At 41.7% G+C, this 112,481-nt stretch overlaps 5 protein-coding genes and 1 pseudogene across 15 annotated transcripts; 3 read left to right on the top strand and 3 right to left on the bottom strand.

Annotated features, from left to right (window-relative positions):
- Nucleotides 1–13,544: 13,544 nt before the first annotated feature.
- Nucleotides 13,545–17,902, bottom strand: lsm4 (LSM4 homolog, U6 small nuclear RNA and mRNA degradation associated). The gene is made up of 5 exons (XM_021603502.3): nucleotides 17,729–17,902; nucleotides 16,072–16,113; nucleotides 15,803–15,901; nucleotides 15,355–15,544; nucleotides 13,545–14,230 (listed from the first exon to the last, which is right to left on the bottom strand). The coding sequence occupies exons 1-5, from the start codon at nucleotides 17,729–17,731 to the stop codon at nucleotides 14,121–14,123; spliced, it is 444 nt and encodes a 147-aa protein (XP_021459177.1). The 5' UTR covers nucleotides 17,732–17,902; the 3' UTR covers nucleotides 13,545–14,120.
- On the top strand, nucleotides 17,893–22,164 carry pgpi (Pyroglutamyl-peptidase 1). Its single transcript, NM_001160660.1, is given in 5 exon segments — nucleotides 17,893–18,029; nucleotides 19,959–20,011; nucleotides 20,707–20,823; nucleotides 20,938–21,170; nucleotides 21,345–22,164. Coding segments are annotated over 5 exon segments (630 nt in total). The 5' UTR covers nucleotides 17,893–17,995; the 3' UTR covers nucleotides 21,538–22,164.
- A 5,722-nt stretch (nucleotides 22,165–27,886) lies between these two features.
- On the top strand, nucleotides 27,887–47,545 carry LOC110524138 (regulator of nonsense transcripts 1). Of its 9 annotated transcripts, none has more exons than XM_021603501.3 (24): nucleotides 27,887–28,492; nucleotides 29,145–29,284; nucleotides 29,435–29,524; nucleotides 29,619–29,786; nucleotides 30,159–30,339; nucleotides 30,619–30,780; nucleotides 31,797–31,881; nucleotides 32,120–32,218; nucleotides 32,792–32,900; nucleotides 33,158–33,317; nucleotides 33,590–33,708; nucleotides 33,920–34,084; nucleotides 35,225–35,339; nucleotides 35,535–35,678; nucleotides 35,830–36,043; nucleotides 36,493–36,610; nucleotides 36,742–36,898; nucleotides 37,165–37,307; nucleotides 37,718–37,892; nucleotides 38,149–38,230; nucleotides 39,744–39,905; nucleotides 40,181–40,407; nucleotides 43,550–43,672; nucleotides 43,805–47,545. In XM_021603501.3, exons 1-23 carry the CDS (start codon nucleotides 28,322–28,324, stop codon nucleotides 43,667–43,669), a joined length of 3,306 nt encoding a protein of 1,101 aa, XP_021459176.3. In that variant the 5' UTR covers nucleotides 27,887–28,321; the 3' UTR covers nucleotides 43,670–43,672; nucleotides 43,805–47,545. The 9 variants fall into 9 exon arrangements, with proteins under 9 accessions (XP_021459176.3, XP_021459174.3, XP_021459175.3 ...); XM_021603499.3 differs by having other exon boundaries at nucleotides 32,777–32,900; XM_021603500.3 differs by having other exon boundaries at nucleotides 31,797–31,884.
- Nucleotides 47,546–51,260: 3,715 nt separating this feature from the next.
- Nucleotides 51,261–52,844, bottom strand: LOC110522977 (putative ATP-dependent RNA helicase DDX49; annotated as a pseudogene).
- A 3,012-nt stretch (nucleotides 52,845–55,856) lies between these two features.
- On the top strand, nucleotides 55,857–106,883 carry LOC110524137 (homer protein homolog 3). 3 transcript variants are annotated; one of them, XM_021603495.3, is made up of 10 exons: nucleotides 55,857–56,384; nucleotides 57,929–57,978; nucleotides 81,243–81,399; nucleotides 82,015–82,146; nucleotides 82,252–82,359; nucleotides 90,403–90,539; nucleotides 91,997–92,153; nucleotides 100,590–100,703; nucleotides 102,896–102,976; nucleotides 103,344–106,883. In XM_021603495.3, the coding sequence occupies exons 2-10, from the start codon at nucleotides 57,956–57,958 to the stop codon at nucleotides 103,527–103,529; spliced, it is 1,095 nt and encodes a 364-aa protein (XP_021459170.3). In that variant the 5' UTR covers nucleotides 55,857–56,384; nucleotides 57,929–57,955; the 3' UTR covers nucleotides 103,530–106,883. The 3 variants fall into 3 exon arrangements, with proteins under 3 accessions (XP_021459170.3, XP_090091474.1, XP_090091475.1); XM_090235348.1 differs by lacking the exon at nucleotides 57,929–57,978 and having other exon boundaries at nucleotides 55,880–56,384; XM_090235349.1 differs by lacking the exons at nucleotides 55,857–56,384; nucleotides 57,929–57,978; nucleotides 81,243–81,399; nucleotides 82,015–82,146; nucleotides 82,252–82,359 and adding an exon at nucleotides 85,511–86,116.
- A 1,142-nt stretch (nucleotides 106,884–108,025) lies between these two features.
- LOC110524136 (ubiquitin-ribosomal protein eL40 fusion protein) lies at nucleotides 108,026–109,482 on the bottom strand. The gene is made up of 4 exons (XM_036977954.2): nucleotides 109,371–109,482; nucleotides 109,155–109,241; nucleotides 108,618–108,720; nucleotides 108,026–108,192 (listed from the first exon to the last, which is right to left on the bottom strand). The coding sequence occupies exons 1-4, from the start codon at nucleotides 109,471–109,473 to the stop codon at nucleotides 108,099–108,101; spliced, it is 387 nt and encodes a 128-aa protein (XP_036833849.1). The 5' UTR covers nucleotides 109,474–109,482; the 3' UTR covers nucleotides 108,026–108,098.
- Nucleotides 109,483–112,481: the final 2,999 nt, after the last annotated feature.

The raw sequence follows: 112,481 nt of genomic DNA, 5'->3' as shown, positions 1-112,481 counted from the left end.
ATTTAAAAAATATATATTGTTCTGCATTTGTGGTGAAATTCTGTCTCTCAGAATGAAAAGGAAACTGGACAGTGAATTAATTCCAATGTGGCAAGAAAAAAGCATTTGGCAACACACTTAACACTGGTGATTCAGAGATGCCGAATCCTTTCGGTTTTATGAGAGGTTTCCTTTGATTTAGTACACCCACAGATATGGTATTGTAGGGATAGTGGGAAACTGTATTCCAATGCATATGGCATGACACAGATTGATCCATCACATGAAAGCTGGTGGTAAAATTGATATCCTTCCAATCTTCAACTCCTTGGGCACCCTGTACATCCCTTGTTCTAGCATGATTTGATTAATTCCAATACCATAATTGATCCCTTCAGGGACAATTTATAAAGCATAATCCACCCACATACAGTTATGATACATCCTCCACATACAACGCATGATACAGTGGCAGACAATTATATTGGCACCCTTGTACATTTCTTAAAGGTCCAATGCAGCCATTTGTATCTCAATAGCAAATCATTTCTGGGTAACCCTTACTGTTATTTTAAATTAAAACTGTCAAAAATAAACAAATTGGCTCTTTGTAAAGAGCAATTTCTCAAGCAAGAATTTTGCTAAGACTGTCTGGGAGTGGTCTGAGCAGGAGGGGAAAACTGAAAACTAGACTATCATAATAATCATAGCATTATCAGAATTTTACAGTATTATTCCAACCTTTGTGTAGAAATACAGCATATATATATATAACACAGGATTATCACATTTTTGACTGCACTGGACCTTTAAATAATTATTTATTTCTTCTAAAATAAATTGAAATTAGAAAAAAAGTGTAATTTCTGTCAGGGTGTTCTTTGAATGCTTAATTTTGTCATTGGTAACTATAGGGCTGATTTGAATTGCCAAAGAGCTCCAATTTAGTTTCATTGGTCAACAGAACATTTCTTCCAGGATTTAGGCTTGTTTAGGGGGGATTTTTGCACATTTCAAATCTGAGTTTCTGGTGTCTCTTTCAGCAGTGGAGGTCTTCCTATGTTTATCAACGACCAAATTAAGCATTCAAAGAACACAACATCCTCCCTACAAACAAATATCAGGGAGGTTTGATAATGCTGTGGGGTTGCTTTGCTGCCTCTGGTAATGGGGCCTTATACGTGTACAAGACATCATGAAATCAGCAGATTATCAAGGTGTTTTGGAGTGAAATGTATAACCCAGTGTCCAAAAATGTAGTCTCTGTTGAGGGTCTTCCAGCAGGACAACATAAATACACATAAAAAAAAGCACCCAGGAATGGTTCAAGAATAAACACTGGACTGATCTGGAGTGGCCAGCGATAAGTCCAGATCTGAATTCCATCAAAAAAATCAATGGAAAGATAATTTGAAAACAGCCGTCTGTGGAAAGCACCACTCAAGAATTTGAGCAGTTTGCATCTGAAGAGTGGGCCAAACTGCCAGTAGAAAGCTGCAGCAAGCTCATCAATGCAGTTATCTTCACCAAAGGCTGTTTAACCAAGTATTAGCTCCTGGGTGCCAATAATTTTGTCCATGCTACCATTTGTTTTAATTTTCTTAATTAACATTGTAAACATAAAAAGGTCCAATGCAGACTTTCAATTTTTTTTATATCAATATCAAATCATTTCTGTGTAACAATGAAGTACCGTACTGTGATTATTAATTTAAATGGTCAAAAATAAACAAAGAGCAATTCTTTTCAAAGAGCAAGTTCTCAAACAATTTTTTTGCCAGAACTGTCTGGGAGTGGTCTGAGTGGGGAGGGGAAAACTGAAATGTAGCTGTTATTGGCAGAGAGGTTAGGAACTCTTTTTTATTGGTATATTAAATTTACAGCCTGGTGATGTCCCCAGGCAGGTCAATACTCCATTCCACCAAAACAGGCTGAAATTTCAGACAGCCTTTTCAAACATCACTTACACTAAAAGACCATTATCATAATTGTCACAGTATTATTCCAGAGGTGGCAGAATGAAGTGCTCGAGTTGGGGTGTAGGGTTTGAGCATAGCCTAACGGTAGGGAACTGCCCCTACAACCCAACCCTACAATCCAACCACTCCGTTCTGCCACCTCTGGTCACTTGCTCCTCCCACCCCTATAAGAAGGCAGCTCACACTAAGCCCAGTCCAAGCTCTTCTCTGTCCTAGCGCCCCCAACCAACTTCCCCCTGAAGTTAGGCCAGCAGAGTCCCTGCCCATCTTCCGAAAACATCTGAAACCCTACATCTTCAAAGAGTATTTTAAATAATCCCACAGCATCCTGACACCCCTAAAAAAAGAAAAAAGCATTTTGTGAACTAACTCGCACTTTACTTTATTTTCCCCCTTTACTAGCTCTGACCTTGCTGATAGCTACTTTAAGGAAAATGTAGTTAATATTACTCTAATATGTCGCTGGCCCACCTAGCTATCTTAAGATTAATGAACTAACTAAGTCACTCTGGATAAGAGCATCTTCTAAATAACTAAATTGTAAATGTATTCCAACCTCGGTGTGGAAATATATGAAAAATCACGTTGAATGAAGATAGCCTTTAAGTTTACCCCAAATATGTATTTCTGCAATGTTGACAATCCAATAACAACGTGTGGACAGTGGAGACCAAAAGTTTGTTTTAGAATAAACAATTATTTCTAAAGAGTGCAAGGGTGCTAATACAGTTGAAGTCGGAGGTTTACATACACCTTAGCCAAATACATTTAAAAACTCAGTTTTCACAATCCCTGACACTTAATCCTCGTAAAAAATTCCCTGTCGTAGGTCAGTTAGGATCACCACTTTATTTTAATAATGTGAAATGTCAGAATAATAGTACATGAAAAATGTATTTCAGCTTTGATTTCTTTCATCACATTCCCAGTGGGTCAGAAGTTTACATACACGTGGTAGCATTGCCTTTAAATTGCTTAACTTGGGTCAAACTTTTCGGGTAGCCTTCCACAAGCTTCCCACAATAAGTTGGGTGAATTTTGGCCCATTCCTCTTGAACAAAGCTGGTGTAACTGAGTCAGGTTTGTAGACCTCTTTGCCCACACACGCCTTTTCAGTTCTGCCCACAAATGTTCTATGGGATTCAGGTCAGGGCTTTGTGATGGCCACTCCAATACCTTGACTTGGTTGTCCTTAAGCCATTTTGCCACAACTTTGGAAGCATGCTTGGGGTCATTGTCCATTTAGAAGACCCATTTGCGACCAAGGTTTAACTTCCTGACTGATGACTTGAGATATTGCTTCAATATATCCACATAATTCCTCATGATGACATCTATTTTGTGAAGTGCACCAGTCCCTCCTGCAGCAGAGCACCCCCACAACATGAGGCTGCCATCCCCATGCTTCACGGTTGGGATGGTGTTCTTCGGCTTGCAAGCATCCCCCTTTATCCTCCAAACATAATGATGGTCATTATGGCCAAACAGTTTCATTTTTGTTTCATCACACCAGAGGACATTTCTCCAAAAAAGTACAATCTTTGTCCCCATGTGCAGTTGCATACCGTAGTCTGGCTTTTTTTAAAGGCAGTTTTGGAGCAGTGGCTTCTTCCTTGCTGAGCGGCCTTTCAGGTTATGTCGATATAGGACTCGTTTTACTGTGGATATAGATACTTTTGTACCGGTTTCCTCCAGCATCTTCACAAGGTCCTTGCTGTTTTTCTGGGACTGATTTGCACTTTTCGCACCAAAGTATGTTCATCTCTAGGAAACAGAACGCGTCTCCTTCCTAAGCGGTATGACGGCTGCGTGGTCCCATGGTGTTTATAATAGCGTACTATTGTTTGTACAGATGAACGTGGTACCTTCATGCATTTGGAAATTGCTCCCAAGGATGAACCAGACTTGTGGAGGTCTATAACTTTTTTTCTGATGTCTTGGCTGATTCCTTTTGATTTTCACATTATGTCAAGCAAAGAAGCACTGAGTTTGAAGGTAGGCCTTGAAATACAACCACATGTACACCTCCAATTGACTCAAATTTCCTGGAATTTTCCAAGCTGTTTAAAAGCACAGTCAACTTAGTGTATGTAAACTTCTGACCCACTGGAATTGTGATCCAGTGAAATAATCTGTCTGTTAACAATTGTTGGAAAAATGACTTGTGTCATGCACAAAGTAGATATCCTAACCAAATTGTCAAACTATAGTTTGTTAACTTCTCTAGGGTAGGGGGCAGCAGTCGGAATTTTGGATGAAAAGCGTGCCCATATTAAACTGCCTGCTACTCCGGCCCAGAAGATATGATATGCATATAATTGGTAGATTTGAACAGAAAACACTCTAAAGTTTCCAAAACTGTTGAAAGTGTCTATGAGTATAACATATCTGATTTGGCAGGCGAAAACCTGAGCAAAAACCTGAGAAAAATCAATTTAGGAAGTAGGATTTTTTTGGTTTTGTAGTTTTCTATTCAATTACAGTATCCATTGACTTAGGACTCAAATTGCAGTTCCTATGCCTTCCACTAGATGTCAAGTGTTTAGAAATTGTTTCAGGCTTGTATTCTGAAAAATGAGGGAGTAAGAGTGGACCCTGCCGTGTCACAGAGCTTTTTCATGCGCGCGACCGAGAGAGTGCCTTTCTTGTTTACCTTGACGACGTTTGAAATATTAGCGATTATTTAGGCTAAAAACAACCTGAGGATTGAATATAAACATCGTTTGACATGTTTCTATGAACTTTACGGATACAATTTGGATTTTTTGTCTGCCTGTTGTGACTGCGTTTGAGCCTGTGGATTACTGAAGAAAACGCGAACAAAACTGAGGTTTTTGGATATAAAGAGAGACTTTATTGAACATTTATTGAATAAATTAATGTTGGATTTACAAGAAGTTAATCTTTAAACCTATGTAAAATAGTTGTCTCTTTTCTGAATTTTTATAACAAGTATTTCTATATTTGAATTTGGTGCTCTGCAATCTCACTGGATGTTGGCCAGTACCCTAGAGGTTATTAACAAGAAATTTGTGGAGTGTTTGAAAAACTAGTTTTAATGACTCCAACCTAAGTGTATGTAAACTTCCGACTTCAACGGCAACAATCTGGCTGCCAATGTATGTACACCTACATTCCTACTAGGGTTGGGCAATATGGCCAAAATATCATATCAAGGTATTAAAAAAAAAAAAAAAAGGATGGTATTTTATGTTTTTTAATAATAGAAGTTCTTACATTTGCTTTATGGGTAGTGCGTGACCGTAGGGTGGCAACAAATACATTCTAAGTCATTTCAATGGGTCTTTCTCCATTCTGATTGTTTTACACTGTTCAATTCAACCAAAAACTATTTAAGACTCATCAATTTCTGCATTTCCCGCACTCGTTTGAGATCCTTTCCACACTGCCATGTAGGGCTGCACGATATGGGCAAAACCTAGGCCTTATTTTTAACCAAATGTTGCAATTCCGATTTGACTTGCGATTTAGTGAAAATGCCAGGGAAGAGTTATTGTGACAGGGTAGGAACCAAAGTGTTGACAAGTGTTTCCTATGGGACCTTATAATCTTTGGCTACATTTAATGTTTTCTATTAGCTACTTTATGTAGCTAACATATTCATGCTTTGCGTATTCCTCTTTGATGTAGAATATACTATTGCACAAATAACATGCTGATTTAGGCCTACACCATCACTGGTATTATCAGGCTGTATAGCTAATTACGTTTGCTCTGACTCAGTACATTTGTTAGCTAGCTAGCCAGCTAACTAGCGATTAGCGGCTAAAAGGATTTAGGCCCAACTTGTTAAGAAAATACAAAGTATCTGTTTGCAGATGTAAGACACACAAACTATGTGTAATTATAGAGCGGTAGTGGATTTATATTAAAGAAGCAAAGTGAAAACAGCAACCTTGTCATCAACATTGTTGCATGTGCTGCATTGACCATGCAGACTGAATGCAAGTGTCTCATGGTCTAGGAACAACAAATGCCCTCTTTGAGTGATGGGGGGTGTGGCTAGGTCTGTGTGGAAAGTGGCGTGGAGAGAGAACAGAGAGAGATGTCTCGAGTAGCGAAGTAAACTATAAAAATGGACTTCACACGCGGCTTGTCCCATTTAACAAACATTCCTATACAGTTATAGAAGGTAAAGTAAAAACCAAAACCGCTCTGTGCATCAATACCCGTATATCGTTAAAATATGATATACCGCCCTGCCCTATTTCATACATGGCCATTATCATCAGGCATGAGTCACAGGCCTTCTGGCTGACTGTCCATTGTCTACCAGCTAGATGTACTAGTTCCAGTTAGCTGGTATGGGGATAAAATAATTGCAACCTGTAGTAATTTTAGTTTGACATGTTTTGCTGTTTGTTAGGTTTTAAACTATGAGCAAAGAAATAGGCTAGTTCTAAGGTTGTAATTAACTCTAAGGGTATCATTTCGAAACTGAAAGACAGCAAAGGTAGGCCTGTATTAGTCAAGTGTGTAAGTTTTGTCTTGGCCCTTTTGAGAAGGCAGATGATAGGGCATTGGGCTCTAATTGAAGAGAACCATGTATCTTTCTCTCAGGGCTTAGCAGTACTGTGGCATAACCTGTCAGAGGAAAAGATCTTCCAAACAGAGGACATTAGCTCAAACATCTTAACACAATATCTTTCTCCCTCATACATTGCTGCACAAACACTCACCTACCCACACACACACATTCTCTTAAGTAGTTCCCCACAATGATGTGAAATTGTAGCTTACAGGGACATATAATACATAGGAGTAATGCTATACCCATGGATTTGGGTACAGGGTAACTTCAACCTTCATTAAAGTATCTCACAATCGTGGCCTCCAAAAACTAAAAGTTGGAAAATGAAAGCCCATTAGCATTAAACTTCTGTTAATGTTATCTTTCACTACGTCGCGAAAGTGCTGTTAAAAAAAAAAAAAAAAAACACATTCCCCACAGGCAGGAAAAAGGCAAGCAAGCGTTTTTCATGACTGAGCGCCAAGGATGGAGAACAACATTCTGCTAATTTGATAATATAAGTGCTACATAACTTTTATATCCTGGGTTGTATTCTTCAAGAGAGCTGTGGTACATTAGTCTCATAACATTTATGGGACACAAAACCAGTGCCTAGGGATTTTGGTATTGACACAATAACTTTTTTTTAAAACACTTTTGCCATACAAATACAGTGCATTCGGAAAGTATTCAGACCCTTTAACTTTTTCCACATTTTGTGTGGTTACAGCCGTATTCTAAAATTGATTAAATTGTTTTCAATCTACACACAATACCCCCTAATGACAAAGCAAAAAGTTGTATAGAAATTTGTGCTAATTTATGAATAAAATCTGAAACGTCACATTTACATAAGTATTTTGTTTAAACACCTTTGGCAGCGATTAAAGCCTCGAGTCTTCTTGGGTATGACGCTACAAGCCTGACACATCTGTATTTGGGGAATTTCTCCCATTCTTCTCTGCAGATTCTGTCAAGCTCTGTCAGATTGGATGGGGAGCGTCGCTGCACAGCTATTTTCAGGTCTCTCCAGAGACGTTCGCTCGGGTTCAAGTCCGGGCTCTGGCTGGGCCACTCAAGGACATTGAGACTTGGCACGAATCCACTCCTGCTTTACATTGGCTGTGTGCTTAGGGTCGTTGTCCTGTTGGAAGGTGAACCTTCGCGCCAGGTCTTGAGCACTCTGGTTTTCATCAAGGATCTCTCTGTACTTTGTTCACTTCACATTTCTCTCAATTCTGGCTAGTCTCTACCAGGACCTGCCGCTGAAAAATATCCCCACAGCATAATGCTGCCACCACTGTAAATAACAGCTGGTGCACTATATCTAAGGAAGTCTCGAGCTATTGCTCGTCTGAGGTAGAGTACTTATGATAAGCTGTAGACCACACTAACCACCACACTATCTACCCAGAGAGTTCTCATCTGTATTTATCGTACCTGTTTACAAACCACCACAGTCAGCGGCTGGCACAAAGACAGCATTGAATGAGCTGTATTCCGCAATAAGCAAAAAAGAAACCGCTCACCCAGAGGCGGTGCTCCTAATAGCCATGAACTTTAATGCAGGGTAACTTAAATCCGTTTGACCAAACTCGGGACCACCTGAGAGAGACGCATACATACATAGCTCTCCCTCGTCCTCCATTTGGCAAATCTGACCATAATTCAATCTTCCTGATTCCTGCTTATAAGCAAAATTAAAGCAGGAAGCACCAGTGACTAGATCAATAAAAAAAATGCTAAGCTACGGGACTGTTTTGCTAGCACAGACTAGAATACAGACTAGAAGATTCCTCCAATGGCATTGAGGAGTACACCACATCAGTCATTGGCTTCAGCAGTAAGTGCATCGAGGACGTCGTCCCAACAGTGACCGCACGTACATACCCCAACCAGAAGTCATGGATTACAGGCAACATCCGCACTGAGCTAAAGGCTAGAGCTGCCGCTTTCAAGGGGCGGGACTCTAACCCGGAAGCTTATAAGAAATCCCGCTATGCCTTCCGACGAACCACCATACAGTCAAAGCGTCAATACAGGATGAAGATCAAATGTACTACACCAGCTCCGAAGCTTGACGGTTGTAGCAGGGCTTGCAAACCATTACAAAGGGAATCACAGCCTGGAGCTGCCCAGTGACACAAGCCTACCAGACGAGCTAAACATCTTCTATGCTCGCTTCGAGGCAAATAACACTGAAACATGCATTAGAGCACCAGCTGTTCCGGAAAACTGTGTGATCACGCTCTCCGCAGCCAATGTAAAACCTTTAAACAGGTCAGCATTCACAAGGCTGCAGGGCCCGACAGATTACCAGGACGTGCACTGCGAGCATTCACTGACCAACTGTCAAGTGTCTTCACTGACATTTTCAACCTCTCACTGTCCGAGTCTTTAATGGCAAACATGTTTCAAGCAGACCACCATAGTGCCTGTGCCCAAGAACACCAAGGTAACCTGCCTAAATTACTACCGACCCGTAACACTCATGTCTGTAGCCATGAAGTGCTTTGAAAGGCTGGTCATGACTCACATCAACACCATTATCCCAGAAACCCTAGACCCACTCCAATTTGCATACCGCCCCAACAGATCCACAGATGATGCAATCTCTTTTGCACTCCATACTGCCCTTTCCCACCTGGACAAAAGGAACACCTATGTGAGAATGCTATTCATTGACTACAGCTCAGCGTTCAACACCATAGTGCCCTCAAAGCTCATCAATAAGCTAAGGACCCTGGGACTAAACAACTCCCTCTGCAACCGGATCCTGGACTTCCTGACAGGTCGCCCCTAGGTGGTAAGGGTAGGTAAAAACACATCCGCCACGCTGATCCTCAACACAGGGGCCCCTCAGGGGTGCGTGCTCAGTCCCCTCCTGTAGTTCCTGTTCACTCATAATTGCACGGCCAGGCACGACTCCAAAACCATCATTAAGTTTGCCGATGACACAACACTGGTAGGCCTGATCACTGACAAGACAGCCTATAGGAAGGAGATCAGAGACCTGGCCATGTGGTGCCAGGACAACAATCTCTCCCTCAACGTGATCAAGACAAAGGAGATGATTGTGGACTACAGGAAAAAGAGGACCGAGCACACCCCCATTCTCATCGACAGGGCTGCAGTGAAGCAGGTTGAGAGCTTCAAGTTACTTGGTGTCCACATAACCAACAAACTAACATTGGCCAAACACACCAAGACAGTCGTGAAGAGGGCACGACAAAACCTATTCCCCCTCAGGAGACTGAAAAGATTTGGCATGGGTGGGTCCTCAGATCCTCAAAAAGGTTCTACAGCTGCACCATCAAGAGCATCCTGACTGGTTGCATCACTGCCTGGTATGGCTACTGCTCGGCCTCCGACCACAAGGCACTACAGAGGGTAGTGCGATCGGCCCAGGACATCACTGGCTAAGCTTCCTGCCATCCAGGACCTCTAGAACAGGCAGCGTCAGAAGAAGGCCATAAAAATTGTCAAAGACTCCATCCACCCTTGTCATAGACTGTTCTCTCTGCTACTGCACGGCAAGTGGTACCGAAGCGCCAAGTCTAGGCTTCTAAACAGCTTCTACCCCCAAGCCATAAGACTCCTGAACACCTAATCAAATGGCTACCCAGACTATTTGCATTCCCCCCCTCCCTTCCCCTCTTTTACACCGCTGATACACTGTTATCATCTATGCATAGTCACTTTAATAACTCTACCTTCATGTGCATATTACCTCAACTAACCGGTGCCCACGAAAATTGACTCTGTACCGGTATCCCCCTGTAAAATAGTCTCGCTCGTTATTTTACTGCTGCTCTTTAATTACTTGCTACTTTTATTTCTTATTCTTATCCGTATTTTTTCAACTGCATTGTTTGTTAGGGGCTCGTAAGTAAGCATTTCACTGTAAGGTAGCTGTTGTATATGGCGCATGTGACTAATATAATTTGATTTGATTTGGGCTGTGGCGGTCACGAAATTTAGTCGGCTGGTGATTGTCAAGCAAATAACTGGTCGGTCTCATGGTAACTTACCGTTAATTAACAAACACATTTAGCTTCTCCTGGCTCCACTGATGCAGAACATCTACATTTAAAAAAGTAGAATAAATCCATGTAATATATCATACACCTTCGCAATAAATCCATTATTATTTTAGACAGGTCTAAAGAAGTATGAAAATCGAATTCAGAAGAACAGAATAGTATACTTTGAGTTGTCCTTATGTTAGGCTCTGATATGGCTATGTCAAATGGCTGTGGGCTACATTAGTTAATTTAGCAGACAAGATTTGCTTAGAATTCCTTAGGATTATTGTATATAATCTTTTTAGTATGAATAATACAATTGAACAATGCTGAATAAAATAGAAAGGAGATTTACTCCAAACAATTTGAGAGTGCGCAATTCTGTGCCGAGCGGTTAACAAAGAAATAGGTATTCCTATATGCTTAATTTAGAGTTATTATTGAAACTTTAGTTGTTCTACAAACATTGATCTATATGCTTAGATTTTTTAATATATTGTAAGGCTGCATGACGAGACTAATGCTGATTTTTTTTAAAAATTGCTCTAAAAAGTCATGAGCTCTGCTTTGTGTGCTTTGTTTCTTGCGCAGGACGTACACTCTACATCAGTCATTCATTCACAATTTGACAATTTCACGGCAGCATCCCCTTTGTGTGGCTGTAATGCACCCTAAAAAAAAGCCATGCCTTTTGCGGCCAGTGGCCTCTGCAGAACTTTTTTGCAGAACCTTTCACAGATCTGTGCCTCGACAAAATCCTGTCTCGGAGCTCTATGGACAATTCCTTCGACCTCGTGGCTCGGTTTTTGCTCTGACATGCACTGTAAGCTGTGGAACCTTATATAGACAGGTGTGCCTTTCCAAAACATGTCCAATAAATTGAATATACCACAGGTGGACTCCAGTCAAGTTGTAGAAACATCTCAAGGATGATCAATGGAAACCAGATGCACCGGAGCTCAATTTCGAGTCTCATTGCAAAGGGTCTGAATACTTATGTAAATAAGGTTAAAAAAAATATATAAAATGTATTACATTTGGAAAATGTTATTAAAAACCTGTTTTCACTTTGTCACTATGGGGTAGTGTGTGTGTATATTGATAAGAGTTCAAATGTTCCTCATCAGTTTTAGAATAAGGCTGTTTTATAACAAAATGTGGAAAAAGTGAACAGGTCTGAATACTTTCCGAAGGCACCTTATTTCAGAGGTAGGGAAACCATCTCATAATTTCCAGCAAACCCTTGTCAAAAAACACTTATGCATTTTACATTTTCAATTGAAGCTGGCTTTTCATGCAAATGAAGTTGAGGTTTGAGTTCTTTTTTGGGGGTTTCATGTTACAGGTTACTGAAACTAATACAGATGTTCCATTTCAATTCATTAGAAACAGCCACAATACTTGCAACACTACAGTAATAAAACTCATGGAACAGCATCCTAAATCTGTCAGCATCTCATGTGATATTTAACTTCATGAATTATAACTATGTTAAATCAGGGCTTGCCTTGCTACCTAAACCCCTTGCTCTGGCCAAACATAAGTTTATTTTCCGCAATAGAGCTCCACAGTGGAGGTGTCATAATACCCATAAAACCTAGCTGTTGCAATCATTTTTCCACCATTCATTTTATCCTCTCAATAAAAAAAATAAAAAGCTGTTGCGCAGCAACTCACTGCCTTCTTGAAGACAAACAATGTATACGAAACGCTTCAGTCTGGTTTTAGACTCCATCATAGCACTGAGACTCCACTCATGAAGGTGGTAAAAGACCTTTTAATGGCATCAGACCAAGGCTCTGCATCTGTCCTCGTGCTCCTAGACCTTAGTGCTGCTTTTGATACCATCGATCACCACATTCTTTTGCAGAGATTGGAAACACAAATTGGTCTACACGGAAAAGTTCTTGCCTGGTTTAGATCTTATATGTCGGAAAGATATGAGTTTGTCTCTGGATGGTTTGTCATCTGACAAATCAACTGTACATTTTGGTCATATCAAGACTATTTAAAGGACAGGACAGCCCCCCCCCCCCCCCCCCAAATCTCAGCAAAACTACAAATCCCTACAAGCTCCTGCATATCATCTCTGGCAGACACCTTTGCTAACAGGTATTGTGTCAACTTAAAACTTGCACAAGGCAGTTCACAGAATTGTCAATTTAAATACATTTAGCCAATTTATTAATTACTACATTTTGCTAACATTCGATAGTTAATCCAGAGATTCTTACCTTTGCCTCGATTAGGCAGTCTCATCCAGATCATCATGTCATTTGTAGTTCTTTATGAGAACCACATTAGCATTTCATTTTTGGCAGGTAAATATAGGCAAATATATTGATAGAAGTCACCTTGTCCTAGAAAGATTTACAGGGTTATCAAAACGTCACGGTAAGCCTACACAGCCCTTATTTTAATGTTTCTAAAATTACCTAATGGAAAAACTATTTGAACGATTTCCCTGTTAGACCGCTAGGATATTGGTATTATGACTCATACAGTGGTACTCTACGAATTTGGATCTTGCAGATGATTTCTAGAACACAAACACATTCTAACCATTCTGACTGGTAACAGAAACTGGTTGGGCCAGAGCCAGAACATGCGTGGGTATAGCGGCGTTTTGAAAATCAGTCATTTGCATTGATACTCTGATTGGTTAGAGATGATCCAATCGCTAAGGACTTTGTTTTGACGTATGCAACGAACATAGAGCAGTGGAAGAATTCAGTTTAAGTCGTCACACAAAATCCTGGCTGCATTATTGCACATTCAGCAGCTCTGTGATTGAGGTTGTGCTTTAGGGGGTTGGAGGGTTACACCAGCCTTGTTATATGCACCCCTTATTGTTTGACTACGGACTGTTTATTTTACAGCTAGTTATACAAGAACATAAACCTAATATGCAAATTGTGTTTTTGTCACTGTAGGAGATAAGCGAGCATGAGTGTTACGAAAGGCTTTTTAATTCTGTATGTAGACCAATTCAATTAGTTTTTTCTACTTTCATACATAAAGTACAGTGTATAACATAAAATTGTTTATTCTCATGTAAGTAAATTACAAAGTTATTTTCTTGGGTTACAAAATGCAAATAAAATTCCAAAAGTAGAACATTTAGAAACACGCAATTGGGACTCTTTAACCAACTACGTATTTTTCACTCACATACCCCAATCAACTTAAGTTTTCAAATTCCAAGGGCATAAAATGTGCTTTAAGTTGAAAACAATTGGATATACATAAAAAAAAACAATTGGGTACAATCAGTTGTATGTAAATATCTCTAGCCACAATAAAAACAAACTTCTGGATGATATTTATAGGTTTTTGGCGGTGGTCCAAATTGATAACTTAACAAAAACTGTAAGTAGGGGGGAAGAAATCTGTAGATAATACAAAACCCTGCATTTTCTGACCTGAACGGACTATTCATAGTTCTCACAGTGGAGTTCAAACTCACACAACACACAACTAGAAACAAAGGACAGAGGGAGCGGTAATGGCCATTATACAAGACGTTGTGTGAGATGATCTCCACTGAGTTATTATTCTGTGAAAACTACACTCTCTTACGTCTGACCTGTCTGCCTGTCCCTCGTCTCAGTGCTGGTTCTTGACTCCCTGAGGTTTGCCACCACCAGGCTTCTTCTCCTGCTGCTGCTGGCCTCTGCCCACTCCTGGCATACCGCGGCCACGGCCTCCAAATACACCTAAACATTGAGCAGGGACATAGAGCATGACCAAAGTTAAGCCACATCAGGAGCACCAGAAAATAATGATTGACACAGCTTATATGATTTCTAGCTACTTTTGAAGCACACACTGTGCCCTAGAAACATTATTTTTTTTTTTAACTAGGCAAGCCAGTTAAGAACAAATTCTTATTTTCAATGACGGCCTAGGAACAGTGGGTTAACTGCCTTGTTCAGGGGCAGAACGACAGATTTTTACCTTGTCAGCTCGGGGATTCGATCTATCGACCTTTCGGTTACTGGCCCAATGCTCTAACCACTAGGCCACCTGCCACCCCAACTAATATTTAACAATGTAAAGACCGTTTATTATAAAAGCTCAAATGTGGATGCATATGCCTGTCATTGAAATTACAGATCTGCGACACACACTGCCTAAATCATAGGCAAATGCAAAAAAAAGCGGATGCTTTAGTCCAGGTCTGGGAGGAGATCCCTCAGGAGACCATCCGCCACCTCATCAGGAGCATGCCCAGGCGTTGTAGGGAGGTCATACAGGCACGTGGAGGCCACACACACTACTGAGCCTCATTTTGACTTGTTTTAAGGACATTACATCAGTTGTAAGTTGGATCAGCCTGTAGCGTGGTTTTCCACTTTAATTTTGAGTGTGACTCCAAATCCAGACCTCCATGGGTTGATAAAATTGATTTCCATTGATAATTTTTACGTGATTTTGTTGTTGCCAAGAAACTGTAGATCTCGTACAATAATTTGCAAATAAAATCATTGAAAATCCTACAATGTGATTTTCTGGATTTTTTTCTCATTTTGTCTGTCATAGTTGAAGTGTACATATGAGGAAAATTACAGGCCTCTCATCTTTTTAAGTGGGAGAACTTGCACAATTGGTGGCTGACTAAATACTTTTTTGCCCCACTGTGTGTGTGTGTGTGTGTGTGTGTATATATATATATATATGTGTATGTATGTATGTATGTATGTATGTATGTATGTATGTATGTATATATACACACTATGTTTACTTAGCTCATAAATATAAGTCCCAATTGCGTCACACTACCAGCACCTCAACCAAATGTTACCCATTTGCCTCCCCAGAAAGAGATGTTCCATCTTACCTCTACCTGCTCCTGCTCCTCCCCCTCGGCCCTTGCCCTGCTGTTTGTTCTGCTGCATGCCTCCTCGCCCGCGGCCCTTGGACACCACCTCCTCCTTTACCATGTCGATGATTTCATCAGGGATACGCAGGTACTTTATGGTGCTTCCTCTGATGTAACACTCGGGCATCCTCCAAAACTTATCTCCATCCTAAACGATAGGAGTGAATGGGATTAGGGGAGAATTTCAGCATGTCTTGGTAGAAGCACTCTTAAAAGCTGAATCTTTTGACTGTCAATAGTGCCATCTTGTGGCTAGACATGGACATTTTTCTGATAGTTGATTTGTGAAAAAGACAGCAATGTAGCCTCTTCATTTACGGCTGTCACGTAAGCAACCATATACATATTTCAGATCAGTGGTCACAACTCTTGAGTGTCGACAAGTACTTATAGACAAACCCTTTACCCTCGAGGTGCAGATGACTTCTCGTAAGTTGATATTCATCCAGTTGTCACAACTGACCAAGTGTCCGTTGTACGTCTCTCCATTCTTCAACTCCACCAGCTGAGGAGCATAGGCATGAGTAAGAAATCAAAGTGATGTGGTTTCATGCTTGTACCACAAAAACCAATTACCACATTTACATGAACAACCGTGAGAAACTCACATGACTCAAGAAACAAAGTAAGAGTAAAATATCACAAAAACTTAAGACTAGTTGAATTCATCCTTACCATAGGGTGGTTCTGTGCAGTCTTCAGCAGAGATAGAGGTAGCTGTGAATTTCAATGTTTTTTTAAAGTCATTGCGCATGTTGTCTTGCTCGCTAGCTAACACATGATTAAATTAGCTAGCTAGCTTTGAAAAGGTTTGCTAACTAGTTGGTATGATAGCCAACTATACTGAACAAAAATATAAACGCAACAATTTCAAAGAATTTACTGAGTTAGTTCATATTAGGAAATCAGTCAATTAAAAAAGTCATTAGGCCCTATCCCAGACACCTTTATAAAAAAGGTAATGACAACGGCCATTTGCCTCATGCAGCGCGGCGGCTCCTTCACAGAGTTGATCAGGCTGTTGATTGTGGCCTGTGGAATGTTGTCCCACTCCTCTTCAATGGCTGTAAAAAGTCGCGGGAACTGGAACACGCTATTGTACATGTCGAACCAGAGCATCCCAAACCTGCTCAATAGGCCATGAAAGAACTGGGACATTTTCAGCTTCCAGGAATTGTGTACAGCCCTTGTGACATGGGGATGTGCACTATTATGCTGAAACATTAGATGATGGCGGCAGATGAATGGCACAACAATGGGCCTCGGGATCTAGTCAAGGCATCTCTGTGCATTCAAATTGCCATAGATAAAATGCAATTGTGTTCTTTGTCCGTAACTTATGCCTGCCTATACCATAACCCCACCACCACAGGGCACTCTGTTCACAACGTTGACATCAGTAAACAGCTCGCTCACACGATGCTATATACGTGGTCAGCAGTTGTGTGGCTGGTGTTGGACGACCTGCCAAATTCTCTAAAATTACATTTGAGGCAGCTTATAGCAAGGGTTCCCAAACTTGGTCCTGGGCCCCCCCCCCCTTGGATGCACGTTTAGTTTTGCTGTAGCACTACACTGCTGATTCCCATAATCAAAGCTTGATGATGAGATGGTTATTTGAATCAGTTGTGTAGTGCTAGGGCAAAAACTAAAACGTGCACCGGGGGGTGGGGAGAAGAGACACCCCAGGACTGTTTGGTGGACATTCCTGCAGTCTGCGTGCCAAATGCACACTCCCTCAAAGACATCTGTGGCATTGTGTTGTGACAAAACTGCACATTTTAGAGTCGCCTTTTTTTGTCCCTAGCACAAGGTGCACCTGTCTAGTGATCATGCCGTTTTATCAGTTTCTTCATATGCCACACCTGTCAGGTGGATGGATTATCTTGGCAAATGAAAAATGCACACTATGGGATGTAAACAAATTTGTGCACAACATTTGAGAGAAATAAGCTTTTTGTGCTTATTGAACATTTCTGGGATACTTTATTTCAGCTCATGGAACCTACACTTTACATGATGCGTTTATATTGTTTGTTTAGTGTAGTTAACTAGCTAGATCAAATTTGACTTGAAATGCAAACCATGTGTTTAGACACTATAACAAACCTATGTCAATGTTTTAACTAGATTACGATTATATTTTTAGTTAGCTATTAGCTAGCATTAACACAATGAGTTAACCATTTAGCTACGTTCATGTTACGTTACAGTAGCTAACTATCCAAGCTGCATGGTAAACAAAACAACCACGCTTTTGTGCTCGAGCTATTCCACGGTCCCACACATAATAGTCCTCATATTACTGTAACCCGAAAAAACATATACTTACCATTATAACAGATTATATTACAAACTATCCGGTCAACTGAACGTATTTTATTTTGTTTGCTAATGCTAACTACGTTGGACGGAAGTTGTCGCCAAAATGTGTTTCTACCATGCGTCATTACGTCAGACTCACCAAGAAAAAAAATACGCAAAAAGCACAGAAACAGATGACTGATCAACTGTGAAAGGACAGCAAAATCCCAGACAGCTGCATTCCTGGTAAAATTTAGAATAACAAACGAAAACATTCACTACAGCTAAGAAAAATATGGACAATAGTAACCAAACTGTTGTTGTAACAGGTTAGTGGGCTTTCCTCTACTTGATCGACTGTACGTAGTTTCTAGCTCGACAAAGCCAACTAGGGCGTGCATGTGAAGAATGTTACTCTGTTGAAAAGTTGTGTGAAGGACATGCAGCTGAGTTGTCCAAATAGTTGCAGTTTGTTATTTGTAAAATGGCATACATTCCTTCAAAGTGTTTTGTCAAATTGGCAATCATTTGTTTCTTGTATTCCAAAATAATATGCCTATGGATAACTGCCTATGGACATAATTGCATAACTTTAGGAACGTGTCATGCATGGTATGACCTACTTGACCCTGTATGTAGCAGACTCAAATTGAAGTTGTAATATTTCAGACATCCAGACATGCCCTTGTTAGGCAATTTGGCTAATTTTTAATGTATTCCTTGTGTTTAGCAAAATTCTAGTTTCAATAAACATTTGCTTTACATACTAGCATTAAACAGAATTGTGAAACTTTTAGGGTGTTTTCAAATACTCCTCTTTTTAAAAGACATTATCTCAGTTCTCTTTAAAGTGAATTGGGGTAAAACATTTAAATGAAATAAAAATAACCCAGTTCTCTTTGTAGTCACACTACCCTTGCCTTTGAAAGAGGACTCAACTATTTTTTTCCAGTACACTTCACCTATTTTGTGGACTGAGTCCTCTTTGCACTCACATTGCTATGTTTAGAAAGGAATCAAGATATTTTTTCCAACATGCACTCTGTGTTTTTACAAAGTGCAGGACAAGCCATTCAATCAGAATTGTGTTATTGGACAACTAGATATACATACATTTTGGAAGCTAATAATTGCATTTAATTAAAATATGAGACATAATAATTGTAATTAGAAGATACTATTAACATGTACATTGTATTGCTAACATAATAAATAGCAGAAGAATAACTACAGATTTAAATAATGCTGTAATTGAAAATTGTACACCCAATATAGGCGACTGCCCCTTTATTAGCTAGAATTTATTTTTGTACCCTACCGTATGTTGTTATTCTCACCAAATTATGTTGTCTTCTCACACTTTTCAAAATGCACAACCAAATAAGCATTTTATGAAGCTCTCAGCCTATAGATAGCATATTGCAAACAAATAATCTTGAACTAAAAACACACATTTTGTCAATTGTGTCGCTAATCAGTAAAAAATTGTTTTTTTAAATCTGCAAACCTGCATATAATCTTCTCTCTTTTGTGGCACCAATGTGATGGATTATGGCAGGGGAATCTGTGTTGCAGTATTCAAGTGTGTGGTGTGGGAATAATGACAGATGAACCTGGGGAGCTTTGTGTTCACTTTTCCCTAAAAGAGGGAACCAGACCACGGAATTCAAGCGAACCGCTTCAGGGGCTCTTTTGAGGTGTCTGACTTCCTTTGGAGTGTTCACAGTGCACAACAAATGTTGCAAACCGTGCTGAGTTCACAAAAATTGTCCGAAAGGGACCAAGTGTGAAAACACCCGAATTCTCCTGTCTCCCAGACACAAAGGCCAGTTGAACACGGGATGGCCTGATAAAAGATGTTAGATTGCCTGGGAACAGAGGGCCTCACAAAAGAGCTGGCCAGCAGCTGCCGACCCCACGCTCACTCCTTTTCACCTTCCTGCCAGACAGACAGATCCCTGTGTCCCCAAGGGAACACACCAGCCCATTAATTTCACAGGGATTCAGAGTGATGTCTCAACGTTACTGCAGCTACACTCACACATTTATAAACGCATCATATAAAGTGAGCATTTTGTTGGATTGTGCATATTTCTTTAGTGTCCCTTCGAGCGTGGGTTCTTAGGACAGTTATTTCCCTTCAAGCAAATGTATTGCCAAGCAATCCTATAAGTAAGCTTCAATCTCAAGTTAATTGAGTCTGCTATTTTAGTTTAATACTTTCTTTTAATTTTTATAAATGCTGCCATATTTTGCAGGGTTTGAGCCATTTGGAGAGCACACTATTAATGCCAGTTGGGTAGCAGTCCAGGTATGTATATTTAACATATTTCACGTAGGCTATATTGAATTAATTTGTCTTTATAACTATGAGGATGAGTTTATTTCCCTGACAATAACACAAAACTGCCTACCTTGTTCATGCTCAGCCTGTTTTGGTAGAACACATTAGTTGTCATGGGATCTCCATTCAGAAAATGTTTTCTTACACGTTCTATAATGTGAGAGAATCATTATAGGGCCAAAGTGGTAGTGTGGGGCTGTATTGGGAAATGTGATGGGGACAATGGTTGTCAGGGTGTCTAGACAGACTTGATAAGGATATTCAAATCAAACAAAGGGCTGCTTTGTGGCTGTGGTCAATCACGCCACTTTTAAATGTTTATGGGAACTGGCCTGGTAGCCATGGCCAGTTGTCCTGTAGCAAATTATAGAGCCAGTTGTGAACATTACACTTTAGAAATGTTGTCTCCTCCAGAAATGTTAAATCTTTTCCTATTTGTGCTTTCCCAATTTGTATTTTCAGGATATCATCCAATCATATTTCTGTTGTGCATATTTTTTTATGGACTGAATAGACAAAGTAAAGATGACCACAAGGAAATGTCTAACATGTTACAAAATTTATATTTATTTTAAAAGCAATGAGTTTCAAAATAATGTGAAGACATTTCTATTATCTTTTATGAATATGAATCACCTGTCTACTCTTCTCTTTGTTTTAAGGAACTGAAGAAGCTGGGCCTGGGAAAGGACATAGACCTGCATGTGTATGAGGTGCCTGTCGACTACCAGGCAGTCCAGAGTTTGATTCCATCACTATGGAAGCAGTATCATCCCCAGGTAAGAAGGCAATGAATGGGCCCCTATCTCCTTTCCTGCTGGTCAATTATGCACCTTAATATGCACCATATTTGAATTTGTTTGTTTTGTATCCTTCTCTGCACGGGGAATCAGTTAGTGGTCCATGTTGGAGTCTCAGGTATGGCCACCACCGTTACCTTAGAGAAATGTGGCCGTAACCATGGCTACAAGGGTCTGGACAACAGCCGCTTCTGTCCCCATTCTCAGTGTTGCATTGAGGGGGGCCCAGACTGCATTGACTCGGTTATTGACATGGAATCGGTCTGCAAAAGAGTGACAGCCTCTGGACTAGGAGTAGCAGTCTCCGTATCAAAAGATGCTGGCAGGTAAGCATCCTCCTCCTGTGTGCTTTTGTGTTTGCGACATTGCTAATAAAATCAATATGCATGCATACACCTGTATTTCAAAGAAAGTTGTAGGCCTATTTTTTTCCCCCACATATCTTACTGTAGAACCACCACTTAGAACCATTATATTAATTCCTGTGTCTTTCCTGACAGATACCTCTGTGACTTCACCTACTACACCTCTCTGTACCTGAGCCATGGGCACTCCGCATTCATCCACGTGCCTCCCATAGAGAAGCCTTATAGTGGAGTGGACTTGGGTAGGGCCCTCCAAGCCATCATACAAGAGATGTTGGACATGCTCGACCAAACCGAAGAGAAGATCCACTGCCAGTGTGTGCACTAATTTACCTGTGAAAGCCAACTGCCTTTAACCCCTTACACACAAGAGAGATTATGCACTTAACCACAACTAGCCAAACAATGTTTTTGTTTCATTACCTCTTCTGGTGCAAATTCAAAGATGGCAACCATACAGACACTTCCAGTTGACTTATTTCACAGCCATTTTGTCACATTCTTCATTGCTGTTTCCTCAAGCTCTTGACCTGGCCCATTTTTTTTATCTTAATGGTTATGATGAGGTGAGTAAAGCTGGTTCGGTATTTTGGTGTAACGAGCTTTCCCCACATTCTGTTGACACCGAAGAGATTGAGCAAGACGATTTGAACTGGAATAACAGGAATTGACAGAAGTGAGCCACATGCTTGTTCTAAGAGCGCTACTCTTTTTGAATCTGTTGTTGAGAAGCTTCCATGGTTTTGACTCTTTATCCATACTTACACTGCTATCTCAGAAACAGGGTTAGTGTATGGAATAGCCCTTTTTTGCATCAACTCAATGTACAAGTTCCACATTATTTATTGTTATCTATCTAGTTATTTAAGGGGAATTTCTGTCTTTGGTTGTTATTCATCATATCTTGAAGGAGTTATTTTTGTAACCAGCTTTTTCATTAAAGTCTTAGGCGTCCACTTGTTGGTGCTACTTAAGTCATGCTAGTACTTCCTGGATTTGATGTATATGAAATGCCCGGCCTTTTCCTCTCCACTCACCAACAAAACCAGCAAAATACAACTTCTGATAAGGATAAAGAAGGACTTCTCACCTCTTTCTTTTTTATGCTGTGGGTCTAGCCAGCTTCCAGGTCTACAGGGCTGATCATGTCCCGAAGCAGTGCAATAAATCCAAAGGAGGTGGTTTGTGTTTCTACTTCACCCAATGCTGGTGCAATGATGACACTTCTAAGTCTCCAGATCTGGAATCTATTTTCATCCACTGCAAACCTTTTTCCTCAGTCATTCTGGCCGGAGTCTATATCGCGCCGAGAACCTGTGCACACACAGAGAAACATCTACTGGCTGATCAGATCACAGAGGTGGAAAGAGAATACCCAGATTCTACTTTGACCATCAATGGGGGGATTTTAACCATACCAGCCTACAACAGGAACTTCCCAGATACAAACACTTGGTGAAATGTTCAACAAGTCAAGAAAAAAATTCTGGACCATGTTTACAGCACTTTTAAAGGGACATACCATGCTGTCTCCCATGCTCCCTAAGGGAACTCAGACCATGTGATGCTACACCTCATCCCTGCATACAGACATAAACTAAAAACTGCCAAGCCTGTCAAACATGCGGAAATAGACTGACGAGGACATTGGGAAGTGAAAGCACTGCCTAGACAACACAAATTGGAACATATTCAAGGACAGCAAAGCCAACATACACGACTACACAGACATATTCACATCCTACATCAGTGTATGTGAGGAGAACTACATACCATCCAAATACTTTTCTATCACACCTCAACGACAAGCCATGGGTCACTGGTGAGCTTAGGGCTCTCCACAGTGCCGAAGAGCAAGACCAGGGTACTCTATAGAGGTCAAGAAAAAGCTACTCTCAGGAATGAAGGCAGCCAAACAGCAGTACAAAGACAGGCTAGAGCAACTGCTTGTCTATTTGGAAAGGACTGAAAGAAATGTCCAACTAGAAACCTAAAGCTACAAACCCTAACCCCTCACTGCCGAATAAACTAAACTAGTTCTACTGCAGATTTGACACACCCTCCATCTACCCCTCCTTGCCACTTCCCCCTCTCACCCATCTACCCCTCCCCTCCCCATTTCTCTCCAGGCTCCTCTCTCCTCTACTTAATACTTAAGTCTATTGACGCACACGTGCATCAATCTAAGTAATACAATTTTAAAAATCATCATCCCCAATTTTTTACATGGGTTACGTCTCAAGCCACTGCATCCGCCTATGGCGGCCTTTCCGTATCTGCGGTGGAAGGTAACAGAGCTAGAGCTGTCAGACCATGAGACATCCCAAAAAATCTAGCTTCTCACAAAAACGTCTGTAGCTTCCGAACGGTTTGGCCTACAAACTATAATAACCACTCAATGGAAAGGGGAGACTGTCACAAACACAATGGTATTCTCCTGTGTCACGGGACCTGTCTTAAGATACTTCCATTCATTTGTATGGGTTATGGGAGTAGTTTTGTGACAACAGAAATAAGAGGTTAAATGTGTATCCAACCTTCAAAACCTTATTCCTTTCTGATTATTGTTTTCAGATTTTTTATTTTTTTTGCCATTTATGAATGTTTATTCAATGCGTTTATGGGATATAGTAATGGCCAAGTTCAATATTTTATCAACACATTTATTTTTATTTTTTTAATGTTTACACCTAAAGGTGTGCTAAAATTCCAAATCAAATAGCTAAATGATCCATGGTATGACCATCTTAAAACAATTCCACGTGTTATGTCAGGTTAGTAACCTTCCCCTCAAATGGCGTAGTTATTTAAGGTTTAAAGCACTGCACAGACCAGCTCTCCCGTTTTCACTGACCATATTCAACCAGTCATTAGAGCAATGCACTGTTCCTGCCTGTTTCAAATCTTCCATCATTGTTACAGTCCCAAAAAAACCTAAATGTGTCCTGCCTGAACTTTTACAGACCTGCAGTGCTCACCTCGGTAATCATGAAAACCTTTCAGCGCCTGGTACTTTCCTATCTCAAAACCATCACTGACGCCTCCCTCAACCCACTGCAGTTTGCCTACAGAGCTGACAGGTCTGTGGACGACACTGTCGAAATGGGCCAACACTACATCCTCAAACACATCGATAACCCATAGACATATACAAGGACATAGTTTGTGGACTTTAGCACTGCTTTCATTACATTATCTCAGAACTGCTACAAGACAAACTGTCCTAGCTGAACGTGTCCAGCTCCATCTATCAGTGGACTACTGACTTCCTAACCAACAGGACGCAACACGTGAAGCTGGGAAAACACCTCTCGGACTCTTTATCCCTCAGCACCAGAGTGCCGCAAGGATGCGTGCTCTCACCTGTACTCTACTCACTTTGGACCTCTAACAACGCATCTGTCAAACTACTCAAGTTTGCAGATGACGCAACTCTGGTCGATCTCATCACCGACGGCGATTAGTACATGTACCGTGGAGAGGTCAACCAACTAGTGGCCTGGTGCAGTCAAAATAACCTGGAACTCAACACAGACAAAACTGTGGAAATGGTGGTTGACTTAAGAAAACGCCCCCCACCATCTCTCCCCCTCGAGATTGTTAACTCAGCTGTTAGCATGGCTGAATCATTCAAATTCCTGGGGACCATCATCTCCCACAACCTCAAATTGGAGGACAACATCACAGAGGTCACCAAGAAGGCACACCAGTGGATGTACTACTTGCAGCAGCAAAACACAATCTCCCACCCAAACATTATCCGGTTTTAAGCATCAATCGTTGAGTCCATCCTTCATCTCCTCCATCACTGTCTGGTTTGGGTCTGCCCACTGCAAGGGCAAACTGCAACACATACCCAAAACGTCTTGCCACCTGAATAGTTTCTTCCCCCAGGCTGTGGCCCTCAGTGAGGTTGGATGGAGAGCATTTGTGAACAGCAGTTTTCAGTTCTTTCCACAGATTCTCGATTGGATTCAGGTCTGGACTTTGACTTGGCCATTCTAACACCTGGATATGTTTATTTTTGAACCATTCCATTGTAGATTTTGCTTTATGTTTTGGATCATTGTCTTGTTGGAAGACAAATCTCCGTCCCAGTCTCAGGTCTTTTGCAGACTCCATCAGGTTTTCTTCCAGAATGGTCCTGTATTTGGCTCCATCCATCTTCCCATCAATTTTAACCATCTTCCCTGTCCCTGCTGAAGAAAAGCAGACCCAAACCATGATGCTGCCACCACCATGTTTGACAGTGGGGGTGGTGTGTTCAGGGTGATGAGCTGTGTTGCTTTTACGCCAAACATAACGTCTTGCATTGTTGCCAAAAAGTTCAATTTTGGTTTCATCTGACCAGAGCACCTTCTTCCACATGTTTGGTGTGTCTCCCAGGTGGCTTGTGGCAAACTTTAAACGACACTTTTTATGGATATCTTTAAGAAATGGCTTTCTTCTTGCCACTCTTCCATAAAGGCCAGATTTGTGCAATATACGACTGATTGTTGTCCTATGGACAGAGTCTCCCACCTCAGCTGTAGATCTCTGCAGTTCATCCAGAGTGATCATGGGCCTCTTGGCTGCATCTCTGATCAGTCTTCTCCTTGTATGAGCTGAAAGTTTAGAGGGACGGCCAGGTCTTGGTAGATTTGCAGTGGTCTGATACTCCTTCCATTTCAATATTATCGCTTGCACAGTGCTCCTTGGGATGTTTAAAGCTTGGGAAATCTTTTTGTATCCAAATCCGGCTTTAAACTTCTTCACAACAGTATCTCGGACCTGCCTGGTGTGTTCCTTGTTCTTCATGATGCGCTTTTAACGGACCTCTGAGACTATCACAGTGCAGGTGCATTTATACGGCAACTTGATTACACACAGGTGGATTGTATTTATCATCATTAGTCATTTAGGTCAACATTGGATCATTCAGAGATCCTCACTGAACTTCTGGAGAGAGTTTGCTGCACTGAAAGTAAAGGGGCTGAATAATTTTGCACGCCCAATTTTTCAGTTTTTGATTTGTTAAAAAGGTTTGAAATATCCAATAAATGTCGTTCCACTTCATGATTGTGTCCCACTTGTTGTTGATTCTTCACAAAAAACTACAGTTTTATATCTTTGTTTGAAGCCTGAAATGTGGCAAAAGGTTGCAAAGTTCAAGGGGGCCGAATACTTTCGCAAGGCACTGTAGATTCATACTGTAAATGTGTACATCCACTGTATATCAATAATATACCCACTGTACATTTGTGTATCTGCTCCTTCTCTATGTTAACTTTACCTAGTTGTATATAATGTGTGTAAACTTTGTTGTCTGTATTCTGTCTCTAAATGTTGTCTATCACAAGCAGCTGGCACCATATCACCAAGTACAACTCTGAGTATTTGTAAATGTACATAGTGAATAAAGGTGATTCTGATGGTGCTTTCATAAGGTGTTTTGCTGGATTTATATGTTGTATAGAAATGTTTAATGTACCTGAAAAATGTTCTGTAGAGCAGACTTTTTTTTAAATTTAAAGTGAACTGCATATTGTGTTTTCATATCCCCCCAACGTTATCTAAACTTTTGTTTGTTGTTTTTCTTGGGTGGGGGGGGAAACAACAATTTTAGATAGTTTCTCTTACTTGCAAAAGCCAAATGCTGCTCATTTACATGGATTTCTTATTGTTTCTTGAGTATTTTTATAAGAAGTTGTAGTTGTGCCTTTTACTACGGTTATTTATATCAGGGAACGGTTTGGTTCTATTTCATATTTTCAAGTCTGTGGGCCCAACTTTGATTGATAGCTGTATGGCGATGTTTGAAGTTCAATGAACTTCATCAGATCAGTATGCTTATCTCAGCCGAGGATTTCATTTGATGAAGTGGGCAGGTAGGCAGCCAGGTGAGAATTGGACCCAGTTCTTGCATTGCTGTAGCACTTTCTTTTTTACTTTATTGAATGAATTGTTTTGGATGTTTCAGCTTTATGAGCGTCATTGAGCTAGTTTAGTTTTGTTCTTGTATTTTTGTCATAACACAGTATTTGTTTTCAGTTGTCTCCCATTACGGCTTCTTCCCGTGTTGTATCTATATTTTAAAAGACATGTCATACCTCTCGTGGTACAACCACATAATAACATACAGTACCTGATCCAGATGAATTGTATCTTCTTCCCAGAACAACTGTCATAAGCAATTTCGTTGCCTAAAATATGTTTTGTGTTTACTGGGTATTTGAGTGTTCATGGACTGTATCCATGGAGATTTGTCTTTGTGTTGTGTATGTGTTCCTTCACACTGTCCCATACTGGTTATTACATATGTGATTAAATTGTGACTATACTCACAGATGTGAAAGCCTATGTCCCCAAATGCTTGTTGAGGTGACCAATTTCCTTACTCTACTCTTCTGACCTGTGTAATAATTGAAAGGGCTGTAGAATATTCACTAGGTTACTATTTAGAAATAAACTTCCGCCATACATCGATCCCAGTATGCCTAACATCTATACCAACCTAGAAATGCTCCTCTGTCTCAATGTGTAGGCCTATTGTTCTTAGATGTATATCATATTTTATGACATCTAGATGTATATCAAATTCCTCTGTATTTTCCCGTATTTCTATTTAGTGGTTGGTTTTGTAAACAAAAATAAACATTGAAAAAGATGACCCTCATTAACGTTTGAATAAATAAATTAACATCATTTTGGTTTCCCATGTGCCTCGAGAATAACCCACACACAATGTTAATTCTCTTCCAATCATAAGTATATTCATAGTAAACACTTCTAGTTGATAGCTACTGATTTTTTTTGACATGATAAAAAATAGATTTTTGTCACCAATATCAATCAATCCATCAATAATAGTTTAATCCTCCTTCATTTGCATTTCTGTTCTCTATGCACGTTGTGTGGCTAGGAAGTTCGTCACTGTTTGGTGTTGGAGTTCAGGCGCCTCGAGTTGTTTTCGGTTTAATTTCTGGTGCGGTTAGAATTTTGTTTATGTTCAAATCAGACTCGAAGAAGAAGCGGTGATCACAGATATCAGCATTGATAAACATATCACTGAAGATCTTGATCATATTCATCGCAGCATCGGAGTCTGTTTAGTCCGCGCAACTTGTGTCGAGATGAGTGTGGAAGCGTACGGGCCGAGTTCTCAAACGCTCACCTTCCTGGACACTGAAGAAGCGGAGCTACTTGGAGCAGATACCCAGGGCTCGGAGTACGAGTTTACCGATTTTACCCTACCTAGCCAGACACAAACTCAAGGCAACACCCAGAGTCAGCTGGACAATCAGGTTTCTATTCTTCATGTCAACCGTTAACGTTAGCTAGCCAAACACGCTAGCTAACAAGTAACGTTAAGGCGTTAGTTTGCTTGCTCGCCACCACCAACAATGTTGACTGTTTGCTTACGCTATCAACAGTTAGCTAGCCAGCTAATATTATAAAGCGTTGTTAGCCAGTGATCGTACTAGCTAGCTGACTAGCTAACTCGTTTGCTAACTAGCTAGCATTATATGTATCAATCACTTTTTACACGTCACTGGGCTGGCTATATTACAAAGTTAGTTAGTGATAGCTAACAGTGTACGGTAGCTTTAGTTAGCTAACTTAGCTTCTTGTCTAATACCGTATCGCCACCCATTGACTTCCTCCTCTCCAAAATTAAAGGCCAAAAACATGTGCTAAATGTTGGTCATGCTAAAATTGCTAACTAACAACAACAGTACGGATGTGGGTAAAGACGTAATGCAGCAGTTCCAAGTATTCATCAAGTGGTTTGACTACAAACCAAAAAATTCGTCCACAAATTTAAAGTATGCTTGTGTTGTTTTACCTTTTTTAAAGTTGTATGCGTTCATAGTAGTGGCAAATTAAATATGTTTCTAACGTTACCTAGTGCCATAGCAATAGTTCAGTCTTAATTCAACCATACTCTATCTGTAGGTGAATGGTCCTAATGAAGGGCTTCACAATGGAGGGGTTGATGATGTTGCCAAGGCGAGCCAAATTCTCTCCGAGTTGAACTTTGAGGAGGATGAAGAGGACACCTATTACACTAAAGACCTCCCACTGCATGCCTGCAGGTAGTTTGTAAATAAAGTAAAATAATAACTGTTGTAATATAAACGTATTATAACTCTGTTATTGCTTTCGGTGCTGCTTCACCCGATTATGAGTAAATACGTATGACCGAGAAGTCATAAAAGGGCCTGTTGCTATGTTTCTTTTTTCAGTTACTGTGGCATCCATGATCCTGCGTGTGTGGTGTACTGCAACACAAGCAAGAAGTGGTTCTGCAATGGACGTGGCAATACATCTGGCAGGTATGCATCACGACAGCATCATATCCACACAAAAAAAATGCATTCATAACATGCGTGTGCATGTAAGTTGATCGTCTTCCATGCTCTCGTTCAGCCACATCGTAAACCACTTGGTGAGAGCCAAATGCAAAGAGGTGACTCTGCACAAAGACGGGCCGCTGGGCGAGACGGTGCTGGAGTGCTACAACTGTGGCTGTCGCAACGTCTTCCTCCTGGGCTTCATACCCGCCAAGGCCGACTCTGTGGTGGTGCTGCTGTGCAGGTGTGTATAATGTGCTGAAAAAGAGGGAATGATGGCCAACGCTGTGTGTGTGGTGTGATAGAGAGACTGATTGTGTGTGTGTTATTACCATAGATTTGACAGTATACACACGTGTTGCCATAGAATCCGTGATGTAAACGTAAGTATCAAATCAACGCTTACACCGTTTACAGCAGGTTGAAAAGGTGCAGCGAAGAACTTGCAATTTAGCATTTCACTGCACCGTTTATACCTGCTATAAACTGTGTATATGACTTATAAACTTGATTTGAGAATATCCTATTATGGCAAGAGATCAGCACAATCTTCTGTCGAACAGACTTTCGATAATGCAAGTGTATGTTGACTATATCCAAATGTTTGTGCTCTTAGGCAGCCATGTGCCAGTCAGAGCAGCCTGAAAGACATAAACTGGGACAGCTCCCAGTGGCAGCCGCTGATCCAGGACCGCTGCTTCCTGTCCTGGCTGGTAAAGATCCCCTCGGAGCAGGAGCAGCTCCGGGCCCGCCAGATTACCGCCCAACAGATCAACAAGCTAGAGGAGCTCTGGAAGGTACTGGGCTGACTCAACCTATCCAGGGCCATGAAGTAGACAATGCACTGTACACGTATTTTAACTTCATAAATAACCATGAAACACCACAGCATCAAACATACTGGGGGGGGGGGGGGTTCATTCAACAAATCAAGGCCTCTTTTGGGGCAGAAGGGCAACACAACTAGGCAGGGACAGTCCCTACCAACACCTGTCAGTAGCTGTAGGAGGAATCAGTCAGTGTTACCATATATGGATGTGCATGAAAACTTGAACCTGTGCATCCTCTCGTCTCAGGACAATCCAACAGCCACTCTGGAGGATCTGGAGAAGCCCGGTGTAGACGAGGAGCCTCAACATGTGCTGCTGCGCTACGAGGATGCCTACCAGTACCAGAACATCTTCGGCCCCCTTGTCAAACTGGAGGCCGACTACGACAAAAAGCTTAAAGAGTCCCAGGTATAGCCTCCACATCCCCTTTAGATAGTTAGGTCCCTATAAAAATCTGCGATGTGGAGAACCCGGATGGAGTCACGGAATGCAGACATTAAACAAAATTCAAAAATGTATTGAACATATTAGGAAACCGACTAAATGTATTGAACTTTGTAGTCATGCGTTGATTCTGTTTTTACCTTCAACATTCTGAAGAGGCAGTATGGGAATGCCCCTGTCTGTGTGTGCGCGTTTGTCTACCACTTTGTGTGGCTGATAGCGATGATGCTAATGATAACTATCGTCTGGTAGATGGAAAGGCTTTCCCAAAAACCTTTTCAATTAAATATCAATTGCAAAGTAGTCTATGCCTACCTGGCAGAATGATATCATGATTATTTGCATCAATCCAGTGGTGATTTGTAAAGCAAACTCTGCACTCACATGTGTACTACAGAAAAACCAAAGTCTCTTGCTGGTGCACACTTGAATTAAGGGTATCTATACCCAAAAATGTAACATTCTTAGATGCATAAATTCTGATGCAGTTTAAGCGTTGTTGTAGATTTGGAACATCCAATTTAGTAGTTTTTTATATATATATTTTTTAAGTGTGTTTTAGTGAGCGAAAACCAGAAAAACGGCAGCAAATCTGAAACATGGAAAAACAGAATTCATCAAAAATGAAATCTGATTTTATAGGGCCCAAGATCATCCATAAGCTCCCCTTTAAGGCAACAAAACGTCTGAGTCTACTGTGCAACTGCCTACTACAACATACCTACTCTATTAAATGTTTACATGCAGTACTTTATCTGTCTTGTGTGAGGTAAAATCATAATGGTGGAAGCCTTGCTATAACCCGGCCAAATTTGTCAAATCAGTGAACATGTGCAGGGAACGATGCATGTTCAAAGAAAAGGAAATTGTACTTGAACATAGCAAGGGGGCTGAGTTTTCTTTTATGTAGCTAATAACAGTATGACGACTAACTTGTCCTATTTATTGTTTCCCTTGTTCTCATCTGGAACTCTTCATAGACCCAAGATAATATAACGGTCAGGTGGGACCTGGGGCTGAATAAAAAGCGGATTGCCTATTTCTCCTTGCCCAAGACGGATTCAGGTGGTAATTCTTTCAATTGACTTTTCTCTGTATACCGGTTGTTCTGCTGTGCATAGAGAACCCTTGCATCCTGCGCATCCCATACCTGCATCCCTGGTGGTGTGTTCGTTTTGTGTCGTGCCGTGTGTGTACGGTATTGTATTCTGTCCGCCTCATTGGAACCATTATTCGTATATTTTGTGATATAGTTTTGAGCAAAGTGTTTCTGATGTGTCTCTGTTTGTGGTGGTTTGTACAGACATGCGGTTGATGCAGGGAGATGAGATTTGTCTGCGCTACAAAGGAGACCTGGCCCCACTTTGGAAAGGCATCGGTCATGTCATCAAAGTCCCAGACAGTATCCTTTAACTAAAAGACCATTTCTGAAGAAAAACTTTAATTCTTCAATGGTTGCTCATCTCTACCCTTCTGACCACCTTTTCAAAGTGGTCCCTTTTTAACAAATAGGATCCACCTCTCCATCTTTATTTTTCCATGGTGGGGGTCATAAAAAAAAGAATGCAGACTAGTTCTTGGTAACCAATGCAAAACGTGAGGTAATCAGTCTAATGATACTAGCCACGTTATTAGGTTGCAATGTTCAAAGGCTTGCAGAAATAAATCATATTTTATCGGGAGATAATTACCTAATTTAAACCAAATTATTAAGGGTTCAATACCCCATAGAACTCCCTTAGGAGAAGCCCACCCATTAGTTAATGCCCCTCTAGTTTGCACCTGGCTAGTGTATCTGATATATGCTAATGTAGGGGAAAATCTACAGTTCTGTAGACCTTGCTTTTCTTCCCTACTATTAGCCCCGTTCAAGTGGGTGGGGGAGGGGATGGGGACACGTCTTTTTCTTTCTAACATTCCACAAGGAGGAAAGGCTATTTTGCTGTACTTATTTCCTTAGCACCCTTTGTGAAAGACTATGGAGATGAGATTGCTATAGAATTGCGCAGCAGTGTCGGAGCACCTGTGGAAACAACCCACGACTACCAGGTGGATTTCGTGTGGAAGTCCACTTCCTTTGACAGGTGTGACAAGCCGATCTGAATATTTAAGCAGTTCTACTTTGGTTGTTGATGCTCTGGTGTTCTTAAACGTGACTTCCAGAGTACTGATGCCTTAGCTTCGGCAGCGTTTCACATGATTTATCCCGAACATAACTCCTGACGTATATTGAAGAATTGAATGAATAAGACATGATATGAAGGTACTAGCTGGTATTATTGCTGTTAATCACGTCACTCTCTATCGCCACCATAACCCATTGGTTTCCACTGGGTTCCAGAATGCAGAGTGCCCTGAAGACCTTTGCTGTGGACGAGACGTCCGTGTCAGGCTACATCTACCACAAACTGCTGGGCCACGAGGTGGAGGATGTCATCATCAAGTGTCAGCTGCCCAAACGCTTCACTGCCCAGGGCCTGCCCGATCTCAACCACTCTCAGGTCTGACCCACACACATACTCTTAACACCTCACTGACCTGACCCAACCTGACTTCCGGAAACTGAACTTGTTTGCATTTTTAACCATTCGTTTTAGTGGATGAATGATCACAGAAAATTAGACATTTCCTCTTATAATGGGGAGACCGTATTATAGTAACGTCGTCTTATAATCATGAAGAACTTCATTTGGAGTTAGATGTTAATTCCCCGTACTACCATGTGCTCTTTGCACAGCTTTCATAAATGTTTTGATTTGTGTGTGTAAAATAGGTGTATGCTGTGAAGACTGTGCTGCAAAGACCCCTCAGTCTTATCCAAGGCCCCCCCGGCACTGGGAAAACTGTCACCTCTGCCACCATAGTGTACCAGCTCGCCAGGCAGGGCAACGGGTAAGATGGGTTACACTCACTATGCATATGTGTATTTTTTTAAAGCATTTTCGTGTGCAGTTTACATTCAAGCCGTTAAGCGGAAGCTCTCATCTAGAACGACTTACAGCAAGTGTATCGTACTTAACGAGAATCTGAAGCGACGCACATCAAAAGCATCTCCACGTTGCCCTAGCTTTCTGCGTTCATCTGTTGTGTTTGGTTCCTGCAGACCCGTGCTGGTGTGTGCTCCCAGTAACATCGCGGTGGACCAGCTGACTGAGAAGATCCACATGTCAGGTCTGAAGGTGGTCCGGCTGTGTGCTAAGAGCAGAGAGGCCATCGACTCCCCCGTCTCATTCCTGGCGCTGCACAACCAGATCCGCAACATGGACAGGTGGGGCATGCTGGGAAATTAAGTCATTGTTAGCACTGTCTGAAATATAATTTTACATGTAGTAGTGCTCTCGTAATCACTCATGTTAATGCTTGTAGCAGTGTATTATCCCTGTTTTGAATATCAAAGAATTACAGAAAGGGAAGGATGGATTTTTTTAAGCACTTCCAACAGAACCATTGATATATATATAATAACTCTAATTCTGTGTGTTTCTAATGGGGGTGTTCCTCTACTCAGGCTTTACTTACTCATGCCAAATCTTAAAACGCCTGGATATGTATTTTAATTATCCGCTAACCACATTGTCATAGCAATCTGTAAGTCGATGACACAGTCGATGACGTGGCACGTAAACATTGGTTAATGCATGCAACTTCTGAGCAGGGGAATGCAACCACAGACTTAGTTTTGCATAGCCATACCTCCAAATCGCATTGTTGTCACACCTCATTTGGAGGTCTGGAGAATTTTATATCATCTGAAATGGCTTGATTGGTCTGATGGATTCCAGCGGCTACATTTTATTGGATGTTCAATTTCAAGAACCGTAACTCTCACATGTGACCGGGGCCACACTTGCAGAGAGTTGTTGCGTATGCTAGTTTGCAACATCGCAGAAAATAGAAGAGAACCTGGAGAAAAAGCGGAATTCTGTTTTGGCCGAAATGTGCTCTACACAAATCGAGTCGAAGGCATTACAAATTCTCTGCACCCTACGAAGTTATGGCGTGTCTACCTACAGGCCGTGGTAATAGTTTAGTGTGGCAGTCTGATTTATTGAAAGTGAAGAAACCGATGGTAATAGTAGTTTCTCATCTGATGTCAATAATCAAGGATCAGGTTTGTGTCCTTAACTCTCAAGGAATCGCCTCCGCATACGCGGTTTGAAATGAGATGGATAACCGTTGCTCCTACGACACTATTCTAGTGGGCACATTCAGAGCTCCGCCCAAACAAGGCATTTAATTGGTTTGAGGTGTTGCGAGGCGTCACTGATTCACTCTGGCTTTATACCCCTTTGGAACTAGTTTCTGCCATTAACTTCGCCAGGTTTTCCGATTAGGGAAGCCAGGTTCTCGACAAGGCTACTAATGACTCAACCCACTTTGCCTGCTCTGTGTCTGGTGTGACCCTCAGTATGCCAGAGCTGCAGAAGCTGCAACAGCTGAAGGATGAGACCGGGGAGCTGTCGTCTGCTGACGAGAAGCGTTACCGGGCCCTGAAGCGCACCGCTGAGCGAGAGCTGCTCACGGTGAGGACTTTTACAACACTTACACCTTTGTCGCCCGATATGTCACAGCAGTATTATGAGAAGAGTATGGCAGGTGCTGTCAAGTAGAATGTTTTTTTTTTTTGACCTAGCGAAGATGATATGGGCTCCCCGTTCCTTCAATTTCAAACCAACTGTTAACCTGTTAACCACTGTTCCTCTTCTGTCCCTCGGCAGAATGCGGATGTGATCTGCTGTACCTGTGTGGGGGCAGGAGATCCACGCCTGGCCAAGATGCAGTTCCGCTCCATCTTGATTGATGAGAGCACCCAGGCCACCGAGCCAGAGTGCATGGTGCCTGTGGTCCTGGGTGCCAAGCAGGTACAACCACACACCAATTTATGTTCAAGATAAACAGCTCAACTAGGTCAATTGTCCGTGACTTACTCAATCCAGACGAAAACAATGTAAAAGCCCATGAGAATATTTGGTTAATTGATTGTCATTTCATCATTAATTCCCCCCTTCACAGCTCATTCTGGTGGGAGACCACTGCCAGCTGGGCCCAGTAGTGATGTGTAAGAAGGCAGCCAAAGCAGGCCTGTCCCAGTCTCTGTTTGAGCGTCTGGTGGTGCTGGGCATCAGGCCCATTCGTCTGCAGGTGCAGTACCGTATGCACCCGGCCCTCAGCTCTTTCCCCTCCAACATCTTCTACGAGGGCTCCCTGCAGAACGGAGTCACCGCTGGTGAGTTAGACGTTTTCACCAGGCTTCTCGGTCATATTATAGCTTTTGAATTGTCATGTGTTAAAAATTAAATGTAAAAAAAATGTTTTCATTTCAAAATAATTCACACTTATTATCAGCAATGTACTGGTGCCTTGCATCTAGAACATGTGACGTTTTTGTAGAAAGTGTGTTTGTTCATCCCTAGAAGATCTAGAAGTAGCAGTGTAGATCTGCTTTGGATTCAAGCGGTGTTTGTGTTCATACACTGAGTATAAAGCATTTACTCTACTGTGGAAGTTTGTTAGGCCATTCTGAAATCGACAGCAACTCAAAGCATATTGCTTTTTTGCACGTATTTGCTGTAGAATAAAATGGCCAATTTTAGGTTTGTTCACAATCTCGCTGAATTATTGAAGACCAATTCCCATACTAACCATGTTGACAAATTCTCTGTTTATCCTGGGAAGCTGACCGCATCAAGAAAGGCTTTGACTTCCAGTGGCCGCAGCCAGACAAGCCCATGTTCTTCTATGTAACTCAAGGCCAGGAGGAAATAGCCAGCTCTGGAACGTCCTACCTGAACAGGTACGGCTAACAGTCCTGTCAAGGTTCATCTCTAAGCATCAACAGAATTGATTGCTATTTTGAAATGCACATAGAGTGCGTCTCTTCATTTAGTTTGAATGGAACCTTTTTAAACACTGTCCTCTCCCCAGAACTGAGGCGGCCAACGTGGAGAAGATCACAACCAGGCTGCTGAAGGCTGGGGCCAAGCCTGACCAGATAGGCATCATCACCCCCTACGAGGGCCAGAGGTCCTACCTGGTGCAGTACATGCAGTTCAGTGGTTCCCTCCATACAAAACTCTACCAGGTACGGCAGTATAGCTGAACTTGCACTTGTCTTGGGAAAAAAACAATTCAATATATTTTTGTTGTCGCAAGTCTTCTCAAGAACATGATTTGTGATATTGATTTGCTTTGTTATTGTTCTGCAGATGGTAGCAGACTTATAAAATCTGAAAATAATATTGCGCTGCTATTTCTGTCGATCCCTGTTGCCATTTGACCAATGCCAAATGCAACAGGTCTCGATGACCAATGTTACAACACGGTTCTATCCTCTTGTCTTGCTATCAGGAGGTTGAGATCGCCAGCGTGGACGCGTTCCAGGGCAGGGAGAAGGACTTTATCATCCTGTCGTGCGTACGAGCCAACGAGCACCAGGGCATCGGCTTCCTCAATGACCCGCGCCGTCTCAACGTGGCCCTCACCAGAGCCAAGTAAGCATCTGGACCATTAGTCTTCATTCTCACCACAGCTTCTCTGGATGGACAGTTTCAAATCTGTATGGACAAAGTCATAGAATTACATATAAAAGACATAGAATGGACAATGGGATCCTAGCAATAGTTACTTCAAAGGATGTCTGTGTTCAAAGTCATGGTAGTTTAGAAGCCTTGATGATGAATCGTGATGAGCCTCAGTGGAACAGTATGGAATGCGTCATCAAAAAATCTATGTGAATCCCTGTCCACATTCATCCTTGACACCGTAGACAAAATGGTGCAGTTTGAGACTGCCTTGTCCTTAGATTTCTCCCACTGTGTGTGTGTGTGTGTGTGTGTGTGTGTGTGTGTGTGTGTGTGTGTGTGTGTGTGTGTGTGTGTGTGTGTGTAACGTGTATTTTCAGGTATGGGGTGATCATTGTGGGCAACCCAAAGGCCCTGTCCAAGCAGCCTCTGTGGAACCACCTTCTCAACTACTACAAGGAGCAGAAGGTTCTGGTGGAGGGACCCCTCAACAACCTGAGAGAGAGCCTGATGCAGTTCAGCAGGCCCCGCAAGCTGGTCAATGCCATCAACCCTGTGAGTTATCACACTTGCATGAACACGCATTATATGTTGGATGTGTTGGAGTGTACAGTTGGCACATGTTTTCAGTGTGGGTATTGAACCCATGATGAGTCTATTCCCCTCATATCCTTTTTTAAATTAGTACTTAACACTTTTACCTCAGTAACACTTTGGCCAATATGTAATGCCATTTACAGCAATGTTATGACAACAGTACAGCAGTGCCACTGTGTTTTTTGAGGGTATTGAACCCTTGTCTGTGTTCCAGGGAGCCCGGTTCATGAGCACTGCCATGTATGATGCCCGTGAGGCCCTCATCCCTGGGTCTGCCTACGATCGCAGCAGCGCAGGTTAGTGGGAAAGTGTTTAATATACGGCCGTGGCCTCTTTCTCAAAGCTAACGTTCCGGATCACGTTCGGCATGTGTTATTTTACACACATTTGTTTTTCTAACGTATTTGCTGCTCACACTCCTCTCTTCACGTTTTGCTCTTTACTCACCCTCTTCTGAACCATGATGATGTCTCTGACTCCTATTTTTAAACAGCTAAATTAAAAACCCTGCACCTATTTGAACGAACATTCCAAAACATATATATTATTAGGGCTGTCCCCGACAAAATAAATCTATTTGCTGATGTCAATGTTGTGAACCGAGTGCCCATGGTGGGGTTGTGATATGGGCAGGCATAAGCTACGGACAGCGAACACAATTGTATTTTATTTTTTAGCAATTTGAATGCACAGAGATATCGTGACAAGATCCTGAGTCCCATCGTCGGCCATTCATCCACTGCCGTCACCTCCTGTTTCAGCAGGATAATGCACGGCCCCATGTCGCAAGGATCTCTATGCAATTCCGGGAAGCTGAAAATGTCCCAGTTCTTCCATGGTCTGCATACTCACCAGACATTTCACCCATTTGAGCATGTTTGGGATGCTCTGGATCGACGTGTACGATAGCGAGTTCCAGTTCCCGCCTATATTTTTTGGGGCTCCCGGTGGCGCAGCGGTCTAAGGCACTGCATCTAAGTGCTAGAGGCATCACTACAGACCCTGCTTCGATCCCGGGCTGTATCACAACTGGCTGGGATCGGGAATCCCATAAGGCGCCAAACAATTGGCACAGCGTTGTCCGGTTTTGGTGGGGGTAGGCAGGCATTGTAAAATAAGAATTTGTTCTTAACTGGCTTGCCTAGTTAAATAAAGGCAATTTCACACAGCCAATGAAGAGGAGAGGGACAACATTCCACAGGTCACAATCAACAGCCTAATCAACTCTATGCGAAGGAGATGTGTCGCTCTAAATGAGGCAAATGGTTGTCACACCAGATACTGACTGGTTTTCTGATCCATGCCCCTACCTGTTTTTTTAAGGTGTCTGTGACCAACATATGTTAACTGACTTGCCTAGTTAAATACATTTTTTAAAACGCAGTAAAATCTTTGAAACTGTTGCATGTTGCATTTTATATTTTTGTTTATTATATTATGTAACTTGTTAAGCACATTTTTACTCCTGAACTTTTTTAGGCTTGTCATAAGAAAAGGGTTGACTCGACATTTCAACTTTTCATTTTTTAATTAATTTTTTTATTTAAAAAAAACTTCCACTTTGGGGTATTGTGTGTAGGCTAGTGATGACAAAATCTAAATCGAATGCATTTTAAATTCCGGCTGTAACACAATGTTTTTGGGGAGAAAGTCAAGGTTGTGAATACTTTCTGAAGGTACTGTAGGCTAATGCCTTGCTAGAACTGTAAGGTGGCACCAGACTTTATTGCATTGCAACAAACGCGTCCTACAGCAACGAGACCGCTCACACACTACTGTGACATGTTTTCTGTGTTTTTCTTTCTACAGGGCGTCCATCCAACATGTATTTCCAAACCCACGATCAGATCGGCATGATTGGGACTGGGCCAGCCCACATGGCGGCCATGAACATGCCTATTCCCTTCAACTTGGTGGTGCCCCCCATGCCTCCGCCAGGCTACCTGGCCCAGGCCAATGGCCCTGCTGCAGGTGAGCAGAAAGCGAAACAACTACTATTCATTAGTTGTTCATATATTGACTGGTGGATATTGTATTTGGCCCTGTGAAGTTGGACATTATCCAAATGACCAGAAGTCTCTGTGTTGCTCACAAGAGTATTCTTCATGTGGTACTGTTGTTGGTGATATTATGTTATGGGGGTTTGGAGATGTCCTCGTACCCCTACTATTTCTCGTCTGTAATGCATGTTCATTTTTCGTGTGTTTGATAAGTGAGCGGGAACATACTCTCTCTGTGCCACCCAGGTTGTGGTGGGGTGCTGAAGGGCAAAGCAGGGCGTGGCGGGCGCCAGAGGACCCGCGGCATGGGGAACCACGGTAGCAGCGGGCAGGCCAACGGGCACAACAGCCAGGCTAGCCAGGACGTATCTTCCCAGCCCTTCTCCCAGGGGCCACTCACCCAGGGCTACATCACCATGAGTCAGCCCTCCCAGATGAGCCAGCCTGGCCTCTCCCAGCCTGAACTTTCCCAGGTAACAAGACCGGCCTAAACTCCACTCTTTACTACCTAATACCAAATCAGAATCTGGCCTTGTACTCCTATGCCCAATCCCAAATCGTACCTTACTCTTTATGTGATTGTGGAGATCTGAGAGGATTAGATGGGTATAAGTAAAAGATTATAACAGCTTCACCTTGCCCATTGGTTAGATGTAATGTTTTTGACATATTGCTTGAACCAAGCAAGAAGTAGAATGGTAATAATAACGTAAGCAAAATGGTAATAATGCCACCTCTTATTTGCTGGGTGGAGGTTCATATTGCTGACATCATCTGATACTCTTAGGGAAATGTGTTGGAAGCAATGTCCCCTTTAAGCTGCGTGCGGGTGCGCAGTAGCCTCGAGACTGCTGCGCAGCTCCCCTGGGACTGCGCAGAAGAAATACAGTATTGTCCCACGGAGGGAAGCACGAGATTGAACTTCACTCAACTTTTTAGAGTTTTCCCTGTTAACACTATGTTTCCCTTTACTGTGGCAATTGTGATCGAATCAGCGCCACTTTTAATGCAACATACCAAAACAAAAATAACTATGCAAGACTTAGAATGCAAAACTAACTACACAAGAGATTTTGTTGTAGCGTGCGGCATTACCAATCAGAGCTGCAGTAGGCCTATATGCAAATAGACCATTGCCATATATGGATCTGTGCCATTTACTTTGAACTGGACTGTTTACAGCATGAGCGGTCGTGAGTAGATTGTTTTGAGATCAAAGCGAGAGCTGCATATAGCCATGTGTGCACATATTGTTCATGTCCTTTGCTAGTTAGTGAGTTGTTAACCCAGTTATAGATCTGTCGTGTCTTTGGCTATGCCGGATTAAGTGATATGACATGCTATTCTATAAAATCCTTTCTCCGTAATTAATATTACCTGATTGAGTTAATCATGTAAATGTAATTAACTAGAAAGTCGGAGCACCAGGAAAGAATATTTATAGAGCTGTTATCTTCCGAATAAACTCTTAAAGACCTAAGATGTAATATTTTACATCATTAGCAGTCAATATTAATCGTCACCTTATTTCAGTCTCATCTGAAAGTTGTATTCTTGGTTATCTTCACGAACCCTGGCTAACAAGTTGAATCAGCAATACAAAATTGGGTTTAATTATTTATTTACTAAATACCTAACTAATCACACAGAATTACATCTACACAGAATGGATCATACATTGATTACAAATTACGTCATAAAGGAAAATGTCCCTAGCAGACGGAACAGATATGACAGCTGGTTACACAAAAGAAAAGGGGGCTGGGTTTGAGTGAAAGAGCGGGAAGACTGAAGAACAAAGGGAGAAGCGATGTCTCTATCGGGCTGTGGCCAGCAACTCTATCGTAAACACAGTATCTTATGCATTCTAAATTACCGCCCATTTGGAAAAGGAAAATGCAATAAATATTTACTCTGAGCTGCACTTTGATAGGTTGGTGGTAGATGGATGACCGTGTTGCCCAACAGAGTCCTTTGTCCTTTGAAGAGTGTCTCTGGTGGTGAATGGGAAACGTTGTAGTGTCGTCGTTGGGTGGTAGACTGGATACTCTGTCTGTCCTTTCCTAGCCCACATTTGTTGGTGCTGTTGCTAACTCTACGGCTAGGAGGTATCACTTCTGTAGTGAATAAGAGTTCAAAGTTCATACCATTCGCAACCAAAGCTCACGCCGAGGTTGGCTTCGTTCTGTAGTTATTATCTGAACCATTCTGACATCGGATCGTCATCCTAATGTACCCGGAACAGGAGGTTACATTTTCGTTGAGGCTTTATATATTGGAGTGAGAGTTTTTTAAAATAGTTTTATAGCCCATGTCTCTTTACAGGGGCGGGTCACTGATTGAGCAGAGCTCTAACCTTATGAAAACCCAAATCTCTCATTTGGAAGCTAAAATTACATTTAATCTTTTCACCAATAATGTTATATTCAAACATTTAAATTACACAATAATTCCATGTGAATTTGATAACTAACTCTTTCCACTGTAGAGTTTGTCATCCTATCATTGACGAGAAGGTCTCAGATGACAACCAAACTGACATCATATGCATTAAGTACTGGTCGGATTACCAAAATATGGTTCATTCCCCCCCACCTTCTGTTCCCAGAATCTCTCAAGGTCACATCAGTAGGGTAGAAAAAGGAAAAAGGGGGGGAGAGGGGGGGTATGTTTACTGTCATAAACCTACCCCTCAGCGATTGCTTCCTACAAGAGAGTCAGGAAAATATATATATATTTTCTTACCCCCTTTTTCTCCCCAGTTTCATGGTATCCAATTGTTAGTAGTTACTGTATTGTCTCATCACTGCAATTCCAGTACGGACTCGGGAGAGGCGAAGGTTGAGAGCCATGCATCCTCCGAAACACAACCCAACCAAGCGACCTGGTCAGTGTGCACTGCACCCGGCCCGTCACAGGAGTCGCTAGTGCGCGATGAGACGAGGATATATATCCCTGCCAGCCAAACCCTCCCTAACCCGCACGACGCTAGGCCAATTGTGCGCCGCCCGGTCGAGGCCGGCTGTGACAGAGCCAGAGTCTCTGGTGGCACCTACTACCACTGCGCCACCCGGGAGGCCCGGCAGTGTTGTATTTTGAGGCAGGCTTGAATAAGCTAAGTAGCCAATAAATAGGCAGAGGGTAGCATAATTTGTCTGATTCTCTGTAATAATGGTATGGAAATAATAATGCGTTTTATTTTGTAAAGTGGTTTCTTGCATCAAACAACACAACATGCATGTTATTTTCTAAAGTTTCATGGAATGTAGGCCCACATTGAACACCACACACTGGCTGCTACTGTAGGCTGAATGATAGAACAGCTATTTCCATGTTAAAATGTTATGGGATGCATTTCCTCCATTGTTTTTGATGGTAGACCACTCTGGTAGGCCTACATTATGATCAAATAGCCACAGTAGCCTACTTGGCCACTGTTAAAACTGACTTAAACCGGGTACAGCCTCAGTGTTCACAGTAAACGCACGTTTCACAACGTTCAAGTTTGTGCTCAGCAGACCTGAAATTTGCTCAGTGCTGAAAAAATGTAGGAAACATTAGTTGGACGAATTATGTTTTGGATGTAATTGGGTGTTTCTCCTTCTGTTTTAACAGGACAGTTATTTAGGTGACGAGTTCAAGTCCCAGATCGACGTGGCTCTGTCGCAGGATTCGACTTACCAGGGTGAACGTGCATACCAACATGGTGGAGTGACTGGACTGTCACAGTACTAGAGTGTAAGATAACTATTCCCATTCCCACGGTACTAGAGTCATCAAGAAGTGTTATTGATTTGACCTCCACTGTACAGACCAATGATCGTGTTGGCGGAAGCCATTTTGAATATCCTTATTGTTTCCTTTTCTCAGGTTGTTGGAAGAGGAGCTAGGCTTGAGCTGAGCTTAGTTCATCAGCATTTTAATCTGGGTAATAATAAAAACAAAAAATGGATACCTGTTTTCCTCTACAACTGAAGCACCACCGTGTGAAATCAACGGGAGAGAGAAACCAACCAATCGCGAAAGTGGTAGAAAAAACGGACGGCCAGGAAGAGAGAACGTGTGGGAGTGAGGGACCACTGCCGGCACATGGGAACGAAAGCGAGAGGAAGACGGTGGCCAGTGGTCGAGCTGTCGTGAGGAAGACGAAACGAGGAACAACTCCCTCCCTCCACAACCCTTTTCCCACCTCCCATTCTAACCTCACACCTCTGTCTGAGAGAATGACCAGTTATCCAGAGGACCTTGCTCTTTGATCAGCTAACAGAGAAAGAAAGACAAGTTCTCAAGCAACTTGGCTGGGGGAGCACTTTCCACAAACTCTCGAAAGCGGATAACAAGAAAGTAGAGGGGGGAGGGTGTGGAACACTTCAAGCAGGCAACATAGGAAATCGTCACCTCAATGTTGATCACTTGCGGTGTTGATCTCAACTCTCAGACCTGAATTCTCATCAAATGACCGCAAGAGGAACCGTCTCCAAGAGGAACCGTCTCCAAGAGGAACCGTCTCCAAGAGGAACCGTCTCCAAGAGGAACAGTTGCAGTTCACATCGTCGTTCAACTTTGAGTTGAAAAGTTTTCTCCACTAAAGTCTGATAATAAAGAACTTTGAATTGAAATGCCTTTGATGGCCTTCGGAACCATTTGGCTTTTTCAACAGGTCTTTTCAGAAACAGGTGGTTAACTAGAAGTCTGGTGGAGTTGAGTGGCATGGGGATATCAGAGGAAGGTTTCTGAAGTGGTGAGCTCTGGATCCAAGAGATCTTTAATCATGAGACTATTTGTTTTTGAAGTACCTTATTGCAGAGCGCAAAAGGCAAAAAAGATTTAATAGAAAAATGACCAGCATTGAAGAATATTGACTCAATATTATTTGAAGTTGTAGCAAAGGCTTTTTTGATCTTTTGAAAGGGGGGGGGGGTTACATGAGATGTCACCCGCTGTGATGTTCAGCGGATAATATTCTATGTTTTAAATGTTTTTATGCTTCGATTGGCAGCGGCTTTGAATGAATGCTTTACTTGGGGGAATTCCTTGTGGATGTAAGATCCATCTGCATGAACACTGAGCTATTAATGGAAACTGATTTCCACTATAGTCTACACACTTTTGTGTTACTATTGAAGTTGCAGGTGGCTAGGTGTGAAATACGCTACATGGACAAAAGTATGTGGACACATCTTCAAATGAGTGGATTCAGGTATTTCAGATACCCGTTGCTGACAGGTGTATACAGTCGAGCACACAGCCATGAAATCTCCATAGACAAACATTGGCAGTAGAATGGCCCGTACTGAAGAGCTCAGTGACTTTCAAAATGTCATAGGATGTCACTTTTCCAACAAGTCGGTTTCTGCCCTGCTAGAGTCCGGGTCAACTTTAAGTGCTGGTATTGTGAAGTGGAAATGTCTAGGAGCAACAATGGCTCACCCGCGATGTGGTAGGCCACACAAGCTCACAGAATGGGACCGTAGCACGTAATAATCGTCTGTCCTCAGTTGCAACACTCACTATCGAGTTTCAAACTACCTCTGGAAGCAACTTCAACACAATAACTGTTCATCGGGAGCTTCATGAAATGGCTTTCCTTGGCCGAGTAGCTACACACAAGCCGAAGATCACCATGCGCAATGTTAAGCGTCGGTTGGAGTGGTGTAAAGCTCGCCACCATTGGACGCTGGAGCAGTGGAAATGCGTTTTCTGCCGTGATAAATCACGCTTCATCATCTGGCAGTCGGACGGATGAATCTGGGTTTGGTGGATGCCAGGAGAACACTACCTGCCCGAATGAATAGTGCCAATTGTAAAGTTTGGTGAAGGAGGAATAATTGTCTGGAGCTATTTTTCATGGTTCGTGCTAGGCCCCTTAGTTCCAATGAACGGAAATATTAACGCCACAGCATACGACATTCTAGACGATTCTGTGCTTCCAACTTTGTGGCAAAAGTTTTGGGAAAGATCTTTCCTGTTTCAGCCTGCCAATGCCCCCGTGCACAAAGTGAGGTCCATACAGAAATGGTTTGTCTTTTGGGATGAATTAGAACGCCAACTGCGAGCCAGGCCTAGTTGCCCGACCTCACTAATGCTCTTGTGGCTGAATGGAAGCAAGTCCCCGCAGCAATGTTCCAACATCTAGTGCTGTTATAGCAGCAAAGAGGGGGCCGACTCCATATTATTGCCCATGATTTTGGAATGAGATGTTCGATGTGCAGGTGTCCACATACTTTTGGTCATGTAGTGTAACAGTTAAGGAATAGACTAGGATGGCGGCTGGAAGAAGGATAAGGCTTGAAGATGCATCCGCCGAATCTGGTTATTTAGTATGGAGAGTCAATTGGCGTTCAAATTTGAATGTGACTCTTCCCCTGTGAAATGCAGTCGTGCGTACAGAATGTTAGCTACATGACTAGAATTAAGTTGTCAAATCCAAAGTATTTGAAACAATTTCACACTAGTTACACAAAATCAGTAAAATTACCACTGGTACTGATTTTCATACAAGGTGACCGTGATTTATCACATTAAAAATAATGAATGCATCCGAATCAGTACCCTTAACTTCCTTTTGGTTATTTGCAGGTATAAAGAAGCACAAACATGAATGCAGGTGAAAGCAACCTAAGCCAGCATATACCAACTTCATAGAAAGAATCGCTGAATGTGACCAGTATGTTGTGACATTGAAACCCACAGAGTCGTTACTTGAACCTGAGTCGTTACTTGAACCTGAGTCAAAGTGTTTCTGAATGGTTACTGAATGTACGAACTGGTTTAAGCCACCTTCCTTCTCTTAGGAGTTTCCACTAAACCAGGTTGGTAGAATGGCCTTCCTTTTGTAACTTCTATTTAATGAGTGTTTTACATTTTTGGCTTCCCTATAGTTCACCCATCTGTTTGCTCCAAATTCCTATGGCTCCCAAACCCTCCATTCTTACCCCTCTGTGAATTGTAATTTCCCCCCAGTATTTTATTTTTTGCATGATTTGCCTGCCAGGGGTGAGGTTGTGAACAGCAAAATGAGACTTAAACCACACTATACTGTTTAATTTGTTATCTGATGACAAAGGGTGATTAAATAATGTTTTTTTTTTTTAAGTTTTAAATCAATCATTTAAATAAACTGTCCATGGGACTGTTTTATATTGAGGAATCCTTTTCTATTTGAGGAGTCCTCTATCAGTTTTTAGGAATGTCATTTGGATGCTCCGAGCACCAAATTGAGAATGTATTCATTTTAGCTCACCGCCTGCATTGTCCTCTGCTGTCCATTCATTTTTATTTTTCTTTGTCGTCACCTGACTTTGAATATGTCAATCCAAAACACATTGTATGACAATCTTGCTGTCAAATAGCTAGTCGTGGTTGAAGAAATGCTTACAAATGGTATTTTTTGATCAACATTATGCATTTTTCCATGTTGATTATGTTACTTGTATTTCACATCAAGAATTCCAGCAGGGAATATAGCATTGCTCCTTATACTTTTTACTAGGATGGTGACATTATACTTATGTTGAAATGAAATACAGCAATCCTGCTATCAAAGTTTGTCATCTGTTACATGGCCAGCACGGCTAACTAGAAATGTATTAAAAGTATATTACCAAACTATACTGCAGGAATCAATGGATAAGAACAAACATTTTTTTACGGTAATGGTAATATGGTAATGTATGCCTTCCTTCTTCCCAGCTTTTGGATTCTCACTATGGAAAAACTGCACTGGATTTGCAGGAATTAGTAGTTTAGTTGCAGTGAAGATTAATCTAGACATTTTGCCTGATGATTCCTCTCTTGTGAAACAGAAGCAAAGGTTGCTTATATGGCAAAGGGTTTGAGGATTGAGAAAGTGATTTTGCCATTTATTTGGCATTTACAGATTATGAAACATGTTGCACCTGAACTCGGCGCAATAATGGGCAACTGGTCTTGTTATACAGTTGAAGTCGGAAGTTTACATGCACTTAGGTTGGAGTCATTAAAACCAGTTTTTCAACCACTCCACAAATGTCTTGTTAACAATAGTTTGGGCAAGTCGGTTAGGACATCTACTTTGTGCATGACACAACAATTGTTTACACAGATTATTTCACTTATAATTCACTATATCTCAATTCCAGTGGGTCAGAAGTTTACATACACTAAATTGACTGTGCCTTTTAAACAGCTTGGAAAATTCCAGAAAATGGTGTCATGGCTTTAGAAGCTTCTCATAGGCTAATTTACATAATTTGAGTCAATTGGAGGTGTACCTGTGGCTGTATTTCAAGGCCTACCTTCAAACTCAGTGCCTCTTTGCTTGACATCATGGGAAAATCAAAAGGAATCAGCCAATACCCCAGAAAACAAATTGTAGACCACAAGTCTGGTTCATCTTTGGGCGCAATTTCCAAATGCCTGAATGTACCACGTTCATCTGTACAAACAATAGTACGTAAGTATAAACACCATGAGACCACGCAGCCGTCATACCGCTCAGGAAGGAGAGTGTCTCCTAGAGATGAACGTACTTTGGTGCGAAAAGTGCAAATCAATCCCAGAACAACAGCAAAGGACCTTGTGAAGATGCTGTAGGAAACGGGTACAAAGGTATCTATAACCACAGTAAAACAAGTCCTATATCGACAAAACCTAAAAGGCCGCTCAGCAAGCAAGAACTGTTTGGCCATAATGACCATTGTTATGTTTGGAGGAAAAAGGGGGAGGCTCGCAAGCCGAAGACCACCATCCCATCCATGAAGCACGGGGGTGGCAGCATCATGTTGTGGTGGTGCTTTGCTACAGGAGGGGCTGGTGCACTTCACAAAATAGATGGCATCATGAGAAAAGAAAATGATGTGGATATATTGAAGCAACATCTCAAGACATCAGTCAGGAAGTCACAAATGGGTCTTCCAAATGGACAATAACCCCAAGCATACTTCCAAAGTTGTGGCAAAATGACTTAAGGACAACAAAGTAAATGTATTGGAGTTGCCATCACAAAGCCCTGACCTCAATCCCATAGAAACTTTGTGGGCATAACTGAAAAAGCAAGGAGGCCTACAAACCTGACTCAGTTACACCAGCTCTGTCAGGAGGAATGGGCCAAAATTCACCCAACTTATTGTGAGAAGCTTGTGGATGGCTACCCGAAACGTTTGACCCAAGTTACAGTGCCTTGCGAAAGTATTCGGCCCCCTTGAACTTTGCGACCTTTTGCCACATTTCAGGCTTCAAACACAAAGATATAAAACTGTATTTGTTCGTGAAGAATCAACAACAAGTGGGACACAATCATGAAGTGGAACGACATTTATTGGATATTTCAAACTTTTTTAACAAATCAAAAACTGAAAAATTGGGCGTGCAAAATTATTCAGCCCCTTTACTTTCAGTGCAGCAAACTCTCTCCAGAAGTTCAGTGAGGATCTCTGAATGATCCAATGTTGACCTAAATGACTAATGATGATAAATACAATCCACCTGTGTGTAATCAAGTCTCCGTATAAATGCACCTGCACTGTGATAGTCTCAGAGGTCCGTTAAAAGCGCAGAGAGCATCATGAAGAACAAGGAACACACCAGGCAGGTCCGAGATATTGTTGTGAAGAAGTTTAAAGCCGGATTTGAATACAAAAAGATTTCCCAAGCTTTAAACATCCCAAGGAGCACTGTGCAAGCGATAATATTGAAATGGAAGGAGTATCAGACCACTGCAAATCTACCAAGACCTGGCCGTCCCTCTGAACTTTCAGCTCATACAAGGAGAAGACTGATCAGAGATGCAGCCAAGAGGCCCATGATCACTCTGGATGAACTGCAGAGATCTACAGCTGAGGTGGGAGACTCTGTCCATAGGACAACAATCAGTCGTATATTGCACAAATCTGGCCTTTATGGAAGAGTGGCAAGAAGAAAGCCATTTCTTAAAGATATCCATAAAAAGTGTCATTTAAAGTTTGCCACAAGCCACCTGGGAGACACACCAAACATGTGGAAGAAGGTGCTCTGGTCAGATGAAACCAAAATTGAACTTTTTGGCAACAATGCAAAACGTTATGTTTGGCGTAAAAGCAACACAGCTGAACACACCATCCCCACTGTCAAACATGGTGGTGGCAGCATCATGGTTTGGGCCTGCTTTTCTTCAGCAGGGACAGGGAAGATGGTTAAAATTGATGGGAAGATGGATGGAGCCAAATACAGGACCATTCTGGAAGAAAACCTGATGTAGTCTGCAAAAGACCTGAGACTGGGACGGAGATTTGTCTTCCAACAAGACAATGATCCAAAACATAAAACCAAATCTACAATGGAATGGTTCAAAAATAAACATATCCAGGTGTTAAAATGGCCAAGTCAAAGTCCAGACCTGAATCCAATCGAGAATCTGTGGAAAGAACTGAAAACTGCTGTTCACAAATGCTCTCCATCCAACCTCATTGAGCTTGAGCTGTTTTGCAAGGAGGAATGGGAAAAATGTTCAGTCTCTCGATGTGCAAAACTGATAGAGACATACCCCAAGCGACTTACAGCTGTAATCGCAGAAAAAGGTGGCGCTACAAAGTATTAACTTAAGGGGGCTGAATAATTTTGCACGCCCAATTTTTCAGTTTTTGATTTGTTAAAGTTTGAAATATCCAATAAATGTCGTTCCCCTTCATGATTGTGTCCCACTTGTTTTTGATTCTTCACAAAAAAATACAGTTTTATATCTTTATGTTTGAAGCCTGAAATGTGGCAAAAGGTCGCAAAGTTCAAGGGGGCCGAATACTTTCGCAAGGCACTCTAAATGCTACCAAATACTAATTGAGTGTATGTAAACTTCTGACCCACTGGGAATGTGATGAAAGAAATAAAAGCTGAAATAAATCATTATCTCTACTATTATTCTGATATTTCACATTCTTAAAATAAAGTGGTGATCCTAACTGACCTAAGACCGAGCATTTTTACTAGGATTAAATGTCAGGAATTGTGAAAAACAGAGTTAAAATGTATTTGGCTAAGGTGTATATGTACAGTATATACACAATTTGTAATGTACAGTGTTGCATTATATGGACTTTTCTGCCTTTTTGAGTTTTTGCTTCATCAGTTTATTTTTCTGAATCCCATGTTGCGTCTTCTGAATGGTTTCATGCGCCTTCTCCCTGAACAACTTCTTCTCACCCCTTATCTTATCCAGTTCAGCCTTTCTTTCCAGGATCCTCTGACAGGATAGTAGTTGGAATGTCGGGAAAAATCGTCTAGAACCCTTATGACAGCAAAAAATGTAAGTCTGTCCATGGTGTTTTGGCTCATGGTGAGTGTGTATACTTACTTTCCCCTCCAATCATATTCTCTAGTTGGTCTCCTTTTTCGAGTGAACATCTGCTGACTCAGGTTTCTGCAACACGAAAGGAATGGTGAGAAGTCACAGCTGTAATGTGAGCTCATGTTATCCAACAGCCACATGTTCACGAGGGGAAATGTCTATATAAACAGAATGTGTTCATACAATTTCACACTAGCGTCTGGCCACGTTGATTTGAGTCAGGGTTTTCAACAGGATACTCCTTCAGTTTGGTCTCTGGACAAATGAGAAAGCAAAACAAATAATCTAGCTTTCCGCCCCAAGATCATATCCTAAATGGTGATATTGCGCTAATGGGAATGTCTGAATTGGAAAGGGTAGCAAGCAATACTAAATCAACTATGTGCAATCTATACTTTTCCTTGTAGGAAATGTAGACTTAACTGATCTTCCCCTCGATGGAATAAACCAAGTGGATGTCATACTGTGTCACCAGTATGATCGAGACACCATGCCTTTCTGTAGACATATCAGAGAAAAGTGGATTGTGTTTTAAGTCTACAGTAACGGCCTGTGTGATAACAGACTGTTACCGGAGGAATGTTACCCGCTCTGGCAGTTCGGCCGACTCTTGTGAATGTAGATCTTGGGCAGACCTGGCATGTTGTGGTTGATGACAACCTGGACTGTTGGGATATCCAGGCCCTACATAATGAGATTCACAATGGTTTAACCTTTCCATATATTGAGAAATGTTTTTTTTGGTCTGATTATACACACTACCGTTGAACACTGAGCTTTCTTATCTGGAAGCTACATCAGTTGCAATCGGGATTTTGAAGGCACTGAACTTGAACTTTGCGAGGTTGGCAAAATGTTGTTTCTGTGAAAAAGGTAACTTAGTGTCTTAATTCTGTGTACATTGTCCAAATTAACGTTACTTATTATGACGCGTGTTAAATGTGATTTTAACCTGTCCTGTAACCCATTAATGAATACAAAGCTACAGTCTGAGCTCGGGTTGTTTACCCGCGTCATCATTGAATGCAAGGAGAGTTGAATTTCTGCCGGATCATTGTGAGGATTTGGCAATTCCTGTAGGAAGAATGCAATGCATTAAGGATTCAATGACTAACCATCATTCTATATTGATGTGTCTGAAGGCCATGATACAGCAGCATGTTCTATTGGTTCTATTATAATCCACATAGTCATTGTTCTAGGTTCTTCAGTCATCTCCGAGTGAAGGAGTCCTTACTTGCAGGTCTTGGTGAAGATCATGATGGACCAGTCGTCATGCTCGTCTTAACTTCTGGATCAGATGCACCAGGTAGGCATCTTTCTCTGGCGTCAGGGTGTACCTTTTGATCCAACTCCTCTGCTGTGCGGACCCTATGAGAAAAATATTTCCAATTTAAGTATGTTGCACCAAGACAAACGTTCTGTTTTGAACGGCTTGTCACGTTTGGCAGAAGAAATTTAACTAAATTGGTTTGAAATCCTATTAGAAGGCAATACAAAAAAAATAAACCCTAATGGTGGTGGGGGGGGGGGTTATGCTGTGCACCCGAGGAAATAAAGGTTGTTCATGACACACTGTTTTGGTTATCAGTGAAATCCTCACCTAGACATCCTCAAACATGGCCTTTGTGGAAGAAACAATATTTTTTAAATCTTTGTTTTACCAGAAACTGGATCTTCTTGATGCTGAATGTGTTGGAGATCCGAATGTGGTCTTCCTGGAGTGGCTACAACGACGTGGGGCTTCATGGAGAGTTCCAAGGTCTATGTTATCATATGTGTATGGAACATCACCTGAACATTATGCTGGACAAATTAATAACAATGCAATAAGAGGCAATGTCATTGGTAATCGAGATTACTCATTCCACCAACAATGATGCGGTCCCGCAAGCCCATTGTTTTTCCCAGGACTCTGAACTGTTTGGCAATCTGGTAGGCCAATTCCCTGCAAAGGACACAAGTTTAAACATTACACAACATTGACCATTATATTACATTGTTGTTTTCCAGACGATATGCCTTTTAAATGACATTTTGGTCAATTATTGCTCTAGAATTTATACTTAAATTATCCGAAGATGCCCAACATGGTAGGTGTGAGCACCAAACAAAATATGCCATATGGGTCATCAGATCATTTCTGATTTGGTTTACATTGTTGAATCAACCAATCTGACAGCCCGAGAGAGGAGAAATCCAACATTTTACAAAGTTCCAGATGACAATTATATAGAATATACTTTATTTTGTGTTCAGAATTATCATCTGAACTGCCAGAAAATCATACTCTTGGTATCGTAAAATTGGCGCATTTTGTTGATGTCACTATACTTCTTCAATGGATGACAGGATTGGTCATTGGATACGCTCGAATTCGCCCATTCATTCTAGCCTGACCACGTCTGGTCAGATGTTTTTTGGCCATCAAGGAAAACGCTATGTCTGGCGCAAACCCAACACCTCTCATCATCCTGAGAACATCATCCCCACAGTGAAGCATGGTGGTGGCAACAGCATGCTGTTGGTATGTTTTTCATCCGCAGGGACTGGGATACTGGTCAAAATTGAAGAAATGATGGATGGCGCTAAATACAGGGAAATTCTTGAGGGAACCCTGTTTCAGTCTTCCAGAGATTTGAGACTGGGGGGTAGGTAGCCTAGTGGTTAGTGTTGGACAAGTAACCGAAAGGTTTCAAGATCGAATCCCAGAGCCAACCAGGTAAAAATCTGTTGTTCTGCCCCTGAACAAGGCAGTTAACCCACTGTTCCTAGGCTGTCATTGAAAATAAGAATATGTTATTAACTGACTTGCCTAGTTAAATAAAGGTCAAATAAAACTGGGACAGAGGTTCACCTTCCAGCTGGACAATGACCCTAAGCATACATCACTTGAGAGGAAACATTTAAATGACTTGAAATGGCCTAGTCAAAGCCCAGACCTCAATCCAATTGAGAATCTGTGGTATGACTTAAAGATTGCTGTACACCAGCGGAACCCATCCAACTTGGAGGAGCTGGAGCAGTTTTGCCTTGAAGAATGGGCAGGTATATTGCACTGGTCATCCCCAAAGCCAACACTTACTTTGGCCGCCTTTCCTTCTAGTTCTCTGCTGCCAATGGCTGGAACAAATTGCAAAAATCTCTGAAGCTGGAGTCTTATATCTCCCCCTCTAAATTTAAGCATCAGCTGTCTGAGCAGCTTACCGATCACTGTACCTGTACACAGCCCATCTGTAAATAGCACACCCGACCACCTCATCCCCATATTATTACTTACCCTCTTGCTCTTTTGCACCCCAGTATCTCTACTTGCACATCATCATCTGCACATCTATCACTCCAGTATTAATGCTAAATTGTAATTATTTTCGCCTGTAAGTGCCTATTTATTGCCTACCTCCCTACTGTTCTACATTTACACACAGAATAGATGTTTCTATTTTTACTTACTGTTATTGACTACATTTGTTTATGTGTAACTCAGTGTTGTTTTTGTTGCACTGCTTTGCTTTAACTTGGCGAGGTCGCAGTTGTAAATGAGAACTTGTTCTCAACTGGCCTACCTGGTTAAATAAAGGTGAAATTAAATAGTAGATCTGTACCAGTTTTTGGCATTTATAGTAATGGTTCTCAACTGTACTGCAGGGAAAAAGGGAAAGGGACAGGGAAAAAATAGAGGTTGTGGTGGCAGCTGCAGAGAGGTATTTGGGTGTAAGAGACTTGCCATCAGAAGAGTTACAGGGTGTGTTAAGTGGTAGTGTCCCATCTTTTAAGGCTGTAGGACTAAATAGATTTAAATAGTGGAGTATGGGATTCCTACTTTTTTTGTGAGTGTAGCGTTAGATGGTAAGGTAATTGTTGTATTAAATGTTTTTGTTGATTTAAAAAAATAAAAATAAGCCAAGTATAAGGGAGTTATACTCCAGCCTAGTAGGTGGCGTTAATGCAACATTTATTGGATGCCAACTGCCGTTAAACCTCATCGAAGAAGAAGCAACTCCCCCTCACCTGGTTGTCTAGGTCTTAATAGAAAAGAAAACGGTGGAATGAGTTTGACGCACCTGATTTACAAGATGTATTTCTATATTGTATTAATGCCTTAGGGAGGTTTTCAACGTGATGCCAAATACACACCAATATAATATGAACACCTTGTTTCAAGCATATTTTGAGCACCTACATGTCACAAAAGCTTAGAGATTGAAGGAAGACAAAAATAAAATGCTTCAGAGACATTTACACGGAAGTTTCAAGGACAGCTCAGGGGGAGTTTTTGGAACTACAGGAGAGAAAAAAAAACGTACGAAGTACAGCAATTTTAAAAAATGTATGATTTAGGTTTACCTTAATAGGCAGAGCATTTTTTATTCCAAACAGCAATTACAATGTACTTTTACACCCATAATGTGAATGTATTCCTCATTTCAGCCATCAATCGCTGGAAATATACTTATTTTAATCCCATTATGTCAATCAAAGCTCATTACAAGTGGGGAGAGTGCTTTCAAGACAACCTGCAAGCCATTAGAATATTATATTTCACATTTCAAATGGCGTAAAGTGGGTTAGGTTAGAGGCAATGTAATTTGATTCGTCAAACAGCAGCCAGTAGGTGGTGTTAGACTTAGTTTCTCTGTCTCATTGAGCAAGGACAATTCTTGAATGGGATACCGGAATGGGCAGAGCAGGGGGAAACAACAAACTGCAGAAGGATCTCATTACCGTGCGCTGACACTTAGCAGGGGGCAGAACGCATTTATACTTTTGTAGAACATAGTTCCCTCATGTTTTTGAGAGGCGTTAAATCACAAGATTAGTGTGCCACCACAAAGGAAGAGCGACAAAGAGCGGGATTCGAAGGACAAAGGAAAGCTGTTTTAATTGATTTCAAACAACAGAACTACTACAATTGGGAAAACATTACATGTTTTCAAGTACATTTTTCCCCCACTGAACGTTTGCGGTATTCCTGTTAGAGAAATGTAATGCAACGTACTGTACAATTATAAAGGAATTCACTTTACAGTGACATTCGAGACAATTTGTTAACCATCTATTCGGAGACAAAGAGCAAGACATTACCTATCGCTTGAGATAAGACTGGAATTTATATTCTGCAAGGACACGGAAAGCGTTCAACAATATGGGGTGAGTGCACTGCAGCTTCATAGTTTCTCAAATCAAGTTGCGCTTTCTCTACAATCTCTTGAAAAGGCAAAGACAAAAAGTGAAGTTTGGGATGAGTTCAGGGTGGTATGTATAAATTACCCATGTTTTTGTATGAATTTGATTGGAAATATTATTTAAGATGTGGCATGTTATCGCCCTAATGTATGGGCGTAAAAAAAAAAAAATCTCTGTGAATTCTTAAATGTTTTGTACATAAATCTTAATCTTTTCTTAGTGATCTTATTTGAAAGAAGGGTTTAATCTTATTTATATTTCTTATGACCTAATTTCAGCGCCGTCAGCCTTTAAGCAGCATGGTTGCCCTCAGTCTACTGTATGAATGTTCACCTTGACTATGGCTACATTGTTCCACACTGTCAAAGACATGTCATACTGATGTGTTGAAATAATCCGATTAAAATGCCACAGTTCACATACGCAGAAATGTTGATGACTTTGGTTCTATTGTGTGGTGCAATAGCCTAGCATTTCAGAATTTACTCTAATTCTTAGCCCTTTTCTCCAATTAATATTTACTTATGTTTACCTTGGTAACAGACAGCTTTTGAAGCCACCTCATAATTTGATAGTCAAACTGTGCTGAAGGCTCCATAGCTCAATAATGAACTAAAGAAGCCTAAAGTTACTCCTTTCAAGGGCCTTACATGTTATTTTTAGAGGCGAATTGGCTCTGGCAGCCAAATACTCAATTTAAATGTGAATCGATTCTCAATAGTGGTACAGATCTAGAAACGTAAAGGCCTCTACTTTCATATCACATCAAAATATTTTCACAAATGCAAAATATACACTCACTGTACACTGTTTTAACAGTTGCAGCACACAGTATTTTTCAGGGACAACACTTTTGTGCCATCTGTCTTCCGTTTACACACAGGTGTTCGGAAGACGCAGATGGCTAATTAGCACAGGTAGGCTATGCCTCTGTCTTTGTCTGTTGTCCGTACACAAGCGCTGTAACATGGAAATATGGCTGTGTGGGAAGCCTATAAAGGTGTAATAAATTAACTTTTATTTTTTACTTATTAGTATTTCTCGCTGATTTGAACGATTATGTTTCCAAAAACATACCACAAGCGAAGTGTTTTGAAGTTCAGAACGAGGATACTTTTGTCAATAGGAGCTAAAGGTAGTTAGCATCTATGAATGGGTTAAAGGCTCCATTGATGGTGAAATCATTAGTTGAAAGATTTATGTTGCCTCTTTGAATTATTTAACTAATGATATTTAAGAAGGGCCTTGGGGCCTTGGAAACCAAATGTGAGGGGTTTAGTGTATTGTAAGTATGTCTGGGCAAGGATGCAGTCAGCTCGGCTTCAGAGAAACTAGTGCTGTCTTTAGTTCCCATAGTTCTCCACTACAGACAAAGGTTGGGAAAGAAGAAAAACGATTCTAACCTCATGCTGTTTTCATTTGACCTTGAAAAACCGTGATTTTTAAAGTTTATTCCACTTTTTTTTTAAAGGTCTAATTTGAAGTGTTACCTTCTTTTTCCATCACAGAAAAGGAGCCTTCCCTGAGCTGTAAACATGTATCCGTCACACAGAGAAAGGTATTATTGATACATGTCATATGTGTTGTGCTAATTCATTGTCCATTTGCCCTGTCCCCAAAAATGTGCCCCTCATCTACAAGTCTCCCCTCCCAATTGCCCCATCTTGTCACGTCATGTATGCTCTTATCATATTCTAATCCAGGGATAAAAATTAGAACCCCTACAGTGGTTAGAGCGTTGGACTAGTAACCGAAAGATCGAATCCCGAGCTGACAAGGTCTGTCGTTCTGCCCCTGAACAAGGCAGTTAACCCACTGTTCCTAGGCCGTCATTGAAAATAAGAATTTGTTCTTAACTGACTTGCCTAGTTAAATCAAGGTAAAATATAAAATGAAGTCCAAACTGGATTTTTTATTTCATCTTTAGGTAGGCCAGTTGAGAACAAGTTCTCATTTACAACTGCGACCTGGCCAAGCTAAAGCAAAGCAGTGCGACACAAACAACAACACAGAGTTACACATGGAATAAACAAATATACAGTCAATAACACCAATAGAAAAGTTAATATACAGTGTGTGCAATCGAGGTAAGATACGGCAATAAATAGGACATAATGGCAAAATAATTACAATTTAGCAATTAAACACTGTAGTGATAGATGTGCAGAAGATGAATGTGGAAGTAGAGATACTGGGGAGCAAAGGATAAGAAAAAAAATAACAGTATGGGGATGAGGTATTTGGATGGGCAATTTACAGATGGGCTATGTACAGGTGTAGTGATCTGTGAGCTGCTCTGACAGCTGGTGCTTAAAGATGGAGAGAGAGATATGAGTCTCCAGCTTCAGTGATTTTTGAAATTCGTTCCAGTCATTGGCAGCAGAGAACTGGAAAAAAAGGCGGCCAAAGGAGGAATTGGCTTTGGAGGTGATGAGTGAAATGTACCTGCTGGAGCGCGTGCTGCTATGGTGACCAGTGAGCTGAGATAAGGCGGGGCTTTACCTAGCCAAGACTTATAGATGACCGAGAGCCAGTGGGTTTGGCGACAAATATGAAGCGGGGGCCAGCCAACGAGAGCATACAGGTCGCAGTGGTGGGTAGTATATGGGGCTTTGGTGACAACGGATGGCACTGTGATAGACTGCATCCAGTTTGCTGAGTAGAGTGTTGGAGGTTATTTTGTAAATGACATCACCGAAGTCAAGGATCGGTTGGATAGTCAGTTTTACGAGGGTACGTTTGGCAGCATGAGTGAAGTATGCTTTGTTGCGAAATAGGAAGCAAATTCTAGATTTCATTTTGGATTGGAGATGCTTAATGTGAATCTGGAAGGAGTGTTTACAATCTAACCAGACACCTAGGTATTTGTAGTTGTCCACATATTCTAAGTCAGAACCGTCCAGAGTAGTGATGCTGGATGGGCGGGCAGGTGCGGGCAGCGATCGGTTGAAGAGCATGCATTTAGTTTTAATTGCATTTAAGACCAGTTGGAGGCCACGGAAGGAGAGTTATATGGCATTGAAGCTCGTCTGGAGGTTAGTTAACTCAGTGTCCAAAGAAGGGCCAGAAGTATACAGAATGGTGTCGTCTGCGTAGAGGGGGATCAGGGAATCACCAGCTGCAAGAGCGACATCATTGATGTTTACAGAGAAAAGAGTCGGCCCGAGAATTGATCCCTGTGGCACCCCCATAGATTCTGCCAGAGGTCCGGACAACAGGCCCTCCGATTTGACACATTGAACTCTTATCAGAGAAGTAGTTGGTGAACCAGCCGAGGCAGTCCTTTGAGAAACCACGGCTGTTGAGTCTGCCGATAAGAATGTGGTGATTGACAGAGTTGAAAGCCTTGGCCAGGTTGATGAAGACAGCTGCACAGTATTGTCCCTTAGCGATGGCGGTTATGATATTATTTAGGACCTTGAGCGTGGGTAAACCAGATTGCATAGCGGAGAAGGTACGGTGGGATTCGAAATGGCCGTGATCTGTTTGTTAACTTGGATTTCGAAGACCTTAGAAAGGCAGGATAGGATAGATATAGGTCTGTGACAATTTGGGTCTAGAGTGTCTCCCCCTTTGAGGAGGGGGATGACCGTGGCAGCTTTCCAATCTTTGGGGATCTCAGACGATACGAAAGAGCGGTTGAACAGGCTAGTAATAGGGGTTGCAACAATTGCGGCGGATAATTTTAGAAAGAGATGGTCCAGATTGTCTAGCCCGGCTGATTTGTAGGGGTCCAGATTTTGCAGCTCTTTCAGAACATCGTCTATCTGGATTTGAGTGAAGGAAAAATGGGGGAGGCTTGGGCAAGTTGCTGAGGGCTGTTGACCGGGGTAGGGGTAGCCTGGTGGAAAGCATGGCCAGCCATAGAAAAATGCTTATTGAAAATCTCAATTATCGTGGATTTTATTGGTGGTGACAGTGTTTCCTAGGCTCAGTGCAGTGGGCAACTGGGAGGAGGTGCTCTTATTCTCCATGGACTTTACAGTGTCCCAGAACTTTCTGGAGATTTGGTTACTGCACTGAGATGCATTTACCCTGAAATTGTCCTCATAAATTATTGCATTGTGTCAAAGACATTGTGCCTAAACCAGTTGTCCCAAAAATATGATTTTATTTTGCGTTGTGCAAGCGTGAGTAAAATTAGACAAATTATATATGCCATGAAATAGTATTTTGTGGTCTATAGCTTATTGCTCAATGGGAATTCTGAGGTTGAGGAAGTGCTTGCTAATTGCTGTTTTGGGGATCTTTGCTATTGCTTATGCATGTAATATTCTCTCTCCTTTCACTTTAATTTCTTGACTACAACATTTTATCAGTCAGACATGCAAGAGCCTACTGACCAAGTTAAGAGCCTGCACTTCATAATACAAGTGAAGATGATGCTAAGAAGGTTTTGACAAGTTTCCAGATTATTTAGCAAAAGGCAATGTTGTATCGTTAACATTCTTAAATTGTTGAGAATTCCATTTGATGAGAACCTAATTTGGTCCCTGGAGAGGAATGTGTGGATTAAAGAATGAAACACCTTAGCACCTTGATAGAAGACCATATGTGAGCTGAGATGTCTACTTGTTGTTGAGTAGTAGTGAGTTAGCGTTTCCACTGTGCTATTTTGGTATTTAGTTGTGCAGTGTCATGTTGCTGAAATGGCCGGACACTTTCGCTGGCTCAGGAATGTTGACGTGAGGTTCACTCGACTCTCAGGGTGTCATAGGAATGAAACCCTTAAAGGAGAACTAGAGTCAAAATTAGTTTTTCTCTCACACATTTTATTCTCTATACAAAAACAATAATCTAAGTTTCTGGAAAGGAATAGGGGCAATTCCACAGTAACAGAATTGCACTGAGACTCAAATGTATGCCAAACAAAAAACATTGATTTTAAAGTTTAACAAACCATATAACACTGTTCACAAGGACTATTTAACAATTTCGTAACTGAATTTTGGTACAATTTATGGGACGTTTTCCAAAAACGTTGTTAAATATCTGCTCAGAATTATGATTCAAGATGTCTGCAGAATGAATGGGGTATCAGCTATGACATGACAGCTTGAGTTTGAATTTTTTTCAATTTTCGTTATTGAACTAATGTAGGTGAAGTGGGTTTACATCCGGTAACAGAATTGTGGTTACGGAATTTCATCATTGGTCCCTGATCTGTACCACACAGAAATGCATATTTATGGTTATGAGTATAATTCAGTTCATGGTGATGTATCCTAAATAGGTACACAAAGGTAGAAATATGCAATATCCTCCTTTTGCGTATTTGGGTATTATTCTACACACTGGCTATTCTTTTAAAGAGCTCGTCCACCAAACGACCAAACTACGTCGGTCCAGACAGGACCAAATCTGAACCAATCATAGACGTCTATGTTCCACAAGTTTGGACATCAAAGTAGAGCACAATAGAGTACAGTAAAGTTCAGGAGAGTATAGTTTAGTACAGTACATTAGTGTACTCGACTCTAGTATGCTCTACTGTGTACTGTACTGAACTCTACTCAATTCTACTGTAGAGCGTTGGACTAGTTAACCATAAGGTTGCAAGATTGAATCCCTGAGCTGACAAGGTAAAATCTGTCGCTCTGCCCCTGAACAAGGCAGTTAACCCACCGTTCCTAGGCCGTCATTGAAAGTAAGAATGTGTTAACTGACTTGCCTAGTTAAATAAAGATTTAAATAAAGGTGTGTCATTTTTATTTTATTTGAATTAAATGTAAAAATAATCGGCGTCCAAAATTACAGATTTCCGATTGTTATGAAAACTTGAAATCGGCCCTAATTAATTGGCCATTCCAATTAATCGGTAGACCTTTAATCTGAACCAATCATGGACGTCTATGTTTGGGCTAAATGAAGGGCCGGTCCAGACGTCTGTGAACATTTGAAATCAAGGCCAGGGCAGACCGACCAAATTACCGATTTGGTAACAGAATTTTCCATTTGAATCACTTAAGATCTCTTAAACTGAGTTGGTATCAGTAAAAACACCAACTAATTGGTTGGTCTACCTTTACTTTTTACTTCTGTGAACTTTTGTTATCCACCCTCATGAGGGAGATAAATGACAAAATATCTTAAAGATGTGTGGGTTTTTGGTAACGGAATTTGAAGGCATCAGGCATTCTTAAACTTAGAGGCAAGAAAAAAATGTCAACTAAATATACTGTGCATTCGGAAAGTATTCAGACCCCTTGACTTTTTCCACATTTTGTTACGTTGCAGCCTTATTCCAAAATTGATTAAATAATTTTTTCCCTCATCAATCTACACACAATACCCTATAATGACAGTATTCAGACCCTTTGCTATGATACTCAAAATTGAGCTCAGGTGCATCTTGTTTCCATTGATCATCCTTGAGATATTTCTACAACTTGATTGGAGTCCACCTGTGGTAAAGCTCAAGGTAAACCTTGTGTCAAGGTACAGATCTGGGGAAGGGTACCAAAAAATGTCTGCAGCATTAAAGATCCCCAAAAACACAGTGGCTTCCATCATTCTTAAATTGAAGAAGTTTGGAACCACCAAGACTCTTCCTAAAGCTGGCTGCCCGGCCAAACTGAGCAATCAGGGAGAAGGGCCTTGTCAGTGAGGTGACCAAGAACACAATGGTCACTTTGACAGGGCTCCAGAGTTTCTCTGTGGAGATGGTTGTCCTTCTGTACGGTTCCCCCACCTCTGCAGCACTCCACCAATCAAGCCTTTATGTTAGAGTGGCCAGACAAAAGCCACTCCTCGGTAAATGGCACATGACACCTCTTGGAGTTTGCCAAAAGGCACCTTAAGGACTTGGAGCAAAGTACAGAGAGATCCTTGATGAAAACCTGCTCCAGAGCGCTCAGGACCTCAGACTGGGGTGAAGGTTCACCTTTCCAAGAGGACAACGACTCTAAGCTCACAGCCAAGACAACTCAGGAGTGGCTTCAGGACAAGTCTCTGAATGTCCTTGAGGGGCCTAGCCAGAGCCCGGACTTGAACCCGATCGAACATCTCTGGAGAGACCTGAAAATAGCTGTGCAGCGATGCTCCCCATCCAACCTGACAGAGCTTGAAAGGATCTGCAGAAAAAAATGTGAGAAACTCCCCAAATACAGGTGTGCCAAGCTTGTAGCGTCATACCCAAGAAGACTCGAGGCTGTAATCACTGCCAAAGGTGTTTCAACAAAGTTCTAAGTAAATGGTCTGAATACTTATGTAATATTTCAATTTTTTTATACATTTGCTAAAAAAGGGGGGGGGGGGGGGGGGGGGAACAATTGAATCTATTTTAGAATACGGCTGTAACGTAAGAAAATTTGGAAAATGTCAAGAGGTCTTAATATTTTCCGAATGCGCTGTAAGTGTTTTAGTTGGCCGGGGTCTTTTATTCTTCAACATTGTTATGAGGTTAAGACTTTTTCGGTAAATGTTTTCTAAGACTCCTTTTCCATCAGTTGAACAAGAAATCAAAGCCTTTGCTTTATTACTAATTTTTAGATTGGAAATGGTTCAAAAATGTATCTATGCCTTAACCTCTCAAAATATAGACTCTTAGCTTTCATTTGACACCCACTTTGTATAAACTTCACACGTTGGAGCTCATGGGTCCTTTTACATGGAAATGACCATAGTCCCCTGAGTGTCATCCCCGTAATGCTTACAGCAGGGGTAACAACTTTAGTCTTTTTACCTCGGGCCATTTATATAGGTGTCGGCGGAAAACATTACGAAACAACTCCCATTATTCTATTACCTACATTCAAATATGGCACAAGATTACAATAGCCTAATTGATTTCACAGTTTTGGAGTCAGCTATTTTTTTTTATATCATCGGATCTTTTCAAATAATCAGAGATATTATAATGGGGGATATTTACACCCCAGAACTTCTGCATGAAGTAGGTCATTTAGAATCTTATATCATTGGTCAAATTATTTTTCAGTATCAGAGTTTACCTGTGGTATTCTGCCATCTGTTTTCCCCATTGAAGATGTGTCCTTTGTAACATATACCACGTGTAGTTTGGAACAGCTTGGTTTTATATTTCTGAGCTATTGCTTCCAGATAACTTATTTTGATGCTTTCATAGACCACAGAATAACTCATGGGTATTTTTGGGCAGCTGATCCGCATAGGGGGGCCATTTTACAGATCAGTGACTCTGGAAGATGAATTACTGAGGGAGCTTAAGCATGAGATGAAGATCCAAGTGAGGTGGATTAGCCAGCGATGACACTGTCTCTGGGTGAACCCACACACCCATGGGTCACTGAGAAAGTGAGTTTTAGAGTTTAACTTAGAACGTGAGCAAGAAGCTAATGTCTAATGCTGTTTCACTGTAAATGCAGTTACTGATTTCAGAACGAACCAATCAATATCACCTGCCTTCACTGCGAAAGGTTCAGAGTTGTACTTTTTGTTTTACACCGACTTACATTTGAAGTCAGTGTAATGAGGAGTAATGTTGATTGAGATTATGAGCATTTTACCACAATGGACTTTCTTTTGTGCACTTGTTTTTCACTGAGAGGGTGTTTGTTGGGCTAGAATTTTACATTCTGTTGTCAAGTACTACTGACTCAAAACTGATGGACTGGCCTGATGCCAGCACGTTTTTCCATTTGCCCTAAAAATGCACTGATTCCCACAGAAGTGATTTGACCAGGTACAGAAAGCGGCCCATCCATCGTCAGCACCCAGCCCATGATTAATTCAGTGTTGTGAAACGTTTAGATTAATTTATAATATATGGGCGTGCGTACAGCACGGGAAAGGTGATGAAATATAGATACGTGGGGAGAATAGTAGTCTTTTCCTTCAGTTCCCTCCCTCTCATCCTGTTGGCTGCCAGCCCAGCAGCTGCTGTCCCACTCACCTCGCTAGCTATCAGCTGCTCACCGTCCCCTCTGATAATACAGCTCCAACTTGTTTGTTTCAATGATTCCTTATACGTTTTATGAATATGACCTGGAATAGGTTTACAATAATCTATCTGGACAACCCTGACTTTATTATGACCTTTGCAGAGCAATGCCATGTTGATTTGAAAATGTCACTGCCAGATTTACCTAATCTCTAGGATACCTGTGCACAACACTGTAAGGGTGATTTGACATGGCTGCGCAGAGGCTAGTAGAGCATTGAAGCATGTTGGTAGAACATTGGCGGAGCGTTGAATTGACGGTTCGTTGAGCCCCCCCCCCCCCCCCCGGGTCCTCCTTGATCCTACAGGGAAGCATGGAATGTGCCAGCTGGCCAGACAAAGGCCTGTGTCCCAGAAATGTGTGTCACGGTCACCCCTCCTCCACCCCCCCTGCCTCCTCTCCACGGCTCTTTGCTTTCCCTTCTGAGGCCTCACTTTTGGCTTCCAACCCACTCCCTCCAGGCCAGGGGGAGGGCTCAAGGCCCCATTTTCTCTCTCTTTCTCTCTCTCTGCCCACTCTTGCGCTCAGACATGAGGCTTCACAGCATGAGGCATGGCTTCTTTACAACCAAGCTCTCCTGGGCTCCTGTAGAACCTAGATCTGATTCTCTAATGGGAATGAATATGTACTGTATTTATGCTACAGGACTGATCTTCAGGAGGATTTGAATCCATGTTAATCTATACGTTTCATCAAGTCTGTTTATTGTCTAGGCATAGTCACTTTACCCCTACCTACAAGTACATATTACCTCAATTACCTGGACTAACCTGTAGCCCCACACATTAACTCTGTACTTGTACCCACTGTGTGTATGTGTGTATATATAGCCTGGTTATTGTTGTTTTATTGTGTAACTTTTTTTAAACTAGTTTATTTAGTAAATATTTTCTTAACTCTTATTTTTCTTAACTGCATTGTTGTTTACTTACAAGCCCTTAACCATTTCACGGTAAGGTGTATTCGGCGCATGTGACAAATCACAATTGTATTCTATTTGACGTCTCAACCTGATGCAACTTTGCACTCCAGAGAGATTGAAGGACAGTTGTCATTTTCTCAAACAGACTAAAAGGGATATTTTTTTATTATTTACCTAGGCAAGTCAGTTAAGAACACATGTTTATTTTCATGTGTTTGCCTTGTCAGCTCGGGGATTCGATCTTGAAACCTTTCGGTTACTAGTCCAACGCACTAACCACTTGGCTACCTGCTGCCTATGAAAGGTGTAGTATGAGATCAATTTGGGAATGTCTCCATGTTGTGACTGATTTAGCAGATAATCACCCAAACAGTTATTTAACCTTGTCAGGAATGAATAAGAAGTAGCCTAATTGAAATAAAAATGGGTTTTGGGGGCAAATACCAACAACAGCCTGTATTCTTTATCTGGCCTATATCCTGGTTTTAGTCCAATTGAAGGCAAAAGGCAATGAGCCATTCCCTTATTGCAGTTGCAATTTTACCTTGTTATTCCTTCTCCCTTAAAGTAAAAATAATATTTTTGGCATTCGTTGTATTGTGCTCATTAAAATCAGTATAGCTAGGTAATTGAACTGTAATGGGAACCGGGACGAAAGTAACATTTCGTTTTTTTCCTAATTACTCAGAGATTGATAGAGCTTGAGACACCATATTTTATGACACCTTATAAACTCAGACCCCTTCACTTTTTCGACATTTTGTTACGTTACAGCCTTATTCTAACTTATTTGTATTAGGTATTTGTCATGAATTAGCCCATAATGAAAAAGCAAAAACAGTTTTCATTTTAATTTTGAAAATGTATTACAAATAAAACATTTAAATATCACATTTACATAAGTATTCAGACCCTTTACTCTGTACTTTGTTGAAGCACCTTTGGCAGTGATTACAGCCTTGAGTCTTCGCTACAAACTTGCCACATCTGTATTTGGGGAGTTTCTCCCATTCTTCTCTGCAGATCCTCTCAAGCTCTGTCAGGTTGGATGGAGCGTTGCTGCACAGCTCTTCTCAGATCTCTCCAGTGATGTTCAATCAGGTTCAAGTCCAGGCCTTGGCTGGGCCACACAAGGACATTCAGAGACTTGTTCCAAAACCACTCCTGCGTTGTCTTGGCTGTGCGCTTAGGGTCGTTGTCGTGTTGGAAGGTGAACCTTCGCCCTAGTATGAGGTCCTGAGCGCTCTGGAGCAGGTTTACATCAAGGATCTATCTATACTTTGCTTCGTCATCTTTCCCTCGATCCTGGCTAGTTTCCCATTGCCTGCCGCTGAAAAACATCACCACAGCATGATGCTGCCACCACTAAGCTTCACCGAAGGGTTAGGGCTGGGTGATATGGCCAAAATATCTTTCACATTTTTGACTGTATTTTATGTTTTTGATTAATAAAAGTTCTACATTTGCTTTGAGTGGTGCGTGACCGTAGGGTGGCAACACATATATTCTACAGTATTTCAATGGGTCTTTCGCCATTCAGATTGTTTTATACTGTTCAATTCAACATCAACCTAAAATAATTTCCAGCATTTCCATCAATTTCTGCATTCCCTGCATTCATTTGAGATCATTTCCACACTGCCATGATATGGACAAAAAAAAACTAGACCTTATTTTTAACCAAATGTTGCGATTTAGATCAACACTTGGGTGAACTTTTGGAATCATGGAAATAGTTTATTATAATTCTATAGTTAGTTAGAATATACATAATAGTGGGGACTTTGAATACAGTGTTGTTTGACATGACAACGAATTATTGGACGAGTTATTGTGACAAGGTATAAAAAATGAACGTTACATACGAAGTATCACATTTAACAAACCAAACATTCAAATACCATTATAGAAGGTAAAGTAAAAACCCAAACTGGTCCATGCGTCAATCACGGTATATAGTAAAATACAGTATACCGCCCAGCCCTACGTAGGGTTTGATTTGATTTGGATCTCTTTTAGTCCCCATTTGGACTAATCTTCCAAGAGTCCTTAAACATTAAAATAAATGTATAATACAAACACACTTTCACATATAACACACTATTACAAACATACATAATATACTAGCATAATGACCCAATAAATACTCAATCTAAAAAATATTGATTCTTCATCTACTTTTATCCCACAACATTTCTATATACTATATTTGAATTGTTTTAAAATATTGTTTACATTTATATATTGAAAGGTTTCTAGTTTGCTCAGTTAATTTATACAATTTCTTTATTGCTCTAAATCGAAATGTTCTTTTGCCTATTTCTCTTTTCTGTCTGGATAACGCATAGATGGTGGACAATCTATTCCTAGTATTTACGGAATGTCTGTCTCTTACCAACTGAATACAGTTGTGAATAGAACTTGGCCGTTTTAAATTATCCATATTCTAAAATAAAATAAGCATGTTTTTTTTCAATTATCTTGTTGATTGATGACCAACCAAGAACACTGTGCATGACTGCAACATAGAAACCGTATCTCCACCTTAAAACAATCCTTGCTGCTTTATTCTGTGCATTCTGCAGCCTCCTAACTTCACTTGATGATGCATTTCCCCAGACCACCGAACAGTAGTTCACCTGACTCTCAATTAATGCTTGTGTTATTTGCTGAATAATTTTTCCTGGTAAATATTTAGCTATCCTTCTAATTATGCATGCTGTTTTGATCTATATATTTTTTTTACATAGATTAGTTATTGGAGACTACCATGATAAGCAGTTGTCTAGCTGCACTCCCAATAGTTTGGTTTCTGCCACTTCTTCAATTTGTACTCCTCCCATACTTAATTGTATCCCATGCTGTTTTGGCCTTTTCCTAGTTGAACAGACCAACATAACTTTCGTTTTCTTGGTGTTTAAAACAAGTTTGTTTTGGCAAACCCACTTCCTGATATTCTCAATCTCCTTGTAAAGCCTGCTGTACCTGTTGAACCGATGGTCTTGCTGCATAAATTGTAGTATCATCTGCAAATATAGTAGCTTGAGTTTCAACCAAGGCATAGGGAAGGTCGTTGGTATATATTAAGTAAAGAAGTGGCCCAAGGCAGCTGCCCTGCGGTATTCCACAGTTTAACACATTAGGGGAAGAAAATGAACCATTGATATAGGTGGACTGTTTCCTGTCAGTTAGATATGACTGTACCCAATTCAATGCTACCTCCTTTAAAACCATAATGCATTAATTTTGTCAAAATTCTTTCATGATCCACTAAATCAAATGTTGCACTGAAATCTAAAAATAGTACACCTACAAATTTGCCATTATCCATAGCATTGAGCCACTGGTCAGTCATGTCAACCAATGCAGTGGTAGTGGAATGGTCTTTGCGATAAGCATGCTGATTGGAAGTAATCAGATCATTATTTTCCATGTACTCCCACATGGAATGCCAGGTTTCCTCCAGATGTGACGCTTGGCATTCAGGCCAAAGAGTTCACTCTTGGTTTTGTCAGACCAGATAATATTTTTTCTCATGGTCTGAGAGTCCTTTATGTGCCGTTTGGCAAACTCCAAGCGGGCTGTCATGTGCCTTTTTACTGAGGAGTGGATTCTGTGTGGCCACTCCACCATAAAGGCCTGATTTGGTGAAGTGCTGTGAGATTGTTGTCCTTCTGGAAGGTTCTCCCATCTCCACAGAGGAGCTCTGTCAGAGTGACCATCGGGTTCTTGGTCACCTCCCTGACCAAGGCCCTTCTCCCCTGATTGCTCAGTTTGGCCAGACAGCCAGCTCTAGGAAGTCTTGGTGGTTCCAAACTTCTTCCATTTCAGAATGATGGAGGCCACTGTGTTCTTGGGGACCTTCAATGCTGCAGACATTTCTGGTAACCTTCCCCAGATCGGTGCCTCGTCACAATCCTGTCTTAGAGCTCTACGGACATTTCCTTCGACCTCGTGGCTTGGTTTTTGCTCTGAAATGCACTGTCAAATGTGGGACCTTATATAGACAGGTGTGTGCATTTCCAAATCTTTTACTATCAATTGAATTTACCACAATTGGACTCCAATGAAGTTGAAGAAACATTTCAAGGATGATGAATGGAAACATGATGCGCCTGAGCTCAATTTCGAGTCTCATAGCGAAGGGTCTGTATACTTACACTACCGGTCAAAAGTTTTAGAACACCTACTCAAGTGTTTTTTTGTTATTTCTACTATTTTCTAAATTGTAGAATAATAGTGAAGACATCAAAACTATGAAATAACACATATGGAATCATGTAGTAACCAAAAAAGAGTTAAAGAAATCAAAATATATTTTATATAGCCACCCTTTCCCTTGATGACAGCTTTGCACACTTGGCATTTTCTCAACCAGCTTCACCTGGAATGCTTTTCCAACACTCTTGAAGGAGTTCCCACATATGCTGAGCACTTGTTGGCTGCTTTTCCTTCACTCTGCAGATCAACTCATCCCAAACCATCTTAATTTGTTTGAGGTCGGGACATTGTGGAGGCCAGGTCATCTGATGGAGCACTCCATCACTCTCCTTCTTGGTAAAATAGCCCATGTCTCACAAAGTCACGGGGTCGGACCGAAAAATGTTGACTCACCAGACCAAAGGACAGATTTCCACCCGTCTAATGTCCATTGCTTGTGTTTCTTGGCCCAAGCAAGTCTCTTCTTATTATTGATGTCCTTTAGTAGTAGTTTCTTTGCAGCAATTCGACGATGATGGCCTGATTCACACAGATGTGTCTGTCACTTGAACTCTGAGGCTGGTAACTCTAATGAACTTATCCTCTGCAGCAGAGGTAACTCTGGATCTTCCATTCCTGTGGCGGTCCTCATGAGAGCCAATTTCATCATAGCGATGGTTTTTGTGACTGCACTTGAAGAAACTTTCAAAGTTCTTCAAATGTTCCATATTGACTGACCTTCATGTCTTAAAGTAATGGACTGTTGTTTCTCTTTGCTTATTTGAGCTGTTCTTGCCATAATCTTCTGTATACCACCCCTCCCTTGTCGCAACACAACTGACTGGCTCAAACGCATTAAGAAGGAAAGAAATTTCACAAATTAACTTTTAAGAAGGCACACCTGTTAATTGAAATGCATTCATGAAGCTGGTTGAGAGAATGTCAAGAGTGGGCAAAGCTATCATCAAGGCAAAAGGTGGCTATCTGAAGAATCTAAAATATATTTTGATTGGTTTATCACTTTTTTTTGTTTACTACATGATTCCATATGTGTTATTTCATAGTTTTGATGTCTTCACTATTATTCTACAATGTAGAAAATAGTACAAATAAAAACCCTTGAATGAGTAGGCGTTCTAAAACTTTTGACTAATTGTGTATATAAATGAATAAATATATAAGATCTGTTTTTTTTTTTAATAAATTAGCGAACATTTCTAAAAACCTGTTTTTGCTTTGTCATTATGGGGGTATTGTGTGTAGATTCAGGACTTTTTTTTATTTAATCCATTTTAGAATAAGGCTGTAAAAAGTAACACAATGTGGAAAAGGGGAAGTATCTAAATACTTTCCGAATCCACAAAACATTAAGAACACCTGCTCTTTCCTTGACAAAGAGTGACCATGTGAATCTATGATCCCTTATTGATGTCACAAATCCATTTCAATCAGTGTAGATGAAGTGGAGGAGACTGGTTAAAAAATGATTTTTAAGCCTTGAGACGATTTGAGACATGGATTGGGTATGTGTGCCATTCAGAGGGGGAATGGGCAAGACAAAGGTTTGAAGTGCCTTTGAACGGGGTATGGTAGTAGGTGCCAGGTGCACCGAATTGTGTCAAGAACTGTAACGCTGCTGGGTTTTTCACGCTCAACAGTTTTCTGTGTGTTTCAAGAATGGTCCACGACCCAAAGAACATCCATCCAACTTGACACACCTGTTCTCTACCATTAGCAACTGTAATTTCATTTGTAGGGTAAATTAGTTTAAATTAAATAGACGGAGAACAGAACCACCACAATGTTACTCCCGCCCTTGCCGGCAGGTACAAAAGTAACACAGCCTTGGGAAGGAAGTAACAGCCGGCAAGAAGTGCACAATACCTGTCTTATCTCCATGTTTTTGGTATGTAATGCTTGTTACTATCAACAAATGTAATATCAGCCGTGATTTCACGTATCGATTGAGATAATTAATATTATAGGTTCTAAGTTTATGAAAAAGAACCATGTGTCAACATTGCAATGTTGTTCAGCCACAATATTTTGTCTTACAATATGAATCAAACTAAATTGGATCACAGAATAGCTATATTAACCCTCATTTTGTCATCTCACTTTAATGGGAATGTGGTAGATGTTTTTCGCCATTTTCAGTGACTATTCATGGTTAGCCCTACCAATCAGGCACGCTCCAGCTGTCCTGGAGCTGATCGATCAAGTCAATTGATTTGAGGCATAATTCTAATGTCATATACAGTGCCTTGCGAAAGTATTCGGCCCCCTTGAACTTTGTGACCTTTTGCCACATTTCAGGCTTCAAACATAAAGATATAAAACTGTATTTTTTTGTGAAGAATCAACAACAAGTGGGACACAATCATGAAGTGGAACGACATTTATTGGATATTTCAAACTTTTTTAACAAATCAAAAACTGAAAAATTGGGCGTGCAAAATTATTCAGCCCCTTTACTTTCAGTGCAGCAAACTCTCTCCAGAAGTTCAGTGAGGATCTCTGAATGATCCAATGTTGACCTAAATGACTAATGATGATAAATACAATCCACCTGAGTGTAATCAAGTCTCCGTATAAATGCACCTGCACTGTGATAGTCTCAGAGGTCCGTTAAAAGCGCAGAGAGCATCATGAAGAACAAGGAACACACCAGGCAGGTCCGAGATATTGTTGTGAAGAAGTTTAAAGCCGGATTTGAATACAAAAAGATTTCCCAAGCTTTAAACATCCCAAGGAGCACTGTGCAAGCGATAATATTGAAATGGAAGGAGTATCAGACCACTGCAAATCTACCAAGACCTGGCCGTCCCTCTGAACTTTCAGCTCATACAAGGAGAAGACTGATCAGAGATGCAGCCAAGAGGCCCATGATCACTCTGGATGAACTGCAGACATCTACAGCTGAGGTGGGAGACTCTGTCCATAGGACAACAATCAGTCGTATATTGCACAAATCTGGCCTTTATGGAAGAGTGGCAAGAAGAAAGCCATTTCTTAAAGATATCCATAAAAAGTGTAGTTTAAAGTTTGCCACAAGCCACCTGGAAGAAGGTGCTCTGGTCAGATGAAACCAAAATTGAACTTTTTGGCAACAATGCAAAACGTTATGTTTGGCGTAAAAGCAACACAGCTCATCACCCTGAACACACCATCCCCACTGTCAAACATGGTGGTGGCAGCATCATGGTTTGGGCCTGATTTTCTTCAGCAGGGACAGGGAAGATGGTTAAAATTGATGGGAAGATGGATGGAGCCAAATACAGGACCATTCTGGAAGAAAACCTGATGTAGTCTGCAAAAGACCTGAGACTGGGACGGAGATTTGTCTTCCAACAAGACAATGATCCAAAACATAAAACCAAATCTACAATGGAATGGTTCAAAAATAAACATATCCAGGTGTTAAAATGGCCAAGTCAAAGTCCAGACCTGAATCCAATCGAGAATCTGTGGAAAGAACTGAAAACTGCTGTTCACAAATGCTCTCCATCCAACCTCACTGAGCTCGAGCTGTTTTGCAAGGAGGAATGGGAAAAAAATTCAGTCTCTCGATGTGCAAAACTGATAGAGACATACCCCAAGCGACTTACAGCTGTAATCGCAGCAAAAGGTGGTGCTACAAAGTATTAACTTAAGGGGGCTGAATAATTTTGCACGCCCAATTTTTCAGTTTTTGATTTGTTAAAAAAGTTTGAACTATCCAATAAATGTCGTTCCACTTCATGATTGTGTCCCACTTGTTGTTGATTCTTCACAAAAAAATACAGTTTTATATCTTTATGTTTGAAGCCTGAAATGTGGCAAAAGGTCGCAAAGTTCAAGGGGGCCGAATACTTTCGCAAGGCACTGTATAATTTTCAAACATTGTCGCATGTTGCTATTTTGCAAACATTTATAAAAGCAATATGAACTAGAGGAGACAATGGCCTCTGCTTAAACATTTCTTTTCTTTTATTCTAGATCATCAGATTGCATTGTTACTTCCGTCCCACCTGTCTTTCCTGTAACTTCTCCCAGGCTAACACCCAAGATTAGCTAGCATGATACTTATGCTGGCAATTAGTCGCCAAGTTACCAACTTTTTGTTGGCGAAACATGGTCAGACTGGGCTGCTATGTTGCAGGGTTGTCCTCCGAATGAATAACATGCCGACTTCATTACATCATTCTAGCTTCCTTGTTATCGGAGAAAATGGGGCATGTTACTTTGGTCCTGGTTCTCCCCTACATTGCATAGATTAACATTGTATAAACTCAGCTAGTTGTGTAATGTTGCATTATCTTGTAATGTGTTTGAATCTCCCTACAACATCTGGTAATGGATGTCCTTGACTTTCTGCTTTTATTTTCTTCTAAGAGCGATACAATGGACCCTTCTCTACTGTTGTAACCTTTTCTAATAAGAACTACTGTCAAAATCCCCTCACAATGATCTGAAACTTTGTTTTTATACACAATTAAATTAAACACAATATCCCTTACTAATCAGGAAATGCTTGGGTATGTTGTGGTGGACTGTAATTACAATTGCTTCAACGGAAACCTGGTAAAATTGTTTTGTAGTGTGGATAGCCACTGAATGTCTCTGAATTCACTGTCAGCATGCAGTCAAAGCTATTAACCACTTTAAGGTAACTAGCTAGTGCTTTCATTGTGTCCTGATGTCGACAGCAAATAGGAGTTGTGTTCATAACATGGCTAGCTAGAAACCATTATGAGGGTTAGCGCTCAGGCTAGAATGAACGGCGGCCGGTGCGTGGGAGAGAGAATATCTGTAGAGTTCAAAAAGTCCTTGCACTCAAAACCATGAACAGGAGTAACCCAAGGAGGCTGAGATGCAAAAATAATATAATACAAAAAGTGAAAGGTGCTAATAATTTTTTTTACTGGACATACGTTTTGGCCTTATGCTTTTATCAGTGCTGTACACACAAATTAAGAGCTGTTAGTGCGTGTAGACAACACTACAAGAAACATACAAGGTCCAATTCCTCATTAGGCCCTTGGGGGTGTAGAGTTTTTAAGTACAAGATCCATCGGGCTTAGCGCTGGAGAAGGCGCTCCCTATCCTATATTGCATCTGCAGTTTGAGAGAACACGGCCAATGGCACAGAATTTCTTTTTTTTAAACATTTTTACCCCTTTTTCTCCCCAATTTCATGGTATCCAATTGTTGTAGTAGCTACTATCTTGTCTCATCGCTACAACTCCCGTACGGGCTCGGGAGAGATGAAGGTTGAAAGTCATGCGTCCTCCGATACACAACCCAACCAGCCACACTGCTTCTTAACACAGCGCGCATCCAACCCGAAGCCAGCCGCACCAAGGCTACACCGTGCACCTGGCAACCTTGGTTTGAGTGCACTGCGCCCGGCCCGCCACAGGAGTCGCTGGTGCGCGATGAGACAAGGACATCCCTACCGACCAAGCCCTCCCTAACCCGGACGACGCTAGGCCAATTGTGCGTCGCCCCACGGACCTCCCGGCCGCGGCCGGTTACTACAGAGCCTGGGCGCGAACCCAGGGACTCTGATGGCACAGCTGGCGCTGAAGTACAGCGCCCTTAACCACTGCGCCACCCGGCAGGCTATGGCACAGAACTTAAGATCATTCACAGCATGATTAGCCTCATAAAAATGTCTGGTGATTTTGCCTACTATTGCGTAACCGTAGTTGCCTACGTGTAATAAATCAAAATAAATAAAATGTTATTGGTCACACACGTGTTTAGCAGATGTTATTGCGGGTGTAGTGAAATGATTGTGTTTCTAGCTCCGACAGTGCAGTAATATCTAACAATTTCACCACATATACTTAACACACACAAATCTAAGTAAAGGAATGGAATTAAAAATATATAAATATATGGACGGGCAATGTCAGAGTGGCATAGATTAAGATGCAGTAGAATAGAATACAGCATATACGTATGAGATGAGTAATGCAAGATATGCAAACATTGTTAAAGTGACATTATTAAAGTGACATTGTTAAAGTGACTAGTGTTCCACTTATTAAAGTGGCCAGTGATTTAAAGTCTATGTATATAGGGCAGCAGCCTCTGTGCTAGTCATGTCTATTTAACAGTCTGATGGCCTGGAAAGAGAAGCTGTTTGTCAGTCTCTCGTTCCCAGTTTTGATGCACCTGTACTGACCTCGCCTTCTGGATGATAGCAGGTTGAACAGGCAGTGGCTTGGGTGGTTGTTGTCCTTGAGGATCTTTTTGGCCTTCCTGTGACACAGGGTGCTGTAGATGTCCTGGAGGGCAGGAAGTGTGCCCCTGGTGATGTGTTGGGCAGACCGCACCACCCTCTGGAGAGCCCTGTGGTTGCTGGCGGTGCAGTTGCCATACCAGGCGGTGATACAGCCCGACATGATGCTCTCAATTGTGCATCTGTAAGTGTTTTAGGGTTTTTAGTCTCTGTTGCACCTTCTTCACCACACTGTCTGTGTGGGTGGACCATTTCAGTTTGTCAGTTATGTGTACGCCGAGGAACTTTACGCTTTCCACCTTCTCCACTGCAGTCCACGATCATCTCCTTTGTTTTATTGACATTGAGTGAGAGGTTATTTTCTTGGCATCACACTCCCACAACCACTGTTGTGATGTCTGCAAACTTGATGATTGAGTTGGATGCCTGCTTGGCCACACAATCATGTGTGGTGAACAGGGAGTACAGGAGGGGGCCAAGCACACACCCTTGTGGGGCCCCAGTGTTGAGGATCAGTGAAGTAGAGGTGTATTTTCCTACCTTCAACACCTGGGGGCGGCCGGTCAGGAAGTCCAGGACCCAGTTGCACAGGGCGGGGTTCAGACCCAGGGCCTCGAGCTTAATGATGAGCTTGGAGGGTACTATGGTGTTTAATGCTGAGCTATAGTCAATGAACAGCATTCTTACATAGGTATCCCTCTTGTCCAGATGGGATAGGACAGTGTGCAGTGCGATGGCGATTGCACCGTCTATGGATCTATTGGGGCGGTAAGCAAATTGAAGTGGGTCTGGGGTGACAGGTAAGGTAGAGGTGATATGATCCTTGACTAGTCTCTCAAAGCACTTCATGATGACAGAAGTGAGTGCTATGGGGCTATAGTCATTTAGTTCAGTTACCTTAGCTTTCTTGGGTACAGGAACAATGGTGGCCATCTTGAAGCATGTGGGGACAGCTGACTGGGATAGGGAGAGTTTGAATATGTCCGTAAACACACCAGCCAGCTGGTCTGTGCATGCTCTGAGGACGCGGCTAGGAATGCGGTCTCGGCCGGCAGCCTTGTGAGGGTTAACATGCTTAAATGTCTTACTCACATTGGCCACGGAGAAGGAGAGCCCAGAGTCCTTCGTAGTGGGCTGCGTCGGTGGCACTGTGTTATCCACAAAGCGGGTGAAGGTGTTTAGCTTGTCCGGAAGCAAGATGTTGGTGTCCGCGATGTAGCTGGTTTTTCTTTTGTAGTCCGTGATTGTCTGCCACATACATTCATGTCTGAGCCGTTGAATTGTGACTCCACTTTGTCTCTATATTGACGTTTTGCCTGTTGGATTGCCTTGCGGCAGGAATAACTACACTGTTTGTTTTCTGCTATATTCCCAGTCACCTTGCCATCGTTAAATGCAGTGGTTCGCACTTTCAGTTTTGCGTGAAATCTGCCATCTATCTACGGTTTCTGGTTAGGGAAGGTTTTAATAGTCACAGTGGGTACAACATCTCCTATACACTTCCTGATAACCTCAGTCACCGTATCAGTATATTCGTCAGTATTATTCTCGCAAGCTACCCGGAACATATCCCAGTCTGCGTGATCAAAACTATCTTGAAATGTGGATTCAGATTGGTCAGACCAGCGTTGGTACATCCTGTTTGAGTTTCTGCCTACAGGAAGGGAGGAGCAAAATGAATACCAGTGTATTGCAAGCCGCATGGACAAGACAGTAGATACACTACATTGTTAGATCCACAGGCAATTAATCTGTTGATCGTGTATTCTTTATTTGTAATGAACGATCTGAAGGTGTTGGACTTTTTAATACCTGTACAGGCCACACAATTGTGACGGGAAGAAACCACTGGCATCATCCAAACGTTCCTTGGGAGATTTTGATAGGTCATAAGTGACTGCGCCACCAGCATGTCCTTTACGCCTCGATCACACCGACAGTGTCATTGCATTTTGGTACACCAGAAGTACGTTCAGCTGTGTTTGCCTTGCAGCGTTGTGTTGCAGAGGCAGTTGTAGTGCGTTCTGTGTGGTGAATACGTTGGATTTATCAGACATAGAACATATGCGTCAAACTATGCGTAGACGGCTTTACAGAAATGGTAGCAAAAGGTGAATGTTGAACTTTTGTTGCACATATGTAGATGCTGCTGTGTACCATTTTGTGCAATTACACTGAAGGTGTGATCGAGGCATTATGCATACTTTCGATAAATCCAACATATGCAACATACAGAACGCCCTGAAACTGCCTCTGCAACGCAGTGCTGCAAGGCAAACGCAGCGTTCCATTGGAAATGGATGTACTTCAGTACCACTGGTGCACTGGTCAATTATTTAAACTATATCTTTTTTTACTCACTGGCTTTCATGTGTTGCTATCCATTGGAGCACAGCTTGGTTGCCCAAAATTCTGGGGCAGGGCTTAGCGAACATCAATTACAGCAATGTTTCTCAAACTCTGTCCTGGGGCCCCCCCCTGGGTGCACATTTTGGTCTTTGCCCTAACACTACACAGCTGATTCAAATAATGAAAGCTTGATGAGCTGTGTAGTGTGTGTGTGTGTAGTGCTAATCAGCTGTGTAGCGTTGAGCCAAGACCGAGTTTGCGAAACCCTGAATTAGAAGATGAGTTGGCTTCTGGAAATATCAAATCACTATCCATTGATATAGGTTAATTTAACAGATAGCCTCCAAGGTTTTTTCTGGATCCAAAAGCTTAGGCGGTGGGTGTGGCAGGGGCCATAACAGGGTGGCGCGGTCTGCCCCCAGTGTAGAGTGTAGAGTGTAGAGTGTATGGTGTAGAGAAATGTTTGCATTTCTAAGCCAATTTCCTGCAATTCTACAATATAGCAATATTGTTTTCAGTTTAAAGCTAATTTCCTGCCATTGTATGCCTTTTGCCATGCATGGCTAATGCTGTGTTATTTTGATCAAACATAATAACAAAATCTATACTGCTAAATTCATTGTTTTAGGAATTTTCAATTCTCCCTGTTTAGCTTTTATTTTGGTGATTTGTTAGTTCTCAAAGATTATACGCAACAAAAACAAAAAAAATATTACACCCATCTAGTGCCGGCTCAGACCACGCCCTTTGCATCCATAACATATTGAATTCTTCGGGGTATGGAAATGTTGATCAATTGGTATCAAAGGACCTAGCAATGCCAGGAAAACAATCCCCACACCCCCGACCAGACTGTTGACACCAGGCAGGATGGGGCCATGGATTCATGCTACTTACGCATAACACAACAGCAACCGGTATTCGGCGGACCAGGAAATGTTCTTCCACTCCTCAATTGTCCAGTGTTGGTGATCACATGCCCACTGCAGCTGCTTCTTCTTGTTTTTAGCTGATCAGAGTGGAATCCTGTGTGGTCATCTGCTTCAATAGCCGATCCTTGATAAGTAATAATTATCAACGGGTTGTGCGTTCTGAGATACCGTTCTGCACACCACTGTTGTGCCATTCTCCTTTAACGAGTTGTTTTCACCTACAGGACTACCACTGACTGGATGTTTTTCAATTTTGCGCACCGTTCTCGGTAAACCCTAGACACTGTCATAAGTGAAAAGCGCTGGAGGCTGGACTTTTCTGAGATACTAGAACCAGCGCGCCTGGCACGGACGATCAAAACAGGCTCAAAGTCACTTAGGTCCTCGTTTTGCCCATTCTAACATTCAATCAAACAGTAACTGAATCCTGTCTGCCTGCAACTCACTGTCTGTTGGAGCGAAAAAAACTGTCCACTGAGTGTGTACGTCCAGTATCTTTTCTACATACTCTATATCTGGTTTTAGTTGTTTAAGTTTACACTGAAAGCGCTTTTCAATCCTTACATATTCTCCCACTGTTTTTTCTCCACTGTTTGTACTTAAATAAAATGCTTAGGCGGCACGACACAAGGATGTAAATGGCAGAAAAAACCCTGGCCTTTCCTTTTAACCTAGCCTCTGTCTAGTACCCAACAACCAGATGTTCCCGATTTTCAGAGGAAAAGGAAAGTGAGCCTGTGGCGCGACTTACGCTTTTGGACGTTAACAATGCGACACTCCATCTTAACTCCTCCTCCACATTTACTGGATTGGTTGAACAGTGCAGTAGAGTTATTTACCAGTAGGTAGAAGATCTAGCATCAGGACTTTATTTTATGCCTGCTACACTAGGTCACTCCTAACCTAAACCCTCAACAATACCCACAGGCTATAACAAATAATGAAATTCCATCCATTTAAAAGATGGGAATGTCTGAGCAATATATGCCTCTGCAGAACATTTTCTTTTCAGAACTATTTTGTTTGTTTGGCCTTTAAGTTGTTAATGCGTTGTGGTGGCTCATTTGAAAGAGCCATTTCCAGGGCTCAAAATGAATCCGAGTGTGAATCTCAAAAAGGGGCTCCCCTCCCACAGCTTGACTGGCAGCAATGGAATCATGTAACTGTAACGTGCATACGTCCTCCATTTCACCTCCATGTCTTAGAAGAGAATGGCAGTGAGTGACTGGGCTGCATTGCTAAATAGCATTGTGTGTTTCTCCCCTGAAGGGAACAACCCATCTTCAGTGCCAGAGCGCACGTCTTCCAGATAGACCCGGCCACCAAGAGGAACTGGCTTCCAGCCAGCAAGCATGCCGTCACTGTCTCCTTCTTCTACGATGCCAATCGGAGTGTGTACCGCATCATCAGTGTGGGGGGCACCAAGGTGAGATGTGAACCCCGCTGGCTCTCTCTTACCAACATGGTCCTCATTGTCCAGATTGCCTTTGATGGAATATGATTGAACAGCAGAGTCCCCTTTGAGTAACACCATTAGTAAGGACCTGCTGTGTCATGTCTGGTAGAGGGTAGTTAGGTGTACCCTTGGCTGCTTCCCAACACACACATTATAGGGGAGCTGGCCTGCTCTTGACTAATGAGCATGTAACATTTTCTAGTCCTGCCTCCCTATACTTGTCCTACAAAGGGTGCTTCAAAGGTAGTCAGCACACATCTTATTATTTTGCGTAGGTTTTTGTCAGTACTAGAGTGAGTGGATGTCCTTACTCAATGAGAATGTTAATGCTCTCGCTCACTGAATGGGTTGATGGATTAAAAAGGGAAATGGTGAACTTTAAACACGTCTGCAATTTAGTACATTTTGAACAATAATGCCTTTGTCTGATGTGTTGGTAATGTTGTTTTTCTCTGTGAATTTATTATCAGTAGGCCCCAGGCAAGGTGGCAGAATCAAGCAGTGATGTGTGAAGTTTTCCTTTGTTGCTTTGTTGATTAGAAATAAGCGGTTGATTTATTTAATGGCCTCTGCCGTCCATCATAGGCCATCATCAACAGCACCATCACCCCCAACATGACCTTCACCAAAACCTCCCAGAAGTTTGGCCAGTGGGCTGACAGCCGCGCCAACACCGTGTATGGCCTGGGCTTTGCCACTGAGCAACAGCTTCAGCAGGTTAGTCACCACTATAGACTGTCTCAAATTCAGAAGAAACACATTTATAATGCACACTGGTTGACGAATTACTCTGATAATTATATTTAACTTTTTCTTCCATAGTTTTCAGACCAGTTCAAGGAAGTGAAAGAAGCAGCGCGTCTTGCAAGGGAGAAATCACAGGAGAAATTTGAACTGACCAACCCTGCGCTGAATATCGCCGCCCCACAGGTGAGGCCTGGAATTGCAGTTGTTCGATTATTCTCATAAGTTGACTGCTAAGGCATGACAGATAAGCACATGGCGTAGCAGTGCTACCCCTACGGACAGTGTGTGTGTGTGTGTGTGTGTGTGTGTGTGTGTGTGTGTGTGTGTGTGTGTGTGTGTGTGTATACACATGCGGAGATGATCCGTTCACCTACTCTATGTCTCACAAAGACACGGTGGTTGGAACCAAAAATCTCAAATTTGGACTCCAGATCAAAGGACAGATTTCCACCGGTCTAATGTCCATTGCTCGTCTTTCTTGGCCCAAGCCATTCTCTTATTATTATTGGTGTCCTTTGGTAGTGGTTTCTTTGCAACAATTCGACCATGAAGGCCCGATTTCACGCGGTCTCCTCTGAACAGTTGATGTTGAGATGTGTCTGTTACTTGAACTCTGTGAAGCATTTATTTGGGCTGCAATATCTGAGGCTGGTAACTCTAATTAACTTATCCTCTGCAGCAGAGGTAACCCTGGGTCTTCCTTTCCTGTGGCGGTCCTCATCAAAGCCAGTTTCATTATAGCGCTTGATGGTTTTTGCGACTGCACTTGAAGAAACTTTCAAAGCCCAGTGCGCTAAATTTGTTAAACAATATTTTTTTCAATTTATTCTTTATTTTTATTAATATATACTTTTTTTTTCACTGTTCAAACATTTACATCAGAAGGTGCAAAGTTGGGGCCTCCCGAATGGCGCAGTGGTCTAAGGCAGTGCTTGAGGCATCACTACAGACCTGGGTTCGATCCTAGGCCTTGTCACAAGTGGCCATGACCGGGTGTCCCATAGGACGGCGCACAATTGGCGCAAAGTAATGGACAAAGACACAACACATCCACATCAAATGTGTATATTTTCTTGATCAAATAACATGGAAAACAACCAATTTTTTGCGGTCATTCATTTACAGTTCTTACAAACCACTTCATGTAAATGTACATTACTGTGTTGTATGTAGGCACATTTTCACAAAAGTGGTGCACTGGGCCTTTATTAGTCCTGTATTAGTGGACTGATATAGACGTCTTCAGTGCGGGCAATCATTTTTTTCTGCGTCCCTCCTGTCTGCTAAAAAATAACGCAGCACCCCCACCGCAAATACTTCCCGTGGCTAGTCCTCCAAAGATTCTCTTGTACCATGTTGTGTGCTGAAAGGCATTATGGTTGTTTGTTTCTTGGGAATTAATATGGGATATATTATCACTGGGTTACGTTTGAAGGATTTGCTGTATAAATAATGACGGCTTGAGCCAATGTGGGCGGGAGACACAATTTATACACCGCGCAAACTATGTAAATACAAACTAATTGCGTTTGGAAATCACATTGTTATACAGCTCGTTGTTACAGAGCCAACCTGAATCGATGGCTCGTCCAATTCATTTGAATGGCTATTTCAGCAAAGTAATGGTAATCCATTGTTTGATAAGTGCTAGGGCCATTTTGGTTATTTGTTTTGGTACCAACATGCATTGAATGAGAGCTGTGTGTGTGCTGCAAACCACTAACAACAAGCCATTGAACATGAGTAGCTGCCAACAGTATAAGGCAAACATATTTTTTTTTCAGAATAGCGCTAGTCACGGGGGAAGCAGTTGTCCATACTGTCTACAGCCAACCAGAGCCTTTGTGTAACTGTACAATAGCCCCGCTGTTTAGCATATTGAGATAAACAGGCGTTAGGCGGCATTCTACTGGCATGAATTCCTATTATGCATGACTATGAACAATGGGCGGTATAGAGTAGATACCCCGGGAAGTCATTGTTTGGGTAATCATAAATGTGACACAACTTCAACAATACAGCAGAAACAACGGTACATTCTTCTTCATAGCTTTCCTGGTTTGTGATATTCTCGAGTCATGTTTTACAAGGCACATCTTACAGCTGGGCTTATTTTGATGTGATCTGATTTCACTCTGTTTTTATCACATTAGTTCAACAAACTATGCCCCCGTGTCCGTTGACACCAGGCGGAAACATTCCTTTGGCTACTTTGGGAATGTATAATGTAATTGCAGTGGGGTCACCTAGGAAACTGGCTGGAGCACAGCGCATTTCTTTGTACAGTTCACTGACTCATTCCTCTCCTCCATCTAGAGTGCACTCATCTCTGTCTTTTCAGCCACACACACACACACAGTCTGGCTTTGGCTTTCTGTTTGACTTGTAGATAAGATAAGTCAGACGTATCGATTTGTGTTCTATGAATTAAACACAAGTGGTGCAGTTTCATGTATGAAATATATGCCGACATTTAGCATACACACGGCGGTCCTAATATGACACCACTTCATGAAAGAGTTATTGTAATTGACTTAAGTCATTATGGTTATGGCAGACGTGTTGTCACGTCTGTGATATAACTGTAAAATCTTTGTCTGGAGGTCCTGTATTTTAGTGTTGAAAAGCTTAGTAGTGACTTTATTTTGTAGCTGGAGGGACAGCTACAATAGAAGTGTTGTTGATGCTCCAGGTTTTGGTACCTCTCCTCTCCCATTGTATTAATTCACCACACTCCAAACCTTACAAGCCCTGGCCAATGACAAATAGCATGGGTACACCCACTTCTTTCACTGCCTCCAAGGCAGCAGCACACTCCCACTGATGCAGAGCTATGTGGTTAGGGTGCATCTCAACAGTCTAAAGTATATTACTTTCATCCTCGTCTTCGTATCTGATAGGTGAAAGCAATATGCTTGATGTCTATTGGGAATTAGCTTTCACCTGTCCACTTCTTTCACATTTGTTTGTCAGAGCAGATGACAGAAAGGCGATAAGGAGAGGAAGCCACGTTTGTCTACTGAGATGTTTGAAGTCTGCATTCGAGGCGTGGGTCGCGTCATGCTGTAGGTGCATCATGGTCATTCATGACAGGAGCTAGGAACTTCCCTGTGAACCAACACATGATGGCAGCCATATGAAAAGGGCAGATGGTTGTGCTCGAGTACGACGGTTGTCTATATTTAATATGGCCTCACCGTTAAGAACCCACAAAGAGAGCCGGCATGTACCGAAATATGCCTCTGATGCAAGGGCTTATTAATTAATAACGCTGGTTCAGGGTCTCAAGGAAACCAAGTGTAAAGGAAAGGTATAAAGCAAGGAAAATAGGTTTGACAAAGACTGATAAATAAGTAAACAGTGGTGATGTACTAGGTTTGCGGTAGCACAGGGTTATAACTTTGGTTTAATATTTTATAGCTGTTTGAAATTAAAATGTATAGTTTTTAATCATCTCATCCTCTTCCTTTTAAACTGAAACTCAGAGCTTCATTCTATAGCCCTCCTATATATGATATTTTCCTAGAGAAATTGTTGTAACAATGGGTACTTAATTCTACACGATTAGTAATTACCTAGAACCAAATTTCAATGAGTCTCACAGAATCCAAAAGGAAATTAGCATGTAATTATCATTATACAATGTAATTACAAAATATCAAGGGAATAGCTGACTGAAATAAAGCATAACCAGCGACTATCTCTGTTTTAGGGTTGTTTTTTGTTGTTGCATAAAATGGTGTGCACTGGAGCAGACAGTATGACACTGAAATATTGCTGATTATTGCTCTCTCTTTTTTTTTAAGCTCTGTTCATGAAAACACACTTATCTTTCGCTCTTCTTTCTCTTCTCACCTATTCTCTTTTCCCCCCACGTGGGTGCCCTCTGCCTCGCTGCCACTGATCCACCATCTGCTTGCTCATCTCACAGCTCTCTCAGGTTAGTGTCATGTCTATTACACCTCTTTTCTCTCTGCTGCCGACTGGCACGGAGAGCGCACTCCCTGCACGTTATTCCAAAGGCATTCTCCCCATCACATCCCAGATGGCCTACTTCATGAGGCATTTTCAATGGGACTTGGGAGTTCCTAGAAGACCCCCTAGTGTTTCCATGAGACATTGTTCTCAATAATGCAGTTGCAGTATGATGAGGGTAGATCTGGAGAGCGGGAAAGATAAAAAAAAAGCATATCATCCCATGATCAAATACAATCTGTCTGTACATTTTAAGGGAGAAGATTCCACTTGCGATATCATCATTTGAACAACCCTAATGAGCTATTCCGCTCGTTAGGATGTAGGACTGTCGTATGTTTGCACTTGCTCCAATTGGAATGCACTAGTCAACGATGAGGGAAAACTGTTGGAAATTTGTAATCCATTATTACTTAAACATGATCCACATTGTGAATAATTTAGAGAACTGTGCTCCCTAGCCATTGACTTTGGTGTGTGGAGTTGTCTTAGCTTTGATTTCTTGCTCTTCACTTTTGGACCTAGCTAGCGCTAGCTCTGTTTTGAATGCTGGCCCTGTGCATTTTTTTATCCACGTTTTTTTAAGTATAGTGAGGGAGTAGCTAGGTTGTAGAAACAACTTCCTTGGGGGAATACACACAGGCTGACTCTGAGACTAATTAATAATACAAGATTTTCTGAGTGCAGGGGTGTAATGCCTCACCGATGCGCTTGTCGAGCTCAAGTTTAGTTCCCTTTCAGTCAGTCAACTTTGGTACAACATACTTATGGGGTGTCGAACTCTCACGACTTCGGTTGAAGGATCTACAATCACTCCTGACAAGGCCAATGAAATCCGCGCCTCACTGGAAGCCCCGCCTTCCACAGGTGATAAGCGTGAGGCTCGGATTCATTCCTTCAATTATTCCGCACTTCACCTCTGTGTGAACAACAACGATTCACGCTACCTAAACAAACAATTGGAACACGAGAATGTCTTACTTTGCGTCAACTAAACTGCCCCGTAGTGGTAGAGCATGCTCACCCCCTGGACGCTGTGTGCTGACGTTTGTATGGTTCTTCTAAGTTTTCTAATCACAAACAGTTATTCCTCAAATTATTTGGCCTGGCTATAGCAAATAAGTAAAATGTCTTACAAAATTAAAAAAGGCTAACAACCCTCCACATTTTGTTACGTTATTCTAAAATGTATTAAATTGCTTTTTCCCGCAATCTACACACAATACCACATAATGACAAAGCTAAAACAGGTTTTTAGATTTTTTTGCTAATTTATCAAAAAAATGTAAAAAAACTCACATTTACATAAGTATTCAGACCCTTTACTCAGTACTTTGTTGAAGCATCTTTGGCAGTGATTACAGCCTCAAGTCTTCTTGGGTATGACACCTCAAGCCTGGCACACCTGTATTTGGGGAGTTTCTCCCATTCTTCTCTGCAGATCCTCTCAAGATCTGTCAGGTTGGATGGGGAGCGTCGCTGTGAGAGCTATTTTCAGATGTTCGATCGGGTTCAAGTCTGGGCTCTGGCTTGTCCCGTTCATCTTTCCCTTGAATCCCGACTAATCTCCCAGTCACTGCAGCTGAAAAACATTCCAACAGCATGATGCTGCCACCACCATGCTTCACCATAGGGATGGTGCCAGGTTTCCACCAAACGTGACACTTGGCATTCAGACCAAAGAGTTCAATCTTGGTTTCATTAGACTAGAGAATCTTGTTTCTTATGGTCTGAGAGTCCTTTAGGTAACTTTTGGCGAACTCCAAGCTGGCTGTCGTGCCTTTTACTGAGGAGTGGCTTCCTTCTGGCCAATCTACCACAAAGGCCTGATTGGTGGAGTGCTTCTGGAAGGTTCTCCCATCTCCACAGAGGAACTCTGGAACGCTGTCAGTGACCATCAGGTTCTTGGTCACCAAGGCCTTTCTCCCCCGATTGCTCAGTTTGGCCGGGCGGCCAGCTCTAGGGAGAATCTTGGTGGTTCCAAACGTCTTCCATTTAAGAATGTGGTTTTGGGGACCTTCAATGCTGCAGACATTTTTTGGTACCCTTCCACAGATCTGTGCCTCGACACAATCCTGTCTCGGAGCTCTACGGACAATCCCTTCGACCTCGGCTTGTTTTTTTCTCTGACATGCACTGTCAACTGTGGAACCTTAAATAGACAGGTGTGTGTCTTTCCAAATCATGTCCAATCAATTGAATTAACCACAAGTGGAAAATCAAGTTGTAGAAACATCTCAAGGATGATCAATGGAAACAGGATGTGCCTGAACTCAATTTCGAGTCTCATAAAGCAAAGGGTCTGATTACTGATGTAAATAAGACATTTCTGCTTTTTATTTTAAATACATTTGCAAAAATGTATTAAACCCGCTTTTCACTTTGTCATTATAGGGTATTGTGTGTAGATTGAGGGAAAACATTTATCTAATCCATTTTATAATAAGGCTATAACTTAACAAAATGTGCTAAAAGTCAATGGGTCTGAATACTTTCCGAATGCACTGTACAATACAGAGAATTGTCTTTCAGTATCCACTGGCATACAAATGAAAGGAAGCATTGTAACTGGGGCAATGTTCCTTCGAATTTAAATTATTTTAAAAGGAAAGAGCCATATGCTGCTTCATGCCCTACAAAGTAATGCGTTTAGCAGCTGTGTGGCTCCCCATGGTTGCTTGTTCAACTTTGAACCTGCGTTGCGGATACAGATGTAGGATCTTCATTTGATCACCCTGTTGCAGGAGAATTTCCTGCGAGGCTTCTGAAGTTTGTAATTTTCACTTTGAAATGTCAGACTTGATTTTCCCTTTATCAACCCCTACAAAAACGTCCAATAATTATAAGCCCCATAATAATTCACACTTCCTGTTTCTGTAGGGTTATTTAGCAAAGTGGCTCAAATTAAGATCCTACATCAGTATGGAGGTTGATAAATGACATAATTACTTTTGGCAACCTGTTGTTTTGAATGAGGTGTCTGAATCTATAGCGACAGCTTGTCATCTTCTTCCTGTCATTTTATTGTACTAACGAGGGCTAATGTTTCAACCATTTATCTTTGTCAGGTAACAAAAACGGTACAATACTAATACAGAATTTTTAAAAACAGTTTGAATGTCCCTCGAACAATAAATATCTACTCACATCACAAATGCTGAGCTGCCCTGTTTCTGTCTCATTGTACAGCCCCTGAATGTCAATGCTCCAACTGGCAGGGGAATAGCTATGACAAATAGAGATATGCAGTGTGAAATGAATAGTCATTCCGCTCCCTTTTCAGATCCAAACAAATTATTTGAATTGAATGGGAACACTGTAGGACATGCTCAGTCTTTATTTTAAGCGTTCATGTTTTCTTACAGGGATGCTTCGTACTTCCCCTGAGTTGGATGAACTCTTGGACACCATTTGTATGTCTCTGTGTCAAGTATGAAGGAAGTTGGAGGTAGTTTCGCGAGCCAATGCAAACTAGCAAATTAGCGCAATGACGAAGTCTATGGTCTGCTACCATGCTAATATATATACCCATAGACTTCCAGTCATTGCACTCATGTTAGTTAGCAATTGCGCTAGATAGCAACTTACTTCAAACTGCACACAGACATAAAAATGGTATTCACGAGTTCATCTGACTAGGGAAGTTGATAAAAGGCCTCATTGCCAAAATCCTGAAGTATCCCTTTAATTCCCATAACAAGCACACCAAATTCAGATACAGACAGAGATATCAGAGAGAGATCCCTATGTGTGGTCTGTTAGTTCAGAAAGACACATGAGATGGACACATCACTTATTCATCCACGATTTTAACCAAGAGCTCACATTTGTATTAAAAACATATTGAAGTGAGCCCTGGTTTGTCTAAACCAATCCTTAGGCCTGTTAGGGCGTTCTAGAGTTATGTCAGGTTTGGCCAACTCACCTCCTGGAGAGCCACTGGGATATGCAGGCTTTTGGAACACCTCATGTTGTAACACACCCAATTAAGCATATCAAAGTCTTACTGAGCAGCTAATTAGTGGAATCAGGTGTGTTAGAGTAGGGCTTGAGCAAAAACCTGCATACCCAGTAGCTCTGCAGGAGGCTGGTTGGCCACCCCTTCCCTTCATAATATAGAGTAGTTGTGGTCAGCTTCATTGAGCTTTGACAACGAGGAAGAGTTGAACATACAGTAGGATTGGAGGTGTCCGGGTAACTCATGTCCATGATATCCTTCCTGTCACTAATCATGTCCCTGTGGTCCCCCAGGACTTATCAGAGGACCGCCACTCGCCGCCGCTGCTGACTGTCAACGGACCCGAGGACAAGCTGTTCCGCAGCAAGAGCGCCGACATGGAGCAGCTGACGTCGGAGAAGGAGCGCATTAAGAAGATGCTGTCTGAAGGGTAATGTTATGGAACAGCCCCCCCCCCCTGCACACAGCAGTTTGCCAAACACACACCTCGTAGTTACACAATGAGATCCAAAAAAGTCTACTTCCATTGTGCCACCATGGTCATTGTTTACAGTGGCTAGGTCTCCCTTGGGAAAGAGGTATTCTGAGCTCAGTGTGACTTCCTGGTTAAATGAAGGTTAAATTTAAATACTTTAGACCATGTATAAAATGTAAAGCATAGAGTGCACACTATTTTTCTCCAAATGGTAATAATGTGCCACCCTGTCGGTGTGAAGTCACATTGGTGTCTTCAAATAACCTTTCAAATTAGCTGGCACCAGATTGTGACATTTTATTTTAATTGTGGTAGCATGGTGTGACATTTTCAATGTAAAATGTAAATGTAGCCTATTGTCTCCCACTATCTGGTGTTGTCGTGCAACTGTTGGGTTACCTAGTGAGTCACTGAGCAGCTATCACGTGTCGCCAGGCATAGTGTGTGTTCTCCGTCATCTGATTTCTGGGGCAGAGTTTGCGCTAACGTGCCAGATGATGATAGAGGTTCAGTGGCTTGTGGTGCGAAAGCATCAATGTGATCACAATGGCAGAGGTGAAGCCTTTTTAGAACATGGAATGTATGGTGCCTAAGTGAATGGAAAGGAACACGAACGCTGAGCTCACTTAATAGGATGATGTGACCCGGGAAACTGTCGCACACGATTTAACTCACCGCTACGTTAGGGAGGAAGGAGCGTGCGTGGCGAGAGGAAAGCAGATTAGTGCTTAAAGCAAACCATTAGATAATAACTCCTATATAGAGTGTATGGGATGCGTTTTAGCTGTGGAAATGTACTAGCAAAATCAAGCCATGGCCCTAGGCGGTATGGTTTCTCCTATTGTGGAGGTTGTTGTGAGTGGGAGGTTGAGCCCAATGACAGGTGGCCACTGACCTGTATGAGGCTGAGTCATGTGCAGTTAAAACATGGTCATTAATGAGGCTCTACAGCAGAGCCATTCAGACACCAGTCTGCCTTCCATCCCACCCAAGCACATAATATACAATTTTAAAATGTTCTCTGACAAACCCTCCTTGTTCTTTTCTTGCATGTAATGAGAGTTGTATGTTGTTGTTTTTTTAGTGCCTGTTGCTATGGTGAGTTGGTTGGTAGTTGGCAGACAGTTAGAAATGGCATGGGGGTGTTTTTTTGCCTGAGGCCTCAGTACTTTAGAAGATGCTGGTCTTAGAAGACTGTTTGGAATTTTCCCATCTCCCGCAAATTATTTGAAAGCTCTTGTCCATTCAATATAATGACTCTAATGGTCCCACATTCTGGCATGACAGGAATTCTAAAACCACTTAATAGCTGTACTGTATACCACTTGGGGAGCAGTACTTTGCACCTGACTATGACCTCTGATTTGTCTGATCATGGTGCACTTATCTTCTGATTTGGTTTTTCCCTCCAGGTCCATATGTGAGATTAACCTGGAGGCAGAGCTGTTCACCCTGCAGGATAGCAACGCTAAGCTAGTGGCGGCGCTTCACGAGGCTAACACTGGCGTGGAAGAGTGGAAGAAACAGCTGGCTGAGTATCAGGAGGAGACTGGCAGGCTCCGAGATCAGGTAAGAGTTACGGTGACAGACCACTGCTATTCCGGTTGTCTGCATCCCAGCTAACTGGTCTGGATCCATAATGGTAGATTATTAGATTTAAAGAGGGGGTAACCCTTACACTTTGCCACTTTGGTGGTCAAAGTGGGATCGTGCCCATGAGAAAGACCATTCTCAAAGCAACATCATATGAAGATCTACTGAAGATCAGTGGTCACATGGTAGTTAAACTGGGGTTATGTCAAAGGACCGTGCTGACATTTGGCTGCAGGTTCCACCGGTTTGATAACATTTTTTATGTATCACTGTTGATGTGCCTGGATGATCAGAGGGAGAAATGTGTTTAGCTTAATTTAAACTTAATTGGAAAAAGAGATGTGTCCTTGGTCAAGCTTATTGAGGTTCTTTCATGTGGCAGATTTAAAGTACCAGTGTAACATCTTCTGGAAGAAATGAGCTGTCAACAGTCCTATTTTAGCTTCAGGCACTGAGGGGAACAGCATCCATCTCAGTCCAAAAAAAAGCTAAGGTTATCCACTTCTGCAACAAAGTCAACCAGGTGGTTGGAAGTAGACCATGTCTCCAGGGCTTGGCGGGGCGGTGAAGCAGTTTGAGGACAGGACACCCTATTTCCCCCTGCCCTAGTTGTGGAGGAAATGACAAATCACCCAGAGGGAGAGCAGGCAAGACATTGGCTAGGATTTTCTACCAAGCCACCATTTAAAGTAAGCCCTTTCCTCTCCAGGCTCTCCAAGCGGTAGACACGATTTACTGAAGGGGTCGGTTTATTTTCGGGGGTATCTCTGACACTGCAGAGATGCTCTGGTCCCCAGCCTACTCTCTCATGTCTTGCCTTGCACTTCTGTAGACAGTAGCTGAGATGCGGTAGGAACAAAGCGAGGAAGTCCTTTTTAAATACAAACTATACCAAGAGACAGAAGAGTGCACACTGTTTTAAAATCCCATTTGTTGGTTCTCTCAAAATGCTAACATTGTTCATACAAGCTCTTTTCAGGTAATTTCACCATAATGTATTCGACTTGAGCTCCTATTCATTTTCCTGCAAGGCAATTTGATAACTGTTTTAGAGACGAAAGGAGAATTTCAGAAAGGACTATTTTCATGTACTTGTATGTTGGGGTTAGATTGGCTTCAGGTGTCATCAGTAATACTGTTGTCCATGTTGTCAGCGGTGGTGTGAAAGGGCTGTTGTGAGCAAGCAGTAACATCATTCCCCGGGGACTTGCTGTCACATGGATTTGACAGGATGGGGTTGGGTCCTATCGGAATGCTAGATACCCTTAGAGCAGCTTTCTCAAGCGCTGCTGGATGGCATGACATGGAATCTTAAAGGGCCACTTTGAAATTCACTCTGAAGATGCGGAGGAGATATAAAGGGAGAAATGGTAATTGCGAAGGCTGAGCACAAACCCGTGCAAACTTCAGTTTTCAATAAACAAGTCTGTTTTGGTATACAATTCTAACCATGTTCCTGTCTGGTGTTAAAGTGAAGATAATTGGCGTCAAGTAAAAGTTTTGATTTCAAGGGGTTAATAGTTTCTCTCTTTTAATCACTGTTACTCCCCACATGAGCATATGTGGAATTCAAACCTTTGAGTCACAATTGATTTGTAAAAGTAGGTCAAATAAATCCGTCCGGCAATTAATAAAAGGAAAGTAAAGGGGGATACCTAGTCAGTTGTACAACTGAAATTCTTCTGCATTTAACCCAACCCCTCTGAATCAGAGAGGTGCGGGGGGATGTCATATTCGTCATCCACGTCTTCTGCACCCGGGGAACAGTGGGTTAACTGCCTTGCTCAGGGGCAGAACGACAGCTTTTTACCTTGTCAGCCACTGGAATTGTGATACAGTGAAATAATCTGTCTGTAAACAATTGTTAGAAAAATTACTTGTGTCATGCACAAAGACGATGTCCTAACTGACTTGCCAAAACTATAGTTTGTTAACAAGAAATTTGTGGAGCGGTTGAAAAACAAGTTTTAATGACTCCAATCTAAGTGTATGTAAACTTCCGACTTCAACTGTATATAGAGATGTTATTTTACAATCTTTTTTTTATATTTTTTCTTTCTATAGTTGCCTAAAACTCTCACGTTTTAAGAAACAGGGAAGGACAAGACGTACGCTTCTATAACTCTAATCCCCTTGAAAGGAGCACAACCAAAACAAAACTCATCTCCAATATGGAAAAACGTGCAGTCATAATAAATTGACTGCCCACCCTTGAAAGACAATCAGCAACCAAGTTGTCCTTACCATGGACATGTCTGATTTCAAGGGGAAATTCCTGTAATATCCGTTGTAACTTTTCGCTCGTGATTTTCCTCAGTGGATTGACCTCAAGGAAACAAATGGCAGTGCAGGTCAAGAGAAACTGATTTTCACTATTTGCTTTGGGCAGAGTATACGATGCGATTATCTGAAAAAACATAAAAAACAACTATTTCAACCAGCACAGGCGTAACAAAATTACAAACTGCAATAAAATAAATTGTTTACCTTTGACAATCTTCCTCTGTTTGCAATCCCAATGCTCATTGTTACACAATGAATGGTCTTTTGTTTGATAAAATCCATTTTTATAGCCTAACACGAAACATTTTGTGAACCGCTTGTGTCGTGAATTCCATCTCATTCAATTTTCGACGACAGATTCGATGTAAATACACACACTAAACGGGAATTTTCCAGTCATGTTTGGTTTCATTGCAATCAACTGCTTTGTTTGTAACACAACCAAACCTGATGGGTCATTTCGCAGGACGTATTGACTGAAAGAAACCGATTTGAAGACAACAAGTAATAACATCATTGTGCACCAATGATATGATCGCTGTTTCGTTGATTGACTGTATTTTAACCCAATGACCACTGATCGTCTTGAAATCTAGCTGGGTAGATAGCCAATGAGCTGAGGTAAACGGCAATATGTAATGTTTATGTGTTGGAAGACCAACCCATGTAGTAAATGCCGGCGTAAAGAGGTTCATTCGCCATTGAAGATTCATACCGGAAGGAGCCACGCATGTTACGCACAGCGTTGTTTTGGTAAAGCGCATCTTCAGCTGTTTATATATCAATCAGTATGGCGACTAAGTCAGAGAAAGCTAAATCTAAGTCTAGATATACAGATGTACACACAATTTTTGAAGAAATTGATCGGGAAAGGGAGACAGAGATTGTTGGAGGACGATTAATTTAGCGATTCCCAAATCTCTGAATATTTTTTGAACGGAGAGGACATCGTTTTGGACTGGTAAGTTTTTCTTATGCCAATGCCGTTGTTTGAAATTAATAATATAAAATATTATTTGTGAAATGAAATAGCCTATTTGAGGCTGTTGATGGGAGGGCAGGCCCACAACAATGGCCAAAGTGAAATGGAGACAGTAGATACAGCTTGTCTGTTGTAATATAATAAAGACAGTAGATCTAGCTGGTCTGTCATAATATAAATGAGACAGTAGATCTAGCAGGTCTATAATAATATATTCAACCTTATGTTCCCTGTACTCTATATATATCTGTTTATTACACATGTTGATTCAGGGCTCATATGTGAAACTATTCTAACTGAACATTTTCTTTCACTGTGACACTGACTCCGAATGGGAGCCCCCAGTGCCAAGGTGTCCATCCCCCACTGAAGCTGGTTCATCCAGCTCCTGCCACAAGTGGTGTTCATCTGCCCAAATGTATTTCTGCAGGCATGGATGTGCCTCAGGGCCAAAAGGGCACAGCATGTGTTCTTTGCAAAATGAAGTCCCCCATCACCTGCACCACATGCTTGGTGACCCTCTGCTTTACAGCAGAAAGAGACTGCTATGGCACCTGGCATCAGCAGCACAATATTGTGTAGAGGACTGAGGGTCTTCCAAATATTGAAAGTGTTATTTTGTAAGTGTATATATTTTTTTTTCATGTTTTTTCTCCATTTTTTTTTGGGGGGGGGGGGGGGGGGGGTGTTAGAATACCATTTTGGTATTTTGTATATAGTTATTCCATTCAAAATGTATAACTTCACCAATTTGGCCACTTGGGTACATTTGGGCTACTTGTGTGGGACACCTGGGTGACTTCATGATAAATGTCATGTAGCACACTCATTTTGGAAGTTATCATTCTGGAACTTTGCACAAGTACTGTTGCCCTCTTATGTTTTTCACTGAAATTGTCCACATCATCCTATCTGAATGTTTGTTTTGTCTTGTTCATTTTAAAGATGATGATACAACAATATAAATGAAAAACGTATGGTTTTTTCATTGTATTATCTAAACCAGATCTATTGTGTTATATTCTCCTACATTCAATTCACATTTACACAAACTTCCTAGTGTTTTCTTTCACATGAAATCAAGAATATGCATATCCTTGGTTCTGAGCCTGAGCTACAGGCAGTTAGATTTGGGTATGTCTTTAGGCAGAAATTGAAAAAAGTAAGGGGGTTAAAGTCTTTCCAACATAATCCAGGTATAATCAGGAATTCCCCAGGGCAGCTGTCTAGGCCCCTTACTTTTTTCAATCTTTACTAATGAAATTACTTTGAGTTAAGCCAGTGTGTCTATGTATGCGGATGACTCAATGCTATACACGTCAGCTACTACAGCGACTGAAATGACTGCAACACTTAGTTACAGAATGGGTGGCACCTGGACTACTGTTCATGCCTGGGGTCAGGTGCCACAAAGAGGGACTTAGGAACATTGCAATTGTCTCGGAATAAGGCAGCACAGCTGGCCCTTGGATGTACACAGAGAGCCAACATTAATAATATGCATGTCAATCTCTCCTGGCTCGAAGTGGAGGAGAGATTGACTTTATCACTACTTGTATTTGTGAGAGGTATTGACATGTTGAAAGCACTGAGCTGTCTGTTTAAACAACTAGCACACAGCTCTGACACCCATGCATACACCACAAGACATGCCACCAGAGGTCTCTTCACAGTCCCCAAGTCCAGAACAGACTATGGGAGGTACACAGTACTACGTAGAGCCATGACTACATGGAACTCTACTATGTAGAGCCATGACCACATAAGGTAACTGATGTACACAGTAGAATCAGATTTTAAAAAACAGATTTAAATACACCTTATGGAACATCAGGGACTGTGCAGCAACACAAACATAGGCACAGACACATGCATACACACACATGACAACATACGCACTATACACACACGTACATATGGATTTTGTGTTGAAGATATGTGGTAGTGGAGTAGGGCCCCAAGGGCACGCACTTAGTGTGTTGTGAAATCTGTTATGAATGTATTGTAACGTTTTTAAAATTGTATAACTGTCTTGTTTTTGCCGGTCCCCAGGAAGAATGAGATCCATAATAAATACAATACAATCCATCAGAACCCTGCTGAAAGGTTAGTCAAAAGCAGGAATAGTCTGCAAAGGTCTGCTGAAAGGTTAGTCAAAAGCAGGAATAGTCTGCAAAGGTGCAACCGGCACAGCTTGGTTCGTTGTACCTGTCCGCTGGCTAACGAGACTGGATTTACAGCAGGCCAGAAGTAGTTACGCAAGATACGGTCTTACGTCTTGTTGACCCCAAGATGGCCTGCCATACTACCATCGTGAGCCAACCTCAGTATCTCTTGTCCAAGTGCAACTGGAACGACAATTTGAGATGCACTGGGCCAATCGTCCTGCCCAGAAGTGGCGCGAGAATGCCATGTCCTCATTAGAACACGATCTCTGTCAAAGTAACCCACACGAACTTCATCACACTCCTCCTCTGGATGTATCTCAGCAAAAAGAGGGGAGAGTGAAACATCTTTACTCTGTCTGTTCAGCAATCAGCTGCTTCCTAGACATCAACCCTTTCGTGAAGGCAATTCTTAAACTGCTCTAAGTATGGGTTTTTAAATCCTCACATCCTTGACCTCTTGAGAACCACACCACCGATCAAAAAGACATGCTTGTTCCCTTGCGAACTCAACATGCCTTTGTTATTCTGTCTTTCGTAATTTACAGAACTGTTGTCTGTATGCCTCTGGGACCAACTCGGGGCGGCAGGGTAGCCTAGTGGTTAGAGTGTTGGACTAGTAACCGGAAGGTTGCGAGTTCAAACCCCCGAGCTGACAAGGTACAAATCTGTCGTTCTGCCCCTGAACAGGCAGTTAACCCACTGTTCCCAGGCCGTCATTGAAAATAAGAATTTGTTCTTAACTGACTTGCCTGGTTAAATAAAGGTAAAATAAAAAAATAAATAAAAATAAACCCGAAGGACAGCAGCTTTAACAGTGTAATAATCTGAACTCTGATCAAGAGATAAAGCAGTGTACTCTTTCTAGGCTTTTCCCACAAGAACACTTTGTAGGAGAAGTGACCAAATATCTATGTACATAGGGCAGCAGCCTCTAAGTTGCAGGGTTGAGTAGCCGGGTGGTAGCCACCTAGTGATGGCTATTTAACTGTCTGATGGCTTTGAGATTGATGTTTTTAAGTCTCTTGGTCCCAGCTTTGCTGCACCTGTACTGACCTCGCCTTCTGGATGATAGTGGGGTGAACAGGCCGTGGCTCGCGTGGTTGATGTCCTTGATGATATTTTTGCCCTTCCTGTGACATCTGGTGCTGTATGTGTTGGGGAGGGCAGGCAGTGTGCACCCGGTGATGTGTTGGGCCACCACCCTCTGGAGAGCCCTGCGGTTGTGGGCGGTGCAGTTGCCATACCAGGCGGTGATAAAGCCCGACAGGATGCTCTCAATTGTGCATCTGTAAAAGTTTGTGAGGGTCTTAGGGGCCAAGACTAATTTCTTCAGCCTCCTGAGGTTGCCTTTGTCACCGCACAAAGGGTGTGTGGGTGGACCATTTCAGATTGTCAGTGATGTGTACAAGCAGGCTGTTCCGTCCAAGACCAAACTCTGTTGAGGGTGCTGGATGGCCTGACTGGATGGAGTGTTTCCAGATCTACATATCTCAGTTGAATGGCATGTTCATGTTTTTGTTATCTGGCTGCATGTTCATGTTCTTGTTATCTGGCTGTATGTTCATGTTCTTGTTATCTTGCTGCATGTTCAGGTTCTTGTTGTTTGGCTGCATGTTGTTGTTATCTGGCTGCATGTTCAGGTTCTTGTTATCTGGCTGCATGTTCAGGTTCTTGTTATTTGGCTGTATGTTCATGTTCTTGTTATCTGGCTGCATGTTCATGTTCTTGTTATCTGGCTGTATGTTCATGTTCTTGTTATCTGGCTGCATGTTCAGGTTCTTGTTATCTTGCTGCATGTTCAGGTTCTTGTTATCTGGCTGCATGTTCAGGTTATTGTTATCTGGCTGCATGTTCAGGTTCTTGTTGTTTGGCTGCACACCCATCTTGTCTTTCCTTGTGCACAAACTCTAATTTCTGTTCTCATTTTGCCTTTAGTTCTACCTCTCGCAGTTGCATGTCTATGGGGTGTACTCTACCACCCGTAGGACCCTTTTCATCATCCTCCCTTTCCGGAAGAATTTCCTCATCCCACCAAATCAATATACTATAGACTAACCCTTTGACTACCACTTTCGAATCGGCATGTGCAACTTTGATGTCATAATGCTTTGCAATGACGAGCAGATTCGCCTTTTTACATTTATCTAGCATCTCCCATGTAGGGTTTTCCACAAATGCTTAAAGTTCATGTTTATTTAATTTAATAAGCCTGTGTGTTTATGCAACTTTCAAAATGATTACAACAGTCTCAGGGTGGATGTCAGTGACAGAAACTATGACAGAAGTGTATTTTGAACATTCAAATATCTGGGCACAGCAGAGCTTCTGAGTAGGTGATTAGAGCGACTACCATACACATGGGAAACAAGATCCCAGACAAGCCCCCATTTTGTTACGTTCCCCAGCAAGAAAAACAATTGTCGCTCAAACAGATAGGGGAACTAACAAAGAGTCACTGACAACCAAAACAAAACAGGTGGGGGTTTTAGGAGGGGTTCTGAAAGACACTCATGGGTGTGTTTACTGAACGTTGACGAGCAACAACAACCTAAAGACACCCACCATGAGCTTTCACTAAATTTGCCCAAGAACAGGCAAACAAAATTAAAGACAGGACGCAAAACAAAAAGTGGAGCAAAACAAAAACCGGTAAGATCAGATAAAGGATTGTTCTTTTAGAAATCAAATGAGGAGAGCCAACTAAAGGTGTTAACCCTCTACATCTCTCAAGACAACTGGAGCACTGGGCAAGCCACTCTTAAATATTACCTAGGCCAGCCCAGGTGAAACACCTTCCCACAAACGAGATGACAAACCAGCACAGATGTAGCACATACTGACTAACGAAGGGAAGCGAATCTGTGCACTCCACGTGCCAAAGTCCAAATATAAATGGAAAAAACAAATCCTGTAATAGCATGTACACTAGGATTTAAAAAGTCCTTTCTTGTTATTCTCTCCGGTGTTGTGTGTTGGCAGGTGGCAGAGCTGGAGGCTCAGAGCGGGCGGCCTGGTCCCAGTGAATCGGAGACGAGGGATGAGCTGACCCAGACGTTAGAGGAGTTGGAAGCCTTGCTCAAAGCTAAAGATGAGGTGAGACCCGGGGCTCAGACACACTTTCCAGGCAGCCAGGTACTGCTAGCCTCAAAGATGCCGGTCTTCTAGGCTGTCTAGATGGCACCGTTGAAAGAAACGAGTGAGGTACAAGCTGAGGTTTTCACTTGAGAATTTCAAGAAACCGATTTTTCGAGCACTTCCCATGTGGAGATTTCCTTGGTAGATGTGCTTTGCATACTCTGAATTCCACCTCTTGTTCAAAGGAAATTGCTTTACGTACAGTACCAGTCAAATGTTTGGATACACCTGCTCATTCAAGGGTTTTTCTTTATTTTTACTATTTTCTACATTGTAGAATAATAGTGAAGACATCAAAACTATGAAATAACACATGGAATCATGTAGTAACCAAACATTTTAAACATATCAAAACATCTTATATTTGAGGTTCTTCAAAGTAGCCACCCTTTGCCTTGATGACAGCTTTGCACAGTCTTGGCATTCTCTCAACCAGCTTCATGAGGTCACCTGGAATGCATTTCAATTAACAGGTGTGCCTTGTTAAAAGTGAATTTGTGGAATTTCATCCCTTAATGCATTTGAGGCAATCAGTTGGGTTGTGACAGGGTAGGGGTGGTATACAAAAGATAGCCCTATTTGGTAAAAGACCAAGTCCATATTATGGCAAGAACAGCTCAAATAAGCAAAGAGAAATGACAGTCCATCATTACTTTAAGACATGAAGGTCAGTCAATCCGGAAAATGTCAAGAACTTTGAAAGTTTCTTCAAGTGCAGTCACAAAAACCATCAAGCGCTATGATGAAACTGGCTCTCATGAGGCCCGCCACAGGAATGGAAGACCCAGAGTTACCTCTGCTGCAGAGGATATGTTAGAGTTAACTGCACCTCAGATTGCAGCCCAACTAAATGATTCACAAAGTTCAAGTAACAGACACATCTCAACATCAACTGTTCAGAGTTTGCGTGAATTAGGCCTTCATGGTCGAATTGCTGCAAAGAAACCACTACTTAAGGACACCAATGAGATGAAGATACTTGCTTGGGCCAAGAACCACGAGCAATGGACATTAGACCGGTGGAAATCTGTCCTTTGGTCTGAAGTACAAATTTGAGATTTTTGGTTCCAACCTCCTTGTCCTTGTGAGACGCAGAGTAGATGAACAGATGATATCCCTATGTGTGGTTCCCACCGTGAAGCATGGAGGAGGTGTGATGGTGCTTTGCTGGTGACACTGTCTTATTTTATTTAGAATTCAAAACACACTTAACCAGCATGGCTTCCACAGCATTCTGCTGCGATACGCCATCCCATCTGGTTTGGGCTTAGTGGGACTATCATTTGTTTTTCAACAGGATGAATGACCCAACACACCTCCAGGCTGTGTAACAGCTATTTGATAGAGAAGGAGAGTGATGGATTGCTGCATCAGATGACCTGGCCTCCACAATCACCCGACCACAACCCAAATTAGATGGTTTGGGATGAGTTGGACCGCAGAGTGAAGTAAAAGCAACCAACAAGTGTTCAGCATATGTGGGAACTCCTTCAAGAGTGCTGGTTGAGAGAATGCCAAGAGTGTGCAAAGCTGTCATCAAGGCAAAGGGTGGCTACTTTGAATAATTTAAAATATAAGTTTTTGAATACTACATGATTCCATATGTGTTATTTCATAGTGTTGATGTCTTCACTATAGAAAATAGTAAACATTAAGAAACCCTTGTGTGAGTAGGTGTGTCCAAACTTTTGACTGTTATGTAGGAAACATCAACATGAAGTGTCTTAATAGGGCATTAGGCCACTTTATTAATGGTCCTTGGTATAGATTATACAAGTGTCTGGAACTATTGGAGGGATGTGACACCATTCTTTTACAAGAAATTCCATAATTTGGTATTTTGTTGATGGTGATGTAAAACTCTGTCTCGGGCGCCGCTCCAAACTCTCCCTTAAGTGTTCAATTGGGTTGAGATCTGGTAACTGAGACTGCCATGTCATATGGTTTACATTGTTTTCATGCTCATAAAACCATTCGATGACCATTCGTGCCCTGTGGATGGGGGCATTGTGGTCCTGTGGTAGCCAAAATAATGGTGAACTGGGCCTACCCAGCATATTTATACATGATGGGATGTTTAGTGCTTAGGAATTGCTCAGGAACCACACATGTGGAAGCACCTGCTTTCAATATACTTTGTCTTTTTTTAGGAAATCCACAATCTACAGAGCAAGAATTCAGATATTCCTGATTTAGAGAAAGAGAGGGAAGAGGCGGTTCAGAGACTTCAGGTGAGTTTTAGGAATTGGGGCAGAACATGCATTTTTGGCTTTTCAAAACTATACTGAAGACTAGTGATTCTCAGCCAGGGGGTTGGGCACCGCTTGGGGGTCTCTGAGAGTTTTCAAAGGGTCTGAAAAATTGCAGGGGGGAAATCTAAAGATATGACAGTGGGAGAATCTCAATTACATACTCCTCGCATCCTCTCTACTGGCCGCCTCCTCAAAATCCATTGCAGATGGTCAGAGTGGAGGGACCTCTGGCATTCTCATCCAATGAGTTTTGATAAGGAGACGAGTAGAGAGTATGCGAGGAGTATGCAATTGAGATCTTTAACATGAATATATCCGGTCCTCTGTCACCTTGTGGACCTTCTAGGATCTGGAGACACGGAATGCAGAACTTGAGCAACGGGTGGAGAAAGCCGAGCAGACTCTGGCTTCCTCTCTGGAGGAGCGGGATAGGGCGGAGAGTGAGGTTCAGCGGGTCATCGACGTCCTGGATGTCAAGATCTACGACCTGAATGACCTACGACAGAGCTTGGCCAAGCTCATCGACAAATAGAGCAATGCGATGACAGGATGGTAGAGGGCGGTGGACAAGGACGGAAAGGAAGCTAGCTCTTTTGGAACAATGTTTGCTTAAGCACATTATTACAGAGGTTAAGAGTAGAACCGTGGATCCACCCGTTGCAGCGGTACATTGCTCCTACCCACCACCTTGAAAATAACAATCTAATATTTTTTCTTCGTCGCTGTGAGAATTGTTGAGTCGACGTTTACACCATTTATCTCAATGTTTTGTTGGGTTATGATTCAGTCAACCTGCTATTATATTAGTTATCTTGAACTTTTAAAAGTAGTTGAATTGAATCTGGGCTTGTACTTAAAAATGTAGTTGCCAAATTATTGTTTCCGTTTGTCAGTATTAACAATTAATAATAGATTTACTTCTGTTGTTTTATGTATTGTATTACATTAACAGATAACATAATTATTTGATCATCCTACAGAAATGTTGCTGCGGAGTGTTTATCACCAAGGGTACTCAATGACAAAACTTAATGAGCTCCGTGAAGAACCTTGCCAAGTACAGTAATGTGAGTTATGCGCATTACCCAATGTGCAACCTTTTACAAATAGATTTAAAAGCACAAGTAGTGTCATTAGTAAAGATGTACTGTACTTGATTCAATGCAAAAGCTAACCTGGTATCTCTACTTTCACTGATGCACACCATCGAGATTTTCTTCTGACCTAGGCATTGAGGCATTTTTTCATGGTATTATTTAGGTACAAATAAGGTTAAATCAGTGTTGAATTAGCAATACAGTTTTTTGACAAGCACTCTGTAGGTAATGTAATCTCACCTTGTTCATGTAGACAAACTGCAATTCTGTTGAACAATGACCACATTTACATACATTTCGGTTTGTAGCTCATATCCTGCTTAAGGTCTTATTCGGGATAAGCTGTTTACATGCACCTTTGATATCCCGCTCACAAGTATCCATGTGACTAAATAGTATATTCCTAATTTAAGTTCATATGGGTTAAATGGAAAAGTAACTGAAATGTGGACACTGACTGTCGGCCTATAACCTCTCACATGTAGAGTAATATAACATTAACTACTGCAGAATAATGCATTTCTTACTGTAAAATGGTACAACAAATGTTAATTTGTCTCGGGAACAGGAGTGGAGAAATATTTTTTTCTTTCAGCATCTCTTGAGAAAATGTGAATACGTGTGTAACGTGTTATATTTGACACTGTTATGCAAGCAGACAGTAGTTCAACCACACAAAATATGCACCTGAGATGAACTGAAGTCTTATCAGAAGTGTTTTCCATGGTTTTCTCAGCTTTTCATTTAACCTTAACTAGTCAAATTGATGAAATTTGGACATTTTCCACAGGAACAATTCTTCTACTGATTTGGAGTTATTGTGTTTTCTCCCAGGTCCCAAAACGAAACAGACAACTTTACTGGTAATTAGATTACTAATGCATTCATCTGGTAAGCATTACTTGATTTTGTCTTCTAGGGCATCAAGTTATTACGAAAGAGAAGCTGCATGTACAGTGCATTCGGAAAGTATTCAGACCCCTTGACTTTTCCCACATTTTGTTATATTATTCTCAAATTGATCTAATTATTTTTATCCCCTCATCATTCTACACACAATACCTCATAATGACAATTTTTGGGGTGCAAATTTATTACAAATAAAAAAACGGCTATCACATTTTAAAGTATTCAGACCCTGTACTCAGTACTTTGCTGAAGCGCCTTTTGTATTGACTACAGCATTGAGTCTTCTTGGGTATGACGCTACAAGCTTGGCACACCTGTATTTGGGAAGTTTCTCCCATTCTGCTCTGCAGATCCTCTCAAGCTCTATCAGGTTGGGAGTCCTTTAGGAGTATTTGGCAAATTTCAAGTGGGCTGTCATGTACCTTTTTACTGAGCAGTGGCTTCCGTCTGGCCACTATATCATAAAAGTCTGATTGGTGGAGTGCTGCAGAAATAGTTGTCCTTCTGTAAGGCTCTCCCATCTCCGGGGGGGGGGGATAATTTAATCAATTTTAGAATAAGGCCGTAACGTAACAATGTGGAAAAGGGGAAGGTGACTGAATACTTTCCGAATGCACTGTATCGAACTATAGTTGACAAACAAACGGTCTTCCAAATGTTGGAAATTATAAGCAGAAACATATCTAAATTAGGGGTGAAAGTAGCCTAAGTCAGTAAGCTATACAGTCCAGTAGCCTACGGAGGATCAGAAAAACAAATTATTATAGTGGATGGAACTGCGCATGTAGCCAACTTTTTGAAGTGATTTGTTTGAGAATCAGAGGAAAACATCACAGCACCCATGATATGCAAAACTGAGCCCGCACAGACCTCGAAAAACAGTAGGCCTAAACGGGATAAGATGTTTACATACCACGGTATCCCGTCTATGATCAGAATATCCCAGGCTCCCAGCATCTCCGTGCTAGAGGTGTCACTACAGACCCTGGTTCGATTCTAGGCGGTATCACAACTGGCCGTGATTGGGAGTCCCATAGGGCAGCGCACAATTGGCCCAGCGTCGTCCGGCCATCATTGTAAATAAGAATTTGTTCTTAACTGACTTGCCTAGTTAAAGGTTTTTAAAAAACGTGTTTCTCAAAACCGGAATATACGATTTTTCGGGTTATTGTATGTGTTTTATATATGCGTCAACTCAAAAACAAAATACTTGAGTTTCCCAAAAAATTATGGGATATTGGTATGCATGTAAACGTGGTCTCTGCTGTCCCTACCTAAAAGTGTGACTGTCATCCAAGAATTTATCAGGAAGTGCAACCTGCTCTGTGTACTTCTTGATGCCTAGAAGTACACAGAGGAGGGGGGGCGGCATGGTCGTTTTCCTAGCCCATCTCCAACCTTCTGGAGAAGACTTGACAGAAAATGTGATCATCCCACTGGAGTGATGATACAAAATGCAGTACCAAAGATGCACTTTTCTTACCCACATAACTGGATGAAGCACAACTGACTGGAAAAATATATATTGGAATGCCTGTGGAATTATTCTGTAATTAAAATGTGTAGGGTCTGTAGTGTTCTCTTACTCTTAATACACTTGACAACCACTAATACTTCAAATACCTCAGCGACCTACTTTGAACTCCAAGTGTCTGAGCACTTTCAAATACAATGATTATCCTTGTAATCACATTGGACTGGTGGTTTATATTTGTTGCATTATTTAACAAGGATACATTTTTCCTGTATTAAAACAGGGCCTTAATCACACTTGCCTGATTTGACTTTACTTTCTGCATAGGAGGAACCCATGTTTATAATAAATGGAAGTTACAATGTGCAAGTATTTGTATACAATTCAACATTAAACTTAGCTAAAACATTTGTTTTGATGAATTGCAGTAGCCAGTTAACTACAGACCTCTGTTTAAAATGTTGACTGACACTGAGGCACATCAGTCATTGAGATGTATGAATTTTCCTTAGCTTTGAACACAAGCTCTGCTTTACAATGTCATACAATCCTGTGTACTGCAATTTCCTATTCACCTCTTTTACATGACTATCTAGTAAATTAGTTGTTGGTTGAGTACAAGTGCATCAAGCACAAACATGGTTGGCCCTGTCAGAAATCTTGCTTGCCAACTAATGCGCAGTTACTTTGATTCCCACCTTTCGTTCATAATCATGGGGGAATGCTTATCAGCTGTTGAACACACAATCTCGAACAATTTTATTCAAGTGTGCAGCAAATACTGAACAGAAAAACACAATATGTAAAGTGTATTGGTCCCAGAAATGCCACTAAAATGAGCAGTTGCCACAAATGTCTCAAGTTGGAGTGTGCTGACTGTAGTAATGTCCAGAACATTTAATTTATTTACCATAAGCCACTGATGTTTTAAAGAATTTGGTAGTACATCCAATCTGCCTCAACCGCAGACCACGTAACCACGCCAGCCCTGGACCTCCACACCCGGCTTCTTCACCTGCGGGATTGTTTGAGACCTACCACCCGGACTGCTGATGAAACAGGAGTATTTGTGTTTGAAATAAAGCCCTTGTGGAGAAAACTATTGATTGGCTGGGCCAGTCTCCCAAGTGTGTAGGCCTATGCCCAGTTATGTGAAAACCACAAACCCTAATGAATTTATTTTAACTGGTTTATTTTGTGTAGATTAAAAGCCAAAAATCGACATTTTAAACTGGAATTTAAAGCTAAATTGTAAAAAAAAAGCTATAACCATTTTTCGAATTCCCAAATTGCCTGATATTTCAAACACGTACGTGAATACAGACGGCAATTGTGCGTTTGTCAGCTTCATTTGGGGCTGGTTCAATGTCACACACAAGTATGTACACAAGTCACCTTGAATTGTCTGGATATTTTATTTGTTTTAATGTTTTTTTGAGCTGTCCATGCCCTCTTGAAAGCCTGACTATCAAACAAATTCAGACTGTCCTTTAGTTCTTTCTCGAAGACCCTTCAATTGTGGATTAACTTTAAATCAAGGCCAGGCAATGTCATTTAAAAAAAATGTTTATTTTACAGAACAGTTCTGCATATGTCCCACAGAAAACACCAAGCAAACAGTTTACTTCAGCTTCTTCTTGGGGCGCAGGTTGCTGGTGTGTCCACACTTCTTCTTGCGGCAGTTGACAGCACGAGGATGGAGGCGAGCGTAGCACCTGCAGCACAAAAAGGCTCAGAACTGTCCAGAGTGTGTAGTCCAGCGGTGTAAGCCACTGCCAGCTAGCGCTCCAATTGATTAATTTGAACTAAAACATTATACTGATTAGCTACCCAATCTTTTCAGACGTATGAAATCTGAATTTGTGTGGGATATGGTTGACGTAAAACAATGGAATTAACTGGTCCATTGTCCAGTCAACCATTCAAGGGGACACTCACATCAACGGGACTTAAGTTTTTGTACACGGCAACATTACTGCAGTTGCTGAATGTTGCATTTCCATCAACTCAATCTCAAATGTGCATTTAGGTTTCTTAACGTTAAATTTAAACTAAAAATAAAGGGTGAGTTTAAAGAAACGCGCCAACCTTAATTATTTTGTAAAAACAGTTGTTCTTGACCGCCATTAACTTGACTTACTTGCGGCAGATCATTTTGTCGCAGTTGTACTTCTGGGCCAGCTGTCTCAGAGATGGCTCAATGATGCCTCCACGCAGACGCAGCACAAGATGCAGGGTGGACTCTGGAGGGGAACAAACATAGTACTTTTGTACACTTTTAGCCAGTAGTTGTGAAACTAGCATGCACAAATCAAAAGTGGTCCCCAAAAATGTTGTACTACAGCACATCATTATGCGCCCTCTTGTTCTGCTGTGCATGCATCTTGCTAGCTGTCACTCAAATGGCAGGGGCTAAAGCGCATTGGCTGAAAATAATTGTTAGGGGGCTGTCCCCAGTGGGAGAAAATAGCACAAAGCTTCCAGAAAGAAACTGTGGCTATCTTAGGTAAAACAGTAATTCTGCATGTATGAACTACACTGACACATCCAGCCTGAAGCAGGTTTTAAATAAATTATAGCCCCAAAGTGTGTCTTTAAAAGCACCTGTACCTTTTCGCATAGGGCTAACTCATAACTTTGAGCAGCATTACATGCTCTCATTAAATCATTATCTTACCTTTCTGGATGTTGTAGTCTGACAAGGTACGACCATCTTCAAGCTGTTTTCCAGCAAAGATCAGACGCTGCTGGTCAGGAGGAATACCTGAGAATAAAAATATAATTGATATGACCCACTAATGAAATCACTCATGCACAGTGCTAGTATCAAAGTGTAAAATCCACCTCCCAGCCATTCAGTATGACAAATGAGCTACAATGAAACGTAAAATACCTTCCTTATCCTGGATCTTGGCCTTGACATTTTCAATAGTATCGCTGGGCTCAACCTCAAGGGTGATGGTTTTCCCCGTCAACGTCTTCACAAAGATCTGCATCTTGGCAGGCTGTTGGGAGAAAAATTGGTGCGAGTTGGTGGCAAGTTAACAAGCTTCTAAAAGAGAAATCCGTTAACTAGCAGTCTGCTACTCCCTGGCACCAAGAATGGAAATCCACAAACAATGCTATGGGAGTCCACAACTCAGTCATCAACGAGTATTAATGTTTTTGGAGGACAATAGTGAACACGCTAGCTATCCCATCGGCAATAAGAATGAGCAGCTGACTTAATAGTTAGCCATCAACTGCGGTCCAGCCAGTGCTAATAGTAAGGCCTCTGCCACATGCGGGAGCTCGTATTTCAATACTCATATTTACACATCTAACATGTGATAACCAAACGGCTACTGAGACACGTATATGGTAGCGAACGGACACTGTTGTATTTCTATAACGTTATAAATGCGTATTCTAGTCAATTTCACCAAAATTGGTATGAACTATAATGTGAACCCACCCGGCCGCTAGCTGAGCCTCAACGAAAAGAGTCTGTACAAGGCGGAAGTTATATTACATCACATCCTCTTCTGCTTCGCACCAGCTTTTAATTTTTTTTTTTTTGCACAAATCTGTTTGATTAATCCTGACTTTACTAACAGCAAAATGTGGGGAAAGTTATCGTCAGGGTCATATAAAGTTGCAATATACTACTGGTATCACTAAATTGTATCCTCAAACGAACACAAACGATCAGTCGCTTGGAACAGGTGTTAGATAGTTGCATTTTACTGCCACCCTCTGGTGTGACTGAGTAAACTTCTCTGATGAGGTCATTTATATTACCATACCTGTCTCAAGTGTGTATTATTTAAGAATTTATTTGACTATATAATGTACAGTATGTATGAATTTATCAGTGGTGGGAGAAATGGGGAAGACGGTAATAAGGTTCACGGTAATGGGTGAAAATATGCCACAAGTGAAACATTAACTCCATTTAAGATGCCCTCACATCAACTCTTAAATTTCAAAACAACATATTCCTAATTACATGCATTGCCATGCAAACAGCATTGATACTGTACATGAACGTGAGGTTAGGCAAATGTATATTATAAGGTTTTCCACAGAAATGCTATTATAAATAAAATACTATTTTTTTCATGATTTTACTTTTTTTTAATGCTTGTTACAGTCATGTCCCACCCCTATGGACTCAGGAGAGGCAAAGTTTTAGAGCCAAGCATCCACTGAAAACAACCCTGCCAAGCCATTACTGCTTGCTTATCCCAGAAGCCAGCTGCACCAATGTGTCAGAGGAAACACCATTCAGCTGGAGACCAAAGTCAGCTTGCAGGCACCCGGCCCGTCACAAGGAGTTGCTAAAGCACAATGGGACAAGGATATCTCAGCCAGCCAAATTCTACCCTAATCCAGACGAGGCTAGGCCAATTGTCCACCTCCTTATGGGTGATCCAGTCACAGCAGGCTGTGCCACAGCCTGGGATTGAACCTGGGTCTGTAGTGACACATCAAGTACTGCCTTAGACCACTGCACTACTAGGGAGGCACTTGCACAAAAGACACTTGAGGCAGGGAAGTGTGTAGCTACCACTATTCATTCAGGTGATGTTCTTCACTGTGGAATGGGTAAGTAACTTTCATTGCCTCCTATAAGCTTCGCTTTGCTACAGACAAATAAACACATAGCAGCAGACAATGAACATTCTCATTCCTGTTCATTTATACATTTCTGTTCATTCACATCTTCATTCCATAACTAATTAACATCAAATATCAACTGTATCACTCAGGGCTGTCATAATGCTAGATGTATATGGTTGGCTACACAGGACATAGATTTGTATTATGCACACAAAAAAACTTTAATAGAATAGAATGATTAAAAAAAAGATAACCATAAAAGGAAATGCACAGTGATGTAAGGCGAACGACAAATTATAAGTAAGAACAGTCCAAGAAGTTATATGGCTGTAAGCACATTGATGGGAAAGGACTTCCTTCAGTCATCACACATCCCCTTTCGGGGTGCCAACGGTGGCGATGGCCCTAACGAGACCTTGAAGACTACCTTCCAGACGGACTTCAACTCCTTCACCACCCTTCCCAAGAAAGGAACCATCGCTTGCCCCACCCCTGGCCAGGTCGAGCACAAAGACCTGGGTCGGATCAAGGAGTATCTGACGGAAGCGGTCAAGTGCTATGCCCACCACCCATGAATCCCACTCACCCGCACCCCTGCCTGGACCAAACTGTGCACCAACTTCCAGATGTATGAAGACCGAGGCAGGTTAACTTCCTCACCACCCAGATAGAGGGCTTCCAGAACCTGGCCTCATCCCACACCAGCCGCATCCGGCCAGTCATGGCCATCAAGAAGAATCAAATGGAGGAGAAGCTTCTCGAGACCACTCATAAAGCCATGTTCACCCCATACATTGTCAAGGCCAAGGTCAAACACCTAGGTCAGTGGCTCTGTCAAATCTAGATCATCACGTTGTATATGCATATATACTATATCTATGACGTCCTTCTCACATTTGTGGATTATTTGTCACTCAAATGGAAGCATTGCAGAACGGGGCAAACATTGGTTTTGGATGAACCTTTATGCAAGGCCTACCCCAGGCATAAGCGGTGACAAAGCGGTGACACTTACTATTGAGTGTAAGAATACACCAGGTGGAGTTTCCTGTGGCTATTTTAGCGTCTACATTTTTGCTGGGGAAAACGCAACCAATTTTTTTAAGATGCATGCCAGCAAAGCCACTACACAACATTTTATTAGGCATATGTGGTCTAACACGGAAGGAAAATACAATCACGAGGATCCATTTTTATAGACAACATATTGCCGCACAGACAGTGCATTGTGCAAACAAAACAACCCTCACCATATCAACTGGAATTACATGGGTCTATTACTAAACTTTTTGTTGAAAAAAAATATTTGAATGGGAAGAGGCAACCATGGTTACAGACCCAACAACATTACATAGTGAAGAAAAGCACATGAGCTAATTATAATACACAAATTAAAAACAAA

The sequence above is a fragment of the Oncorhynchus mykiss genome, chromosome 5, assembly GCF_057628025.1.
Source record: "Oncorhynchus mykiss isolate SJ-2025 chromosome 5, ASM5762802v1, whole genome shotgun sequence".
Taxonomy (NCBI): domain Eukaryota; kingdom Metazoa; phylum Chordata; class Actinopteri; order Salmoniformes; family Salmonidae; genus Oncorhynchus; species Oncorhynchus mykiss.
Note: the sequence above shows the minus strand (reverse complement) of the source record. Positions and strands in the feature narration are given on the sequence as shown.

Excerpts from the sequence above, each read along its gene's own strand:
- lsm4 (XM_021603502.3), bottom strand. Across the intron at positions 15,545-15,802 it reads AAGTCATCTGCACCTCGAGG|GATGGAGATAAGTTTTGGAG; the intron begins GTAAAGGGTTTG and ends CCTATCGTTTAG. Across the intron at positions 14,231-15,354 it reads AGGAGCAGGAGCAGGTAGAG|GTGTATTTGGAGGCCGTGGC; the intron begins GTAAGATGGAAC and ends CTCAATGTTTAG.
- LOC110524138 (XM_021603498.3), top strand. The coding sequence starts at position 28,322 with ATGAGTGTGGAAGCGTACGGGCCGAGTTCTCAAACGCTCACCTTCCTG. Across the intron at positions 30,340-30,618 it reads AGCTAGAGGAGCTCTGGAAG|GACAATCCAACAGCCACTCT; the intron begins GTACTGGGCTGA and ends CTCTCGTCTCAG. Across the intron at positions 33,709-33,919 it reads CTCGCCAGGCAGGGCAACGG|ACCCGTGCTGGTGTGTGCTC; the intron begins GTAAGATGGGTT and ends TGGTTCCTGCAG.
- LOC110524137 (XM_021603495.3), top strand. The coding sequence starts at position 57,956 with ATGTATCCGTCACACAGAGAAAG. Across the intron at positions 82,360-90,402 it reads TGAATATCGCCGCCCCACAG|GACTTATCAGAGGACCGCCA; the intron begins GTGAGGCCTGGA and ends GTGGTCCCCCAG. Across the intron at positions 92,154-100,589 it reads CTGGCAGGCTCCGAGATCAG|GTGGCAGAGCTGGAGGCTCA; the intron begins GTAAGAGTTACG and ends GTGTGTTGGCAG.
- LOC110524136 (XM_036977954.2), bottom strand. The coding sequence starts at position 109,473 with ATGCAGATCTTTGTGAAGACGTTGACGGGGAAAACCATCACCCTTGAG. Across the intron at positions 108,721-109,154 it reads AGACTACAACATCCAGAAAG|AGTCCACCCTGCATCTTGTG; the intron begins GTAAGATAATGA and ends GTTCCCCTCCAG. Across the intron at positions 108,193-108,617 it reads GACAAAATGATCTGCCGCAA|GTGCTACGCTCGCCTCCATC; the intron begins GTAAGTCAAGTT and ends TTTGTGCTGCAG.